Source organism: Tetrao urogallus (genome assembly GCF_951394365.1).
Source record: "Tetrao urogallus genome assembly, chromosome: 1".
NCBI classification, from domain to species: domain Eukaryota; kingdom Metazoa; phylum Chordata; class Aves; order Galliformes; family Phasianidae; genus Tetrao; species Tetrao urogallus.
In genome coordinates this window covers 25829172-25973350 of record NC_136813.1, presented here as the reverse complement: position 1 = coordinate 25973350, position 144179 = coordinate 25829172, and the positions used below count along the sequence as shown (strand labels likewise).

General features: G+C 41.5%; 6 protein-coding genes across 7 annotated transcripts; 2 read left to right on the top strand and 4 right to left on the bottom strand.

Moving 5' to 3' along the window:
• Positions 1–25463: 25463 nt before the first annotated feature.
• Positions 25464–54128, bottom strand: ATP7B (ATPase copper transporting beta; the record flags this gene model as incomplete). Its single annotated transcript, XM_079549503.1, has 21 exons — positions 25464–25728; positions 26257–26359; positions 27172–27289; positions 27397–27600; positions 29009–29151; positions 30418–30564; positions 31841–32039; positions 33385–33567; positions 34473–34667; positions 36576–36710; positions 36908–37062; positions 39593–39720; positions 39859–39950; positions 40146–40379; positions 40949–41123; positions 41487–41563; positions 43191–43352; positions 44290–44453; positions 45691–45927; positions 47249–48476; positions 53880–54128. The coding sequence occupies 21 exons, from the start codon at positions 54126–54128 to the stop codon at positions 25464–25466; spliced, it is 4593 nt and encodes a 1530-aa protein (XP_079405629.1).
• An 11054-nt stretch (positions 54129–65182) lies between these two features.
• Positions 65183–68949, top strand: ALG11 (ALG11 alpha-1,2-mannosyltransferase; the record flags this gene model as incomplete). Its single annotated transcript, XM_079547688.1, has 4 exons — positions 65183–65220; positions 65738–65971; positions 66670–67601; positions 68678–68949. The coding sequence occupies 4 exons, from the start codon at positions 65183–65185 to the stop codon at positions 68947–68949; spliced, it is 1476 nt and encodes a 491-aa protein (XP_079403814.1).
• A 1440-nt stretch (positions 68950–70389) lies between these two features.
• Positions 70390–91267, bottom strand: LOC306958330 (serine/threonine-protein kinase Nek5-like; the record flags this gene model as incomplete). Its single annotated transcript, XM_079549832.1, has 22 exons — positions 70390–70648; positions 71023–71110; positions 72928–73065; positions 74052–74189; positions 74386–74509; positions 74628–74696; positions 75454–75534; positions 76962–77066; positions 77190–77273; positions 77403–77522; positions 77859–77925; positions 78762–78961; positions 80735–80865; positions 81418–81490; positions 81586–81786; positions 82694–82748; positions 83570–83656; positions 85755–85825; positions 85933–86016; positions 87565–87662; positions 89633–89729; positions 91151–91267. 22 exons carry the CDS (start codon positions 91265–91267, stop codon positions 70390–70392), a joined length of 2487 nt encoding a protein of 828 aa, XP_079405958.1.
• A 2705-nt stretch (positions 91268–93972) lies between these two features.
• On the bottom strand, positions 93973–105645 carry LOC306957846 (serine/threonine-protein kinase Nek3-like; the record flags this gene model as incomplete). The annotated part of the gene is made up of 15 exons (XM_079549186.1): positions 93973–94039; positions 94987–95113; positions 95871–96005; positions 96574–96720; positions 97096–97192; positions 98035–98078; positions 98765–98841; positions 99163–99368; positions 100793–100847; positions 101962–102048; positions 102164–102231; positions 102823–102906; positions 103943–104040; positions 104709–104802; positions 105529–105645. The coding sequence occupies 15 exons, from the start codon at positions 105643–105645 to the stop codon at positions 93973–93975; spliced, it is 1503 nt and encodes a 500-aa protein (XP_079405312.1).
• Positions 105646–106890: 1245 nt separating this feature from the next.
• CKAP2 (cytoskeleton associated protein 2) lies at positions 106891–123873 on the bottom strand (the record flags this gene model as incomplete). The annotated part of the gene is made up of 9 exons (XM_079549094.1): positions 106891–107122; positions 108203–108590; positions 109216–109288; positions 109835–110002; positions 110568–110751; positions 111717–112525; positions 113495–113570; positions 114924–115011; positions 123813–123873. 9 exons carry the CDS (start codon positions 123871–123873, stop codon positions 106891–106893), a joined length of 2079 nt encoding a protein of 692 aa, XP_079405220.1.
• A 320-nt stretch (positions 123874–124193) lies between these two features.
• VPS36 (vacuolar protein sorting 36 homolog) lies at positions 124194–142633 on the top strand (the record flags this gene model as incomplete). Of its 2 annotated transcripts, none has more annotated exons than XM_079549394.1 (14): positions 124194–124262; positions 125336–125404; positions 128999–129069; positions 130711–130825; positions 131996–132085; positions 132946–133032; positions 136475–136507; positions 136615–136692; positions 137073–137207; positions 138079–138144; positions 139009–139073; positions 139522–139606; positions 142377–142453; positions 142540–142633. In XM_079549394.1, 14 exons carry the CDS (start codon positions 124194–124196, stop codon positions 142631–142633), a joined length of 1134 nt encoding a protein of 377 aa, XP_079405520.1. The 2 variants fall into 2 exon arrangements, with proteins under 2 accessions (XP_079405520.1, XP_079405519.1); XM_079549393.1 differs by having other exon boundaries at positions 124194–124289.
• Positions 142634–144179: the final 1546 nt, after the last annotated feature.

Sequence of the window (144179 nt, the reverse complement as noted above, 5' to 3'; positions counted from 1 at the left end):
GTGGAGTTCACTGCAGTATTCAAATTCAGCTTGGAGCTTGGAATTTCTGGTTCAAGTCTTCCATTAGGATCTGGGAAAAGCGATGGCTTCACTTAGTTCCCTAGGTGCCAGCATCCAGTCCCAGCTGAGATGCTCTGTTTATTTTGCCTGGCCTGAAGCCACTAGAAGGGTTTTCTGTAGGCATCGTGTCATACTCACTCGTGTCATACCTGCCTCAAACAATCCTACAGGCTTATACTTAGCTGAGCAGCTCCTGCATTGGTTATATCTGCAGTGAGATGAGAGGTGAGGCAGCTACACAGCCTGTAAAGGCCCATATTGCTGACAGCCTCATTTAGGTATCTGCAGTCCATATCCCAGCACCATTCTTGAACAAGCAGGAAATGCAGGACATGGGTTTGTGTTTCTTTCTTCTGTGTGGTTGTGTTGAGGGTGCTGGAGCCCCATATACAAGGGAGAAATACCTGCAGAAATAACCCTCCCCTCTATGCATTTGTGTCTACCTAGGTTCAAGGGGAGAGATCCAGCTCACTAGATGCTTGTCAGGAAGGTGCTTTGGCAACAGCCACATGTTTCCACATGCAGAACAGCATTGTTTCATGGCTGGAGAAGAAGATATCTAAGGTAGGACAGGGGCATGTTCACCTGCTCAGGTCATTAGGGGAGGAAAACATTGTTCTTGGAGGAGATACTGAGGGAGGACAGAATATGGAACCAGGGAGGAGTGTGAGAGTTAAGCTGGTGGTGGAGGCAACGAAGGGTCAGTGAAGCCCTTCGGAAAGAAAGTGCCTTCTTCAGCAGTGAAATTTCCTTCCAGGCCAGTTTCTATTTGATTAAGTGCCCAAAGTCTTTGGGGACTTCAAGGTCTTCCTCCGACAAAAGGAGGTGGTCACAGCTCTCTAGGCAGCTGGAGCGGTACTGGCATGGCACAACAGACCCTGTATTTTGGGCTCCTTTTCAGAATGTTCAAGAGCTCTCTGTATAACTGAGTTACAGATGCCAAAAGGTACAATTTTAGGTCTAATTGCAGTTGTATGAATGCCAAGTCAGGAGCCAGCTCAGCCTGGATCTAGACTTAATCAGGCCTCTGGCTGATACCCAAGCGCACAGACTCAAATGGTCCTCTTCTGGTGAAACATTGGGTCTATTTGTTGCTGCTCCTACTGAAAATCTGTTTCAGAAGAGTGTTGTTAATTGAGGACTGGTTATAAGTTACAAAATCCTAAGGGTTTTCTTATTCCTTTGTGGATGTCTGTGTACTTCAGTCCTCAGCAGATGGCACTGTGCTCAAAGGTTGACTCCGGACAACACAAGGGAGGACAAGCTGTCCAATCAGGTGTAGAGGTGTTCCTATGGGTTTGGGGTACATAAGGAAGTTCCCACTACCTGACTGGCAAGATGCTGCACAAAATGAGTCAAGAGCGGGGAAAATAGTTGAAATCAAAGTTACATTTCCATGGAGAGAACATGTGGGCTCTCAGTGCCTGCAGAACAACCCTTGGGGGAAGAACCATGGTGCCCACCACGAGCACACAAGGATGGAAACCCCATCCACATGGACATAGGTGCGAGTATGAGATACGGATGTCTTGTATTTTCACTCAGTTTTATCAGGTGCAGAACTTCGGCTTCCTGGGTCCCCAGCCTTCGGCACAGTTCCCACTGGAATAACAGAAGGAGAAATAGAGTGGGAAAAAGGAGAGGCAGAAGAAGCAGAAGGAATGAAGACACAAAGCAGAGGTGTTACTGTTAGCACTGCGCTGTTCCGCTCTCTATCTTCTTTTAGTTTGCTTTTTGCATTGGTTGAGAGTAAGCAGAAGACTGACAAGGTGCTTGTGTGTCTTGATCCTTTCTATTCACAGGTGGAAAAGAGAAGAGCAGCAAAGAAGACACTTGATATGTTCTGATGACAGTAATAGCATGGTCAAATCTCATTTCAAATCACACCAAATTCAATATAGCCCTTGAGTAGTGTCCCCAGCAGAAACCCAGCACAGAAGAATGATGTCAGTGCTCTTTAGTCTGAGGCAGAATTGAACAAGGTTATTCAGCATTTTCCACTAGTCTTCAAAAATAATGCACATAGGAGGCCTTCAGTGCTGATTGGCTCTAAATTGAATGCTTTGTGTCTTTTCTTTGAAGTATAGTTGCATTCATGGGATGCTGAGATCTGTAAATCCATCATAAATGGATGTAGGAAACAATAAAAATTAGCTAAGAATAACGTAGGATTAGAGTTCACCTCACCTTCAGCCAAATTACTAAGAAAGCGTGTCATGATGTCTATTTAACATCTCCAAGGGTTTTGAAAGCTGCACTGAAAACAGAGTGTAACATTTTGTTGGCCATACTTTGCTCTGTATGTGAGGGAGATCTGTGCAGTACTTGAAATAAAAGGTCTTTGTCCCTTCTGGAATCTGCTCAGCTCAAATCCTGCCTGCGTGTAACAGATATCTGTTGGACCCCGACCTAAAACATAGAAAAGCAGCTGTGGTTTATTTGTTTGTTTATTTTTAATCTTCCCATTCTGCGTGTTTCCCTTTGTATTTGTGTTTGAGGTGCTACACTGGAGATGTTCATAGGGGCTGTTTCTCTTGTTCAGAGCCTGAAGTCATTTTTGTGCTCTCCCCAGAGCACTGATTGCCTCGGGATGCTTACAGCCTAGCAACTGACATTTTATTTGCAGGAAAGTTCATCCATGCTTTACCTCAGATTTTGGCCATTCGCTTCCTCCCCAAGAGATACTGATTGCTGATGCTGTCCTTCCACATGTGCCCAGTTCACTCAGCTATTCAGGGTGCCACTTACAGAGTGCTGATGAGAGGGCACTGAATAGGACAAGACAATTTCCCCCACTTAACATCTTTTCTTCTACACATTTAAAGCTTGCCAGTGGAAGAGAGCATGATGAAAGAACAAGATTGAAAGAACTCATCATTTTTCCAGACTATCTGGAACAGATCATGGGCTTTATGCTGATGGGGATGGATGCAAAGAGACGTTAACCTTTGCTTCACTAGGCAGCTGATTGGGCTCCATGTATCCCCACACTCAATGTAAATCATAGAATCATAGAATCACAGAATGCCTTGGGTTGGAAGGAAGGGTTAAAGATTATTGAGCTGCAACCCGTTGCCATGGGCAGGCTTACCACCCAGCAGCTCAGGCTGCCCAGGGCCCCATTCAGCTTGGCATTGTGCATTTACTTGGCCATGGGCACCCATTGCTTCTATTATGCAAGAACAGAAGATCCGCGTGGAGTGTAATACATACTGAGCTTATCCTTAATTTTGCTGGTCAATCTTGCTAAAGAACACAGTGGTCATTTAGTAGCTGTGAAGACACTTCTTGTGTGATCTCTGCTTCTGAGCTATGGAGAAGAGGTGACCGTGCACCTTTTTCTCTTCATTAAATGTTCTGTTTAATCTGTTCAGACTCGATCTCCAGGCCAGACACTGTCCTATTCCATAAAATGCAATATGCAGGCTATGTGCCAAGCCTAGTGGGAGCCCTGTGGGTTACAGTAATGAATGAACACCCGGTGAGTCTTATTGATCAACACTGCAGACTTTTTGGGGTATTGGGAAAATAACAATATTTGCTTGAAATTAGAACACAATGACCTATGTGCATTGAGAGGCATCATGATATATCGAAACAGCAGAGAAGAAAAAAAAAGACAAGAATTGCCTTCAGAAAAGGCAGAAGTGTGGGAAATGAACCTACAGGGTTCAGCTAGCTTATCCTACTAAGACAAAGGCTGAGTGGTTACATTTAATCCCTATGAATATATCAAGGATAAAGAAAAGAACAAAATAAAAAATGGATTTGGAGCGAATGAGTATAAATGGACCATGAAATGGAAGCTGATTTGTAGCCATCGGAGCAGCAAGAGTCTGGAACAGCTTCTTTGTGCCAGTAGGAAATGTCTTTTATTAATGATCAGCTGAGAAGACCACACGTGGTCACATCTGGTCTGAAACTTCAGGCCGTGTAGAACTGCTGAGTTGAATTTCACTAGATTAACTGAAAGCCTGGAGTGGAGGTCTTTGGTTGATTTTTGTTCAGTGTTTTTATGTTGTTTTTTTTTTTTTTTTTTGGCTTGCGCTGAGGTGTTTGGAATAGGTCTGCTAAGATCATTTCTCAGTATTTCTGAAGGTGTTTGACTGTACATGAGGTTGTTCAGGGCGGTGAGAAGGTTACGATGGAAAGACATCTCTCCATCCTATTATTGGTTTTGTATGATGGTGTGATGGAGTATCTCTGAGACAAAGACACTGAAGGCATTTTGTTTTGGTTTTTTTTTTGCTGAAGATGTGATTTACAAAAGGGTCTGCAACCAAAACTGGGCTTTGATACACCACTAGAATGTGCCCAAAGTTCCCCCCACCAAACAAAAATAATCTCCTTAAGCTCTCATTAAGGTCAATTAAGGTATTTTGTGATTCTCTAACTCCAGTTCTCTCATTTTCTCTCTAAAAATGTCTGCTTCCAAAGTCCAAATATACCTGAACACTTGCAGTAACAATTGGTCCTTATGTGCATGGATGGTAATGTTTCAAGGAAACACACCTTTGAACGGCTTAGCTCCTCATGGACAGAACTTAAAGCACCCTGAGGAGCCAACAGTGTGCACTTTGAGCCAGCAGTGTGCCCTTGCAGCCCAGAAGGCCAACTGTGTTCTGGGCTGCATTAACAAAGGGGTGGCCAGCAGGGAGGGGGAGGTGCTTGTCCCCCTCTACTCGGCTCTTGTGAGGCCCCATCTGCAGCACTGCGTCCAGGCCTGGGGCCCCCAGTACAGGAAGGATGTGGAGCTCTTGGTGTGGGTCCAGAGGAGGGCACTGAGATGATCAGAGGGATGGAGCACCTCTCCTGAGAGGAAAGGCTGAGGAATTCTATGATTCTACGGCAGGTGAGAAAACCTGACCAGACAGCTGTAAACATTGATCAGAAAGTGACTGGTGCAATTCTAATGATGGATGAAGGACCACATTCTTGAGGTGCCAAGCAATCCCTCACTCACTCAAGATCCCTTCCACTGTCACCAGTGTGTGCCAGATGCCCACATGCATCAAGGTCTGCACTTCTGTCAGTATTGCACAGCCCTGTTAAGGTGTTCTACAAATGCTAAGTTTTCCAGTAGCATGGCCATAATTGCTAGAATCTTTGGGTCTTTGTATTTTTGATAGTAGGAGATGATAAGAAGGAGTCATACCAAGTAAATAGATACACATTTTGCATCTATCCCTAAGATTTCACTCTAGTAAGAGAATGGGTCTAAACTAGGTTCAGACTTCCCTTTGTATTCAGCCCCAGTGAGGCTGCACCTTGTGTACTGTACTCAGTTTTGAGCCCTTCTCTACAAGAAAGACATTGAGGACCTGGAGTTTGACCAGAGAAGAGCAAAAAAGCTGTGAAGGGTCTGGAGCACAAGTCTTATCAGGAGTGACTGAGGGAACTGGGATTGTTCAGTCTGGAGGAGGCTCAGGGGAGACCTTATAGCTCTCTACAGCTGCATGAAGGGAGGTTGTGGCGAGGTGGGGGTTGGCCTCTTCTCCTGTGTAATCAGTGATTGGACTAGAGAGAATGGCCTCCAGTTGCACCCGGGGAGATTCAGGTTGGACATTAGGAAAAATTTCCTCTCCAAAAGAAGAGAAGGTTACTCACTGGAATGGGCTGCCCAGGGAGGTGGTTGAGTCACCGTCACTGGAGATGGTCAAGAAATGTTCAGATGTTGTACTGAGGGACACAGTTTAGTGGGTCAGTATTGGTGGTAGGTGGACAGTTGGATGATTGTAGAGGTCTTTTCCAACCTTAGTGGTTCTATGATTCTATGATTCTGACTTGTCAGCTGTTAGTTCTGCACTCTTAGAGATACCTGCAGAAACCCAATGAGTATTGTTTTGATAAAAACTGAAAGAGTGTTTGCAGACTTGTGGAAAAAGATGGTACAATTTAGTCATTTTCTGTGAGATAATAATGTTCTAATTGAAAACTGTACTCTGATATAATTACCCTACATCTTTATAAGGCTGCCTCAGGAGCACAATGAAAGAACAGTTTTACCACATCATGTGAGGAAAAGTACTCCAAGTACCATCTCATGCACATTCTTGAGAGAGAACCGTCATAAAATCAAAACACTGTCCTAATTTGATCTGGTAACCTCTTATGGCAGGATGTGAATGAAGTTTTAGGTACAGAAATCAGAGGCAGACTTAAAGTGGGACATGCCAGGTGCCCTGCTACACTTTGGGGTAGGGATATGTTGTTTTCTGCCAGACAACCTATAGAATTCAACTCTTTGAAAAGGTTAATAACGGCAGGACAAGGGGAAATGGCTTTATGTTGAGGGAGGGAAGATTGAGGTTGGATGTCAAGGGAAAGTTTTTTACTAGGAGAGTGGTGAGGTGCTGACACAGGCTGCCCAGAGAAGCTGTGGATGCCCCGTCCCTGGAGGTGTTCAAGGCCAGGTTGGATGGACCCTGGGCAGCCTGGTCTGGTATTAAATGTGGAGGTTGGTGGCCCTGCTTGTGGCAGGGGGGTTGGAGATTCGTGATCCTTGAGGTTCCTTCCAATCCTGGCCATTCTGTGATTCTCTGAATAGGCTGTAATTTCTCGGTGTCTAAAAGAGCACTGGATGCCTGTGTGTAGGCGGCTGGATGGCTTCCTCTGTGCCAGAGCCAAACTTGTTATCCTGAGGAGTTATTCAGCTGAACCCAAAAAGGTTGAGAGAGAAGAAGAAACCACTCCTTGTTTCTCCCTGCATTTGTTCTGTGCTCTGGGTTGGGCAGTACTTTCATGGGAGAGCCTGTTCTGCTTTTGCAAAGAAACCAGTCCAAAAGTTGCTGTGCAGAGCAGGCTGAGGCCCAGGTCTGGAGAACATGGCATGACCATCAGTGGTCTCCCTCAGTGTTAGCTCTAAAAGATCTCATTTCTGCAGAGAGGTTTTTGGCACCACCTTGGAGTGTGAACTGCCATCTCTGAGCACACTACAGCAGCACATTAGCTTTGGCACTTCAACAGTAGCCAGTGCTTATAACCAGTGCTTATAAGCACCTATATCCTCTTTTTCCTCTGGCTGGCTTGGGGAAGATGTCCACTGTATAATCTGAAAGCTCCCTCATCCTCATGTTGCTTTATTCTTATAAAGCCAGACATAATGAAAACCTGTAAGTCTTCCTCCAGAAATCAGAAATGCAGGAGCTAGTTTGGGCAGGGCTATAGTGCATGCAATAGGATGGTGAATATGTGCATAGTTTATCTAGGCTAGAGAGGACCTAGTCTAAAACATTTCTAATATCACAGTCCACTATAATATCCACAGCAAAATTAGCTAAGTAGAAACTTCATTTTAAGTAAGGGATGTTTTATTTGCAGTTTTTAATGGGCTGAGAGTGCCTTGCCAGGTCTTACAGGGATGACTACAACCAAACTGTCATGACCTGTCATTGCTAACTGCTAACTGCAACCCTAGGGAGAAGAAATGCAGCAGGTCCTATTTACTGGCAGTTCTGCCAACCCTCCAGTGCCACAGAAAGCACAGGAAGAGCAGAGTTGGTATCAGGAACTCCTTCAATGAAGGAGGAATATGTGGTGCTTCAGAAGCTGCTCAGAAACTCAGTATGTTCCTGATAATCAACTTTTGATACATTTGCTCATTTAATTTTTCCATTCTTCTAAGCATGTGGTGCAGCACCACTAAGCACCCCTAGATGAGACAGCCCGGCTCAGAGTATGCGCCAATTCTTGCTGGGATTATTCTCATACAACGTGGGATAAACTGATGGGTGAGGAGCTCCAGAATGGAGCAGAAGATGGCTGCCTTTCTACTTTCCCCTGCTCTGAGAACCCAAATAAGAATCATAGAATCATAGAATCCCTGGAGGCACTCAAGACCAGGCACTGGGCAGCCTGGTCTGGTGGTTGGCGACTCTGCGCATAGCAAGGGGGTTGAAACGAGGTGATCGTTGTGGTCCTTTTCAACCCAGGCCATTCTATGGTTCTATGGTTCTATGATTCTATGATTCTATGATTCTATGAATATTTGTGTATGTGCATAGGATCAGGAGAAGATACACACAGGGATTTGGGTTATTGTCCCCTGCTGGCCAGCAACTGCCAGAGCATTCCCGCAGATGCAGAGCCTGTTACCCTCTCTAGCCGCAGTGCATCACACGCTGAATGTCTAGCAACAGTTATGTGATGTGAGCCTGGCCTCAGTGCATTCTGCTGAGAAAAGCAGCTGTCAGGCACAAATTGCTGCTTTTTTGCCTTGCTCTTCTGATGTGTTTTTTTTTTTTGAAGCAGGAGCTAAGCTCACATGCTTTACATTTTTATAGGCGGAGCTGCAGGGGCTGACCTAGAGGCAAATCTACATGTGACCCTCCTCTGCACATCCAGGAGAATGGGGGTGAAGGGTGAAGCAACAGGGAAAAGTTCTCACCTCATTCAAACCAGGCACTGATCTTTCTCTGGTAAGGTAGCATTAGTAACTCATTGCCCTTGAATGTGGGATTTTTCATCTAAAAAGCCTCAGTAAACCCTTACAATTGCTGCTGAAGAATTGGATGACTGCTGCAGCTGTCAGGCATACTTGGGCTGTCACTCAGGCCCATCACTCAGCTTCAGTCCTTTGTGATCTGCTGTAGAATGAGGTTGGTTGACTTGTTTAATTCTGCTCAAGACTAATTATGCACCATGTCTTTGCTGAAAAACCCATGAATATTTATTGCTCACTGAATACCTGGCCCATAAAAAAGCCAGCTGATTCAGGCATGGAAAGAATGCTTTGCAACCTTTGTTTTTATTATTCTTTTATTGCCATGTAAGCCAGAGATGAAGATGACCTATTAGATCATTCTGTGCAGCTTCCTGCAAATTCAGGAGCCTTACAGCTTTATGTTAGGTGCTAGAGAGAGAAAGAACCTTTCGGTATGCAAAAAGCAGTTGTCACTTAATATATTTTAATGTCAAAAAGCCAAGAATTTATCTCAGTTATTCAAATCCACATGTCAAATTAACATCCATTTAAACTAAAATTAGCTGTTTTCTCTTACAAAGAACTTGAAGCACATGAAATGCTCTTATGAGAGCTCCTATTCCCTTCTTCCTTCACAGGAGAGCAAAACAGCATTCCTCTGGTAAGGGTGCTGTCAGCATAACACAGTGGTTGAGATACTTCAGACCTTCCACACTGTGGCACAGAAGAGACCAGAGTTAACCCAGATGAAAGGATGTCCCAGTACAGTTTTAGACTGCTGGTATCTCCCCAAAAAGTACTTCCTCCATGTAGCACTTCAGTGTCACTTAGTTGGGGGCACTGATGGAGCCTGTTACTACCTTCTCTATCCAACTCTCCCTAAACTAACCTGGCCCATCTCCTTCTGCCTCTTCTCTGAATGGACAGCAGACTTAGGGAGAAAGTCAATACAGCGTTAGACCATAATCAAACTTCTTATGAGTGCTGTTCAAATGAAGAGGTGTTACAGGAAAAAATTAAAAATTATGTATAATTAGCTTAATTTCAGATGAGTAAAACTCAAACACAGGGAAAACACAGTGAACCCAAATGCACCTTATGGGTTGGCAGTGCAATTCCGGCTCTCCCTTTGGTGCTGTGGGAAGGTCTGGCGTGGGTGATGCAGGATGTAGGCAATGCACTTCTTGCTCTCCAGCTTTGGAAATGCTTTGTAAATTGGAGGAAAATATGGAACTACTATGGAAAATAGAATAGAAGGGCCCCACTTTCTCCACATTGTGGCCTATAGTCACAAGCCAACAAGGAGCTGATAAATCTAAACCTCAATATTTCTGATTGATACTGAAGAGTTTTTCATTCAAAACTCCAGAATTCACAGTGGGTTATTTTGCATTCAGGGCCACAGCAGTGGTGTGGAAGAGATGGACTGCAACTTCATACCTCTAAAAACAAAAACACTGCATAGCCGGATGTGTCTTACTGATGGATGGCAGCAAAGAGATTGAGTCATCAGTGTCAAATCAGCACAAACACTTGAACAGGAGAAACAAATAGCTCCTGACCTCACCTGCACATGTGTTACAATGCAATCATCAGGAAGCATTCCTGATGCATCTGTGGAGCTAACTGGTGGGAGATGCAGAACACGAAGAAATGATGAGGAGTCATTTGAGTCAACTGACAGGTGTCATACACTGGAAAGGTAAGACCGACAAAACAAAATTAGATGTGATCAGTATATGTATGTGTATATACCTACACGTGTGTGCGTATGTCTCTGATTTCCCACTCGTTGTGTCAGTCATTACGCAGAGGAATGCAGGACTCATGTGAAATTGGAGAATGGAGAGCATCCAGTCACAATCACCAGCCCTGCCACTCTGCTAGGGAGCATGACTGAACTGGTGAGGTGCCACAGAGACTAAAGGAGCAATTATGATAATGAAGGTAAGAATATCAGATAATACCAAAAAAAATTCCTGTGCTTTTCACAGAATCACACAGAATCACAGAATTGTAGGGGTTGGAAGGGACCTCCAGAGATCATCGAGTCCAACCCCCCTGCCAAAGCAGGTTCCCTACAGCAGGTCGCACAGGTCGGCATCCAGGCAGGTCTTGAACATCTCCAGAGAAGGAGACTCCACCACCTCCCTGGGCAGCCTGTTCCAGTGCTCCGTCACCTCACTGTAAAGAAGTTCTTGCACACATTTGTGCGGAACTTCCTATGCTTCCTATGCTTTTGTCCTTTGTAATTTGTCTACTTTGAATTGAAGGAAACACTAAGAAACTACATTTTTTTAGAGAGCTCTGTAAAGCTGAGAATCTCTTTGTTTCTCCCTTTCTCCTCTTTTCTCTTTTAAATTTTTCATAATTATTCTTTGATTGAATCAGGAGAATGGGGACCAGATTCTGGAAATTTGGGAACTGTTCCTAATCAAGCACAATTCTCAGTCTATGTAGTCCCTCAGAGTACCTGAAATATTCCAAAGTCTCATCTGAATCAATATTTAAAATTAAAGCTCTCATTCTTCTATAGCTGGACATTTGAAATCTTTAGGAACCACAGTGGCAGCCCTGAACTTTTAGAGATAAACACAGTTTGGATCCTGGGTCTTCAGCTTTCACTCTGTTAAAAATGACACAAAACCACCAAGAAAACAACCAGCTTTCCTTGGTTGCAAACTATTCTCTTAGCTGAGCTTTTTTTTTTTTTTTTTTTTTTGTCCCTGCCCTGTTCATATCATATAATCATTAGGGTTGGAAAAGACCTCTAAAGATCATGTAGTCCAACCATCCATCTACCGCCAATATTGCTCACGAAACTATATACCCAAGTACTACATCTACCCTTTCCTTAAACACCTCTGGGTACTCCACCACCTCCCCAGGCAGCTTATTCCAGTGCCTCACCACTCCTGAGATGAAATTCTTCCTAATATCCAACCTGAATGTCCCCTGGAGCAACATGAGGCCATTCTCTCTCATCCTGTCACTGTTATTTGAGAACAGAGGCTGACCTCCATCTCACTACAGCCTCCTTTCCAGTTGCTTTAAAGAGAGATAAGGTTTCTCCTGAACCTCCTTTTCTCCAGACTAAAGAACCCTGGTTCCCTCAGCTGTTCCCTGTAAAACTTGCATTTCAGATTCTCCACAGCTTCATTGCCCAAATCTGGACACACTTCAGGTCCTCAGTGTCTTTCTTACAGCGAGAGTCCCCAAAGTAAGCACAGTACTCAAGGTGTGGCCTCATCAGAACAGAGTACAGGCAGATGATCACCTCCTTGCTCCTGATGGCTGCAGTGTTTCTGATACGAGCCAGGATTCCATTGGCCTTCTTGGCCACCTGGGCACACAGCTGGCTCATGTTCAGCCAAGTATCCACCAACACCCCTAGTTCCATTTCTTCTACACAGTCTTCCAGTCACTTTGCCCCAAGCCTGTAGCATTGCCTGGGGTTGCTATGGCCAAAGTGCAGAACCCAGCACGTGTTCTTGTTGAACTTCATCCCATTGGCCTCAGCCCAGTGATACAGCCTGTTCAGATCCCTCTGTAGGGCCTTCCTACCCCCAGGCAGATTGACACTCCCTGCCGACTTGGTGTCATCTGCAAACTTACAGAGGGTGCACCTCATTCAGGTCATCAATAAAGATACTAAACAGAACAGGACCACCCCTGGGGAACACCTTGCTGAACTGCCTGTGAAATGTTGTTTCAGCTGCTGCCAGCAGGAGCCACGCACACAGCGATGGACCACAGCACAGCGGTGATGCTGGGGGAGTGGGTGACCTCAGCGCAGGACCATGACAGCCTCTTGTGACCTCACATTCATTAGCACCTCGTTCCTCAGCAGGCCCCAAAACAGCTTGCCAAAAATTCAGTATAGCATTTCCTTGGTCCATGTGAACACATAGCTCTCCACCCTCCAAATCTGAGTTACAGCATCACAATTTTCCTATCCCACAGTGCACCATTCTGACCATTTTTGCCTGGGAGATTTTCCAGGAAAATTACTATTCTTCATGTGAATACTGCATTTCTAGGGCTCTTCTCACATAAACTGAGAACACCGAAATAGAAGTTGGGTTGAAAAGCTGTTATTTAGCTGCTTATCCTGCTAGTAGATTTCCATTTCATGTATGCTTTTTTTTCCTCCTGTTTCCTTAAAAGATGGACCTGCAGACTTGTACCGACTGCCTTACTGTAGGCTAAGCAAGTAAGACCAACAGTCAAGCCTTGCTGGGATCACAGCAAGCACCTCTTTGTGAGCACGCTATGTCTATGCTGACTCATGAAGAAGCTCCTTTCCTTACAGGCTCCATAGCAGTTTCAAGCCGTAGCCCAAACACACAGTCACCCCACAGAGAAAGCTGTACACCTCCTGGCTGATTCCTACCTGTCATTTACACACTTCATTTTTCAAGTGATCTGCACCAGACTTGCATCAAGCAAGACACAGAGCATTTTCTCCTCAGACACACTCAGGTTTGCATCTGTACAACATACAGCAATGTTTGCTTTAAAAAGGCAGACCAAAGAGCAGCCTGAGGGAAAGTGATTAATGGTGTAAAATAATTAAGGGATGAAGAAACATTGCACGACCTGACACAGCTCAGCTGAGGAGTGACAACTCCCTAGGAGTTGATGCAGTCAGGGATGGGTGGAGACAGACCCAATTAACAGGCTGGATGCAGCCCGAAGCACCCCTCCCCACCCAGACACGTGTGGGCCTGGTAGGAGGAGGATGGGGAGAAGGAATTGATGCATTGAGAGAGATTAAAGCTGAAAGAGGATTCTGTGGCAAATCTGGGAAATTATAATCCTTTCCAGATCTCCACTTCTGTGACAGTAGCCTGCAAATGGGGCAGATGGTATCACTCAAAGAGCACGATGACAACAGGACATCCTAATCCGTATCACTGATCTACACCACGCATCTTACAGCTCCATTACTTCTCCTTTTGCCCATACTGCTAGCCCACAGTTATCAAATGGGAATTTACAGTGTATCATAGGCAAATACATTCCATTTCCTTAGGTTGATGTTTGGACAGTTAATTGCAACATATCTTCTTCTAGGAACCGATTCTAGAGATTGCTTTTTGATGAGATCAAATTTTCCACACTGCTCTAGAGAGCACCGTGGGATTTGTGTGCTTCTTCAGCTGTGTGGGCTCAAGGCTGGAGGGAGCAGCTCCTGGTGCTTGGTCTCTTGTCCCTGCACCTATCTGTGCCCATAGAACACCTGAGGAACATTCTACCCGTCTCCTGGGTCCTATTGCCAGCAGCAGGGCCAAGCTCTCTGCAAGGTCACTTCACACAGCCCAGCTGCAGAGGCAGGCCATGTCACTGCTGCCCTCAAAGGCCTAGCAGGCAGCAGGAGTACCCAGTATTGCCCTCCTGCACTCTCTGCTGTGCTTTATCTCTTGTCTCATGGTTACCATACCATGTATAACCTAATGCTTTGAGAAATACAGTAAAAATTAAAACAAACCAGGCAGGAGAACTGGTTGGAGAAAGAGGCTGTGGTCAGGACCATCCCAACAGATGGCAGCTCTGGACACTCATAATGTGCCTGTTTTCTGCCAAACAGCAAACAACAGTGACAAATGCATGCAATGTTAGTTGCTAAAATAATTTGTTTTATATTCTGAGTCTGGACTCCTCAGTCTGTGAGGAAGTTGTCAGTTCGCAACCTCAAGTGCAGCGACAACTGGTGCAGTGCATAATGCCATTGGTGCATATTTTTAGTCAGCCGTAGGTGTCTGCTGTCATTTTGAAGTGTCTTGATAAGTCTTCATGGTTATTACGTTTCTTTTTTCCAGAAGGGTCAAAATCTCATAGACTCATAGAACCACAGAATGGCTTGGGTTGGAAGGGCCTCAAAGATTACCAAGTTCCAACATCCCTGCCACAGGCAGGACTGCCAGCTGCTGGACCAAGTACGAGACCAGGCTGCCCAGGGCCCCATCCAACCTGGCCTTGAACACCTTCAGGGACAGAGCATCCACAGCCTCTCTGGCAGCACCTCACCACTCCCTCTGTGAAGAACATCCCCCTGATGTCTAATCTAGATCTTTCCTCCTTTAGTTTAAAACCATTCTCCCTTGTCCTATCACTATCTACCTGTGTCAGAAGTTGTTTTCCCTCGTGTTCATAAATTACCTTTTAATGCTGAAAGGCCAATAATTATTACAGGAAGGTTTCAGGTCCCTGAAAGGGCTGCTCACAGCATGGTCCCATCCCTTTGGGTCAGGGAAGCTTTATTGATATGATGGAAACATGCTCTGTGACTTTTGGAAAGGGCTTGGACTATTCTCAACAATAATATGTTGTCCCTGTTGAATCAGGTCCAGGACATGTTGCTATTTCTTCTCATTTGAGAGTCATAGCAGACATTAGCATGTGTCTTTAATCCCTTTGCTGTGATTTAGCAATGCAGAAGGCAGAGTCAGGTAATTACTCTTGCTGAAACAGGTCTGTGTCAGCTTAAAGTGTTCGCACATTGGGCACCAGTGATGTTTTTGGATTTATGTATCTTTTTCAGCAGTGGATCCCTAGAAGAGGAGGGGAGGGTGGTAGGCAGTGAGGGCTGGGAGTGGCCGGGACAAGGAAAGGAGCTGAGATGGGACAGGGGCATAAGGGTGTGAGATACACCAGATAGAGGGAGAGAAGATCACAGGTGGGCAGGGCCCCCAGGCAGGCCCTTCTGGCTGTGCCATTTGGAGATGACACTCCTTCCAAAGACCAGGCAAGCTGATCATTCAAAAAGGGCATAGCTGCATAAACACTGCCTAAAGTAAAGTGTGCGCTTACCATAAAAATACTTCTCTTTCAAAAGCATGAGGGAAAATAGCTTTAAAGCAGAAGAGGGTCAATTTAGACTAGATATTAGGAAGAAATTCTTTACTGTGAGGGTGGTGAGACACTGGAACAGATTGCCCAGCGATGTTGTGGATGCCCCCTCCTTGGAAGCATTCAAGGCCAGGCTGGATGGGGCTTTGAGCAACATGGTCTAAAGGGAGGTGTCCCTGCCTATAGCAGGGAATTAGAACTAGATGATCTTAAAGGTCCTTTCCACCCTAACCAGTATATGATTCTACAGTTCACATCAGTGCGTTCTGAAGTCCTGCAGTGCTTACCATGGCAGTGACAAACTCCGTTAGCAACAAAGTGACTTGAAGAAAGTCTGGTCAATGTTTGTTGATGTTCACGACCTCTTCCAGCTCTCAGCTTCTAGAGGCAGGGAGAAACATTGTGTTCCCAGACGGTGACAAGAGTGGCTTTGGTAAATGTGTGATCCCATCATGGTGCCACGTGATCGTCAGCACAGGGCCAGTGATGCTGGACATTGGATGTGGATGCAAGGACTGAAGGTCCATGAGTGCTTTCGTGGCTGAAACATGTTTTCCAGCTGCCCAAAGCCATGGGAAACACTGGTTCCCAGCTCTTCCTGCAGTCAACCCAAGTGTTTTCAGTAGGAAACACATCACCAAGACTCTGGTAATTGCTTTTGTGGTAAATTCAGTTGGGGCTGAGTACCACTAATAAGGATAAGCTGTTCAGCAATTAATTATCTTCAAAAGGAATTGGGATTTGGCCAAACACTAATGAAGTCAGAGGGAAGCAGGAGCTGGACCACGCACGAAGCAACAAAAGGGCTTCACCAGCACTTTGAGAGCAGTATCTCTTTTTTTTTTTTTTCAATAAAACCAGGTGGGTATATCTTTCCACGGCCTTTTGCAGTCACTTTTCACACGGGAGCTCACCATTCCTTCTCCAAATGCTGTCACCAGAGCCCTGCACTAGTACTGTAAAAGAGAAACTTCTAAAACGAAGGACCGACACTGCGATGATCAGCAGTCTGAAAGTTTGACACGGCAATGTAGAGATCCTTGACTCTATTTTTTTCCAAGAGGCTCTCAGTCCTATTGACGATGAACAACCACAGGGCATGGCTCCTCCAGCACATGGGGATGAACTACCTGGCAGACCACGTTCCTGAGTTTTGCAGTGCAGAAATATGCCCACCACGTCTTTATGATCACCATGACTTCATGCATCCTCTGTTTGACATGAATAGCATTTTTCCATTCATGAGCAAACAGAGAACACAGTGGTCTTGCAAATGTCTCCTCCATATTTCAAGAAGGCTCGACATTCCCTTCCAAATCATCACTATTAGAAACACCTTCTTAAAAAATACAATTTGTGTGGAATTTCTGGGTTTCAGAGCAGAGAAGAGGGCAAGGCAGGCAAGCTTGCTGAGGGCAAATAGATGAGAGCTGCAAAGATCAGAAAAGGAAAATGTAATCACTCCTGATAAAGTAGGCTGACAGTCACTACTAGGTCACTGAGAAACAAGGAGCTGTCTTTACTCCCCTTGACTCCTCACTGCTATTAGCCAGAATGAAATCGCTACAATTACTCAAACTAGGCAGTTTAAGGTTCATTCCTATGCTCCTGCTCTGCTTCCCCACTTATCTCTGCATCTGGGATTTACAGGTCTGACATTTGTGGAAAAACGCCTTGTGATAGGTTCGGGCATGATAAGAATGTATGAAATTTACTGCACATGACTACTGATGTTTACCTGCAGGTTACTCTCTGTCAGTAAAGCAAGAGAGGAGATGTGAGATGCTGGTGACTTAGGCTCATTCCTCCTGACCAAGTACTCAAGCTGTGTGCCTCCTTTTGCACTGCCAGACACAAACATCCCCAGCTAAGCCTGCAGGGGAGGATGGCAGAGAAGTGGCCAATTTCACTCACCTGTTTGCATCGTCTTGGCAGGCCAATGCCTGAAGCTTGGAGTCAGCCTTATTAAGTAAATGGGATGATAATTTTCTAAGACAACAGGAGAGCCTTAGCAGAGGAGAAACCATGGTCACTGAAGCACTGAATTCTGTAAATGGGAACACTGGGATCAATAAAAACCAAGAAAAGACAAAAAATAGACTAATGTTCTCTTGAAACAAAATGTGATAGCAGCTGAGGCAGCTCTTGGGGCACATGTGCTTGCACCCAGTTACTGCTTTAGTGCTCTCTTGGGGTGCAAGCCGTGGTGCCACGAGTTGGAACATCTCCAGGATCACAGTGTGCTCCGTGCCCCAGTGTGATCTGAGCCATGAACCAGATGATAAGAAGAACACAGCAGTCACTGTGGTGTGCCATTTCTGTCTCTGCTTTGCTGGTTCTCAGGTGTTAAAAGCACTTTTTCCCCCCCTGAAGCTGGTATTGCCAAGACACTGTGGCCATTCATAGCACCAAACATTCATAAGAGATTGAATGAGTTCAGCATTAATAACAGGGGCTGTCCTTCTTCTCATTACGCCGACTGCCATTTCTAAAAGACATGTTTTAATTAATAAGAAAGCTGAAGAAAAGCAGAGGAAGCACTGCCATTAGTGCAGACGGGTAAGCACAGTGTGTCACACACACACTAGGGTAGAACTTTTAATCTCTTCCTTCCATAACTCTTCAGGTTTCTTATTGCGTGGTTTTCCCGTGTGTCTCTGTTCTGACTTACTCATGCAAGAATGATGCTGAAAACAATGGAAGAGCTGGTGAGGACAGAGAGAGGGAAGAAATGGGAGAAACAATCATGCTTGCCTGGATCAGAGATCACTTGTCTGCTGGTGAGCTGTGGGCACCTTTCCCCTATCCCTCACAGCTGATGGTTCCCCTCCAGCACAAATGCTGCTGCAGTGGACCCTCTCAATGCCTCCTTGGCCCGCGCGGCTGGGTTAACTTCACAGCTAAAATCTGCCTCCTTTCCAGCAGGAAGAAAGCAGCATGCTGCCCAGCAGCCTTCCCTTCTTCTGCTCTGCGCCTGGGATGCCAACAGCTCATGGAGCTCCACTTTCTGTAAGCAGAACAATCAGACAACAGCTTCTGAGTAAGTCCTTTGTGGCACAAACATATTGGCAGCTCTATAGGTTGCTTCTTTTAATCCTCCTGCCATACAGAGAGGATAAAATTCCCGACACAAATGGCAACTCTGCAGCAAGTATCTGCCATAATTACAGTAATTATATTGTCTTCACACTCTCTTATGAATCAGTGACAGTATGTATTTAATGAGCCGTTTCCTCTTCAGCAGGTTGCTCCCAGCCTCTCCGATTTTCAGCTGCAATGCAGAGGTGTCTGAAAATAACATTAACCCTCACAGGGAACAGCAGCACTGCTGTGACAAGTGCTGCACGCAGCCGCAGGTGCCACACGTCCATCCCCTTGCTGCATGATGGTCTGCTGCCGGGTCCTGTAAGAAAGCCAAAGGTTTTGCTGCCTTTTCACAGCAACAAGATAATTTTGCAGCCTGTGGGCTTGCAGGGGGTCCAGAAAAACAGCTGTTGCCCATGCAGGGATGGTGCAGGAGGCACGCTGTGGCTGGCACCATGCACATGTGGCAGTGCCAATGATCCCACCCAGGGATGACACAGACTGCTGGCATATCCCATGCACCCCTGGTACCTGGGGATTCTAAATCCCACCTGAAGGTATGGGTAGGTGCTGAGCACACAGCTCAGGTGCACGGTTCTCAGATTTCCTGCTTATCTTGTGAGATCTCAGCTTGTCAAAGGAAAACAGAAAAGAAAGCTAACGCTAATCTCAGCAGACAACAAGTGAGGAGCTCAGGAATCACTTAGCTGTCAGATAATACAAACAAGGCAGCAATTCAGAGCTCCAAATGAATCAACACTGGCCTGAAATCTTCTGTTCCCCAGCTTGATAATGTCAAGTCAAACCCAAATTTTAAGCACACTCTATCCTTTGGCTTAAACTGCCCCTTTTTCACTTTTCCCCCCTTGGTGCTAATGAGCATTGACTGTGTTAGATTTTCAGATGCTTTGCATATAAAGGGGATTCTGTGGCTGGAGCTGAGCCTGCAGTGACATCTCGTGGTCCAAAAGCCCTTGCAGCCACCTGGCTCCTGGCTGCAGCACTCACCAACAGTAACCAGTAATGAACAGCTAAAAAACAGCACTATCACATATGTCCCAGGGGAGCTGAATGCCCAAGTGGTGAAAGCAACAAACTTACCCTCATGGGAAATCCCTTTCTCTTCCTCTGTAGCACCTAGGGAATCATTAGAAATCACCATTTTATGCATAAAAAGCTGACAAAACTCAGAGTGTTTACAGAGAGACTGTGGATGGGTCTGCAAAGACTCAGTGATTTTAACACGAAACAAGGGAAGAATCCATCTCTCTCCTCCAATGTTTGTGCCTATCCGGGACTCACACGCAAGCAGGACAGCAAGAATCAGAACAGAGTCATAGAATGGCTTGGGTCAGAAGGGACCTCAAAGATCGCCCAGTTTCAACTCCCCGTCATGGGCAGTGCCACCCAGGACCCCATCCAACCTTGCCTTGAGTGCCTCAAGGGATGGGGCACCCACAGCTTCTCTGAGAAGCAAAGCTCTGGGCAGGATGCTCTGCTCTTCACCACTTCTTCATTTGTTGCGGCTCTCGAATCATTTCCCATTGAAAACCAGCACAAGTCACTGCTGGTATCTTAACAGAAGAAATGAAACATGACATTTCAGTGTTAGCCGATTTATCATCCTCCAACCCATCAGATTATTTCACCAGTGACTCATCTGTGTTCTTCACACACAAGTCCGTTCAGAGAAAATACAATCCCTGTAAGGCTGTTTAGACAAAAAGCCTGCAGAGAAAGCAAGTTGTTTGTTTGCTTTTGGAAAATGGGAAGGGAGGAGGAAATTAAACAAATCATAGAATCATAGAATGACTTGGTTTGGAAAGACCAAAGATCATCTAGTTCCAACCCCTTGCCATTGGCAGGTTTGTCAACCACTAGATCAGGCACTAAGATCAGGCTGCCCAGGGCCCCATCCAACCTGGCCTTGAATCCCTCCAGGGATGGTTGGTTGATGGGCAACTTTTGCCAGGGCCTCACCACCCTCCCTGTGAAAAACTTCCCTCTGACATCTAGTCTAAATCTTTTCTCCTTTAGTTTAAAACCATTCCCCCTTGTCCTATCACTGTAAAAAGTTGATTTCCCTCCTTTTTATAATCTTCTTTTAAATGTTAGAAAGCTGCAATGAAGTCTTCCCACAGCCTTTTCTTCTCCAGACTGAATGAACTCAGCTCCTTCAGACTGTCATCACAGGGGAGATACTCCAGCCCTCTGATCATCAAACGCAATCATTTGTTTTCTGTGACCATAGGGCACCAAAAATTTTCTGGCAAAACTACAGCAAGAGAAAGAAAATGGTTGGAAAACTTTGCATAAGCAATGCTCCAGATCTATTGCTCTAAAAATCACATGGAGACCAAACTTACCACAGAATTATAGGGGTTGGAAGGGACTTCTAGAGATCATCAAGGCAACCCCTGCTAAAGTAGGTTCCCTACAGCAGGTTGCACAGGTAGGTGTCCAGATGGGTCTTGAGTATCTCCAGAGAAGGAGACTCCGTGACCTCTCTGGGCAGCCTGAACTGGGCAGTTCCAGTGTCCATCACTCTGACAGTTAAGAAGTTCTTCCTTGTGTTAGAGTGGAACTTCCTGCATCCTAGTTTCTGCCCGTTCTATTGCTGCTCACCACCTAAAAGAGTGCACCCCATTGACTTGACTTCCTTCACTTTAAATGTTTCTAAGCAGTGATGAGATCCTCTCTCAGCCTTCTCTTCTCCAGGCTAAACAGTCCCAGGTCTCTCAGCCTTTCTCATACAGGAATGGATAAGACATATTAGATCTTATAAGACCCATTAGATAGATCTTATCTATTAGACAGATGCTATCCATAAGATGTCTTCTTTGTTCACTAATGCATATATATAGTATATATGTGTGTGAATATGGACACTACACTTTTCCCAGGACAAATAAACTAATAGTCAGACAGTGGTAGAGACTTACAGAAAACAACATCACCTCTCCAGTATGGCTGGGGCATTTCTATATGTATCATCCAATGTATCAATTTTTAGCCTCAGATCTGGCACCCGAGTCATACTGAGGGAACTTGAGACATTTGCACACTTAAGAACAAAATTGATTTGATGGTTGGACTAGATCTTAGAGGCTTTTTCCAACCTTAACGATTACCTTTAAGAAGAGCCCTTCCTTTCAGGGCCTTTCCTGAAACCGTGATCCTGTTTCTGGCTCCAGGTCCCACAGAACATTGGTTTCAGGCCAGCACCCTGCTGTATCAGGGCTCTGTAGGCCGGTTTGCCTGTCAAAGAGAAGGAAGGCTCTTGATTATGTCATGCAGAAATGTGAATACGCTGCTCCACCTCATGCATCCCTCTGGTGAGTCAGCTCAGGTTTAACAAGAGCACATCATTACGAGCGTCAGGACTTACATTTGTTTCTCTTGAGTGTATGTACCCAGTCTGACTTCTTTATGTTCTTTCATCCATGTTTCCCAGGAGCTTACATTTTAAGACACTGTGCAAATACAGTTACTAAATACGAACATATTTTCCAGTTAATTTCAATGTATTAAGTAAACTGAAAGCTAATCTTTCTTCCAGCCTTTTGGCCCCTCTTGAGAGCAGCACAGTGTGCTCAGCCTAGAGTCCTCTGCTCAGTTAACATGCCAGCCCACGTCACTGTCATAGAAATAAGAGACAACAGGGCTGGAGAGAATGTTGAGACAGGACTCACCTCTGCCTGAAGCATTTCCAACATGTACATGCCCAATTGCCACACAGCTCAAGAGCCTGCCTTGATAACCTCTTCCTGCTAGTTCCTCCTCAGTGACTGATCTAAATCTTCCTCGAATCCATAAGCTTCTTAATTTTTCTTCTATCCACCGTGGACATAAGACACTGAAAAGATGAAAGGACTCAATTGTTCTCTTCGTGTTTGAAGACTTGTAGGATGCTGCTGAGAAACCTACTGAAACTATCTATCTCCTTACGTTTCTCATGCTCAGGTACTTGCATCCAGATGTTTCTTGATTTCACTTCAATCTCATTGCTGCTTTCTGAACTGCTTACATTTCCTAACAAGCATAACACAAAACCAGACTTCAGCTGATGCCTCACCAGAGCTGAACAGCTATTTTACATCATATAGATGACAACGTTTATACACCACCATGTATCTGTTCCATTGTGCAGCACCAGTGTTGTTAGAACAGGTCACCAAGAAAACACAAACCACCTACCTGACATCTTTCTGCCCAGCTGACTTCTAATTGCTTTGTCCAATATCTCAAGATGGCTTGGAATCCTAATTCCATCCTTCAACATGCTTTCAATCTCACCTGCCTCAATGCACAGTACAACACTGTTCTTTTTCCCTGCTTTGTGAACCAGATCACAAAGGTGGTAAGGGGTCTGGAGCACGGGCTTTATGAGGAGCAGCTGAAGGAGCTGGGATTGTTCAGTCTGGATGAGACTTAGGGAAGACCTCATTGCTGTCTATAACTACCTGAAGGGAGGTTGTAGTGATCTGGGGTTTGGCCTCTTCTCTCATGTAACTGGTGATAGGACAAGAGGAAATGGCTTCAAGCTGTGCCAGGGGAGATTCAGGCCAGACGTTAGGAAACACTGCTTTTCTGAAAGACTGGTCAGGCATGGAATGGGCTGCCCAGGGAGGTGGTGGAGTCACCAACCCTGGAGGTGTTCAAGGAACGTTTGGATGTTGTGTTGAGGGATATGATTTAGTGAGAGCTGCTGGTGATGGGTGGATGGTTGGACTGGATGATCTTGTAGGTCTTTTCCAACTTTGGTGATTCTGCGATTCTGTGATTTTCTTATCCCACATGAACTGTAATTTGGAATATGCACACTATGATCTTGGACATAAGCTATTTTTCGTACCTGTTGTGCTGATGAGCAGAAGACTAATCTCAACAGTTGACTGGTCCAAGCTTTCAAAAAGTCAAGATCAAGTCAACAATAGAATCAAGTAAGTCTTAGTTCTGCTGAAATCTATCAGAAAAGTTCTTGCAAATTCCAACAACACAAGGATGTGATCCACCAGAACAGATTAATAGACTGAATTTCTTGGTTTTATTTTTTGTCAGAGCCAAGCACGCTAAGTCAAGATCAGGGACTTGTACAGCATGCCATACAAACTGCACTGCTTGTTGGCAGTGGCATCTTGCACATACATCCTACAGTCCATCAATTACTGTTTATATGTGGTTGTTTGGTAGGTTGTATTTTTTGAAGGGTACAGAAAAAAAAAATAAGCCAAGACACAAGTTTTGTTTGTTTAAAAAAACACCATTTTTTTTTTTTTTTTTACTTAAGCACTGGTAAGAAAACATAAAATAGGGAAACAGTAGACTTCCCCTAAAGGCCACGTAAAGGCATTTATGGCATGTCTGAGAAGTGTGAGTGCTGTGGAAGTCATCTCTGCACATCTCTCTGTATAAGGAGATTTTACAGCTTTAAAACACGAGTATTTTAGACCATGCTGTTGATGTTTTCTCGTGACAGCTCAAATGTAATATTAAGAGGAAGAGAGAACAGGAAGATCTGCCTGGTGCTTCAGGGTCTTGTAAAAACAAACAACAAAAAAAATTAGGAGGAGTGGGACTTGAATCCTTGTTTGAAACCACTCTGTATTTAAGTCAGTGAACATTACCTCGTATTGCTTTGTGCAGTAATTCCCGTTCTTTCATTTCTCAAATCAGAATATAAAACTCTGGGCTGCCTACTTCAGAGTCCCACAGTTCAGCAGTGCAGCACCACGGGGCCAGGTCCAGTGCACTTCAGCAGTTGGTTCCTATTGTCCCGACTCTAAATGGCGTTAAGGGTTGAATTCAACACGCAGAGTGATAAAGCTACTGCCAGCTTTGGTAAAGACATTGAAGTGAAAGATGAGTTGCTCAGCACCTTAATTTCTTATTAAACTAGAGCAAAAAAGGAAGTTGGAACCAATTGATAACACAGAAATCCATTTACCTTAAAATTCAAGTTATTATAGATCTTCATACCCTTCTGTCATCAGGAAGAGTTACTTTCCACATTATTTTAAGGCTACTTTTCAACCTTTTTAACCTCATGGCTGCACTTCAAGCAACCAGGAAGCTGGTTGTAAGCTGATTTATGTAATGAACTCACTTTATCCAGCCATGCTGGAGTCACACCAACTGTAGACACAGTTCTGCTTCCAGTCACTCCGTGGTAACTGCCAGCTTTGTTCACACTGACAGAAATTCTTCACTTGGTCAGAGGAAAGAGACTGCCAACTATCCAGGACTTTGAGGGATCATGCAAGATATCCACAGGAAAATTATGTACTAACTCAGATCACTAATTGCTCTGCCTTTGTAGGTTTCCTTAAGATGGAAAATTGCTAGTGACTTAAAGGAATTTATCCCAAACAGGGATAATCTGTAAACATAGCAATAAATCATAGAAGGTGTCTTGTTTGGAGAAAGGGAAGAAAAAAGAGCTCCTATGGAGCGAAAGAGAAAGTCTAAGAGACCAATGAGAATCACAGAACAAGTTCAGCTGTGAAAACGTGCATCAAAAGAGTTTGATAGTTGAAAGAAAGTGAAAGTCTCTGAAAGATACTTTTCAGAGAGATATAGTCAGTGAAACACTGAAGCTTTTTTGGTCCAAGAAGATGCATGTGAATCCTAAGTATAAAGTGCTCCCACAATGACATGACTAGTTACGATTCTGTGCATTCCAACCACAGAGCTCCTTATGCAGTGGATATTTTCTCATGGGCGTAGATTTTGGAGGTGCCAAAGGTGCCCAGCAGACAGTCCAAAAGACAGAAACTCTATTAGACTCTGAAAATTACTATTGTACATTATTTCACTAATTGCTACGTGCAAATGAGCACAGTAGAGTCACAGATTCTTTCAGTGACTAGGAATAACTGGTGACCTGAAAAAATCCACAATCTATACAACACAAAACTGAACTGTAATTGTTTTTGAGCCAAAGGAATAATTACACTTAAAACCTTGAGGCTCTTGATGACATGACTCAGTCCCTGTTGTCACTGGTGAGGTGGAACATTCCCTGCTGTACTGAGAACACAACACTTCAGATGTACTGTTCTTCATCTCCTCCATTCATCAGCAGTGACCACTTGTCCCCTTCCTCCTCAAAAAACCCATTATGTCTCGGCAGCTTGTCTGAAGTCAAGGAAGAAAGAGACACTTGGCTAATTTGATCCCACGGAGCCGATCTGGATGAATCCCTCCTCCTGTCATCCATTCCAATATGAACACTGATTTGGGAAGGGGTAAGCGGCTTCATGCAGCCTTGAGCTTGAGCTTCATAACTTTCTGTGTCTGGCTTCTTATAGCTGAGAAAGAGAAAAGATAGTCTGTATCAAGAAGTCAGTGCAAGGAAGCATGGTCAGAATCGTGATGCAATAATAGATTTCCTACATTAGTTCATTAGTACTATGCACCACAAAAGACCCTCAGCTACAGTAGAAATATCTGAAGGTTTGGAATGTTTCTAGAGAATGCAAGAAGTCTGATCTTTTAAAATATGTTTGTTCGCAATGGTCTTAAAAATAGGCCCACTGCAACTGCACCCAAAAATGTACTATGAAAAGCTCAAGTGTTACTGAACTAGATCTCCAACACAGCTGCCCATGTGGCACCCAGTCACTATTTTAGCTGCTAGCTAAAGAATGCTCAACAGTCTTACCCCAAGTATGTTAATGACAGTGATGTCCATCTCTTTTGCAGACAAGAATTAGACACCACCATGCTAAAGGACCTCAGGTATTTTTAGGTATATAAAACCCAAACTAATGTCTCACTTGAATCCAAGCAGCAGAGCTACCTATGGTTGCTCATTTACTCAGTGTAAGATAACTTGCCATTTCAGCTGCAGGGAAGACAGCACGACAGACACAGAAGAAGCTGCCATGGCAGCTGATCCCATCCAAGGCTGAAGCACAAGACCAGCAGGCATAAACACACCTAGCGAAAGAACACACAGACATCAGCCAGGGCAGTCTGTTCCACTATGGATGTTTTTGTCCCTGCATACTATAGAACAGATCAACAGGACTTTTTGAGGCCTCTATAATCACAAATAGATCAACATGCATCTTCTTACTTATTGTTAAACATGTTAAATATGTCCCTTTCGTTGCACAGAATGGACTTTGCACAGATTCAACTACAAGACTGCAGTCACAGGGCAAGACTGTGTGACCTTCCCAGGTATTCTGCACGTGCAAAACAAAGCAAAAGCAACAGAAGTATAATCATAATATTAATAATAATAATAATAATACAAGCAAATGAGGGAGAAGTTACTAAAAAAAAAATAAAAAGAATAGGGGGCTGTTTGAAGTTAGTTTTAAGTAGGAATTTAGAGCATGAGAAGATGTCTGATAGAAGCAGAGAAACCAAATAGTGTGAGACAAAATATGAAATTTGGGGTGAATAAAAGAGGGAGCACCCAGAAGTTGGATGATCTCTCTTATTAGAGCTACATTTGAATATACTGAAATGAATCCCAAAATACTGTTGAATAAAACAAAATAAAATCATGATTTCATTTTAAGATATAAGTATTTGCTCCCAAGACCTTAAAATTTGGAGAACAAAGATTTCTTCTACCAGCATAAACATTTTTATATATATATATTTTGTTCTTCTTCTGCCGAGTTTTAAATGCTCCAGGAAGCTCTCTTCAATTGCTTGAGCAGGAAATCCTGACAGAGGAAGCACAGAGCTCAACCACGCTGCTGTCTCCCACAAGCTGAGCTCTGACAACCACCTACCTGCTGCTATTGGTATTCCAAGCAGATTATAAATTAAGGCAAGAATCAGATTTATTCGTATTCTCCGCACTGTTCTCTTCGATAAGTGAATACTGGCAACTACATCCAGCAAGTCATTCTGTAAGACAGAAGAGCACTGAAAGTATTCCGCATGCAGTCTTTCAAATACTGAACTGAAAAGAGCTACAGAAAGTGATAGAAGGCAGTCAAAACTGCAGCGCTCACTCGGATAAGAACAACATCTGCTGCTTCAATGGCAACGTCGGTGCCCGTTCCAATTGCAATTCCAATGTCAGCCCTGGCTAGCGCAGGGGAATCATTGACTCCGTCACCAACCATCGCAACCTTTCTCCTCCCATTTTGGAGTTCTTGGACCTTTGCAACTTTGTGAGAAGGAAGAACCTCAGCGAAGACTTTTTTGATCCCAACCTACGCACAAAGAAAGAAACACATGCTTATTGGTGATGTGCTGAAAGGAAAAGCCATCTGCTGCTCTGGGAGAAGGGCAAACAAAGGAAGATCACTCAAATAAATTGCAAGCAACAAGGAAAGTTGAAGAGCAAATTGCCTTTGGCATAAGGGTGAATGGTTTTTATTTATTTTTATTATTGTTTTTTTTTTTTTTTTAATAGGACAAGGGGGAATGGTTTTAAACTGAGATGAACTACTTCTCAACTTTGAGTTGCTACCGATGCCTTTAGTGCTACAACTGAAAAATAGGGGTGGGTATACTAAAAAGCACTGGGATAAACATCATAGGTCTGTCTGCCTCACCAGATAGAGCACAGGAGGTAGAAGCTCTCTTTTTACTTCACAAAAAGTAGAATTTTAAACTTTTTAGACTGATTTACCATTTTGCCACTGGAAAGGAAGTGACAAAAAAAAAAAAAATCAATGATGAAAATCTAGGTTACCAACGAATAATGTTGTTTGAAAAGTTCACCTGAGGGAATGGAACTATAAACCAAAGTTTATATATGAAAAAGTTCCTATCTTAACAAAGAAAGGTGGGCTGGGAAGGGACTTAAAAAAAAAAAAAACAGTAGGTGAAAGAGTGGATTAAAATAGAAGAATTAAATCACATTGAGAAACAAAACAGGCCTCACAACATAGGAGAAGACATTATGAGTTTGCTCTTCGTATACATGAAGAAAGCAACACAGAGGCACACAGTAGATTAAGAGCAGACCAGTGCAAAGTGCAAGTGGGAAATGGACATGGAGAGAGTATAAATGTTACAAGGTGGAGTCAGTATTTGGCTTTGCTTTTGGAAGGTTGCCTATAGTTTGTGATCAAGGAAATGTCATGCACTCAACTTCTTTTAGATTGCTATGCTTATTAATGATAAGAATCATTTTTATTACTATGTATCTTTAAATTTAATGGCAAATCCCCACTCCCTGTACTAGGAACCAGACTAGACATTAAAGGCACATCCCTTCTTCATTAAGGAAACACAAGTACCCTTCAGCGAATGGAACTAGAAGGCTTCAGCTCAGCAATGGAGTAATTGCTGCATGAAACTCAGCACACCTCAAGAGGTACTGAATGTTTGTCTTCAGTGGGATCTTAATGCAGTCACCAGCCTTTACTATGCCATAGGACTTAGAATCACAGAAACACCAAGGTTGGAAAACACCTAGAAGATCATCCAGTTCAACCGTCCACCAATCACCAGTAGTTCTCACTAAAAAGTTCACCTGAGTTCATTCTGGTTCAAGAAAAGTTAGTCTTTCTTTAACATACACATGGAAACCCTGAGTGCCTAGTCCTAATTCACTGAAATAAGCAGAATTTTAGAAAGCCATCACACATTATGTAAAATGCAAGAAGGTACCTGAGTAGCAATGGCTTTTGCAGTTTTCCTGTTGTCACCCGTTATCAGCACCACATCTATTCCCATGTTTTTCAGTGTGTGCACAGCAAGGGCTGCCTCCTGCTTGACAGTGTCTGCGATTGCAATCATTCCACACAAGACACCTTCACAAAGAAACGTGCTCTGTTAAAAAGAGCTGTGGGCAGCAAAGTGGTAGCAAGAGAACAGGACTCTTTCTGTTACAGTATGGAAAAGTAACTCTTTCTGGGTAATACTGGCTTTCACAAGCCTGAACCGCTGACTTAAATTTTCTTATCTATGGTCCCTTTCTTACACACACTCACACACACGCTTTTCTAATTTACCTCTTTCAGATCTAAGAACAAAACTTCACTGATACTTAGGAACCAGGCAGAAGGGAAGCATGATAGCTTTTAAACATGCCTGACTGATAGTCATTTTTGCCCATACAAAAAAAAAAACTATGGGCTACGGGAAGTTTTTGTAATTGTCAGATGTTGAAACCATTCCTCCAGCATTTAGAATATTTGCTTTTATATCCTCTAAATCTTTCAGGGTTGGATTAATTACTTTTGGACAGGAAAGCTGTACCCAACACTTATTATCTGGAAGGTGTATCCATACTAATTACAACAATCTAAAGCTATTGCATGTTATATTTAAAAAGCAATGATTTAAGAAGGTTTTCATCATCTGTTACTCTGGTCACCATCATCAGTAATGCTAGGAACACTGAGTATACACATCAGAGCCCTGATTTCCATGTTAAGAGCACTTGATTTTTCTGGACATTAATGGAGCCCTGGTTGAGACATGCAGATGCCTCTGAAATTTTCTCTGTGGGCACAGTAAAATTATTTTTTCACTAATTAAATCAGAGGCCCCATATCAAGATCACAGACCAATGGAAACTTATCACCGTTACAGCAGTTTCTCTTATTAACGCTTTGCGTAGGTTCCCTTTCTGTGTAGTACAGAATAGAAACCCTCTGGCAAAACTCATTTAGTCTAATCTAGTGTCTCTTTTATACTTGAATGATCTAATGACTTGTCACATTTATTAAAGAAATATTTTGATATCAGAGATGCAGCAGGTCAGCCTGTAATCCTTAAGCAACGCAAAGACAGGGCAGGACACATTTGTGCAGTTGTACACGCTGCACATCACACTTTTTGGAAGCAGGAGGTTTGGAAAATAACATTTAAATTAAAAACTACTCAACAAGGTCTTATAAACTCTATTCTGAGAAGAAATACCTTTTAAGAACACCTGATACTTTGGCATTTTTACAAACAGTTCAGTATTAAATAATATGTAATTTCTTGATACTAATCCACCGATTGTTTTAGTTTGTTTTTATCCTTACAATGGTACAATCAACTGATGTTTAATAAGTCACAGTAGTTACCATCTATAGCCACTAATATGGCTGTCTGTCCTTTAGTTTCATGGTCTGTCATGGCATCATTGACATCGTTTGCAATATGCAAGCCATTCCGTCGCATCCACTCACGATTTCCAATCAATACTGAGTATGTGTGGGAAGATGATGAACCTTTGTTTGTGGACAAAAGAATAAGGGGAGACTTAAAAATAGTAGACACGTCAGAGATGTTTGAAATGACAGTTTCAGGCTGCATTAGCTATACAAATATATTCACAGAGCTTTTCTTATTTCTTGTGTGTGTCTTTGATTAGCATAGGTCACATCCAAAACACTTTATATTGAGGCTCATTTCAAGTGCTACTGCCATGACCAAACACGTATGTGCAGCTGCTAACTGATGACAGCCTCATAAAACTTTTCTCCTTCAAGACTCACTGTCTATACACAGAGTTGCGTCATAAACTTATTGGAAGTATTTGCACAGATTTGCCTTTGTGAGTTTGCATTGTTTTTCACAAAAAGCGCAGCGTGCTGCATTGTTCACACAAATAATTACTTCTTTCAAATACAAAGTCTCTTCTAAGAAAAGTAGTTTTGTTCTAGCAAACAATGAAACAGCACACAGACACTTCATTATGAATTCAACGCAACTTCAAAAAGCCTTCTGAGGCAGGTGAGAAAATATTACATTAACGCCGCTCACAAATGGCACAGTTCTGATGATTAAAGTTCTTATTTTAATTCTTCTAAAAGCTTCCTCAAAAAGGTCAAGAGATACAATCTGCTGAAAAGAACTGATGAGCTTCTTAAGGAGGACTTTAAATGCGTATTCATTCCCCCATACGACACAAAAGAGCAAGTGCCTTCACTGAGCGCGAAACAAAAATAAATGCACTGGCTAAATCAAAAGCATCAGGCACTGAAACTCGGTTTGCAGATATAACCTGCTTCACTGCTGAATAAATTTTTTTAATTAAGTACCTTGAGAGATATTTGAATAGAAGACAAAAGGTCCAAAGTAATACAGAACTAAAATGTAGGACAAAAAAATGGAGCAATAAGATAGCATACATTGAGTGTAACTTCTCTATGGAGGAAGATAATGTTAATTGGCAAACTGTGCTCTCTGCTGGGCCACTCTTCTGTCCAAAAGGGACCTTGCTGGGTATTGCTCGTGTATTGTACCGACTTTTGGAGTATCAATCACTGTATCATCTAACCCTTAATTAGGTTTCTGAATTCCAAAGCAATTGAAGGTAGGGAAAAGGAGATTTTCAATTTCTATAAAGACATCTTTTTGTCCCTCGTGTTCTTTGCCTCTCTCTCTCTCATAAGACTTCATTTCTGCTATTCCTAGTCTGGTAGAATTGCTCTACTATGCTCAGCACTGTGGATTCATGAGCCCTTGGACTACAACTAGCAGTGACTTTGGGGGCAGACATACCATTCGATTCAGAGAGTGTGATCAGTGCGTCATCTCCCAGAAGAGCACTGCTGTCCCCACTCTTGTTAGTGTCCAACTTATCAACACCCTCATCAGCCACACCCACGACAGCCTCAACACCACCTACTTTGCAGCTGATGCCACAACCTGGGACTGCCTGGAAGTTGGTGCAGTATCCCAGGCTCTGAGTGCCAAGCTCCTGCAGAGATAACCAGAGTTCATCATCAGTTTGTGCTGACAATACGCGGTACAAATGTTAGATAACTGCCATCAAAAAGAGATTGTGTTCCTCCTCTTTACAGTGACTGATAGACTGGAAAGCAGCACGGAGCATCAGCAGTGGAAAAATAAAAATAAAGATGTCGTAGATGTGCTGGGGATGATACTTCTGAAGCAAACAGCAATAGAGGTCACATCTCAGTCTCAGCCCTAGCACAAGCAAACCAAAAAGAGTTAGGTTTCCTGGTGGTTCAAAGATGAAGGAGGTACAGTGGTGGCTTACAACTTCAGCCAAGACTGGGAAATAAGAAGTAATACTACAAAAATCAGCCATAGAGCTCTGGAAAGATGCAGCTTTTAATTAGCCACACAGACAAGCACAAAGACAAGTGACTGCGTGAGCTCAGTTTTTATATATATATAACTACAGTCATATAAATTGCAAAAAGAATGGGAAAAAAAAACCCACATTCTTTGATAAACAATTTATTGTGAGTTATTTCTAGAAATCAGAACTATATGTACCTTTCAGAGAACTCTATAGACAGTAATAACTGATGCATACAGTAACTACAGAAATTTCTGGGGAACTAAGACAAATTTGAAAAACAGGAAATGTGAAATATAAGAGGGGCCACTGAATCATTACCCACACTTTTTCCTTCTAAATTTACATGTTAACTTCTAAATTTCATCACTGAAAGATCTCTCATTAATAAGTTTGAGATTCATCATCTAATGGCAAGTAGCTCAGTGACCTGCCTTAGTAGAAAGAAGTTATTTAAACCAGGCTTCTTATGTTGTTTCTAATTATGCTTTCATTCTTCCTGAAACATTTAATGAACACAAACAATATATAAAGGTTTTCCGAGGATCCGCAGGATTTGTGCAGGCATGAGTAATCAACTTGTGAAATTCACAAATACCACCGTTTAATATTCATGTTTGTTCCACGGCTTTTTGACTAATCTATTCAGATAAGCAACTGACTAATAGCAGTGACTACCACAATCAGGTAATGTGTGAAATGTCACCATACACTTCTGCTTCACGATGCTTTTTTAAGCTTACATGTTCCTCCTGCATATATTCTACAATCCTTCCTTTGTCACTGTCTGGCAAAACTTAGTAATATCTTGCTTGAGGACTCCGTAGCGTGGCCACAAAAGCAAAGTTTAGATTATGCCTCCCAGGTATTGTGCAGGTTAAGATAACATCTACCAGCTTCTCAACCAGTTACTTTTCAGACAGGCCTCTCCTTCTGGAATCTGCTGATTTCACACAGCACATATATATATCTGAAGTGAAACAGTAAGTCTAAGTACCTCTTTGCAGTATTTAGTGACCGCCACTCCTAAAGGATGCTCACTGCTGGCTTCTGCAGTGCCAACCACTGCCAGTACCTTCTTCAGAGAGAGCACAGCTGTGTCTCCCAGCAGAAGAACCCTCATGACTTTAGGAACTCCACAAGTAATGGTCCCTGTTTTATCAAACATCACAGTCTTGATCTGCAAGAAATAAACCAGAGTTACTGCCTAAGCTATGTGACCGTAGGGATCTTGCATGCTTTGAGCATAAATACATAAATACAGGCAAGACATCAATAAATAGTTGACAGTAACCAAAACAAGCTGAATAAACCTACAAAACCCAGGAAATCCTGAACCATAGACCGTCTGTGCAGTAGATCTCCTTATGCTTTCTTATTCATTCCTTGTACAGCTGAAGCTGCAGTATCATGCTGTACCCATACAAGGATCTCAACATCACAGCACTTGCTTTGTGTGAGTGTGCACACATTTGAATGAATGAGAATTACTGTCAGTCTGGTTAATTTATTCTCATTATCCTTTTCACCTCTCCTTAGTCTGCTTATATCCAACTCAGTCTTTCACAGCATGGTGTAAACTCATCTTCTTTTTACTGACTGTGGGCATGCCAAGTCCTTCTCTCTCCATTTCCTCTTACCATCTGTTTGAAGGGCTTTTTCAGCCACCCATCTATCTTCCCCTCCCTAGACTAAAACAACTTCCAACCACACTGTTTTTCTCCTACATTTTAAGCCACTGATCATGAACAACATATATTTCACATCAGCCCTCAAAGAAGAAAAATGTTGGCTTTCTGGAAAGAAGCTAAGAGAGCATAAGTGCCAGAGACCTCACAAGGTCATGCAGAACATCAGCAGCCTCAAAGGCAACAGACTGCAGAAACTGCTGCCTCTCAACACTTTGCCGCCTACTTTGGATAGTGGAGAAAGAAGGTCAAAGTCATCTTCCTTGCCACCACGAACAGTTGCCAACGGGAAATAAAATCTGCAGCCTTTCTTTTTTATCAGAGAGATTTCCTGAGACACTATATTTGATGTGGCGACAGCTGGGAAAGCTACAAAGGTACAGAATGAACAATTAACCTTGTGTGCCATTTCCAGAGGTTTTCCGCCTTTGATGAGAATACCATTCTGCGCAGCAACTCCTGTGCCCACCATCACAGCTGTTGGGGTAGCCAAGCCTAAAGAACAGGGGCATGCAATGCTCAGCACAGTGATTGAGGTTTGAAATGCAAACCTCAGTATTAGTTCAGCTTTTGAAAGGTGCTTGTTCTGATTCTGTAAGAAGAGGGAGGAGAGGAGGCAAAAAAAGAAAAAAACGATTTGCTGATAGAAGATAACATACGCACGATCAATCATAGCCATCTCAAAAAACACATTTACCAGGAAACCTCAACTATAGGAATGTAATTCATAATTGCTACTGTAATAGTACAGAAAGATGAACGTTATGAATTGTTTATGGCAGTGTCTTGTGGCTTTCTTGCTACTCAAGCACATATGCTTCAGGAATTCCTGTTGGCCACCTATTTAAGAAATATAGCCTACCTAAACTGCAAATAAAACATTATAAATAATAAATACACTACAAGACGTTGCATTTTGGCTGAGGCAATCCCTAGCATTTTTATAGACTGGGGGAAGATTTCCTTGAGAGCAGCCCTGCAGAGAAGGACTTGGGGTCCTGGTGGACAAGAAGCTGGACATGAGCCAGCAGTGTGTGCTTGCAGCCCGGAAGGCCAACTGTGATCTGGGCTGCATTAAAAAAGGGGTGGCCAGCAGGGAGAGGGAGGTGATTGTCCCCCTCTACTTGGCTCTTGTGAGGCCCCATCTGCAGTACTGCATCTAGGTTTGGGACCCCCAGTACAGGAAGGACGTGGAGCTCTTGGAGCGGGTCCAGAGGAGGGCACTGAAATGATCAGAGGCTGGAGCACCTCTCCTGAGAGGAAAGGCTGAGGGAACTGGGCTTGTTTAGCTTGGAGAGGAGAAGGCTCCAGAGAGACCTCATTGTGGCCTTCCAGTACTTGAAGGGAGCATATAAACAGGAGGGGGAATGGATGCTTACATAAGTGGATAGTGATAGGACAAGGGGGGAATAATTTTAAACTGAGACAGGGGAGGTTTAAGTTAGATATTAGGAGGAAGTTTTTCCACTCAGAGGGTGGTGACACACTGGAACAGGTTGCCCAAGGAGGTTGTGGATGCCCATCCCTGGAGGCATTCAAGGCCAGGCTGCATGTGGCTCTGGGCAGCCTGGTCTAATGGTTGGCGACCCTGCCAATGGCAGTGGGGTTGAGACTAGATGATAATTGTGGTCCTTTTCGATCCAGGCCATTCTATGATAAAACGCATTCAAACACAGCCTAACAGCATGGGGAAGCTGCAGTAACTGCCTTATGTTCAGGGCAGATCAGAGACACCAACTAAAGGGCAGTGTTCTGAGGGCGAATTCTGCCTTCAGAGTACAAACGCTGTCCCCATCATCATGGGCAAGAGGATTTTTAGGAGACTGAACATGCAGAGTCCCACTCCACAGAGACCTGAACTCAGTAACTTCAGGAAAGCAGCAAGTAAGCATTCCTGAATCTCCTCTTATTTCATGAACTAAAACAGATTTTGTACAACATCTAAGTGCGCTCATCACCCATGGGGGATACATCAGAATTATCCTCACACTGATGGGTGTCACAGAATGGCTCTGCTCTCAGATGATGTAAATTGCCAGCACTGGTTTCCTCATATAATGAGGAATAACTCTATTGCCAGGTGCACAGATACCCACAGTTGCTGAGCACAGCAAATACGCATCCTAAAGATAAGAGAAACTCATTTTTCTTCTGGAGTCAAACCCACTATCTGCCAAGGAACAGTGAGTTAAAAAAATTCCAAGCATGATAGGAATGGTTCAGCTCCTTGCAGTGCAGCTACAAGTCATGCTTAATCCAGAAGGAATGCTTATCATTTCAGTTCATAAGAACCCTATGCGGCAAGGAGGGCTAATGCACAAGTATATTTACACCCACAAATATATTTTAATTAATGTAATCATCCCCTTTGTGTAGAAAATACCACATTGTAACCTGGCAAACACCTTTGTACAACGTCAAGCCCTACAAACAGAAGGTATTTTAATTTCAGTGGGAGATAGCTTAACAAGGAAATCCAACTCTTATTCAAATTACTTACAGGAAAATATTTCTGAATAATATCAAAATTTATAAAACCAATTGTGATCCATACTATCAAAGTCACTGTAGAAATTATGATGATAAATGGAACAAAATATCCACTAAACTTATCTGCCAGTTGCTGGATTGGTGCCTATAAAAAAGAAAAACAGACGTTTGCATGTTTATGATCAAAACACTGAATATGCAGAATTAATGAAAATAACAGTCCATTATTTTCTGAAGTCTGGAAAAACACAGATCGCGGGTTACATAAATGTGTCAAAATACAGAATCTTTTCTTATTTAATCAAAATTGATGAATAAGGTTTCCTTTTCTCTTACTTTTACCTTTGACATTTGAGCTTCTTCCACCAATTTCACAATCTGTGCCAGGGTGGTATCATTACCAACATGAGTTGCATTAACAAGAACTGAGCCATGTGCATTTATAGAGCCAGCAATCACTGTGCTCCCAGGCTTTTTAGTGACAGGCATAGCTTCCCCTGGAAAGAACACCAAAAATAAATGCATCAGACCAATGCAAATACCTCTAATGATAATGAACACAGTACACTGCACACTCACTGTACGCCAGCAAAATCAGCACAATAAGCAACAATGGCATAAAATTACACATTGTATATCTCAGTCTTCTGAAGGCATGTATAAGTGATGCCATGCTTCTGTAAACCTTTTTCTAGGTTTATTTTTGAAGCAAATGTCTTAGCAGAAATATTTCAGAGGGCCAGAGCACCTCTCTTATAAAGAAAGGTTGAAGACACTGGGCTTGTTTAGCCTGGAGAAGAAAGAGCTCTGGGGAGACCTCATTGTGGCCTTCCAGTACTTGAAGGGAGCATATAAACAAGAAGGAGAATGACTGTTTACATGGGTTTGATAGTGATAGGACAAGGGGGAATGGTTTTAAACTGAAACAGGGGAAGTTTAGGTTAGATATTAGCTGGAGGTTTTTCCACACAGAGGGTGGTGATGCACTGGAACAGGTTGCCCAAGGAGGTTGTGGATGCCCCATCCCTGGAGGCATTCAAGGCCAGGCTGGATGTGGCTCTGGGCAGCCTGGTCTAATGGTTGGCAACCCTGCCAATGGCAGTGGGATTGAGACTAGGTGATCATTGTGGTCCTTTTCAATCCGGGCCATTCTATGAGTCTGTGATTTCTGGCTCTTCCTTTTCAGCCTGCCAGAGATGTAGGGCTCTTCTCCAGCCTCCAGAAACATAATCCCTCGCCTACAAACATCAGCGCTCAGTCTTTCTATCAGGCACAGTACAGATGCTGCACCCTGATGTTTGAATGTATCCTAGTATGAATGAACAGTCTCTAATCCCAGATTTTGATAAAATAGGCCATAGTCTCTCATGTCTTCACTGAAACTTTGAGGTGTACAGGAAGGGAGGTCATCTTTCTGATTGGCTATGAAATGCATCACATAAGAAACTGTCAAAGCGACAGGGCCACTGTAAGAGAAGAGAGAGAATTCTGGGGCACCCAAGATACAGGTCTGTGAAAAACCAGGAAAGATTTAGAATAAATTTTCTCTGCATCTTAGTAGAAAAAGTCTGTGATTTGGCAAAGCTTGAAAAACATGTGACCCAGGGACCGTGAACAAGACAGCACAGCTTCTAAAGTTACAGAATTTGGAATCTGTATGCAACATGGAGATGGCTCAGCCACCACTGGTTTCTGTGATTCTGTTTAGAATGCAGGACAGAAACTAGATCTTATGCTTTATGCTTCTCTGCTTTCATTTCCTCATATTAAAAAAAAAAAAAAGTTCAGCATCATAATACCAGCAGGTAAAGTCAGCATCAGCTATCTAACACATTCCTTCATTGCTGAAGGAATTTGGGCAAGGCTTTATTTGAGTAACTAGACAATAATCAGTCTAATCTTCTAAAAACACAATCAAGTTTATCAATCCTCTAATACAGACTGCTGCTTGGAAAAACACTACGCTGCTTGGTGTGGTATTCACCATGAACCGCAGAGGCTGGAGGTGGGTGGAAACCATTAACTGCTCCAGAACAAAAGATCCCAAGCATTTGCATTATGGAAATTCCTATTTGCCACTTTGCTCTGGATATCTGAGCTGCAACTCGTCCCAGCCTTTTGTCAGAGTAACATCAAAGGAAAAGTGTCCTTGGTCCTAACTCTCCAGTGTGCCATCCCTCAAAAAGGTCAGCAAGAGATCCATACTGAAGGGAACCTCTAGAAATTTCCTCTAATTGGTAACTTTGTACAGCCACAGGAGTTTGAGAAGCCTGTCTCTACTTCCACTAATCTCAGTTTTCAAAAACCAAGAAAGTTTACTCTGGGGCAAAGTCCACATTCTCACACTGTTGCTTTAAGAATCTCTACAAAACCACTATTTTCTGCTCTTAAGGTTAGTGACAATGACTGGTTCTCCTAAAATTAAGGGTGTCTCTTTTCCCCAAAGTAAATACATAACTAAAATCAAGCAAGCCGATCACAATGTGAAGTTTTTAGATCCTTCAACTTATAATTAGGATTTGATTGTGTAATTCTTATTTATATTTAGGAAATGAAATGGAAATCTCAGAAACTGAAGTTCTATGACTCTTAATGAGCACCAAGTCATGAGACTTTCTTTCACTCTCCTTGCCCCCTTGGCCATCTTTATTGGAAGCCTTGATGTCTATGTGTATGACTTCAACATCTTAGCAATATTTCCTTTAGAAGTCACTACTGAAAATGCATCTTCTCTAGAAATATATTCCATCAGAAACTCCCACCGTATCTCTGGAATAACGACCACAGTGCTCAGCCTTTGCACATCCCATCAGTACATCAGTAAAAGAGACCAAATTGAGCTGAGATTCTCCAATTTTTTTATATGTATGCAGATACAGGATTTGGATTGAAGCTCACAAAGGCCAGGAAAAGAGCTCATTAAGATGGGAGGTTATTTAGACAACACCTTGTGCTTTGTTCTGTTCTCTTTTAAAGTGAGAAGAAGTTATAGGTTTCACACATTTGCACAAGTTTAAGAGAAGTTACCAGTAATGAGAGACTCATCTGCCATAGAATTGCCTTCAATGACTTTCCCATCCACTGGGAACTTTCCACCTGGAACAACCTTTACAATATCACCCCTTTGAACCAGTTCAACAGGTACCTGCTCCTCTCTGCAAAAGACAAAAATAAGAACAGCTCATTTAATGTCACAGGTTTCAAAGCCATAGCAATGGTTTCACAGTAACTGCTACAAGCCCAGTCTGTGCACCCGAGTAGGCTGAATATTTTGCCTCATGAAATGTAAATACCTGATAATAGTGTGGTCAGGTCCAAGAGTCACCACAGTGGCTTCCGTGGCTTGAAGAGATATAAGTTTAGCAAGAGCTTCTGAGGTCTTACTCTGAGAAACGGAAAGAGATGTTTGAGATACACAGAACACATAAATGCTGATGTCTGCTTAAGGTGAACAATGAACTCTAAATGACCATTACTGTAGCCTACTTCACACACCTGAAACGTCTGACTCAAACTCACATGAACAGTTTTATTCCATTCTCATTATAAATACACAATATTTCACACGAAAATGAGTTACCTTTGCTATATGTTCAAGCCATCTCCCAAGGGCAATGAATACAAACAGCATTGGAGGAGTGTCAAAGAAAGTGACAGGGCTTTCCTCTGCCTTTTCAACTATTGCCACTAACAGGATCACACATGAATACACATAAGCAATCGTTGTGGCCAGAACGATGAGCACATCCATATTGGCTGCCTTGTGCTTCAGTGACTTGTAAGCTTGTATGTAAAAATACCATCCACCAAGGAACTGTTGGTGTAAGAGTAGACATTAAGATCAGAGCAGTGTTAAGATCAGAGCAGTGAAAGCAAGGGGAATATAATACCACCAGTAGGTAACAGAAGGGATGGCTGTCCCATCTGAGTTTTACTTCAATATAACTTTAGTGGAGAGATCTACTAGAAATTGAATCCCTTGTTATCCTCTCACTTGCTCTTACTTCCTCTAAACAGCCATGCCAGCTAAATCCTGGCAGACCCTACCCTTTTCCTAGAAATGCAAAATAAACAAAACTAGGAAGTTGAAAGGATTTACCTATAGTTACCTGAACAGCTTACACCTGATCAGGTATTTATTTGTTTTAATATTCCCTTCCCCTCTTGGAAATGCTACTGGCACACCAGTGGCAGGAGTAAGTGCAGTGAGCAATTAGGAATTGAAAATTTGCAAAGTGTCACTTCATTCTATGTAGGTGTCACAGACAAGAGAGCAGGTATAATCCACTAAACCTTCCCACAGGTCTCCTATCCTTATCAGATCAGATTACATACATGGGAAATGAACAAAAAGCAAACCTCCAAGAAATACTCTGGACATACCTGAACAAAAGTGCACAGGACAAAGAAGAGAAGATTTAAAATAGATAATCCAGGAATGAGATTCTGCTCCAGCACCATAGCCCCATGGTGCTCGCCGCCAGGTATTAGCATATAAATCATTAGGATTAAGACAGGAATACCAAACACAAGGCTGCACAAAAAAGACTTCCTCCACCTGAAAAGTAGAAGCTGTAAATCCCCAGTCATAGCACACCCTGCAGTACCCAGGCCAAACACCGTGCTGACAATACAGAGCTAGGAGTATCAGTGCTATTCTGACACACGGCTTCAGGATATTTGGGAAAGAACCAAAACATCAGGACAGTTTTACTGTCTCCTAGGTATATAAATGTATTGTCGTTTATCAGTTAAAAAACACAACTAATGAAAGCAGTAGAAGTATACGAACCAAATAGCAAATCATAAAATGAAATATGTTTTACACAAGAATGAGCTAAATTAACTGAGAAAAGTGAGAGTGTGTTACAAGAGATGATCTACATACACTTGTTAGTGAGTGAGGAAGTGAAGTACTTACTGCTGTATTTCCTTTTTATGATCCAAGTTATGTGTATTTGGAACTCTTCTAGACACACAAGCATGAAAGCCAATTTCCTTTTTATTAAAAGAGGAGGGAAGATGAGTTACTTTTGATTAGACTAACTATATTACTTAGAACATATTTAAATGACACTACTTTTAGAAGAAATGTCAGAAAAGGACACTGCTCCATATTTAATAAATGCCACCTTGTTTATTTTCAGATCCTCAGCAAGAGGGTATATCAGATAGTACTCAGTATGCGGACTGTAAAGTACTTGTGTTATCTATACACCAACACAGTTGTAATTCAGTAAGTGTTCTGGCTTCCTAGGCAAAGGCAGCTCCCATTGACAGCAGGTATTCTGTTGCTCTCCTCCTCATAGCAATTTTACACCCTTTAATCCCCACTGGTTTAAATACGATGGATAGAAAACACCACAAAGAAAGTTAAAAATGTATACAAGCTACCAGGCAGTAAACCTTGCTAACATCTCCTTAACATGGCAGTTGAATAGATGCATCTGAAGTTGATAATCAAAGTTACCAGAACCAGCTTAAACCTATAAAGCTAACTGCAGGGGAAAGCTATATATATATATATATTTATATATATATTCTTGCAAATATGTATACATATATATATATATATATATATACATATTTGCAAGAATCCAGTTATGACTGACCCCTTCACGTCTTACTGCCTTGCAACCACTCCTCCCCCCAAAATTAATCTTAATAGTTGTATTATGAGATGATCCTGTGGCAAGATATACCTCAAAAAACTGTTCTACCAGTCTGAACGGTCTACAGCTCTGCAATGCTGAACAAAATACTCTGAGGGCATGAAAGGAAAACAGACTCAGCCATTCTCCTGACTACTTTCTGTGTGTGGTTCATCCAACAAATTCTCTACCCTTCTGCTGAAGCAGAGGAAAAAGTGTTATCGACACCTGGGCTACAATAACAGCAGAACTTATGACCTCTGCTGTTATGGGTAAGCCAGGATGTTTTTCCTTCCATGACACTTTTGATTGAAAAGGTTTCTGTCCGAGTAGACATGGGAAAAAAGGCCTCTGTATACAGAGATCTGTAATGCTCCTGATATGAGCAGGGCTTACCTCCCTGCTGCTACACAACTTCTTTCATAGCCTCTTTTAGAGACAAGATAAATTAGGTTGTTTTTCTGGTTGTTTTTTTTTTGTTGTTGTTGTTTGGTGTGGTTTTTTTTTTTTTTTTTTTTTTTTTTTTAATAGTATCCACAGTTTACTGAAACAGCTGGAAATCAGAGACACACGATTCTACACTTTTACCAGATTAAAAAAAAAAAAGTGGGTTTGTTGGATTTTTCATCTTTTTGTTACTTTTGGGATGTATTTTTAAAGCAATAGACTGGACAGACTGGGAAGCTATGCACTTCTGTGCAGCACAGCAGCTTCACTACATAATAAACACATTACCTGTAAATACATTAATAAATACATTATATATACATAAATGCATATAATAAATACATTACCTGTAAAAATCAGTGAAACACTCCAAATATCAGCAGCTTTATTTTCTTCTTAATTTTATAGACTTGTAGAACTGGAGTGGTTTGGATTGGAAGGGAACCTTAGGATCACCTAGTTCCAACCCCCCTTCCATAGGCAGGGACACCTTCTAGATGTTTATAACAAAATGTTCTAAAACCTACCTCAATTATTTTTACAATATCTCGAGGTCCTGTAATTTCAGGATCAAACTGGATGTGAGCTTTGCAAGTAGCAAGTGCAACTGAGGCGTAGAATATGCCATTTGTTCTCATAAGTTTGGATTCAATATTGTGAACACAGGAAGCACAAGTCATCCCTGTAATCTGAAGTAAACACAGTTTTAGGTACAGTTAACAATCTCTCTTCACCATTGGTGCTAAGAAGGTCCAGTACGTCAGTCATTTTCGCTTTTGCACTCACAGTGCAGGTTTCAGTGTTTAAGGAAGTTTTTGTTGTTGTCATCACTTTTAATGAACCAAATATTCATCCAATATGTGTTTAAAGAATTTGAGATTCTGTTACAAACCTGTAACTGTACCTGTACAAACCTGTACCAGTGACTGTTCAAACTCTGCAGGCAGTGACACAAGGCCTCAGCAGGAAGAGTTTATAGAGCTGTCTTAAAGGATACAAATATAACTATCTACTTCTATTATTATAAAGTTCTGCAACAAACAGTTATATTCACAACAGCTTATTTGTACAGCAACAGCAGCACATTGCATTTACTGCAAGAGTACAGTTAATACAGCTGCCTATATTAACACTGCCTGAGTCAATATATATGTAGCAGGTTTAACATCATCATCTGAATTCAAATCCTCAGCATGGCACATTCCCACTTTCTGATCTACTAGCATAACCAGAGGCTGTTGTTTTCTGTCTTACTGTATATAAACGTAAGAAGAAAAACAGACTTTCAAAGAACCTGTCCTTATTTCACCCAGCGTTCTCAGATCTCTATACAAAGTCCCTAACCTTCTCATCAGGTGTTTGAAGACATATTCCCCATTTCACTTCCCCCTGCTAACAGAAGCCTATTCCATACTTACAACTATTGGTTTTTGTTTCAGTGGCTTTGACAGGTCTTCTAAAACAAATTGATTTTCTCTTTCTAGCAATTAAGCAAAATGATCATCACTAGACAGAACTGATCTGTTGAGGCCATACCTCCTTAAACAAAAGCACTCGCAAGAAAATGCTGCTTCTGAACCTGACATATCCAAAATCAACACACAGTTTGAAATATATGTTACTTACAAGCAGCTCCACATTTCCTTCTGTTTCTGATTGATCTTCTATGACAGTGGCTTCAAAACCCAAGTTGTGGATCAACTGTGCTATTTCAAGAGGCTGTATGAAGTCAGGCTCGTATTTTATCTCTGCTTTACCTGCCATCAGTGCTACCAACACTGAAACAATACCTGCAGCAGCAATAATAAAGAATGTTAGATAAAGCAGTTCAGTTTGTGAGGAAGAAAAGTCAAATATCACATGTGATTTTCAATGGAAACTGTAGCAGCTTAGTGCCATTTCATGTCTAGTGATCTCTCTTCTGCCTCCTCCTAGCATTGTTTGCCAGTCACAGCAGCAAAGTTTTTACTGAAATGCAGCCATACCAAAGTTCCATACAGCAATAGGAGGAGCTGCAACAGTTAGATGGGAAAAAAGGCTGTGGTCAGAGACAGAAAGAAAGTTCATGAACAATTCCTGCACTGCTCTACCCCGGCCTTCTTAATTTTGCAAAGCCCTAACCAAATCCCACTGGATATTGGGCTCTTTTTTTTTTTTTTTTCCCCAATCTAAATTTACAATCAAAAAGCAAAGCATAGAAGTCACAGACAACAAAGCAAATTGCTAGTAATTTCTTTATTTTTTATATCAGTGCAGGGAGACCATGCATTGGGAAACTGCAGACACGGGAATCAGTAAGCAATACCCAAGTAAGGCATGCTGACACGCATTAAAGCAGGCAATGCTGATGCTTGACTGTTCATTCTCTGCATGGCCAGCCTGCAGACTTCTAACCTGACAAGACTTGCTGCGCCTAAACCAATATAATTACCCAGGCACTGGAGCCATGCATTTATTTGTGCATGCTTGTGCAAACATATGTCAGAGAATAAGCTTCATACCACAAATGTCAGAGCTCTCAACAGCTTTGAAAGTGATGGAATGCTCTGTAAAGAAGCAAGGCCCTGAGAACAAAATAAGAACAACTTTTCTGTTCTTGTTTCAGGGAATAATTAAGGTTGGAAAAGACCATTAAGATCACCTTGTTCGACCATCAAACCATCCGCACCATGACCACAGACCATGCCCATGGGCAGCCTCTGCCAGTGCTTCACTGCTCTTTCTGAGAATAGATTTTTCCTGATATCTAACCTGAATCTCCCCTGGTGCAACTTAAGGCCATTACCTCTCATCCTAATTTGAAATATTGATCATATTCCAACCACTTACTATTACAAAACAATTATGTCCATCGTGTAGGCTCACTAGACACACAATGACATAAACACATTAGCTCTACAAAGAAAATATTAAGTCTATTTAACCACAAGATGTTCTACCACAAGGTGTTCTTCCATTGACCATGCAGAATACCTTTTCCAACCAGCAGTCCCTCAGGACTCATTACGGGAACGTCAAATTTATTACCTTCTTCTTTCTGCAAATGTCTTTCAATGGTAGACACACACGATGCACAGGTCATGCCAGTGATCTGTAAAAAGCACTTCTTGGCTGTTGCTCCGCTGGGCTGGTTTGGCTCATCAGGATGAGGGCTGTCTGGAAGTGCTTCAGAGACACAACCCTGGCCAGAAGGCTCTGGGACTGGAGGCTGCACCGTGGTGTTACTGGCATCAGGCCAACGCTTGTATTCTCCTGCCCTAATATCTTGAACAAATGCACAATAAACTGAACAGACACCAATTACAGGGCAATAGGATGACACAAAACTACAAGCAGGTTACAGCGATCATGCAAAGTCCCTTATTTGTTTGAGAGGTGACACAGTAATCTCTGTTTCTTGGTGGAAGAAAATGATAGATTGTTATTACATATATAATACACACTCACCTGCACTACTTATATGACCACTTAACTCTACACAACTCTTTGTCACTTTCAGACAGCGAGTGCCTCCAATGTCAGTGCCTAGATCAAAGAGCTACCTTAATCTGACAGCTACCTCTGCTCAATAAGGATACATGGGTATCTAGAGGGTCTTTATTCAGCACAGAGCACAAACCAGCCTCCTATTCATCTTGTCTTTGTTACCTTCTACACAGCTCATAGCGCTTGGTCCCTAAAAGGGAAAGGAAGAACTTCACAACAGGTTGCTCTTTATGACACAACAGTTATCATGCAAGTACTACAAAATGAGCAGTGGAAGGATTTGCTGCACTCAGACCTCAACTCATGCATCCCACAGCAATCATCTTTGCTCTCTGCCAGATAAGAGCAACCAACAAATAACCCTCCTGGCTATAGCAGTGCTCTCAAATCATCTTCCTAAGAAGGTTTGTGCAAAGGAGCAAGAGTTGCTTTTGAACATGTTAAGCGCAGAGGTTCCTCTCCTTTTCCATAGACAGGAGCTCTCCCACCAACAAGTTATGAAAGAAACAAATCATAATTTAACATCATACACAGACTCCTCATCTGTAGCTGTTCCATAGCTTCAGAAGGATTGGATCTGTGAGAAAAACAATTGGTTATTTGGGGTTTAAACCAATGCATTTGAGATATACCACACCTGTAACTTAAAGGAAATTTGTTCTGAGCTGAAGCAAATAAATACTGCTGCTTTTGAAATTTGCTAGAGAGGAGATCATGCACCATAGCACCTTCTTAAACATTGAGCATGTATACAAATTCCACAAACTGTGCTGCAGCTAACATGTAAAAGTAGTGTTGGCTCCCAAAGACTGCGCATCTGGGCATTCATCTTGCTGACAGCAAGGCTTAGGTCCCTAGCATTAATTCTCAAGAAATAAAGATCAAATGATTCAGACACTAAGAAGGGATTTTAGCCAGAAAAAGATTGGTTTTAAATGAAACATCCTTAAGTTTGCGTGTTTTTGGAATCTGAATTTGGAATTTAAATTAAAACAGTCAGTTTGACAGATCTCACAGCATCCTGTAGGAGGCTGGAGGAGCCCATAGGAGGAAACCTATTCCAGTGGTAAGGGCATCACAGAAGACAAAACACTGTTACCTGTCAGCAAAGATGCATCAAACCCCATTTCTTCTATGGCAGCTCTCAACTCCTCTCCATTCGTGTTTGCTGGATCATAATGTATGGTCCCAGTCTTGTCAGCTAAAGAAACTGCTACATGCTGCACACCTTGTCTCTGAGATATTGTTCCTTCTATGGACTGTACACAGGAACTGCAGGTCATGCCATCAATCCTAATAACAGCTGTGCACGTTGTGTCTTTCAGTGGCTCTCTGAAGAGATCACACACCAAAGCAGGAGATTGAGATGACTGGCTATTTGCTTCTGAACTATTAGGGAGGCAAACTTTAAAGTTCCCAGGTGGAAGGGATTCAATAGCTTGCTGCAAAGCAGGCAAGGTAATTAAATTTGGGCTATACTGTACAACAGCACATTTATGCTCCAAGGAGACTTCAATACTTTGTATGCCTGGAAGAGAGGATATATTTCCTTCAATGTTTCTGACACAAGATTTGCAGTGCATGCCTTCTATATGTACAGTCACCGTAGCTGTGCTGCTCTTGCTGGCAACCAGCGGATGCAAACCCTCACTCTCAAGAGATGCTGGTGTCTCCTTGGGGTCTGCACTCTGCAGGTTCCTGGCATCAAGCACACCAAGCTTCAAAGGTGCCGATTTACTTTTAATGGTGCAGTCGTACCCCAGGTTACTGATATGGCTCCTAAGTTCCTCAGGCTGAATGATGTAAGGATGGTAAGCAATAATTGCTTCCTGGTTACCGAGTGACACTTTGATTTTTGCCACACCGTGAAGCTTCTTAATCTTTCCTTCAATGCTGGTGACACAGGACTGGCACGTCATGCCTTCTATCCGAAGCTTTATTACTGCTTCTCTCGAGCACGGCAAATTTACAGACACTGGTGCCAACTTTTCTTCTGCTATGTTAGCATCAAAGCCCATATCCTCTATTTCTTGGCAAATCTGTTCAGCGCTTATTTCTGACTGTAGATATTTTACTAAAGCATTACTCAGTTCAAGGGAGACTTTAATACTCACAACACCCTTAACTTTGGAAATTCGTCCTTCTATCGACTGCACACAAGATTGGCAAGTCATTCCCACCACACTGACTACAACAGTGCGTTCCTGGGAAGATGGTGAGGGCACGGCTTCAAAGCTCTCCTCGTAGCCCATGTTGTCAAAAGCAAAATTCTGTTTCATTTCAGGTTCCAGCGCGCAGCTAGGAGGAGAGTCAGCATTGGACAAAACCTAAAGAGCAAAATAAAAATGTGTGCATCCTTACTGCTGTAAGCAGCAATATTCCATTTAAGTGTTTCTCAGCATTGATTTACACTTGGAATACGTTACCAGTTAGCTAAAGCAAAATGTCCTCAGCAGACCCAACCCAATTTATCTATAACTGAAGCACTCTCACCATGCAGCCTGAGCTCCGCTCTTCCTTGCAGACTGCCACCTGCACAGAGGCTCACAAGAGGAACCACACTGAACATCCCTCCACAAACGTGAGCAGCTAGCTCAGTTCGCCCCACTCACTATGAAAACAAAATAAAAGGTCCACAGAAAACAGATTCAGTAACTCCCTGAGAGCCTGAAACCAGGCAGGACCAGCTGAATGCTATCTGCAGAACTGTACACACATGCACAAGAGTTTGGATTGTCTGCATCTACAGATTTCTGAAGTTTAAATCTACAAAGATTTAAAAAACAAAAACAAAAAAACAAAAAAAAAAAACATACATGTATGCAGATGCTTCCACCATCTTTTAGTTTCATCCACCCCTTTTAGAGGTCCTAATAAAGAGGCACCTGATACTGAGCTACAGGAACCTGCTGGTTTGATCCAATGCCAATCTTCAGGGCATGATAGCCATTACTGAAGTAGATTAGCCCAAAGTAGACTATGCATCAATCAGATTGTGATCTGCAATACTACAATTCTATGGTTCAGTGCACTCCATTCAATTGAAAAATGAAGCATTAGTGAAAATTACAAAGGCAACATATCTTACAGATGAGGTAATCAGAGCATAAGTCTGCCATCAAAGGACATTGCGGACATCAAGTCATGAGGAAGGCACAGAAGGGGAGGGACAAGCTCAAGATCCTTGGGTTTCGAGGAAAAAACATCAAATTTCATTACTGTTACTTAAAGTAACTTTTTCTTCTAAAAATCTAGATGGAAGCTGCTATGACAAATCTATTAACTTGCCTGTGAAGCCATCGGCCCTCTACCCCTTACTTATAGCACCTAATGATGGGCATTACAGCAGTGAAGGGACAGGAGGAGGAGTCACCAGATCAGGCTCAACAATATTAATCTCATTTCTGCTATGAAGAAAACTGTCTCCTTCGTACAGCATGGATGAGAATTACTTAGGCTGCTTATTAACACTAGGCTGCACCCAGTCCATTTGATGCAGTATTCAAATTTTGTTTCATGCTTAGACAGCCTGTGAATAATGAATGTCTGGGTCATGACCAAAATGAAAAAATTAAAATTTGTCTTCTCTGTGCTGTATTTATTAGAACAGGAGGCCCTTATTTCCTAGGAAGAGCAACTGCTCACAAACAGACAGAGCCATTGCTTCAGTTACATGCAACATTCCTCTGAATCTCACCTGCAGGTGAAGGCAGAAATGGGCTTCCTGAAGTGCCCGTCACTGTACTGAAAATCAGTTCCCTGAGTCTTTGCCATGAACAATTATGGAGGACTGTAAATAAACTGAAAGCAAATGAGTCTTCAGTCTTGACTCCCGTTAGTTGTGCAAGCTTGGTTTACAGAACCACATCATGAGGCTGGCAGGGCCCTCTTGTACAGAGGGCCCACAGCTGGACCCATTACTTCAGGTGTGGCCTCACCAGAGCTGAGCAGAAAAGAAGGATCACATCTGTTTACCTGCAGGCAGTTCTTTGCCTAGTGCAGCCAACAATACCAGTAGCCTTCTTAGTGACAACAGCTGCTGGGTCACATTCAGCTTAGTGTCCATTAGGACTCCTGGTTTAATGCCACCAGTCCTGTAACAACCAGCACCCTGCCGCAAAACCACGCAACAGTACCTGGGCTCACTGCATGCATGGCATAACCACACTGTGTGTCAGGGGCCATGTGAATTTCACTGAGGCTGGCCCCAGAAGAGTGGATAATGAGAGGCCACAGCCACCACAGTACCACAGGTGCTCAGAACAGCCCAGAGCTGCAGCAAATACCTTCAGCTCTGCAACACTACGGTGCAGCTCCTTGCTATCTTGGGGCAAGCCTACCCTCTGTGCCCAGCTCCATCTGTCTTGTGACTATGCTGCAGGGATGCTGGGAAGAGTTAAATGGATTTTAGCCCCTATCCCTCATTTGACTCCCTTACTCCCCCTTACTCTTCCACATCAAGTAGTGCCTGGAATAGCACTTCCCCTCGTTTTGCACTTCCTTCCCAGAAGTTGCTGAAATCCTCAACATAAATCATAGAATCATCAAGGTTGGGAAAGGCCTTCAAGATCATCTAGCCCAGCCATCCCCTACCACCAGTACTCCCCCACTAAACTCAGTGCAACATCTAAACATTTCTTGAACATCTCCAGGAATAGTGACCAAACCGCCTCCCCTGAAGAAGGGCAGTCCCCGTCTTCAAAATAAAATATAAACAGTTTATGGTTCCCATTTAAGGGCACAAAAGGCATGCTTACTTCCTCTTATCCGTGCCTTCCCAGTTTAAGATAACAATATAATAGAATCACAGAATTATAGAATGTCCCAAGCTGGAAGGAACGTGTATGGATCATGGAGTCCAACTCCTGGCTCCACACATGGCCCAACATTTGGGAAAAGGCCCATTTTTAAAGGAAACTGTCTCTCAAATACCATATTTTAAATGGTGTTCAAGCACTCACTTATTTTAATGTCTGCCCTGAGAAGCTTATTTCAGAATTGTTCCTTGTCTTCTCCCGCCTATCTCTCCACCCCCTTAGAACCCAGCAGAGACTTTGGCCATGGTGGGAAGCGCTTATCTTCACAAACACCCAGCAAAGCAGAAGGCCTAACACACTACAGGAGCTCACTGTGTGCATTTACTTTGGCTCAGATGACAAAGGCTTTGGTGTTCTGCATTTTCTGATGAAACAGCATGAGAGCAGAGTGACATCACACAAGCATCCTTCTTGCCTGCTCCTGTCCACTATGCTTCTGGCAGCAACTTGTAGACAGAAAATAGGCAGTATCACAGCTTTTATGTCCTTCTTTGTCCTCTGCCCCATGCTCACCAACCACTTCCATTTTTCTAGGTACCTAGAGACATAAAAGCAATTCAAATTCAATTTATAAAAAGACTGAAGGGCATTTCCTGCCATTCAATCTTTTGAAAAACATAAAAGCAACGACTGATCCTACTGTTTTAATGCACCATTAGTCACAGAAACACCAGAACTTGACCATCACTTGACACTTTGCACAAAGAGCCATCACAATTTTTTCAAGAATAGGTGAAAACGTTTGGTTCATCATTTAGCTAAAACGGGTGGTCTGAAGGAAAAAAACAACCAACTCCGTAGCTCCCTGAGCATCTCCCTAACCGAGATCCCCCCGTGGCTCCTTCCCAGGGCTGGAGCTGCATTCCTAATCCAGACATCCATCTCCCTGTTGCTGCCACACTGCTTCTTGTTTCTCCAGGTTGTACCACCTCACGCCTCGCAAATCCTTGCCACAGATGCCCCCCCTGTGCCTCGGATACCAATTTTCATATCCTGAAATTAAAGAACCAGGTTTCTCCTCACAACGCCAGGCTGTCAGCAGGCAGGGACACAGGGCTTGGCCTATTCAGCAAATTCCTTTCTGCCTCTCCCTGCCTGCTTGCCCACAAACACCAGGTCTCACTTAGCCTCTCACCTGGCATATCTGAAGGTTTTGAGCTGCCCTTCTCCCCATGCATTCTCAGGCTGAAATTGGCTCTTGCCCTCTTAACTTGAAGCACACAGCTGCCAAAGAAGAATGGCCTCATCTGTGCTGCTTTTTCACCTTTCCTGCTCTCCTCTTTCACAACCTGCTGATTCACAGCATAGGATTCAGGCAGGCAGTAGCACACTACTGGAAATCCACATGCTTTTTAAATACTTCAGATGCTTTCCTAGTTTGTTAGAGGTTGCCAGTGAACAACAAAATGAGGGCAGAACAGCCTCAGGAACATCAAAGGTCCACAGTCTTTAGTTTCATGCCTACAGAAGCATCATTTCTAGGTGGCAGGAGACAGAAATTCAGTTCCCATCCTTCTTAACAAATCTCAGCACAGCTTGCCCATCCGTCTTGTTAGCACATTCTGTTTAACTGAATCAGGCCTTAAATGCTTGTTCTTCCTTTCCTCTTCCCCTTGTGAAGATGAACATGCCAGTAGTCACCTATGTTAGTATCTACTTCTAACATGGCTCTGTATTCACCAAATAATTCCTGAACGCTAAAAGAGGGGAAGAAACCCCCTCCCCAACTGGAAATTGTGAAGCAATGAGAATATTATTTCAAAGTCACATGTTCCATTTGGAAGCAGGACTCTCTATTACACAGAAGATGGAGAAATGTTTGTATACTTGTTTCTGAAATGATACCATATCCACACACTATATTTGATAAACTTTAGAGACCCAGAGGGTGCTTTTCAGTTGAAGTGAGCTATATAAATCAGACTTGGTCTAGTGGGGAAAAAGAAAAACCTTCTTGCAAATCGATGGTTTCTAACACAGAATTAAAGCAAAATGCTTTGCGATGCTCCTGGCTGCGATGGGAGCGACACAATATACTGCAATGAACTGAATATAGGAGAGGGATCTCTTGGCAGAATAAAGTTATGTCATGACTGTTTTACAGCAAGTATTTACAAAGTGAGAAGTAATTAGAGAGAGACCAAGCCTTCAGTACAGCCAGTCTGTCTTTGTTGTTGTTTCCTTCCAGCCTGACTCTGATCACTTAAGCCATTCGGAGTATACATTGTTTCAAAACACACAATATTTGTTCTTAGAGTTTGCTCCCCTTAAACATACAATTAACCCAAATTATTGCAATTTGTAATATTAACTTTTAAAAAGCAAAATCTTTTTTTTTTTTTTTTAATAAGACTCTTAATGTTTTTATCAGCATTGATGTTCATGGAGAAGAGTTCTGGAAAGATCAATCTCCAAAGTATAACTCTGAATTAAAAACTAAATAAAACATTGCCACAGCTACATTCCCATGAAGTTTTGTTAATGTCTCCCCAGTAGTTATAAGTAAATGACATACCTAGAATTATGATGTTTTAATGTTTCTGCAATTTCTGTGATTCCAGAAAATAACCCAGCACAAGCACTTGAGCAACTCAAGCAATCACAGTTCATAAGGAGAAGCACTCATTTGTTTCCCTACTAAGAACCACCACTCTATACTATTAGGTGAAGCCAAAAGAGAACGCTCATTAGCTAATGATATAGCATACCTCATTACCATTTGCTTTCAAAGATTAATTTCAGAGACCTCACAGAGGCCTTGGCAGTGTACTACTTGTTAGAGGGCATGGAGTCAGCTGAGGATTGAAGCGATTCGCATACAGAAGGTTTAGCACATCAATATACAATCCACATCCAGCACATCTAGCTTTAAATTCTCCATTTCCCCACCACCACACACAGCAGCTCACCGACCTGCTTTCCAGTTGTACTGACTTCTGGCATTCCCATGGAGTTACGCTGCAAAACTTTCTCTTCTTTCTGCAACTTCCTGCTTGCTTCTAGCGGAGACCCCGCTTTGGACCCTTCACCAATAATCAGTAGTTCAGGCACATCGTGAGCTGCCTGCCGCTTTCGAACGGACACCAGGGTTATGTTTTTGTTGTTTAAAGTAGCGAGGCAGGACAGCTCCCTTCGCATTTTATTGTCCAATTTTCTCTCCATTATCTTTGCCGGCTTTAAAGATCTCAGATCCAAAGGAAAGCTTTTCAAGAGAAGCTATTCAGTGCCTTATCAGCAGTTCTTTTTTCAGCTACTTTTACAATGGCCTGGGGAGTTCTCATCAACGTGCTCATTAGGCATGCATAATGAAATCCCAGATGTAACCTGTGATCTTTGTGTACACTGCTCGCTGCACTCAGCTACCTCCTCTCACTGCCAGTTGCATTGCCTCCCACCAATTGGCATCCCTTGTGCTTACCAAACCGCATTCAGCGCTGCTAATCTTTGCGCACGGCATTGCGGCCAGCTCAGCCTTTCACAAGCTACTCAAACATGACCTGTGTGCAGCAAGCCGGTGCATAATTAACTCAGTCAGGCATACCCACAGTTCCTACAAAGGGCGACGGTGCTTTTCCCCTTCCTTTTTCTCTCAAGGATTTCTTGGGCTAAAGATGGTGCCCGCTCACATTTTAACCACGCCTGTGATTATATCGTTCAGTAAGATCCCTGGACTGAAGGTCTTTCATTCATTTGGAACAGTCCTTCATTTCAGAAAGGAGAAAAAGAAAAGACTGAGTACAGTACTTTTGCTTTTTAAATTGTACCTCCTTGCCACCATCAAGCTTAATTACTAAATAAACAAACAAACAGAAAGCTACACCAGCAATTAGTGCCAGGAAGAAAAAAAAAAGGGGGGGGGGGGGCGGCTATTTCCTTGGGCAAACCCAGTTCCTCTCATCAGCTACAGGGACATCTAACTTAGCCACACACAACAGCTAACCACTGGAAGCATCCACAGCCAAGCTGGGTATATTTTCCTGAGACTGCCTGCAGCAAATTGAGAACATTCACAGCACTGTTCTAACATGATAAGTAGGACCTCAAGTTCCCTGAGCCTTCAGCACAGCCATCCATTGCTAAAGATACCCCTAAACAGGTCCCTGAAGAATGGCCACGTAGGGAATTTATACACTATGGTCAATCTACCGTCAGTTCACACCCTCCCTGAATAAGCAGTGACCTCACTGCATGGGCAAGCCTTAAAATAATCCCCTTACATTTAATCAGAAGCTCTTGGATTTGGAAAACATCATCAAATTTACTCCCATGCAGAGATGAGCACACAAGATCAACACCTCAGGAAACCTGAGGGAACACACATGGAGCTCCAGCTGGCTGGCAGGACAGGTCAGATGCTTTCCACTTTTACCTTCACATCCCTCACCTCTCTGACACAATTATTGATTTGAACCAAGAAATGGAAAGTGCAATTGTTGGATTTACATGAAAATATTTTGTTGCAGTGTCTTTATATACTAGAGCTGTGTCTCCATGCTACAGATACAAATGTAACTAGAAAATCTGTTTTTCTTCTTTCTAAAACAAATCAATTCTCTGATCCCAAATCAGAAATTCAGCTCTGAGTAATAATTCTACACCACAGAAATTTCAAGTTCCAGAATGTCTAAGGGAACAGAAATTCCAGTTTTCAAATAGCTGTCAGGTGAGTACTTGGTCCATTCACTTTTGATAGTATCATTATTATTATTCAAAACATCCCAAGCCCTACCTAGCTTGTTTCTACAAGTAACTGGTACTGATGAGATATCATGCAATGAAGCAAACTGTATAAACATGGTGTTGTTTGGTATTTTTTTCTCCTCCTTTCAGGTCCACCCCACCGAAGCTCAGCTTTGGCTGAAGGAATAGATATTTATTCAGTACCCTCTCCCCAGTTTCTCTCACCCATACCTTCCCCCCTCCCCCCCCAGATTCTGAGCAATTCTGAAGTAAAAATCTGTTTGTTTCTAGAAGCAGCATCATCAAGTTCTTACTGAGTGCCCCCACAGCCCTTTGGCTTCAGCACAGTGCTGAATGCTGATGCAGAGGCTGAGACAAAGGATTGTGTTTTGAAAGTAGATAGAAGTTTTCTAGCACTCTTCATGTGAAAAGGCTATAAGATATATTTCAACAAATCTAATGCAATAGGATGTCAAACACCCATTTAGGCAAGGACTCAAGCAGAGATAGAGAGTAGTGGAGAATGAAGTCTGCAGAGTTGAGTTACCAGCACCAGCCTTGGATGAGCAACGCCATTCCCCAAAGCAGAACCATCCAAGAATCTTGTAAAACAAACAAACATTTCAATTTACCTTAACAGAGGTCCTGCTTGATCCCAATCCCTCTACAGTTCTCTTGTGGGCCAGGAGGGAGGTTGGGAAGGCACTGCTGCCTATCTCACCTTCCAACAGCAGCACACCCTGCTTCCAGGCTGGGTTTTGCACAGCCGGGCAGCTTTACCAGGAAGCATCATCCAGGTGTGGTAGTGTGAGATTTAGATGGCAGGTACAAAATACCTCTGCTGCTTTCACAGCTCTTTGCTAGTGCTGGGAGAGATGGTTTTGTTTATGTGAAAATGCAAAGCATCCAAAGATAACTAAATCCCTTTGCCTTAAAGCTTCAAGAGTTCATAAAAACATAAACTTCCCTCTTTATATAACCTGCTACTATCAGAGAATGCATTAAGCACATAAAAACTACAGGTCTTCATGCAAATGCTGCTTCCTGTGTGAATTCATCCTTAGCTTTATAGGATGATTAGTCCTGTGCCTAATCCCTCTGGCTCCTCGCGGTAGGAAAGCATCTTAAAGTATTCTTAACAGTGCCAGTAAGATGAGAAGCTTGGGTTCAAAGAAAGAATCAGTGGCCTGGAGGCAAGGGAGTCGCATTGCCTTAATCTGCCCAACAGACAAGAGGAACCAGTTGGAACACCTTCACATCACGTCAGCACAGGGGTGGACTTAAGCTTTTACACACCATGGAAATCACTATGAAATCACCATTCGAATGTAAAGTTCATAGTTTCTATACTTTCCTCTAGAGATATCATTTCAAACCACAATAACAAAATGCACCCAAACAGTGACATCAGGCTAAAAACAAAACAACTTCACATCTGACTGTATTTTGGGTTCTTTTCCAACTGTCTCAGTGATGCAGCCAGCTAAAGTTATTGAAAATTTCCCCTCATCCCAGCAGAGCTAGAATGACTTTGGTTTTGACTACAGGAATTGGAGCTTCCAGGAAAAGGAAAAGAAAATAAGTTACTGCAAAGCTTGTAGTAACACCAACAACAGTCAAGTTCAGTCATATTAAGCAACAGCTGGAAGCTTGGTCACATTCCTGGTACTAAACGCATCCTTGAGTTTTCCAAACTAACTGCCAGACTTACTGCAGGAGAAAAAAAGACCCTTGTATCACTTCAGTGGGAACAAACTGGTCTGTTTCCTCCCTTTACCAGCATTTGCTTTCAGTTTTGTGCCATGAAATCAGATGGATGCCTCCATGGGTACAACATTGTAAGCAAGTTGGCAGCCAGCAGATCCCCAAATCTTTCTGTAGCCTGAACAGTACACATAGCAGCAGACAAGGAAGTGTGATCACATGTAACAGCATTTCTTACGCTGTGAGAAATAAAATGAAGCCTTACAGGACTCTGAAATTCAAGGAATCAAATCCATACCTGCCATGAATAAAATTGCTTAAGAGTTGACGACCTCATTTCAAATCAGTTCAGACTTTGGCTCCAGTTTTTCAGGTAGCAGCTTCAATCTTCTCTAAATATTTAGAAACAGTTTGTTTGCTCTAAACCAGCAGAAGTCAGCGGAGAATCTCTTCGGTAACAGGGCTCAGAAACGCAGACTCATTTTTTGATCCCATGGCTTCTTCACAATAGCAAACTGTGTGGACTTGGTACTCTGCCTGCTTTTAGCAGTGTTGATTTCAGAACAATAATTTCTGTTATCTGCATTTATACTGCAGGAATTTGTTTTTAAGAGCCTAGAAACTACCAAGCTGATCGTATTACCCCCGGAAAAGACACACCTTTGGGGGCAGAGTTTAAGTGCAAAGAACAATCACCATCTGCATAGGCTAATTCAAGTCCAGATCTGCAGTAACAATTCATCCAGGTGCGTGGCAGAAACTGTCAGGCAGCACCACTTTGCAACCAGGATTTTCACTTCTTTTGAATGGAGAATCTCTGAACTTTCCATTAAGTAAATGGGAATACTGACTTCTTTTCGTTGTTTTTAAAGTAAGCTGTTGTTTACCTTGTTGCAGGCAAACTAATAGTAGGCTCTAAGATGCCCTGCCAAACCTGCAATTAAATTTTTCCTTAAACAGATCAGGAATGTAAGCATGTGTCTTCAGTGCCACCCAACTATTCATATGCTATGAATCTGTCTCAGATGTAGAGCCCACGCTTTGGAATTACTATTAGTTCCCTTCCAGCATTTGCCTCGTCATTCTTGTGGTCATGTTTGATGGCCTCAGAGAGAGATTGCATTTAGATGAGTCACCTGACACTATGTAAATAACACAAAGCACATCATAGTGAAAAAAGGAAGGAAGGAAAGAGAGAAAATTAAAGAAAAGGGAAAGAAATAAAGAAAGAAGAGAAAAGAAAGGAAGAATGTAACTTGGATTTAAACCTGTATTTCTGGTCCTACAGCCAGTGTTTAATCCCAAGTCAAACTGCTTGGCCTTTTTATAGGAGCTTATTTCATCCCATTCCATTTCTATTCAGCATAATCACCTTCACTTCAAGAGAAAGACAAACAGCATCTGGTGTTTGCATTATAAACACTATATATAAAATACAAATGCATTGCCTCTGTTAGGACAGCCTAGATATGTAAGGCAAATCCAAATTCACTTTCTCTTAACTATTGTTGCTGTCTGTCTTAGGCTGGCAGCTGTTGAGAACTTCTTTGCAGGAAGAGAAGTATTTCCAGCAATTCCCAGCTGTAAGAAAGCTTGATACCATCTCATCCCAGCCCAGCACTCAGGCTCCTCACACATCCACACCTCTGCAAAGAGTTCTAACAGCTTTCCCAGCATTCCAGACAAAACTCAGCCTACTGAGTGGGCTTACTGCCTTTTCCATCACCTAGGAGTACTTTACTTCTTCCCCAATCCCTCTGGACTGGTTGCCATTACTGGGCAGAAAAACATGAAGGTGTTTAGTCCCTCCCTGTGCCTGTGAAGACCGACTCCAGGTGAGCCTGGACATGGCTGCAGAGTGACCCCAAGAGCACTCTGCGAGCCCAGAGCACAGCCACAGCACAGCCCTGCTGGCACAGGTGAGGGAAGCTCCCACACTCCAGCTCTGCTCTCAAAAAAGCTTTTCTTCCTGATTCTGAGGTCAGAAATGTGACAGCCCTGTGGCTGGTCCCCTTTGCCATGGCAGGCAAGTGAAGAAGGTAACCTCTGATGAGGACATCGTGGGTGCACAGGGTTAGGAACACAGCAGTTCCCAGTAGTCAGAGGTCCAAACTGTAGCACACGAGTTGCTGTTTAGCTAACCTATTTACAGTACTTATGTACAAAAACCCTGTTAATTATTTGCTCTTCAGGGCCAGGAACAGCACTGCACTGTCCAGGTTTAATATTGAGCACGAACTTACTGTCAGCTCTCATGCAAGAACCACAGCAGAAAGCTTCCAGCTTTGTGTCAAGGAACAAAGCGTACTTCAGAGTGACCAGGAAAATACACATTGCTTTCCTGGATAGAGCAAAACCTATTCACTGCAGAGACTTCTTGAAACTGAGCAGAGAAAAAAACAAAACAAAAAGATTAACTTGCTGTTATTTTGTTTCTGATGGAATATCTGATAATGATTCCATACTACATCACATAACAAATACAACAAACAGTGAGGAAAATTCAGGTGGAAATGTCAGAGATAAAGTGACACAGATGAATGTAAAACAACAAGGAAACTGCTGCTGATTTTAAGCAATCCCTTCAGCACAAAGATATCCTTCAAAAAACATCTAAAGGAAATAGCAACAGAAAGGGTTATAGAAATTTCCATCTGAAATACTGAACACCTGGACTGAAGAAAGCAGTTGCAATTCTGCAAATAATACATACAGCATCTCCCAGGTTGCTTTCTGTGGTGTACAAACTGGCTCATCAAAACTGAAACTGAGTGCAAAGGCACTTTGTTCATTTATTGCAGGAAGACCTGCCACTTAAGAGCAGTTCTGTGCTACAGAAAATGGATGTTTCTGCCACGGACATTTGTAAAAACTGATGCATACTTCTGCTTGGTGGAAGGAAAGGTGGTGACTCAGGGACCTACTTTTAAGCAGCCTTAGTTCAGCTCCTAATGGAGAGTCATTGAATCTATGCTATGGGAGAACTGCCGACCTTTCAAGCTTTCTTTATCCCCACAGTGGAAGGTCAGAAGAGGTGGCAAGGCACAGCGCCCGCATCTCTCATGTCTGGACTAGCCAGCCTCCTGCAGCAATAGTAACTCTCTTCTGTCCTGCTTTGCAGACAGATTCTGGCTTTTTTCTCTTTCCTGATCAGTGCCAACAAGCCAGGCACGACTACAGAATGCAAATCCTGCCCTGACCTGGATTCACAGGAAACAGTTTGGGCTCCTGTACAAATAGCACTGCCCCTTGCCTCCTGAAACTGGAGGGATGCGCACACAAATACAGCACACAAACACATCCTGAACAAGTTAGCGCAGGCTTTTGTTTTTCAATCTGTGAATCCTTTTAGTCTGACACTAGGGGTGCCTATTTCTGGAAAAAAAACAGACTCAGCAAAGTTTTGCATTTTCCTGAGCAGTTTCATAATGGTTTTAAACAGGTGTTAGGGCACTACTGTGTTAGAGATAGTCTTTCACCATCTCTTTCACATTCTGACTAAGTGCATACAGCCATACAGACGTTAGGATCTGCATAAAGAAAAAGGAAAAGAAAGAGGAGTTCAGGTCTGCTATTACCGACTCAGAAATGGTGCGCATTGCCCTCAAGAACCACAAACTTGCAGCTGAAAAGCTGGGACTTGAAGTGAGTCTCCACGTTATTTTGCAAAGTTAGGAACATTACCAGGAGGGCTGCAACACCCCATTTCTGCACAATCCCATTTCTGCCCGTGCTCCCAGTCTCTTGAACTCATTTCTTTCGTCTGCCCTGATGATGTCAGCCACCTCTCCTCCTGTGGACTGTTTAGGAGGACTGACAGAGTCCATGGGAAGTTACAATTCCAGCAGTGGAACTGATTCATTTTCCTATGTACCCGTTGTCCAACAGGAACCACTCATGTAAAATAATCTCCTGTTAATAAAAAACCACGCTTTCCACTGAGGTAAGCTGCCTGTGATGAGATAAACATACGTTACAGGAATTCTGGCAAAAATTCTGTGTAGATCCAACCTGCTTAATACTGAATTGCTTTACCATAGTACATTGCTTCTGCTAAATAAATAAATAAATAAATGCCAGGTTTTGCTCACAGATACATAATGCAAACACTCATGTGTGCTGGAATATCAGGCTAAGAAGTAAAGCTGACAGTTACAAATACATATATCTAGAATTGCTTGGATTTAACACATAGTATAGCACACCAGCAAAAACAACCCCCTAGTGTTTTGTCCTAGATACGTGTTGCAATTTATTTCTAATACTTGTTTTTTGCTTCACAAATCTTTAGAATACATCTGGCCCAGTTTTATTTCTGCCTCCTGCTACTATGCAAACAAGAACAAATGTAGTAAAACATGTAACAGCCTAACACAAGAAACGTGCAAAAGGGAGAAACTTACTGTGTACATGAATGATCTAAGATTCCTTCTGCTAAAAATGGTCCCAGGCATTTTGCCAGCTAAGACAGTCGCCATGCGTGAGAAACTCAGTACTACACAGTGTGTGTTCCAGAAAGAAAGCAGCCAACTGTATAAGAGAGCATAAAGGACCACATGACTGTCATACGAATATCCTCACACTGTATTAATCCAGTTTCTTTGTGTTTGTTATTTGGCAGTAGTCTTATTTTACCAACTTTCTTGTATGTGGAGCCCTAAGTAAGAATGAGGCTTAGAAAAATGTACTTAAAAACTGTCCCAAATGCCTTGCACACTTGAGGAGAACATTGTGAGTGGATTCTGTCATTTGTTTTCAATACTGCTTACTTGTTTGCATAGATCTTCCTTCAGAGTGAGGACTTCATAAGGAAAGCAATTAAAGGGGGACAAAAGTGCTTGCAGAGGCAGCAAAAGATGAAAAACTTGGCACATTTCTGTGAGGGTAAGAACAAAGCCAACTTCATGACATGGCTCATTTAATTTCTTTGGCACGTTGGCCACATGAATTTCTCCGGTCAGGACTTTTCATAGCATTCTCAGCGATGCAGTAGGAACATTGCAGAGAGCTCAGCACTGCTTTGCTGATGTTACTGGCAATATCTCACAAGCATGCACACAGTATCTTCTGATACACATGCATGAGAGTTGTGAAATGATGACATTCCAGTTAGGCCGTGCTGGACAATCACACATTAAAGGTATCCTCCACAGTACATAGGGCTGTTGTACAATCAATGAATGTACAGATGTTATAGTTATGAGGTATACCAGAGAGCTTGGCTACGTAGTTATTACAGCAAAGCAGAAAAGAAAGGACTCTTACCTGTATCCTGGGCTCACTCATGAAACTCCAGTGGAGCAGAAAAGATCCTTCCCCCCTAGCAGTCAGCTCTTAAATGGGTCTAGGAGAGGTGGATCCAAGCTCCATCTCTTCCAGTAGCACAGGTGAATTGCCTTCACCTGTGCTCCCATGGCTGACTCATTACTAGCCTCAGGTGATCAATCACAGGTTCAGGTCGTGATTCAGCAGTTCCCATACAGCTGTCAACAACAGTTTTCACACTGCTCACATCAAAGGCAGAATATGCTATGACTAAAAAAAACCAAACTAACAAAACCACTTTGAATGTATTAATACATCTTTTTTAAATTGCTACTGAACAGACTACAGAAAAAAACAAAACTAAGATGGTCAACAGGCTGGAGAGCCTCTCCTGAGAGTAGAGGCTGAGAGAGCTGAGGCTGCTCAGCTGGAGGAGGCTCTGGAGGATCTCATTAATGTCTGTAAATCCCTGAGGGAAGATGCCAAGAGGTCAGAGCCCTGTGAACAACAGAACAACAGAACAGAACAACAGCAGCACTTCTGTGCTGTGTGCATGATGGAGTACTGGCACAGGAAACAAAGCATTCCAAAAGCTTATAAAATACAGAGGAAGAACTGCAAAAGAAACAGAGGTACTACTGCGTTGTCAAGCAAAACATCTTCCAGCTGCAAATACAAGTCTGATGTAGTTGTGCCAAGGCTGGAAGAGATTTCAAAATTGTTACTTGAATTTTACAGTTTGTGCCTGTAGCAACTTAGTTTCATAGAATCATAGAATGGCCTGGGTTGAAAAGGACCACAATGATCATCTAGTTTCAACCTCGCTGCTATGTACAGGGCCAATATCCATTAGCTTTCCTGCTGCCAGCACTTTGCAAGTTGGTTTCTGTCAGTGTATATTTTCTCTCCACTCCACAAAGATTGTAGCTTGAGAAGTGATTGACAAAAGACCATAATCTCTGTGATTCTTTTATTATTCTCATTAGCCAGAGAGAACCAAGAGGAAGCTCCAAAGAAAGGATTTAGATGCCTGTATCGGGACTTCAGCAGTTTCTATGAAGAAAAACACATCTGAACCAGGGAAGTAGTGGTTACAAGGAGACTCCAGGCAGAAACAATGCAGCTGTTCTTCACAGCCCTTTGCACCTAGTCTATGTCTTTTAAAGAACTGTTTCTCTGCTTAGCATTGATAAGGATCTGGAAAAGTTGTATCAGAATATCTTTTCAAAGAAGAAATTCAACCTAAGATTCATAGGTTCTGAGGGAGTAGCCATTAGCTCCTTTTCAAGTCAGTGATGCACAAATCTCATCAGCTAAAATAGACCAGACTTGTTCCCTAGAAAAGCTATGCCTCTTCTCTGCACCCAGTCAGCTTGATGACACAAGAGAGGTGTCTTCAGCTAAGAGACATCAACCTAGCACAGATCCCTTCTGCAAACATCTCATGTGCTTCTCAGGCAATTGGTCTGCTGGGGAAGCAGACCAGTTCTTCTGCTAGAACAGAGGGAGAAGAAATAGTGCCAGTTGCACACAACTTAGGAAAACAGCTGGATCGGAAATTAAACGCTAGATTACATTTGCTGGACTTCCCAACAGAACTGTTCCAATGTAACTGCTCACCTAATGGCAGACATGCTGTCATAAAAGTTACTGTCAGTTGTACTTGAGACAGGGATGAATACTTAAACAAAAACTTCAGTAACGATTAATAGAACGCTAACTTCCACGGCTTGACACAGTTCCATTCTCATTCCCCATCTGAAAAAGAATCACAGAATCACAGAATTGTAGGGGTTTGAAGGGACCTCAGAGATCATTGAATCCAGGCTCCCTATAGCAAGCTGCACAGGTAGGCATCCAGGTTGGTTGGTCTGGAATATCTTCACAGAAGGAGACTCCACAACCTCTCTGGGCAGCCTGTTCCAGAGCTCTGCCACCCTCAATATAAAAAGTTCTTCCACATGTTTTTATGTTACTTCCTATGTTCAGGTTTTAGGCCACTGCTCCATGCCCTATCACCATACACCACTAAGAAGAGCCTGGCCTCATCCATTTGCCAGTCTGCAGTCATTACTCTCCGATTTCCTCCTGCTCTCAGTACAGGAGAGACTTCATCCCTCTGTTTTGGGTTCAGCAATGGCTAAACTAAGGCACCCAACACCCGGGGTAACATTCTCAAGCATCCCACCAGCCTCACGACTTTTGGACTCACCAAGGGCTATGATATGAAAAACACTGCTCTGGCCTCAATCATGCTGAGAGATCACAAGTCAGTGCATGATTTCCTCAGAAGAGGAAAATCATTCCCTCAAAATGAAGGAAAAACAATAAAAGCACGAGCAGACCGCACACGCAGCCACGCACCCGCTCACAAAACGCCCAACCCTACCCCGCTCCCTCAGATGGGGCCACTCCTACTCCTTGTTCCCGCCCATTCTTGTTCCCGCTCATTCCTATCCCCGCCGTCCATCTCCGTCGAGAGCCAATGAGAGAGAGGCAATTGCTTGATTGGTCCCGCCCCCAAACGGAGGGCGCTTCCGGCGGAAGGAGGGGCGGCGGCGCGCAAGATGGTGGCGGGTGGGCTGTGCATCTGCGGGTTGTTCAGGTACGGGGCGGACGGGTGGGGGCGGCCCCGCGCCCCACGGCCCTGCTGAGCCCGAGGAGGGAAGGGGAAACTGCCGGCCCAGCTCTGCCCTGACCGGCTGCGGAGCTTCGGAAGGCAGAGCGGGCAGGAGCTGGGCTGAAGGAGGGCCCTGAACATCTGTTGAGGATTCTCTGTGCGCCTTGTGCTGTGCCACGCTGCTGCGGGCACGCGGCCTTTGGAGTATATGTGACACGTTGAAATAGAGCGGGTGACATTTATGTAGTGTAATAACGCAAACATAAATAATGACAATAAACCATCACTGACATCTGTAAAAAAAATTGCTGAACAACGTAGAATAGTGGTTTTTGAATGTAATTATTGAAATGGAGCAGTGATGCTGATAATTTCAGCAGTTAGAAGAACTCAAGAAGTTGTCTGGCACCCTCTGGCTCTACCCTACATCCTTCTGTATGGATTTCACATGTAGTGTTTCCTTAAATCAGCTTTATATTTTACAATTTCCACCTTGTTTCAGATTCCTGTGCTCGTTATTAATCCCTGCATTGTTTCTAAGTGGAGTTCTGTGCACCTGCTTGGCCGTCCTGCTGTGTGGAATAAGGCTCTGGATACAAGGAAGGAGAAAGCAGCAGAACCTGGCAGGAAGGGATGGGAGGCAGCCACTGCTGGTTGCGTTTTTTCATCCCTATTGCAATGCAGGTGGTGGAGGAGAGAGAGTCTTGTGGTGTGCCATAAGAACGCTCCAGAAAAAGTAAGCACATCTGTTTATCAGGTGATACCATATTTTGCTCTGTTTCTCATGATATCAGTTATGCAAATTATGACATTTTGCACATTTGAATAGATATCATTGATATATGGGTCCTACATTTCACCTTTCTTCTTCAGCCCTTTACCCACATTTTGTTCCGTCCTCTGTCTCCTTCATAGCTATGGCACCTGTCAGTTCTTTGCTCCTTGGCAGAATCTATCCTTCTCCATCAGTTTTGCAGCACTCATAGGGAGCTTTTAGGGTCATAACTTGTGTGTAGGTAACTGATGATCTAGTCTCAGTAATGGCCTCAGTGCAGGAGACTGAGTTAATACATGAAGTGATTCAACATTGGCACGTCCACTGGCTTGCACAGTCTTCTGCATTTCACTCATGCTGTACACTGGATGGACATTATAGTATGCTGCAAGGCATTCCTAAACCTGTTGATTAATACTGAGATCCTTTCTTTACAAAAAAATTCCTGGTCCCCAGCTTTTACTTTAAAAAAAAAAAAAAAAAAAGTGTAAGGGAAAGAATTCATATCATCAATTTAAGAACAACATGTAAGTTGTTCCAGAGGTAGGCCAGACATTTGATTTAGAACATACGTTTTGGTAAATTTTGAGTGGATAATATTTGAGTTTTGTGTTAGAAAATTTGATGAGAAGAATGAGAGAAATTCTCTTCTCTTCCAGGTACAGGAATGTAATGTGTGTTGTTTACACTGGTGATAGAGATGCCACTGAAGAAGACATAGTAGAAGGTGCTTTCAGAAGATTCAACATTAAATTAACTCATCCTGTGAAGTTTGTATTTCTGGAAAAACGCTATCTTGTGGAAGCTTCTCTTTATCCTCGCTTCACTTTGCTGGGACAAAGTTTAGGCTCCGTGTTTCTCGGTTGGGAAGCTCTTCTCAAGTGTGTTCCAGATATTTACATTGACTCGATGGGTTATGCTTTTACACTCCCCCTCTTTAAATATTTAGGAGGTTGTCGTGTTGGATGCTATGTCCATTATCCCACCATCAGCACCGATATGCTTTCTGTAGTTAGGAATCAGGATACCAGGTTTAACAATGCGGCTTTCATTACAAACAATCCTCTCTTCAGCAAACTGAAACTTGTCTACTACTACTTGTTTGCCTTCATGTACGGATCGGTGGGTTACTGCAGTGATGTGGTTATGGTCAATTCTTCCTGGACACTAAATCACATTCTTTCCCTCTGGAGAACTGGGGCTTGCACTAGCATTGTGTATCCACCATGTGATGTTCAGTCCTTCCTGGATATCCCACTGGAAGAGGAAAAGAACAGTGCTGAATATTCTATTGTTTCTGTCAGCCAATTCAGGCCTGAGAAAGATCATCCTTTGCAAATCCGAGCCTTTGCTAAGTTGCTGAAAGAGAAGAGACTGAGGCAGCAGCTCTCATTGAAACTTATTTTAATTGGAGGCTGTCGGAACCAGCAAGATGAAGACCGTGTGAATAACCTTAAATGTCTTTGTGAAGAGCTTGGAGTTAGTAACAGTGTGATGTTCAGAATCAACATTTCCTTTGAGGAGTTAAAGAAACACCTGGCCGAGGCCACCATTGGCCTGCATACAATGTGGAATGAGCACTTTGGCATCGGTCAGTATCCCTCCTCAGCTTTCAGCTGCTTGTCTCAGTGATCAGAACGCAGATGAGGAGGGCTTCAGTTTGTGTTTGAACCTAAGAGGTCTGCATGCCAAGCAGGTGACCAAGTCCTGTTCTTGGCAGTGGTGATCTAACAGGTAGAACCTTCAAGACCAGTTCAGATGTCAGTTCACTAGGTGTTACTGTAGTGCAAGCTGGATTGTTGTAAACATCGCAGACTGCATTATGGGCATCCTCTAGTCACTTAGACAACAAATGCCATCTGTTTAGGATGTCCTGCCTGACATTCAGCTATTACTCTGCAAGCACAAAGTCCCTGCAGCTGAAGGCCTGTGTTACATGTGTCAGACTTACACAGATGCCTTCTGTTCCCTGCATAGCCTATGCTGAAGCAACTTAGTGCTCTCTTGGCTCCACTGACTGCAAGGGGAGTTTAGACACTTAGACCTAGCTCACATGCAGAGAGATTTTGAATGTTCCATCTGCTTAACTGCTATTTGAAATGCCTAATATGTGTCAGAGGGCTCTAGCTGCTGTTTTGGAGGTGAGTTTCTCGGAGTTTCTCAGAGATAAAATATATATTTTATATATAAATATATAGTCCATCTCACTTCATTAGATGCCTGTGCTAACATCAGTCCTAAAATCAGTCATTGTGGTGTGAAGCTGAATCTCAAAGAGGGGCTGAGATATGGTTTGCAGTGTGCTGCCATGCAGAATTAAGGTATTGGGCACAGTGTATTGGGATTAGTTGGGTCTTCCTGTCTTCCCTGAAAGGGAATGTAAGATTGCCTGCACCGTACAGCTACAATATGGTAAGGTTGGAGGCAAACAGAGGGTTACTGAGCTTGGCTATAAAGTGACCAAGCTGAAGTTAATGTCATCAGACTTTATTAGGATCAGAGCTTGTGAGAGCATTTAGTCCATATTTTTCACACTTATCTAGAACTCCAGTCTATATTAATTCATAATTCCAAGTGAATTTTATTACGGATTTAAATTTCCAGTGAACTATTGAAAGCCAAAGCATGCGATGTACACATTCATGTCATGTTTTCTGTCTTTTACAGGAGTGGTTGAATGCATGGCAGCTGGCACAGTTATCCTGGCTCACAATTCTGGTGGCCCCAAACTGGATATTGTGGTACCCTATGAAGGCCGTATTACAGGCTTCCTAGCAGAGAACGAGGACAGTTACGCCGAGACAATGGCTTACATCTTTTCCATGTCTCCTGAAGAAAGGTTAGAGATCAGAGAAAGTGCTCGCCAGTCTGTGTGCAGGTTTTCTGACCAGCGTTTTGAAGAGACATTCCTCTTATCTGTGGAGCCCTTATTTAAATGAATGTGAACAAAAATGCATACGAATAAAACTTGATGTGTTGGACCCCGTGTCAGCTGTAAATACGTGTAATTTATGGTCCCTTGCTCCCATTCAATAAAGAGATCTTTCTTTTTTCTGTCGGTATATGTTTTATGTAATAGAGAGAGTTTACTGGGAAATAAATACTCTCTTGTATTTCTGATGAAAATTCTATATTCTTAATGTGCAGAATCCTTCCTAGAACACTGTTTCATGTTTTTACAGATAGGTGCATATATATGTATACATGTTTCTTCCATTGGTAAAGTTAAGTACTCCAACAACGTGAGAAGAAAAATGTAGTTACGTTTAATGAAGAAAAATGTAAGCAGCTGTTTCTCATATAGCCTTGGTGATTTCATTACCTATAGCAATTCCTCTAATACAATTTGCTAGCTTGCTTTTTTAGTATCATAATTGTCAGTCCTTACATTAGCTCTTTCCTCACATCCTTTACAGTATGGCATAGTATTTCTCGTGTTCTATCCTACTGAAAGATTTTCTGTTCCTAGGAAATAGGAGGGCCTAAATTAGAGACCATAATTAGATAGCACACAAATACAAACCTCACAACTCTAAGAGTGCTTATGACACTGAGAACTAAGTGAGCAAAAAGTTAAAATATGAAGCATCCATTTTCATATCCAAACTGGAGAAACACTGGGTTTTTTTGAGCCATCACAACAGTGTTTTAGGTTGTGCTGAGAACTACAAGAAAAGTGCAACAACCTACTGAAATCAGACTTTAGAACATGTTTTTTTCCTCTATTTAAACTTCACCTGTATTGATGACATTTTGTATGTGAAAAAAATATGGTTGGAAAAACGTGTGTTTAATCACTGGAAATTAATTAATTCACTGGAACCCTGTCCTAAGTTTTATTAGGAACTGGGGAATGCACAATTCTCATGGCACAGTAAGCCCACTTACTGCTGCTGTATAAGTTGAGTTGGAGGTGCAGTCAGTGCAGTATAAATGAAACTACATGAAATACTAAGGTGCACTGATGGTACTGAGGGGTTGTGAAAAGCTGGAAAAGCTTCTTAAAATGGGATATTGATTGATCTATGAAAATAAAATACTCTGACTGGGAGACTTTCTAACATGATATAAAAATGGCTGCAGAGTGTGCAGTCAGAAGTTGCCCAGGCAAGTGTCAGAGATGTCCCAGGTAGTTTACATTAATCAAGGAAAGTGCATCACATACACAATTCTGGATTGGAGTTTTTCAACATGTAGTAATCCCAAAAGTAGCCTGTTATTTTTTTTCCTTTAAAAAATGTCAAGAAACATCTTAATTGTTAACGCTATTGAAAAGCAATTGATTTACCTGGAATTTACTGACAGCTACCTGTTCTTCATTATTATTATTTTACTGATGTAGTTCACATTTCCAGGAAAATTTTGTTTTCAATCAGTAATCATTCTTGTGCATCATGTAGCTGTTGCTTGCTTTTTCCATTATTTGCATCTAAAGTAAGTGACCCACAGTTACTTTCTAACTCATCATTACATTTCTCAAGTAGTTTGCTAGGTAAGCTGGTGCTTTCTTCATGAGCTTGATCTTTATTTATTGAAAGCACAGAAGACTCTGTGCATCTCTCTGCTGAAGACATTACCGCTTTTTCCAAAGCTGCTTCCAGCTCATGTCTCAGCTCATCTCCAGAGTCTGCAAAATTTCTGTAAATTAAGCAAGAAATTTGTATTCATTAAGTGTATGTTGTTACAAGTATTTCTAGTTTCAGTGCCTTTAAGACTTTTTACAATGCTTTGTAAAGAATATACAAGCTACATAGAAAACGTAAGTTGTGTCTTCACCTCTTTTTGTGAGATCTTTTGCTATCTAAATGGGAACCAGCCATGTTAATACTTAGGCCTAACGTTTTTAACATCAGCGTTAGCTTTTGAAAATAAAGGTACATTAGCAGACTGTAAAACAAGTTTTCTTCAGTTATGAATTCAAAAGAATGGAGAAAAAGAGCTTCAAGCAATACATCCTGCCACCTCATGAAAACTTCATCGTATGAATTTGATTTCTGATGTGCTTCACTTACGTGTCTTCATCATCTGATCTTGGCTCAAGTCTGCCTTCATCAACAGCAACACAGGCACACGTTTCTGAATCGTCTTCCTTGCTTTCTTCTGAAGGCAACAAGGTTAATGTCTTTATTTCCATATTAGCTAATTATAAAATAGTATCTAAAATAATAGCAAATAAATAAATGCTTTATTTATTTGTTTATTTGTTGAATACAGCACTGTCAGTACTGTGCTTAACCGACTTCAGTTATTCCTGATGACATGTTTTAGTCAGCAGTTTATAACTTCAGCTCGGTGTAATCCAGCATGTTTGCAGACCACAACCAAAGGACTATAAAGGGTAAGTAAGAATGCAGATCTGATGTTGGGAGGTTAAGTACCAAATACAACAGCCTCTATTTTCGGTGGAAAACTTAGGAGAATACTGTGTGGGAAAGGCTGAAAATTACTGCTTGAATATAGTAGCTATGATTCGCTGAAACTGCTCACTTTCAGAGACTGGAAGGCAACTTCAACCTGAAAAGTGGGAGAACTGTTCTAAGGGTTGTTTCAGTACACATGGGATGAATCCTGTGTGTAGTCCAACTGAAATCTGTTGGTTTGGGTAACACAAATGTGTATTCCACAATGACAACTTTTGTAGCAGGACAGAACTGGGTATTGAAGGAGGGTGGTATTTTAACATATAACTGCTCAAAGGAATAGCACTTAATAATACCCACATGACCTTATTCTTGCTTTAGTTCTATGGGCTGCTGACATTAATGAAATGAAATGGCCACAGGTTGTATCAGAGGAGGTTTAGATTAGACATGAGGAAGAACTTTTTGTCTCAGAGTGGTCAGGCACTGGAATGGCTGCCCAGGGAGGTGGTGGAGTCGCCGTCCCTGGCAGTGTTCAAGAGGTGTCTGGATGAGGAGCTGTGAGATTTGGTTTAGTGCTTGTGGTAGCAGTGGTGATGGGAGGATGGTTGGACCAGATGATCTTGTAGGTCCTTTCCAACCTTGTGAGTCTATGAAAAGCGATTTGCTTTTTTTCTTTTCTCTTCCTTTTTTTTTTTATGTGTAAGCTTTAAAGCCAGTTCCAGAAAGGTAATTCAGCCTCATTAAGCTTCAGGATGGAGCAGTTTTTCAAAAGCTTGTTATTCTATTGGAGCATGTATGGGATGCATAATTAGCAAGAGAGTGCTGTCTGCACTGCTGTGAATGAAAGATATTTCTCACGATCCATTAAAAATATTGAAATTTGGTGCATGCAATTTATTTGGCTTCCTATTTTTCAATTAAACATTCAGTAGACTGGCAACTCTGTGTAAAACGACACCATTTGGTTACATTTATCTTTCTGTAGAAAATTCTCTGCCTTTTAGCTACGTGCTGATGCATAGAAAATGTCATTTTTAAAGCAGCCTCTTACTTTAGAGAAGTGTGCTGCAGCATAAGTGAGTTGAAATCAGTTTCAGCAGTATCAGCATGGACTATGTAAAGCCACTCACCAGCCATTATGTACTACAATTTACAGCTGTTCCACAGAAATACATGTATTTGCACAGATTTGTAGATTTTTTACAAGGTTCTTCAATCTCAACTGCTGCAGAGGCTAATTCCAGATTTGTGCTATCTCCTGCCTTGTTGCAAGTAGTACCTTAACCTCATTCTGCCCAGGTAAATGAAGAATTATATATAAAGTGATAGCTGGTAAGCAGGTTTTCCCACCTGCTGAAAACAGCTACATCCTGAAAGAGGACTTGCACTGCTGCAGGACAGAGCCAGTGCTGCTGGCAGAAACTGCCAATGCTTTTCTCATTTGTCAATTGCTTCTAAATTTTCTAAAAGTACTGCTTCTTGTCCTCTGCCAGTAGCACAGTAACACAGTAACTGAAGAAAACCTTGTGTAATTTACAGTAACAGACATCCTACCTATTTCCTCTTTAAGCTGGATGAAGGAATCATTACAGAGCTCTGCTTTTGCTAAGATGTTCAGGAGTGTCCCTGGGGCTGTTTGTTTCCACTGCTTCCTGTTTTCTGTGATGTCTTCAGGCAGAATAACACGGTCAGCTGAAGAACAGGAAGGTTCTCAGGTCACTAAATCATGACTGTGGCTTGTCACTGCCTTTTGCTGGAATTAAACTAATTTTGACTCTAATTTCTTCCTTTTGTGCAACACTGCTCTGTCTGGACTGTTTGTCACTAAAAATTTCTTAACACCAGTGTTTATGTTCAAGTAATAAGCATACTTGATCCTGGAATAAACAGGTAGAGCTTCACTGAGCAGTCCTTGTTCTCAGACTTGTTGGTTTGGAGCTGAAAAGCTTCCAAAAAGTTCCTGTTTCTCTTGTTCCCTGTGCCCATCACCTAATGTGCAAGGAACAAGAAGTGGCATCCTAACAATATTTTGCTTTGTCTTGAGTATCTATGCAAACTCTTCAGGTTGTTCCCGTGTATCTGGGATGTTGGGAGATTGCAAGGATGCTGGACAAGTCCTTTGTTTACAGCACCCAGTCACTGAAGCTACCCTTCTGTCTGGGAATATATGCACTGGTACTGCAAGAAAGTAAACAAATCACCTCTTCAGAAAAGGAAAACCACCACAATCACATCTGTGTAAGGATGCACTCGTGATGTGTATTAACACGAGTCTGTGGCATGGGAAACCAGAACACCACCACGCTCTTGGATGACTTTGGCCACAGACTGCCAGAGTTCTTTTGTATTATCAGCTCAACGTCTGAGAAAGCTGTGTTGATTCACTGCAGACTGGCAGCAAATTACTCAGGTTACACAGTGATTCCTAAAACTGTGCTCTTTCTATTTATGAGCAGCAAAACATGATTGCAGTTTTAGAGGGGAAAGCAATTCTTTCGTTCTATGGTTTAACACATCCAATAACCTCAACTATTACAGTGTCCTTCCAATTAAAAGCCCGTTCGATCATGCGAATGTTCTGGTATGGAAAAGTTTGCAGAGGTATTTAAATGAGCAGTCTGGCTGAATTTTAGTAGCTCCCCACTTTAGCTCACTGAAAAGCATAAAAACTTTCTTACCAAGTTCATTTTCAGCCATAGTAGGACATACAGATACAGATGAAGTATCAATATTGGCTAAACATTTCAGTAGTGTCTGAGGTGTTCCAGCTTGCCAATGCTTTCTTTTTTTTTCAGTATCACCTGCATCACTGTACGCTAGAGAGAAGAAAAAGAGGAAGAAGTTATTTCATTTTTAAATAGATTTCAGGGGGTGAAACATTGATAGTGGTATAAGATATTGAAGTGAGAGAGAAACATCAGATAAACTTGTTATGTCTTGCAGTTACTGAACTTATCTAGCTCTCACCTTATTTTCAGGACTCATAGTCAATTGAATTTCCCTATGAAATACCTTTTTGGTGTCCAGATAATTCTCCCAAGGCCCTGTCCATAGGACTTTCATAAATATTCAATAATTTCTCTTCAAGATTCTCACTATCCACAGAAGTTAATATCTCACTGAGTTTATCCTGTACCTGGAAAAAAACCAAGGTAGAGAATGATGGTCATGAAAACATTTAAACCTTAGATATGGAGCTACTGTCACCATTCCAGATTACTGATGTAAGTGCTTTGAATATAACTGAACCCTACCTCTGCTTCTTGAATGCTGTCTTCCTCAGGAACACACACATCTAAATTAATTTCAAATTTTACTCCCCCCTAAAGAAAATTCAAACACTTCATTAAAATATTAAAGTACATAATTAAAGGCACACAGTTTATAGAGAACTATAAACTTGAAAACCATTGCTCTGTTAAAAATGACTTCTGTTTAGCAGCATTTTTCTTTAACAAGATCAAAGAAGACAAAAATAGATTGTTCTAAAGAGCAGTTTATGGATATTTCCAAAAGACTGCATTCAGTAGAGAAAGCCAGAATATCACTGATCTTAAGAAAAGGTGTCTTTAATAATCATTTAATTTAAATACTTGTAATACACTGAGTTGGTTCTTATGCTGTTTCTCAGCCATTATTAAAATCTGCTTCAGTGCAAAACACCTTCAAAAACAAACTTCACAAAAACAAACTTCACAAAACACCTTTAGGCCACTTCAGAATGATTTTATGGTCCAAAACTTTCCTGATGTCTCATGCGCATTCCCATTCATTTCCTACCCCCTCTTACAATTCAAAAAGCATTGCAGAGAATAATGTTGAACAAAAATATGTTCAGACAAGCAGTTTGATATTCAGATGAACAAATGGGGACTGATTTCTCTCTGGTAAGATTTAAGTGGGGTCTCCCTCAAAAGACCCGAAAAGCTCTGCCATATGTTTCTTAGTCATTCTATCTTGTCACAGAAACTTAGCAAATGATCCTCCTAACTGGTTCTCAAATACTTTGATTTCCAGAGCTACTGTGGCATCACTGTACTGATTTAATAAAATGGCAAAACTTATGGTAAGTACGGATACCTTTCTGCTGCATTTCTTCTCTAGATTTTCTTGGTCTTGCCTGTCCTGGAGTCTGACCTGTTTAAAGTTTTCTTCCATGCCCTAGGAGAGAAAAACAACAACTTTAAAATATTTGGAAGCAGAATATGTATATACCTTATGTAAAAAGACTTGTTTCAGTAATAAACCTAGTCATTGATTTCCTCATATATGTGTCTTTAAGAATATTCCATTCATTGCTTAGTTTCATACTGGCAGACTTTGGAAATGATGAAAATCAATATTGTAACTGAAACCTGTACCTGTACAAAGTCTAGTTTTCATGTGATCTTGTTTTCTGTTAACACCTAAAAATTACTTAATTATTCCTCTGCATATTCCTAAATCCTGCGTTAGAACATGCCTCATAAAAGCAAAGAAAATGATTGTATACAGGTCCATCAATGATCTGCTGTACATCTGCTCATCATCAACATCAGGAGAAGCCACAACAACTCACCGACATTTTAGAAACATCTGTGGAGTTTCTCCAGTTGATGGAGTGCCCACAAATTAAGGTGACATCAAACAGGCATAAAACTTACTTTTCTGTCCAGTTGTGGCTGGAGTTGCCTATAGCCTAGCCTATCCCAGCAAGGGATTTCATTTTAGTAAAAGCTGGAATTAGGATCCATTAATCACTGAAGAATCACTGCAGTAGGGTAGCAATGTCTGTCACATTTTATGTGGAAATCTGCCCCCTGCTACTCAACACTGCACGAAGTCCTACACCACATGAAACAAATTCTGGCTTAAGAATCCGACCACCTACGTTTCCTTTCAAAATTAGCCATCAGTTTGTGCTCTGATAAATAATTTGACAAGTTGACGCTTTCATGTGTTTCACTCCTGAAAATACTGCTGTAGAACCACTTGTGTTCTGGAAACCTCATCTGGTTTTCACCACAGCAGTATTTCAAAGTAAAAGTGGAATGATTCTGAAGCTCCATTCCAGCGGCTGTTTTGGAAGTATCTGATGAGGAAGAAGTGATGAATTCCTGCAGATGGAAATCTTTGGCTCCGCTTCTTACTACCACTTCTCCCAAATTTCTGTTCAGGTAAGAAATCCACATAAAACTGGATTGTAACTTACTCCCCAAGTGAGCATCTTCCTTACAGGAGAAGTATTCATGTTCTACTCTGAGCTCTTATTTAATACATCTTCTGTACAGCATTCTAATGAAGACTTACAGTGAGTGATTTCCTCTTTCCTTCACTCAGAAAGGAAGGAGAAGAAACACACCACAAAAAGAAATGAGGTGGAAATACCTTTCCATAATTAAATAGGGGAACAAGAAGTGATCAAACGGAATTAGAACTAGTCCAAATAAGCTTTCCAGGCTGCTCATGAAGGAAATCAAGGGATATTTTCATATGTGGTACAAATATCAGTTAAGATTTAGACATTACATTTTCCATAATAGTCCCAGAGAGCGAATCAAAGACTATGAATAAAAAGTTCTGTATAGACTATAGGATGGTACTCATACCTCAAGTGATTCTCCTCTTATTCCAGCTGTATCTTTGGTTTCAGAGTGGTCTTCAGTTTTCCCTTGACTCACCAGAAAGGTTTTATCTTGTATTTTTTGATTCTCCTAAGGAATATATTGATAAAATTTTCATTTCAATTACTAATTAAGTGTATTACCTTAGAAAAGGAAAAGGAAATATGACTGCATGTATGTTTGATAGGAAAGGAAATATGACTGCTTTGCTACCTGGTGTACCCTTGCTCTTAATCTGATTTCTTTCATATTGCTGTGGTATTCTTCACGAATTTTCTGCAACTGCTTCAGGTACTCCTATTAAACAACAATAAGTTGGAATGCATATTTATTAGAAAGGCATAGAGAAACAGCAATATAAAGAACACCACTGTTGCGGAGTGTAAGGAAACAGCTTCAAGCAACTAAGAAAAACATCTTCTTTACCTGTTCTTTCATCTCACTCTTTCTAGACGTGTCCTGCTGATGCATTTTGAGATGCTCCTCATTTATGTTTTGCATCTGCATTTGGTCACGATATGGGTCAGCAGAGGATGGCCGCAGCCCCTGTGGAGGCACAAATAAACCCCAAAGCAAATGAATTTTCACTTAGAATCCTTTCTTCAGTGCTCACTGAATTCACTTTCCCTCTTCCACTGAGGAGTGCAGTAAGGCAAGTGTGTATTTTTGGAAGTAAGAGTCATTGTAGAATTTTACATTGTTAAAGTTTTACATTAAAAATAAAACCTGAAGATGACCACTGTAGAGCAGATCAACAAATTTGCTAGAGCAGAACTTTCTACCTGTCACTGTTACAGTCTATTAGAAAGACATCAGTACATCTTGAGGATTTTCATTCAGATTCTTTCACTGATTTGATTCTGTGATTCAGTATTCACTCACCAGCTGTTTTTCCACTTTAATCTTGTACTGCTGGGCTTCAAAGCGCCTTTGAAGGTATTCTGCAGGCCTGAGAGAAGAAAGTGACATCCTTATCCTGCATTTTATTTCACAGATTCTATCTTGTGCACGAGCAATACTCTGCCAGCTCTGTTTGTACAACATGAATGTATACGTATGGATAAAATATGTATAAATACAAGACAACAGTATAATAGCAAAAAGAAAACATACGCTCTTTGGGCAGCTCCTTTCCTATTATTTTAGTTATATTAGCCTTCTGAAGAGCAGAGTACCTTTTCAGCTTTTATTTGAGAAATGGCATGTGAAAATGTTAATGAGAATAAAGTCATTTTTCCTGATCCTCAAAATAAGTGGTCAATGGACAGGCATTCTCAAAAGAGAAAGTTTCTACCTCTGCTTTATAAAAGAAAGGCTTTGAAATCCACAGACCGCTGAAGAGCAGGTCTTTATATCTAAAACCAAAATATAGGCTTCCAAAAAAACATTTGCATGGCTTGTCTCCCACTCCATCCCCTTCAGTACAGAACAGCTTTTGCTCTTTAGTTCTTTCTGTTTCTGATGGGAGGAAAAGACAATGTTTATCTTTGATATGGCCAGAAAGTCTACAGAAAGGTTGTGTTTTACTTTTCACTCGATGAGGTACGGGAGACATTTTGATAATGAAATTTCAAACATCAGGACAATACATTCAGAAGGAACTTCTGGATTGAGAAGAGCAGGAGTTCCAGTGTTGTACAATAAACCTGTGCAAAAATTATCAAAGACCAAGCAGAGAAGGAAAGATTACATAAGTTATAATTACAGTGCTACCTAAAGAGGAAGACTGATTACTCAAAATAATGAGTGACAGTTCACTGCTAGGAAATAATGAGAAAGGTTTACCATTCAGGTGGGGGGGGTGGAGGTGCAATTTGTCCTTTTAGTTTATAATATTCCTCTGCTCTTTGGCTGATGTGAGAAATGTCATAACATGCATTAATTTTCCTTTGCAAATTGTCGAGTTTATCATAGTAATGACCATAATGGCCATGTACTCTAATATTTTCTGGCCTTTCTGCCATCTTAAATCTGGAGCTCTGTGGCTGAAAATATAATAAAGGATGTTAATTTAATTGTTTTCATTAGTATCAATACCAGTTTGAACTATTTCCTATCCTCCCCATTCTGAGTTGCATTTTAATACAGTCTGTGTAAGTTAGTGTAAGTACAGTTAGTGTAAGTTCTCAAAATCATTTCACAAACTTCCTAACTTGTTACACACAGGGTGTATGTAATCTTACTGTCCTCCTCTTTTTCCTGTTCCATCATCTCCTGTGATTAGACAGCAGCCCATGTTGTGTGAGTCAGGGCTTTGTGCCCTGTAACTTAGTTGTCCTTGAGCCACACCATTGTTCCAAAGTCCAGAACACTGAGATAATTCCAGGACAGTCTTATATGTGACAGCAGTGGGAACGTGGGACATCATTTGGGGCAGTAAACACACAGACTAATGTTTTCTGGGGAGCACTGTGCTGCTCGTGTCAGCATCTCTTTGATTATCTGCCTGTGGGAGTTAGCTTCTCATTTCTCAAAGTCCTTTCTGTGATGCAACTTTCCTGCATCTCTAATATGCAACAAGACTGCCTTTTCCATCTCATAAGAACAACCAAGAGAAAGGTCACACGCTGCTGCATGATATAAAAGAAGTGCAACAAGACATCAATGAACTTTTCCACAGTGGGAGACTAAAAACATCACATGGTGTATGAGAAAAAAGCTGAAAAAAGCATCTCAGGGTCCCTTGCTTAGCCAGTAAATATGTTATCTATTCCTCCCTGTTTTGCACCTCTACCCACAGCACAGTGCAGATTAATGCACAATACAGATTCATATCTATGTAAGAAGAAAAATTTTCCACTGCCAGTAATATTCCTAAAAAAGAGGTAACTTCAGAAAGTGTACATATTGTGCCTCATTATAGGAAATTTTAGAGTATGGTGTCCACGAGTATGGCAATCTAATGCCAACAGGAAAACTAAATCAGACCATCTAAATAGGAAAACTGAGAACTGTGAGCAGTGAATGCCTGGTGATACTGAATGAAAAAGGCAGAGGTAGTGAATCCCTTCTTTGTCTCAGACTTCAGCAGCAAGCGTGGCCTTAAGGAATCCCAGGGCCTTCCGACCAGGGAGAGAGTTTGGAGCAAGGAAGACACACTCTTGGTGGAAGAGGACCAGACTAGAGAACACATCAGCAAACTGAACATAGATGAGACCATACATGAAAGGAGACTGAGGACTGAAGGAAAGCAGATGTCATTCCTATCTTGCAAAAAAAGCAGGAAGAAGGAAACTCCAGGCCAGGCAGCCCCACCTTGATGCCTGGCAAGGTGATGCATCAATTTATCCTGGAAATCATTTACAGACACACGAAAGACAAGAAGGTGATCAGGAGTAGTCAGTATGAATTTACAAAAGGAAGATCACACTTGACTGACCTTATAGCCATTTTCAATGAAATGACTGGCTTGGTAGACAAAGGGACAGCAGCAGCTATTGCCTACCTTGACTTTAGAATAGCTTTTGGTACTGTCTCCCAGAACATCTTCAAAGAAATGCTGACCAAGAATGTGCTGGAGGAGTAGCAACGTAGATTGAAAACTGGCTGAATCATGTTGATTCCGAGCTGATCATGCTACACAGCTGGATGTCGCTAGCCAGCAAGGCACCCCAGGGGTCAATACTGGGCCAGATAGAGTTTAACATCTTTTGGATGATGGATGCAGGCATTAGGTTGAATTTAATAGGACCTCTTCTAACATTAAGAGTTTATCTTCTACGATAATGAAATGTTATGAGAATGTGGATGAACAGTACCTGAAGCTGTTGCCCTCTTGAAGAAGGCTTCCATTCATTTCTTTGATATAATTCCTGCGTTGTCATAGGTGCTACCATTTCAGATCCTGGAAGAATTTGGTCCTGGACTCTCCTTCTTTGAAGCTTACAAACTTTTTAAAAATAAAATATTAAAAGGTTACTATCGTTGCTTTCTACACAATGCACTGGGAAACCATAGTAGGGTGTATAAACCTAACACTGACAGGCTGAATTAATAAACATTCCTTACATCCTTTCATCACAGAACCATATTTTATCACACCTCTCCGTTCCCGAGCACTCTGCTTTTCATTCTTAGAATGACATGTTTTTGAAACAGTGTAATTTGTCACACTCACGTAACGTGGATTTTACTAATCAGTTTTGCAAAGAAGTACAATAAATAAAAGGGAGACCTGTGTAAACCAGAACCACGTGGCAGCTTTTCTAACTGAGTGTTGCAAAAGATCTGTGGTCTCTTCCTGAACAGGTAGGATAGTGATGCACTGTCTAGGGTGAATGTTTCTGCTATTTCAGTCCTCTCCTTGTATTATTTTCAGATTTGGCTGAAACTCTTATATCCAAATGTGCAATAAAGACTGCTGGTGAAAGTTATCACCATCAACCACATCATAACTAACAAACACTAGTGTAGAACCAATGTTAAATAACATTACCATTACCTGGCATCATCTTGACTTCAGGCAGTAATCCTGAAGGCTTCCTTCTCTGTATCACAGTGAGACTGAGTTCTTCCTGTGTTAACAATAAGCAACGTAAGTATCTGACAGAACTGTTTTATACTATGATACACATTCTCCTCTTGCCAAGCAGCATTACAAGGTACTCACCTCTGGGGGCAAATGTCTTAGAACAAGCTTCTGCAAGAAGGGCTTCCTTAAAATAGAAGTGATAGATGGTCGATCTCTCGGAGATATTTTAAACAACTGGGAAATTAACATCCTCAGATCATACGAATATCTGGGAGACACTGGGTGAAAATATCCTCTGCAGATCTTCAGCACCAGCTGATGCAAACTATTGCCTTCAAACTTGATCAGTGAAAAACATAAAAAGGTGACAGTACTGCTGGTTGGAAGTGATGCCTTAGAATCATCGAATCATTATGGTTGGAAAAGACCTCTAAGATCATCTAACCCAACCATCCTCCTACCGCCAGTGCTGTCCACTAAACCATGTTCCTTAACATCACATCTATACGTTTCTTGAACATCTCCAGGGACGGTGACAGCCTGGACAGCCCATTCCAGTGCCTGACCACTCGTTCAAAGAAGAATTTCTCCCTCATACCCAACCTGAACTTCCCCTGGTGAAACTTGAGACTGTTCTTTGTTGCCCTATTGCCAGTATCTCAACATGAAAAAAGGCACTTGCTGACAGCAGCTCTGTGCTATGCAATCTCTTCAGAAATCAGTTCTCATCACCTGTAGTTTGCTGAAGAAAAATTAACATAATCACTTTTTAAATGGATTTTCTGGTTATGTTCCTTATTTCTGCTGCATGACTCAGGAGGTGTGCTAGCTTTGGTACTCGGAAGTTTTTCATATTCTACTGCTATACAGCAACACAGACACAATTTTTCCAGAAATACACAAGATTAATTTTGCCAAAAGCTGTTAAGCAGAGACCTGCATACATACTGTCTTCACAGCATTCAGCTTCAAAGCCTCAGTTCACACAACTTATCCTCTGTGTTCTGTGTTCTCAGGAACCAAGGTACAAGCTGATTTTTCATTACTGATGCAACTCAGTTGACTCAATCACAATACATTGTAGTTTGGTAAGCACAAAACAGACACAATACAAAAAACTAAACACTGGCAGTCATGCTTAAATATCAATTCCAATAGTTAATTAATGCTGTTATTTCTACAAATTTTCTAGGCTGTCCACTTTCTTTTTAATAATATGATACTGATCTAATTATAAGGTACTTACAGGATGCTTCAGTGAACATAGCTCATAGAGCACACAGCCAAGAGACCAAATATCTCTGTGAACAAAAGGAATTAAAGTTTCATGAAAAGCCACTAATATTTATTTACGTGTAATCAGTATCTCTTTTCAGCTCTCAAATTCATAGAATCATAGAATCAAAAAATGCCTTGGATTGGAAGGGACCAGAAGGATCATCAAGTTCCAATGCCTTTGCCACAGACAGAATTGCCAACATAGGCAAAGATCCATCCTCCTCCTGCTCACATCCCAGTCTTCAAATGGAAGGACTGAGGAGAACACCACCTGCACTGCTGATTCCTTCAACATCTTGCCAAGGGATGTAAAGATTTTTTTGATATTTTTTAATATCCTGGTTGCAGTCTCATGCAACCTAGCTTGAAAGACCAGGCAGGGATAGCAGTCAGCTACCTTTATCATACCTGATATCCTGATATCCTCTTCTCAATGTTCTGAATGCAGGCCCCCAGCAGACAGCAAACCTCTCTAGAGAGGTTATCTGTGCCACAGATTTACTAGCATTATTCCATCAGACATGAGTATCGGTGCATCTTTTGTTTCTTCTTAAGATGCACTGAAAATATAAACCTTACATTTGGGTTTTTTTTTAATTGTAGCACCAATGTTTCTGTGGTACCTAACCAGGTACTATCCTTACCATTGGAAAAGGCACATGCTACAAACTATGTCTGCTTAATGTTCCTACCAAGACTGAAGAGCAAAGCTGTCTCTAGCTGATACGTGTGAAGTTTCTGGTGTCCTGCAGAAAGATTAATTTAAAGCACAACATGATGAAAATAAGTCATCTCGTGACTGCACACCCTCATGCACAAGCATACGAAGAAAACAGAGACTTACGTTTTATTGTTATATGGTCGATTTTCACAGATCTCTGGTGACAGATAATAGGGGGTCCCTACGCATGTATAGGCAAACTCTGTCGTGCTAATGAAACACAATAAACAAAAAGGCTTATACACTGAAAATGTCTGCAAGCAATTGAGTTAGACTCCATGGGGCATATCATAGCTGCTCTCAAAGTGGTTGAGTAATAGCTCAATGGAACACTCCAAGAAAAACAGAAGCATTTCCCATTTCTCTGTAAAAATGACCAACTATTTTAATACATGCTTGCATTTCAACAGAAAGCACAAGAATTGTCTTTACCCCACTTTTTATCAGCACTGTAATCAACATTTTCAAGGAATTATTATCATTAGCATAAAATTCTGAAAGCCATCAACCACACATCAAAATATGAGAAGTCTCTGACTTTGAAGTAAGAACATTTAAGTGGTAGTCAGTCATGCAAGCAAGATAAAGGAGGAAGTGTTGTTCAGAAACTAAAGCAGAAGTATGTGAATTCTGTTTCCATCTTTGCTGCTGACTTGTTATGTAGCTATATAGCCAAAAAACACCACTTGCATTCATTTCACATTCTTTCAGACATCTATTCTGTGCGTGTCATCAAGAGTCACTGGGAAGTCAGAAGGTACTCACAGACTGTGATTGCTCTCACTGTGCACTAGATGTCAATAAAAGTTGGAAGTGACACTTTTTAGAGAGAACTCTGAGTGCCAGAGGTGGCAAGGACACTAAACTGAAAGTAGAAATATTGGACACTATCTGGCAGTTGGAAGCGGAGAATGGAGATGAAAATGCCTTTGTGTATCACAGATGAGGGGGAGAAAAGAGACTGAGAAATTAAAATCACTTGTTATACGAGAAAAGGTTCTATAGAGCCCCAAATATTTTTGTAGCTATAGTCCCTGATGCCTATTCAGTACTCCAGTTCTGGAGTTTACTTCCTATCCACCATGTAGTACCAAGCCTCAAAGCAGGTATCCTCAGAACACTTCTGAAGGTAGGCGTTTCCAGCACTAGTATTTTACATGTGAAGAGCTGAGGCTTTGCCAGTGGGTATGTGCTTCAAAAAGGGGCACACCACAAAGGTATTGGTGATGATGGAGACTGCAGCTAAAATAATGGCACAGCATATCCCTGCAGATAAGGAAGCTTGGATGAAGATACTACCAAAATAAGTTCATCCAATATACTCCAGCTCTCATTGAGACCTCCCAGCTCTGATGTACCACAAACTTACAAGGTTATGCAGGCTTCAGTCCAAAGCCAATCTGACAGGGCCTTGACAGACATTACATGTGCTGCACATTCATGTGACGAATACATAAAGGGATCTCACACATGAACACAGCTAAGTGCATCTGAAGAGAATGCACAAATTGTCTATGCTGGCTAAAGCTATCTGCTCCCTTTACTGTTATTGCGTATGCAGTAACATGATTAAGCTTAGATTAATTTAGTTTAGGGATGGGAGAAGTTACAAGTACACTGCATCAGGTAGAGTACAAAGCACCTAAGGACTGATAACAGAAGGATAACCTACAAAATGATGAACAGAGGAAATTATCTTTCCATAAGATACCTAATGAAACACCAGAACATCATTGGCAAAAGATCCTGCCAAGGTCAGAGCTATCAAGAGGCTAAAAAAGGGACCAAATTCAATCACTGTTTGTTTTTTTTTTAATTAGCATGACCCCTGGCACGTGTTGGCCAAAAAGCCTTTCCCTAAACAATGTCTGGCTACTACATAGGTTAAGGCACGCTGCTCCTGAGTCAGTAAAGATAAGACAGACCACTGTCTTTGAGAGAACAGAGTTCAGCCACATGGATGCAAGCCATGATATGCCATCTACTTCAACGTTTCAGAGGAGGGGTTCTAGTCCCAACATTTCAGAGGGGGGGTTCTAGTCCTTTTTTAACAAACAGTGAAAGATTGAGGCTTCTCCATTCTATGTAGCATAGGATGAGAAACAGCCTATGATGAGAGTTATAAGGATCTGTGGCTTCAAGCAGCATGGCACATTACAGGATAATGGGAAAAAATACAGTGACAGACTCTTCACATTCTAGACCAAGCACAATTCACAGACAATTTTCCCATGCAGGTTACATTCCAAACATTCAAAAAATAGTCATACTTGGTGTAGATCTCATACAAAATACAAAAGGTACTTACTCATTCAACTGTCTTGCTATGCCAAAGTCTCCAAGCTTTGCTACCTTCCCGTTACTACTAAGAAAAATGTTCTGAAAAAGAAGAAGAAACTGATATACGAAAATGAAACAAAGCAGAGCTTCTTGAGCATATTTTTCACAAGATAAAATCACTCCTTTTCCCATCTCACTTTTACTACCTGTGATTTTATGTCTCTGTGTAAAATCTTCCTGTCATGAATGTGCTTCAAGCCCAAGGAGATCTGTACAAACCAACTCAAAATCTGCAGTAAAGATAAATGGACAGATATGTGTAAATTTGTGTGGATGAAATATATACAACAAAGACAACAACAGAATCTAAAATACACAGAAAACAGATGATAGAAAACAGTAAGAAATAATACTTTCAAATGACTAAAATCAATGCCATAGACTTTTCCTTTTTTTTCAGTGCTATCAAGAGATGGATATAAATACCTGCTCCCACTTTCTTTAACCCAGTCAAGTTTTCATTGACTGTGACAAGACCATCACTTGAGTGTGGACTGAATAATTATGTCAAAGGAGAGTCAGAAGACTAGATGTTTAGAAATGAGTTAACAACAACAACTAAGGCAGAATTGGGTAGTGTCTTCCAAATCCTCAGCAATGGATACCATACCAAGCAGTTATAATACTTGTAATTGTACCAAATGTGGTCTGGAGAAAAAGAAGCAAGAGGAAGCAGGTCTGAAATGTGGTTAAAAAACAGAGCTATGAAGGAACTTGGTTATTAAGTAATCACACAAGTTTATCCTTAACCCCAGATAGTTCTTAAGTCTATATCCAACTTCAGTTATATACGGTTTTTACTGAATAAGAGCCACTGGATTTAATTCAGAAACAAAAGTAAGACTTGCTTACATGTTTCTCTCTTCAGGAAAACTGAAGGTCCTGGGAGACTTTAATTGAGTTTATATAATCTTTTATGCAGAAATGCTTTCTGTTTCACAGATGATTCCCTGAGTGGAGCTGATACAATAAATAGATAAATACTACGCTACGGAGTTCCTCTTTTCCAATTTAAGCAAGAAGTAATGTCATAAAATTTAGAGTACATTTCTGCTAACAGGTTAGATATGTCTATCCAGTATCTAGACAAGTTTTCATTGTAACTGCAAGAGCGGAAGACTACATGCAATTAAATAACGAGTTCAATATACGAAGTCCAATATGTAGGAAGATTTCCCTCAGAATGCTTAAAGCTACTTAAAAGATCAAGGAACAGGCTAAGTAGCGGAACTTCTGTTTCTGTGAGCTGCAATACCACTCAAACATACCTATTTACAAATTAAAACACATGTGAATATGCTCCAAAAGCAATCAGAATTCTGGCCTTGTTTCTCTGGGATGGTTTAACAGTTTAAATGGCACCAGAAAACACCTAACCCAAATAAAATGAATGGGAGATTTACCACTGACTTCATTCTAAAGCACGATATGTCATGATGCAAATCACACCAGAATGAGGAACTCATACATCATATATCCCCTTGTAACTCCAAAACACCTTGTAAAATAAACCTGGCTCAGCGGGTATACTGCTTATCTAAATGGAATGTGCCTTCACGATGGAAGGAATAAAGGGAAGAGGAATAAAACTGGCATCAAAATACTGTTAATAAATTCATGTAAGATCTTAAAATAGTGTAAAACGCCAACTCTGAACTGCCATTAAACTCATCGAAGAAATGTTCAGTTTTTGTAACAGTTCATAACAGAAACAGTTGCTAGGACTGGACAATCCAAACAACATTTGACATAATATGTCCTTGGTTAACTGGTTTCACCTGGTCCTCCTCAAACAGTACTCCGTGCTGCATATTTATCCTCTTCATCAAATCTCCACCATCACAGTATTCCATCACAATATACAGCTTGTTTTCTTCTGAAAGGAAAAGTATATTTTTTTCCTTTATTATTCATTAATACAGCAATAAATTATTCACGTTTTTACAGTCTTTCTATTAAGAGAATTAATCCTCTACCTACTCCTCCATTTCAAAGAGTGACTGATTAAACACTGATACCTCCAGTGTCACCTGATACAAAAATAAGAAAGACATGAACATTTATTTAAATGGAGATTCACCAGTACATTAAATACATGACATACACCTCAAGAAACCACATTGATAGAAGAAGCCAGATATTCTTACAGCTAATGTTAATTTCCCAATAAAAATTAAGTATACAGTCAGTGCTAGGGAAAAGGCTGAAAGCAGCAGTTCAATAGCAGAAATAAACACCAGGTGCTGTTTACTATGAGAACTCACCCTGTTCTGATTTTTCTGGAGTCCAGAGGACTACCAGATGAGCATGTTCCCTGAAATATTTATAATCCTGATCACATAAAACAATCTGAACAAAAGCAGTAAGTACAGTATTCATTCCACAAGGCATTCCTTATGACAGATGTCAGCAGGAAAAATAAATATAGGGAGTTAGCTTTTATGAAGAACAGCCTTCCTTCCATCTCTTTCAGTCCTATGTCAACTCTGACTTCATAAAGCTTTCCTTCCCTCACAACAGGAAAACACGACTGCATGTAGAAACTGCATTAAAATCAGGGATGGACACACATGCAGTAATTATGAATAATTGTGAATTATGAGTAATCGTGAGCTTACTGTCGACATGGAAAAGATTCCTGTCTTAGTCAGTAACCAACAGTAACATAATCCCACAAGTCCTGGACTGTTGGCAGGCCTTTACCTTGTCCCAGCTCACAGCCTGATCCCAGTCTTTGTTAGAAACAGGTACCCACCTTCAAACAAATATTCAGGAGAGGACAATCCTCTTTGTGGCTACTGGTTCTCTTCTTACAGTGAACTCAGAAAATCCTAGAATAACTTGAGCCACGGAAGCTTCACTTCCCCCAGCACAAAGCCCCTTCTCCCTGTGGGCCTCTAGGAATCACAGAATAACCTGGGACAAAGATTGTTGCACTGCCCAGTACTAACCTTACGTCAAAGCTGAGCTTTCACCAATACTTGGGATCACTTCCAGCTCTAAAATGAAAAGGGAGATGCAAATCTTGGTTGATTCTAGTCCCTATCTCAAAAGGGAAGGACCCAAAGTAAACCTGGGTCCTCATTTGTTTCCATTCCCAAGCAATAGCTGTAAACTGCAGCTAGCACTGACTTGTAAGGCTTTTGCTCCTGAAATCTGGGAAGTGTTCAACACACTCCCAAACCCCACCCTGTGTTAACCTCTTACAGCCCCAGTTCTGGTCCCAGACCCAAAAGCCTGTGAGATTGTGGACCCCAAGGAGCCCCAACCCCACTGTGGGGTCTCAGGGTGTACAGTAAGTTCTAACTGCATCATACATTAACTGCATATCTCCCTATGGACACCAGCCTTCATTTTTCTTCACAGGCCCTCCAAAATCCAGCATCAACCTCTGTCTGAAAGCCACTCTGCTCTCTCTTTCAGCCTCAAATTCCAAGCTAAAAATTTTCTGCAAGCTTAGGAATACCTCAGAGTGTGGTATCCCACAAGTCAAAGGCCCACAGGACCTATTTCCTGCAGTACTCTAAAGCACTCTTCTTCTATTGAAGATCCTGGGAAAGTCTGACAGAACTCTGGATCTCTGCTGAAGGTCAAGATTAAAGTTCAGCTAAAGCAATGCAGAGATCCCAGGATCTAGCATTTGATCGTTATGTCCCATCCACTCAGTGAAGAGAGAAAGTAGTGACTAAAGCTGATACCTTGTGTTCATTTTTAGGAGCTGGAAGTGGTCCCTACTGATAAATAAGGTGCTGGGCCCACGCTTCGTGTTGGTCAATAAGAACAAACTAGACTTTGCTGCCTTTCACTCCTACGGTCACAAATAAAACACAAATGTTAAAAGTAAACCTTGCAAAGAAGCATAGAAGGTTACTATATTTGCATGCTTCATCTTGGCCAGAAGAATGACTTCTTTCTGAGAGGCTTCTTTTTCTTTCACAGGCATCTACAAAGAATTAAGAAACTGTATGCTAGCAGTGATATACTTAACTCTTTCCAAAAGCAGTTACATTGGTGTCAAAGCATTCCTACCAATGCAGAAAGACTGCCACAAGGTGATGCAGAAACATTATAAAACACGATGTACATACAGTTTGAAATTCCCATTTGCAGCAGATGTTTGGAAATACATTGGAACGTTATCAAATGATGACATCTTACACATGGGCAAATGGACAGCTTTAAACTTTTTGCACAAATGCTACTATTAAGTAGACGAAAAAGTTAGCAAAGTTAACAAAAAGTTAAACTTTCTTCATATATTTGAAGAGTACAGGTCAGGGTACAGCTCATACAAGAAAGAAACACACTCTACAACATCAGACAAATTTTACAACTTCAGAGTCAGAACTTTCTGTAACCAGCTCTTGTTTAACAGTTGGGATAAACTACCAGAAAATATTTACTTTTTTTTTTTTTCTATTTTGCATACACTGAAATACAAGATTAGAAATGACCAAATCAAATCAATTTTTTTTTCTGGGCTTGAATCTGCAGGTTATATAGTTCTTTCTAGGCCTCATACATACCAGTTTTCTTCTATTATGATTCTCTCATACACCATAAATTCACTGGTGTGGCCCAGAACACAAGACCTGTCACAAGCACGTAGATACCCAATGAAAATGACTATTGAAATTCCTGGGAGTTCAACTGCCTGTCCTTCTGGAAGTAGATATAGGAGGACATTACTCTGATACCTGGGCTAGCCACTCTTTGCAGCCCACAGAAAGAAACACAGCACTTCTATGGCCCAATTCACCTCAGCCTAGAACAGAATTCTCAAACACAACAAACAGCATCCTTGTTCTTCTAAAGCAGGCCCGAGCCCAGCCAAGTAACTGAGATGACAACTACAGAATGGACATTTTGAGTTATACAAATTGAGTTATACAGTTAGACAAACCAAACTGCCACACACAATAAATGAGAATTGGAAGGACTCCGTTGTAAATTACTCATCTCTGAAAACATGGATGTGGAAAAAAAAAAAAAAGGAAATGGAAAAGTTTATAGAAATGTGTCACAGAATTGTGCCTTGTCAATTCATTAGCAAAATGTCATTGTAGCTGAATCATCTGCTATAAAAGTTAAAACAGGTACTATAATGTTTAGTAAGCACAGCTTTGAAAAGAAAAAAAAAACACACACAGTGAAAAACAAAGTGTTAATACCAAAATATTTAGTCTAAATTTGAAAAATCACTAAAATGGCAGTCAAAGAGCACAGAGTCCAAAAAGTTTAACTATGCCTTTGAAGAACATCTACAAACGTGGTAAGACTTCACCCAAGTACACATGCTAGCAGAATGCAATCATCACAATTTGGTCAGTAACTACTGTTATCATCCAGGTTTTGCTGTTTTACCTCGGTTAAATCAATCTCTTTGATAACACATTGCTCATCATCCACTTTTGCTTTCGCCAAGAATATTTTGCCAAAAGATCCTTCTCCAATTTTTTTAAGGATTTCATATTTATCCATGAAGTCTCTGTCTTAAAGCAGTAGCTAAAAAAAAAATGAATACCCAAGTTAGTATAGCATGCAGTCAGTGCTGTAACATCTGAGTATGGACTGCCAGAATAGAGATTGCTTTACAGTGCTGGAACTTTTTGCACATTTATATCATATTTTTATTACTGCTGCTGATGCTGCCTCCAACTGTTAGCTTCTGGAAGTCTGCAAACGATTGTGGACCTGCACTTTCAATAAGCATCAAATAAAGGAAAGATTGAAACACAGAACTGTAGAATCATTAAGGCTGGAAAAGATCACTAAGATTATCCAGATCAACCATCAGTCCACTCCCATGACACCCAGTGTCCTTCAGTGCCATATCCACACGTTTCATGAACACCTGCAGGGATGGCAACTCCTCCACCTCCCTGGGCAATGTGCTTCAATGCATCACCACATCACCACACTTTCTGAGAAGTTCTTCCTAATGTCCAAGCTGAAACTTTGCTGGTGCAACTTAAAGCATATTGCTCGTTACACAGGAAAACAGACTGACTCCTGCCTCACCACCACCTCTTTTCAGGCAGCTGTAGAAAGCATTAAGGTCTCTCCTGAGCTTTCTTTCATCCAGATTCCACAATCCCAGTTCCCTCAGCTATTCCCCATAAGACTTGTTTTTCAAACCCTTCACAGCTTTGTTGCCCTTCTCTGGACACGCTCCATGGCCTCAATATCTTACTTGTACTGACGGGCCCAAAACTGAACACAGTATGCAAAGAATAGATTTATACCAGACGTTAAGAGGTAAGTCTTTACTGTGAGGGTGGTGAGACACTGGAACAGGTTGTTCAGAGGGGCTGTGCATGCCTCTTCCCTGGAAGCATTCAAGGCCAGGCTGGATGAGGCTTTGAGCAACCTGGTCTAGAGGGAGATGCCCCTGCCTATAGCAGAGGGTTGGAACTAGATGATCTTAAAGGTTCCTTCCAACCCAAACCATTCTATGATTCTGTGATTCTGTGACTCTATTCAAGGTGCAGCCTCACCAGAGCTGAATACAGAGGGATGATCACCTCCCTGCTCCAACTGGCTGCACTATTTCTGGTACAAGCCAGGCTGCCAAGGGCCTTCTTGGCCACCTGGGCACACTGCTGGCTCATGTTGAGCCAAGCATCAACCAACGCTCCCAGGTCCATTTCTTCTACAGTCTTCTAGCCACTCTGCTCCAAGCCTGTAGCATTGCCTGGGGTTGTTGTGGCCAAAGTGCAGGACCTGGCACTCGGTCTTGTTGAACCTCATGCCATTGGCTTCAGCCCAGTGACACTCTGTAGGGCCTTGCTATCCTGGGGCAGATCAACACTTTCAGCCATCTTGTCATCTGAAAACTTATTAAGGATGCACTCAACCCTCTCATCCAAATCATCAATAAAGATATTAAACAGGACTAGCAGCATGCTCCCAGAACAAACTAAAATTAAAAGAAAGAAAGAAATAAGAAAAGGCAGCATAAAATACAATGTAAGACTAATGATTTGGGAGTTTGATGATATTTAGAGGTTACCAATACTACACACTTGTTCTTTAACGGGCAAAATAAACACAGAACACGCTGCTTGTTGATTTAGCTTGCACTCCTGGCAATGACTGCCACAGGTATTTGCAACCCATGTGCAAGCAAACTAACACGGCTAATAGACGCACACACCTTGAAGTTGTATGTATTAGCTGGACTACGAGTTGCCAGGGGAGGTCTGCAGACAACCACGCTGTTCCTGTCAGGAACAGCAGGCAGCTCCCTCAATCTATGGGGCCCTCGCACCCACTCGCGCCGCCTCCCACTCCCCCCCGAGCCACCTCTCCGCGGGACGAGGCCCCAGGCCGGCACTGACGGAGCTCCCTGCCGGGGACACCAGCCGTGAGGAGGCAGCTCGGCGGCCACGGCTCCCCCATCGCTCCCTCCCGCCCGCTGTGGTGCCGTCGTCATGGCGACGGGGCGCGCCGCGCGGGCCCTTCTTCCCTGGGCTCGTGCCCCGCTGTCGGGCTCGGCCCGAACGGCGGACCGCGGTACCTGCGTGCGCCCAGCCGGCTCCGGAGCACCGCGGCCAGCAGGAGGAGGAGAAAGCGGAGGAGGAGGAGACTTCCAGGTGGGCCTGGAGCCGCGGGCAGTGCCCACGGAGCGGCTTGGGGCTGGAAGAGCTGACGGTACAGCGTTAGTTAGTTTGTCTCCGTATCAGAACGGGAAAGTTAGTCCTTGTTTAGGAGCAGGTGAGTTTACGTACGTGCGTATGATGTACATAAAACTCTGGTCAGGGAGGCAATTAAGGCAAAAGCTCGCCCCAAGGTACTATCATAAGATTAATGATGTGCGAACAACGCTTCAATTAGCAAAGCTACATGTTTTTCGTAACACGCCCTCCAAACACGACCTGCTAACCCTGCTGTGCAACACTGGGAAAGACCTGTAAGCCCATCCGGTCCGACCACCAACCCGTCCCCCCGTGCCCGCTCACGGCCCTCGGTGCCACGCGGCTCTTGAGCAGCCCCGGGGTGGTGACTGCACCACCGCCCTGCGCAAAGCCGTGCAATTCCCTCTCAGTTACATCATACAGACAATTTGCACACTCGGAATTTTTTGACTGAGGTGACTTTATTAATAACTAACTGTTAATAACAACAGATGGGATTACAAATAGTGCCAAGACTGACTTTTGTTACTGTAGAAAAACTCCAGGTTTTCAGTCACTGCGTATCAACACCGTTTGCAGTTCTGACACCCAGTCTGGGTCATCTTCCTCAAAGTCACTAAAAATAGATTTCAAAATGTTATTTTGCAAAGCAAAAAAAGTACAACCTCATAAAATCTTTACCTGCTTTGTATTTTTTTTTTTTTTTTCCTAAAATTATACTCAGTAGGAGAAAATCTGTTAAAAACATCAACACCAAAGACTTATTCCCTGCACTTCTGTGATTAAGGAACTGGCAGGGACTCCCTTTTGAATTTACCCAAATAAGTTTTATCAGCTGCAAAGCCAGATGCACACACCAAGACACCGTATGCGTGTTGATGTGAAGGGCTTGCTGTTGGACTGCAGCAGTACATCCCTGCCTGAGCAGATCATCTCCAATTGCCACCAAAATAAACAACATATGCTAAGATTCTGACACTCCAAGAATTCCCCCCCCCCAAATACACACACATGTAAAATACAGTATTTTTCTTCAGAATGTGTTGACATAGTTTGCTTTTCCAAAACAGGAACATAAACAGAAGTTTAGAAGTTTCTACAAATGTATCTCAATAAGTAGGTGCAAAAGTGACTTCACTGCACTATGCATGAAGGAGTGTGAAGAATCATACACCAATGCAGCAAACACTACTAGCAAGTGGTATTGCTGCTGTTGATTATCTGATTTCAAGGTCAGAGTACAAAGATATCTCATGCAAGAAAAAGTTTGCACATTACTGCAGATCTAATTTCATCTCCTTTTTTACAAAGTCACCAGCAAAAATAATCTAACAATGAGCAACTTCTTGAATCTCAACATCAAGAACTATAAATATAGCAAAGAAAGTATTTCTGATATCAAATGCTACTAAATTCTTATATCACTGTGTAAGAGAAGAATGAATTTAAGTGATAAGAAAAATACAGTTGTCTTTTTTTTTTTTTTTTTTAGAGGAATATATATATATTAATTGCTTCAAGGAAACAAACAAAACAAAAACACAAGATGTCATTTGGACATACGTATCGTCTTCATCAGATCTAGGCTCAAGTCTCTCCAAATCTGTGGCAATATCTTCATGTTCCCCATCTAGTTCATCAGATGCTTCAGTTTCATCAGAAAGTGGACCTCTTAGTATATTTTCAGAAGCTTTGAAAGCATAAACCAAAATCACAAATTATAGAATAAAATTATTAAAAATGTCTTCTAGTTTGTCTCTAGATCTTTGCAGATTCCAGTACAAGCTCTTACTATTTTAAGAACACAGATAAAGCAGTAACTTAAGGTTGGATATCACAAAAAGGCTCTGCCCCAGAGGTCAATGTGCATGGAATAGGCTGTGCAGTGGGCACAGCCCTGAGCTGCCAGGAGCTCCAGGAGCATCTGGACAACTCAGATGTATGATCTGATTTTCGGGCGCTCTTGAGTGGAGCCAGAAGTTGGACTAAGTGATTCTTGTCAGAATAAGTGGGTCCCTACCTATTTGGGATGTTCTATGAGTCTTTAAGTGGAGACAGAGTATTTACACCTGCAGCTATGCATATCTACAGCCTACAGTTACCTTCCACCATCCTACCATCCCTTCTTCAAAACAGAGCAGTATGACTCAGTGAAAGTGGATTCCCTGATGAGGCTACAGCCTAATTACTCCATCCCAACAACTCAGATATTATGCCACTTGGCAGGGTGAAGACTGTCAGACTGTTCAAGTGAAAGTCTTTCATAGATGCAGTGGGGATGTACAATCACTCAGGAATTCTCAGTTGGATTTTCTTTTTCAAATTCACATTTAATTCGGTAAACTTTGATTGTTTAAACAAAATGTATGTTGTTCACGTCTGTTGTGACATGTGCATCAGTGTTCAATCTCTACACACAGGGCCTATCAATAAACATAGGAATTTACCTGGTTTATAAAGTGTGTAAGTTTCAAACGCTAAGCTGACATCTGCAGTACTGAGGATGTTCATCAGGGTCCGAGGAGTTTCCTTAGCCCACTGCTTACGTGGCTTACTTTCACTGTAGTTTGTAACAGAACCATCTAGGTATAAAATCATTATTAAATACAGTTACTCAGATGAAAACGCATTAGCAACATGAATTGCAAACATCGTAGTTAAGAGAAAAACAAAGGTAGAAAACTTGTAATGCAAGATAACCACACTGACCTCTCACAGCATACTGCGGGTGATGACATAAAGAGAGAAGAAAGAAAAGGAGAACAGGTACATCTCAACAACTGAGTTCTGCAGATGATGAGTTTTGTACAATATCTTCAATGTCACTCACTTCATGGCACGTTAAGAGAGGGGATGGTAGTGTAATTTCTTGGCAGTAATTTTCATTTTAGGGTTGCTAATGTTAATTGTGGTTTTCATTACTCTTCAAAATGCTCCCATTACACAAGACCAGTAAGAAATCGTCAGTCTCAAATGTACCTTTTCTCTTCAGCACAGTGGACTTTCTGAGTGCTTGTTAATAGGGTGTCTTTAAATGATTTTCACATCACTTAAATATTTCCTGTGAAGTTTAGGTTTTTAACATCTGTAAAGAAGCACTGATATTACTTGAACTAAAATTGTGTAAAAACACATTCAATTAAATCTTACTTTTATTCTCTTCAGATGTAAAACTGGAAGAAAGCAAGGGAGCATTTTCCAGGACATCCACTACAGTACTGAATGTCCTCTTCTCCCATCGTCTCCTATGGAGATGTGTCAAATCAGTAACTCCTGAGAGGACTTCCAAAGTTTCTGCTGTAATTACAACAACAAAAGATGATCACCAGCAGATCTCACTGTTTGCTGCCTGTTCAAACTAGCACTAAGTGTTCAGCATTTCATATTTGATGCTATGAGCACAATTCTTGACCTAGAAACAGGATGAAGAATAACCCCATCGAGTCCATTTACTCCATACCAAATATTTTCAAACAGTTCTTTCTTAATACTTTGGCCAAGACTTTTTCAAGAACTTGAGATGAGCAGTAAGAATCAATGCAATTAGGAAGCAACAAACAGCAGCATGGATTTATGTAGATGCAGACTTGTATGCTCTACCTGTTTAAATGTCTGGATCAACAATATTTAAAATCACCAGATAGAAGGAAATTCATAAGCCTTAAAACTTACCCTCTTCGTCATTTTTCCTTTGTTCTCTTGTGCATTCATTCAAATCTTTAGTTGTATTTTCACTTTTCAACCATGTGCTACCTTCATCTTCGCTTTGCTTTAAGAGAATAAGGACCGTGTTATTCATTATCTTTGTTGGTTGGCCTAAGGATCAGAAAACTAAATTGTAGACACCATGAAAGCAGTGGCAACAGCAATTGCACTGGATCTATTATTACACTACAATCCACATTGCATGTTCTTTTCTTGACAGTCTCCTTTTGAGACTAAGTATAAATGTAGTTACTTGATGCAGTTTGTGGGTTTTTGATTTATTTTTTTCACATTTGAAAGCAGTAGCAATATAAAGATAACATGAGTCCTATTCCCTGAGAGAACAAGTTCGACCCAAATATTAAGCTTCTCAGATTGACAGGTCTATGAAGAGAAAAAAAGAGCCCTACTGACAATGTTTTGAAAAATATACTCAATATGGCTGGGACAGGCTGTGCTATGATCTCCTCAGAAGTGCTTTCTTTCTTGGTCACTTGTTGCTTAATACTCCTCACCTAAAATCTCACATTGGTGCTAAAATCGGTGAGAATGATGTCCCCACTGGATTGTTTCTACAGGAGACTGTTCAAAATGTGTCCCCAAAGCAAATACATGATTTTATGCAGCATCTTACATCTCAGAAAAGTGAGGGGTTTTGTCAGCTTTTTTTAAAAATAACTATAATGAAATCCACTTTGGAACTGAACTAAATGTGGAAAACATCAAAACGTTACAAAGGTCTGAAACTGCAATTGAACTCTGCAGGTTGAGTGCAGGTGATAACTGGCATAGAAGACTGGTCTACAGTTTTAGCACACTAAGAGTTTCCAGAATGATATTTTTCTCTAATACAGAACATTCTGAACTGCCAAAATGTAAATAGCATATTTATAGTTGAACACCTACCTTACTTTCTTTCTTATTTGAGCCTCCACCAGCTGCAACACTACCTGATACATTAAGGGACAGATTGAAGAGTTAATGCCTTTGGCAAACATCTGTGGTAAAGTGCTATTTGAGAGGTATGGCATCATTACCACTGAGCCAGGTGAGGAAAAGTACTTCACACTCCTGTCTGGGCATCTCATTCTCAATGCTGAGTCCCTCTGAACCTTTCTGCAATAAAATACAACTGCTTGGGCTGCAGTTGTATATAAACTTGAGTGTCATTAAATGCATTCAGTGTAGTTAAATTAGATAAAATCCAAAATCTTCTTTAAACCAAATAATAAAAATAGCTTGCTTCACTGTGTTCTGGGAAAGAAACCCCAGTCACATTTAAAATAGATGCAACAGCAAAAAGTTTTGCTCATTTCAAAATTAACAAGCTTAATCCTAGCACAAGTCTAAGACTTAAAATCTTTTACTGCAGCACTGCACTGTATTTCTGACAGTGGGAAAGTAATGATGTATAGCACTCAGCTATGCCCAATTAAAAGTTTTCTAACATGAAGGTTCATGACAGAATGCAATATACACTGTTCAAAGACTTTCCATACAAGTTCAGGAATATTAAACTTTGAAAGAATTAAAAAATGATTCAAGCATATAATATTAACATTTTACAGCTGTATTTAAGACCTTACAATTCCTAGTTGCTTTATTACTCCTATATCAAGAAAAACATCACTGACACCTTTTGGTCTTATTGCAATGCCTTTGCATTTCCTAGTTTCCTTTAGATCTTGCTTGAATTCTTCTGTCACCTGGAAGTGTATGCACAAATGTTAGAACTGTAAGATTTTAATCTTCCTCAAGCTACTGTATATAGTTTGTTAAAAATAGTCTTACTATACAAAACAACTGTTACAGATCATGCCTTATTTTAGCAGCATGATGTCAATACTCAACTTCTCTTCTTAAAACCCTTCAGAAAATTTGTTTCTCTGAGATGTCTACAAGTATATTTATAGCTTTTAATGTAGGATTTACATAACACATTTCACACTGTTGCATACTACCAAATTACAGAAGATTTTATTTGGTGTCTGACACGTAGATATTATTGTTCAAATCCAGAGACAAAGACAATACTGTACCTCAGAAGGGAAACAATTTCTGATAAGTTTGGCTAAGCAACCTCTTGCAAGGATAGTAGTCACTGACGGACGATTCTTGGGATTTCTCTTAAACATCTGTTTTATTAAGTAATGGAGTTCATAGCAATAGTGAGCTGGCAGAGGACTGTAGGATCCTTTGCATATCTTAAGGATTAGATGTTTCCAGCTATTGGCTTGAAACTGCGTTAAAAATAAATGAACATCAGAGCACACAGTGTGTAAAGTACTCAATAAATTGATGTCATTGAAGAGCAACTTTAACATTTATTATATAATAATAGTGGCATGCATCTGTGTAGACTCTCTCCAGTCATACTGATGTGGCTCCTGATTAGGGAATTTCAGGCTGTAATTCAGATGTGCAATTATAACTTTGAGTACATCAGTAACTATTTTACATTTTACAGAGCTATTAAGTGGGCATTTATTTATGCTAACAATTAAGTAGATATAATTTCCTGAGAATTAAAACATCTCATATGTGAAGTTTCATTGCTGCTAAAAAGGGAAGGCTGCTCTGCTCTCTCTTAAGCACTACCTTAAGAGCTGTGACACTGCCAAAGTCATGACAAAGACATACATAGGGCAGCACACTTCAGTGCCTCATCACTCAGTGATGTGCAATATAAATTTCTACACTAATAGCAGCTGCAGCTGTAAGGAATCTTCACAGAATCAGAGAATCACAGAATGGCATGGGCTGGAAGGGACCTCAAGGATCATGAATCTCCAACTCCCCTGCCACATGAATCTCCAAGCTCCTCATTTAATACTAGACCAGATCTTTTGTTGTTACAGAGGATTTCAAGCTATAGCAGTAGCTCGATGAAATGAAACTGCTGCTTATAAAACAACGTACAAAATATCCTTATGTTAGGATGATCTCATTTCCTGCTAAAAAAAGTTACCTTGACAAGGCTTTCAGTCTTAGCCACGTGTCCATATAAAGAAGGCAGAGGAAGTTAACACATAGGGAGCATAGCATCAAACACATGAAATCCAGTGTACTAGAAGTGAACGGAGATATAAAACCATACATCCAGCTTCCCTCTGTCCCAGTAGCAGAACACTACTTAGACAGCAACTTGATTTAACAATCAGTCACTGATGTGAGGTTCCAAACTGCTTATTTCTTTCATTTTGCTGTAGTTGCATACGATGTAGACACATTAGAAAAGATTTTGAGTGCCCCTGCCTCCATCTCCTGTGATCAGCTAGATCCTATAAAATGCAATGCTTGTGCCAACATCCCAACAGATATCTTGATTCAGCGTGGAACTCACTGGGCTTCTTATTAAGTCCCAAATCACCTCACTGATAGGAAGGAAAACCGAGTGAACAAGGAAAAAAAGAACTGTTTTCAAGCAATTTAGAAGACTGGGCATATCACAGAAGGGTTCAGTAGACCATGAGCTGCTGAAACACAGAAGGAAAGTAATGGAGGAAAAGTGGGAAGCGTAGAGCAGTACTTCCCTGTCTCAGAAAGAGCAGCAGCAAACACTTCAGTCAAAAATGTAATTCTCTACGAATCCAAGTTCAGCAACTACTGATTAAACTTTAAGGGATTTTCAAAACTGTTCTAATATCCATATAGCCATACTTACTGGATGTTTAAGAGTGCACAGCTCATACAGGATGCATCCCAGAGACCATATGTCACTGTAGGCATAGAGAAAGATAAGAGAAATTGAGACAGAAATTACAGTTTAACAAGTAAAATAGTCCAGTAAAAGTGAAATTAACTATGTGTATGTAACCAAATTGAATAAACTAAAATAAATCTAACCATAAATCTAGAAATCTGCAAATAAAAACTATAAAAGTCAACATGATAATGTGCTTGGCATCTCCAGTGGAAATGATCTTGCTTATTTTAACCCACCTTGAAGTAAATAAGGATAATGTCATACAACTGTACTCAGCTTTTTATTCCCAGAATGTCTTCTAAGCAATTTACTTCAACAATATTTATATCCTTCTGCATTGCAAAGCCTTTGTGCTCCACAGCACTGAGCATCAAATGGCAGCTACACAACCCTCATTCTGAGAACTGCAATTCTAGTCCCTGCCAATGAACATTATCCTACAGGGAAAACATCACAATTTCACAAGGGCAAGTAATGACACCTGCAAAAGATACAACTCGACACTATCCTTGCAAGAGAAGCAGAAAAATCTTAAGCACTATAAAGCTCTCCTCTCTGCTGCAAAAACGAGTCACTCTGCAAATCAGATTCAGGTACAGCTAGGGTCACAGAACAGAAGTAGGAGGGGGGATATACCATAGCTCAGTAGCATTGAGTCTGTGAGGAAGCTGTGAGCACCATTCTATCGGGTTGTTCACAGAAGTCCTTGCATAAGGACTAGAATAACTGGGTTCAATCAATTTAAGAGTCATCAGTTCTGTAGCCATTATCCCTACATTAAGACAGACAAGAAGAGCTAAAAAATAAAACAACCAAGAAACATACATGTATGTATACGTGCACATAAATACACATATGTGTGTGCTTATGTATCTTATTTACTCTTACAAATGCACACACAGGTCGGGACAGCAGTTTTTGAACTCCTAAGATTGAAGATACTATGTCTTCAATTACCTAAATAAAGAGGAATTTAGGCCCTTGCACCTAAGGCCCCCTGCCCCAGAGATTACTCCTTTCTCAATTCAATACTTGCCTGAAACCAAACAAGTATCAAGCACAAAGTCAGATAACTTCAAATAAAAAGTCAGTCAGTCATTATCTGTGATCACTGAAAATATGAATACCTTTTGTTGTTGTATGGCATGTTTTCCCATATTTCAGGAGGTACGTAGTAAGGAGTTCCCACGTATGTGCAGGCATATGACATCGGGCTATTGAAATGACAAAGAAAATCCACACAAAATGTAATTCTTCAGGACATTTTGTACTATTTATGTATTGCAAAATAAAACAATACCACTGAAACCAGTGGAAATATCCACATACTGTGCAAGAAGTCGTGCAGATCCAAAATCTCCCAATTTTACTTTTCCATTTTGAGTGAGAAAGACGTTCTGCATTTCAAGAGAACAACAAATTCATACACTTAAATAATTTTTAGGAAATACAGTTTGTACATACAGAGAAGATACTGATGATCACTTCTGACATTTTGTATTTCCTTTTACTTGCTTAAGCTAATGCTTCTAGGACAAAAAGTTAAGTAGTATATTTTGTTTAAAGGTAAACAGAATAGTAATATAGACCCAAATTCTCAGCATCAGTAGCAGAGAAAGAATCAGACATCAGAAACGCCTTCATCTCAGTGCTGTACTCAAAGCACTAAGGGCACGCTTCTGAGTTTCTACCTTTTTGCTAGGAAGTAACAAGAAAGAAAAAATGAGAGGCAAAATAATCACAAACTGTTTACTCCATACACCTTTTTTCATGCCTCCACTATTGTTCTAAATTATCTGCAGTTTGCCAGAAGCACTCTATTATCAGTGTGGCTATGAAGGGCATAATTATATTAAGATGATGTGTAAGACCACATGGTTCCAAACAAGTGAAAAACAGCATGTAGCAGTAGCAGGAAATTATAACAGAGTTGAACATCCGCATGCAGAAGAGTTTGTAAGTAGCAAAAAAAAGCTTGTTCTGTTCACCTTAGATTTGATATCCCTGTGCAATACACGCTTATCGTGAATGTGCTTCACACCCAGGCACATCTGCACAAACCAGCAAAGGATCTGAAAAAAGTAATGAAGAGTAATAATGGCTCAATACTGCAGGTAAGGATTCCTTCACTAACAGAGTTTTAAAAAAAAAGCACAGAAGAAAGTGAGTTCCCAACACCTGAGAGTTATCAGTAACTCCAGCACAATGACCCCAAGTTTCCACAAAAGGCTGAATCCTTTAAAATAAAAGTGTGTATTTTAAGAAGGCAGAAAGAATGCTGTGCCTAGAAAAACAAAAAACACACAACAATCATGAAACCAGGGAGGCAATACAGGTCATTTTACGTGTGTGCTAATTATGATTTCATAGCAAATAAGCAGATTAAAAATACTTGCACTGAGATAATATAATGTTTCTAAAATGAATTGTGTTATTTTAAACGGCCTTAGAGATGTTGGGCCAACCTGAGGATGATATCAGTTGAGGATTCTGGTCTTTTCATTTTAATGAAGATGATGCTTATAAGTGGCAGGATGTGGCTTTTAAATCACAACAACAGAACTCTGAGCTTCCTCCAAAATAATTTCATAGCTTCAATGACAAAAGGAGTTCATGCATCATGTTTGCTTCAAACACTCAACCGATGCATAATATTTTATTTAGTCTCTTAGCTAATTTCAATTATCTCAGCACAGTACTTTATTTACTTTTCATTTGCAGTACCTCTTACTTGACTGGTTTGTATTAAGTTCTTCCTTAATTGCATACATGTATGCATTCAAATCTGTATTTTGCACACTGTTCACACATTTCTCAGATACAGACAGCAGTTTATTTCTTATTCCTTTTACAGTTCAGTACTTGTTCTGCTGAAATTACAAAAGCAGTGCTTCTATTCCCTTGATGAGCTGACGGTTGGAATAAATGACCTTACTGATCTTTTCCAAGCTTAATGATTCTGTTATCATCTTATTTCATTTTAAGTAGCTTAAGGTGTTAGCATATCTATTACATTTTTTTATGTGACATAAAGTACTTCTTAATGTACTCCAGTTTACATGAAGAACAGCTCCAAGGTCCTTGTTTCAAAAATATGTGTTTTCTTACCGTGTCTTCAGGGAACAACTTTCCTCTTTGGTGTTTAATCTTTTGCATTAGATCTCCATCATCACAATACTCCATCACTATATACAGGTGTCCATCAGCTAGATTTCAGGCAATTTACAAATAATTAGTAATTTAATGAACAGAATATATTACTGTTACTATCGAGTTCCAACTACATGCTAAAAATGTGGTCTTTGTGCCATAGCAGTATGCAACTTTAAATAAAACTTTACAATTAATCTTAAAACTTTACTGGGTTCAGTTTTGGGCCCTCACTACAAGAAAGATATGGAGGCTCTGGAACGTGTTCAGAGACAAGCAACAGAGCTGCTGAAGGGTCTGAAGCACAAGATGCCGAGCAGCTGAGGGAACTGGGATTGTTCAGTCTGGAGGAGGCCTTATTGCACTCCATAACTCCCCGAAAGGAGGATGTGGCAGATGGTAGTCAGCCTCTTCTCCCACATAACTAGTGACACAACTAGAAGTAATGGCCTCAAGTTGCAGCAGGGGAGGTTCAGGTGGAATATTAGGTAAAACTTCTTCTGTGAAGGAGTGGTGATGCACTGCAACGGGCTGCCCAGGGAGGTGGTAGAGTCATTGTCCCTGGAGGCATTTAAGAAACATTTAGATGTACTGAGAGACATAGATCAGTGGGAAATACTGGTGAGAGGCAGGCGGTTGGTTGGACTGGATGACCTTGGAGATCTTTCCCAACCTTCGTTATTCTATGATTCTAAATACAGATATTTTAAATTTTTATATTTACCTTCAAATGATTCTTTATAGGCAACAACATTTGGATGTTTCATTTTAGCCAAAAGAACAGCTTCCTTCCTAGAGTTCTCTACATCAGACGAAGACTGAAAATGTAAGTACATTTATATAAAGGTCACTCTAAAACATTTTCATCTATACACTTGACACATATTTACACATGACATCTTTATTTTATTCTGTTATTTTAAGAATTTCTGTTTTTATATATATATATATTATATATAATATAAATTTACATATATACTTATTTATATGAAAAATTTCTAATTTTTAGAAACTTGAAAACTATCTTCTTCAATGCAAGGTTTATTACTAATTGTAGACTTCTTCCTTGATATATTGAGGGCTCAGTTAATGATTTTCTATTTTAACAGCATAGAACTATGCAACAACAAATCAGCACACACTGACTTTGGAACAGCTGACAGCTGTACTGCACAAACTCAGTATAAAACCAAGTGCCCAAGTACTAACTTAGCTTCAGCCTCGAGGAAGCCAGAGCCTCCCATTTTGTGATTTTGTTAGCTACGTGCAGCATTTTGTGATTTTTTTTTGTTAGCTTCAGGTAACCTGACTAACTGAATTTCAGCAATAATATAAGGCTCAATTCCCCATTAGATGTTGCAGATGAAATCTAGATTCTTGCAAAGTTGATAGGAGTCCAGTCAACTACAGTAGAGGAAGTTTTTCACCATGAGGGCAAGGATGCCCTGCACAGCTGCCCAGAGAAACTGTGGGTTCCCCATCCCTGGAGGCACTCAAGGCCAAGTTGGATGGGACTCTGGAGGAGGTGCACGTGTGTTACTTACCACAGGAAGCCTAATTTCCTTCACGGCATACTTCTGGTCGCTGACTTTGTGTTGAACTAGGAGAGCTCTCCCGAAGGACCCTTCTCCCAATACTTTCAGTACTTCGTATTCTTCCATTTTTTACCGACTGCGATAGCCGAGGCCCCAGGCCGCTTCCCGCGGCAGCAGGGCTCCCGCTACGCCTCGGCGAGGGCGGCAGGCAGGGGGATGCTGCGGAGCGGCCCCCCGAGACTTGGCGCTCGGCCCCCGAACGCGGAGCACCCCGCCGCGGGAAGGGAAGGCGGCACCCGGCCGCTCTCTGAGGCGGCGCCGCGCGGGAAGGCGGGGCACAGCCATGGCGGCCGCTGCCGGGTGGGGGCTGACAGAGCGCAGCCCTCACAGCAAAGGCTGGTTAACAAGGAGCTGCGCTGAGCATCCTGTTGTCCCGAGACTCTGGCTGCTCAGTATTGCACAAAAGCCAAGGCCTAAACCCTGTAATCCAGATAACTATGTGTTTAGTATGCTAAGCGTACTGAAGACTAGTGGACATAAAACACTGGAAAAAAAAAAAAAAAAAAGATGTCAAATATTAACAGAAGCGGAGTTAAAGCCACTTGAAGAGCATACACATTAGAATAAACTGAAATAATGCCCAGAAACTCAGTCCCAGGGCTGTAGCCATGAGCTGCAATTAGTTTCCAACCCCAAGCCTATAAAAAAGACACAAATACAAGTCAGCTGATTTGTTTAATAAGTCTACCATATTACAAACTAACAGAAACCGACATAAGGTTGGTTAGTGAGATTATTCATGGTCAGCTAACTAAAAGGATTGTACTCAGTTTTGTTGAAATACCCCCTAAAAAAAAACAACAAAAAACCAAACAACAGAAACAAAAACCAGATACTGCAGTTTAAAACTGGTTGCATACCACACTAGCTAGTTTCTGTAGTAGATATTTCCCTATTGGAACTCCTAAGTTACTTTTGATCCTTAAGCAAAGAATTAGAATATACAATTCTGATGAACTCATGGGAATTGTAACAGGAAAGAGTAAATATTAACAATATAATCACTGAGCTGTTACATGAAGTGCGTTAAGCCTAATCTTTAAGTATATAGTATTAATCAGGTTTAACATGAAGACACTGATATCGTTTAGAACCAAACAGTCCCCTTGGATTTACCACAAGAGTTTGAAAACACGGGAAGATACAAGCTTAAAAACAGCATATTAAAACCAGATTTCATCCTAGGCTAACCACACAAGGTTTAGATAGCTCCTCTCCTAAGGCTGCTTAAAAAACACAACAACAAAAGACACCCAAGCTTTCTTAAAAATCCAATTCCTCCGCCCCTCCATGTAGTGTTAATGCTACTTTTCACTCTTCTATTTCAGCGCTTGTTTCTTCCAGTTTGTCATTCTGTTTATGGAGAAGTGCAGTTGCTTTCGATTCCAATTCCTGCAGCTGTTCAGATGAAGAGACAAGAGAATCTTTAGGAGTATCTGAAAGCTTGTACATCTTCTCCCGAATTCGTAGAGAGTACCTCAAAGGGGTTATAATCTTCAGGTCTTTAGCATCAGAATCGTTTCCATCATAGTGCATCTTCACACTTGGGAAAAGAAACAGATTACTTCACACAGGACAGATAAGCTATCTCTCTAGTACCTAGCAGAAGCAGAACTATAATTACTCCTGTTCCACTCTATCTTCCCATAGCTTGAAGAAAACAGTGAACAGGCTTCCCCATCCATACAGTTAAAGTTGGATATCCATCCTTTTTTTCAGGAAAGATTTTAGCGTTGTAAAAATCCTGAAAATTTTCTAAAGGAAGAATCCTCCATCACTCCTTTCATCAGGAAGGAGGTTATCTTTTCACTGTCAGTGACAGCAAACAACTGCTAGGAGCCCAACTCAGCACATTGCAGAGCTGAGCACAACTTTCCCCAGTCTGTTGTCACAAAAGAAACATTGGGGCAAAAGAATAAAAAAAAAAAAAAAAAAAAAAAACCTTCTCTGCTTCATCCCAGAACCCAGGATTACCGGTCCACAATTTTTGTATCAAAATGCAATTACAGGACAGTTGCTTCTTGTTCATACCCTATGTTTTTTTTTTTTTTTTTTTTTTTTTTTTTTTTTTTTTTTTTTTAAACATACAAACACACTCATGTTTTTCACTGAGTGGTGACGCACTGGAACAGGTTGCCCAAGGAGGCTGTGGATGCCCCATCCCTGGAGGCATTCAAGGCCAGGCTGGATGTGGCTCTGGGCAGCCTGGTCTGCTGGTTGCTGACCCCGTGCATAGCAGGGGGTTGAAACTAGATGAGCATTGTGGCCCTTCTCAACCCAGGCCATTCTATGATTCTATGTTTGAAAGGGTAAGCAATTGTAAATACCTGATTTTCCTTGACCTAGCTCACTGTAGAACTGGTATAACTACAGGGGCTCTGAAGCTACAGTTCTTCCTCTGCCACAAAGACATTTTAGTATAGTGAGGCATTTCAAAACAAGTAGTTATTATTAAGGAATTATTTTAAAAAGACTTTTTTGAACAAAGAAAAACAACCCTAAAAGCCTTGAGTATTTTAATTGTATGTTCTCAGATGCAATGCTTCTCTCTTTCAGAGCAGCACAAACATTACTTTTGGCTCAGACACTGCTTCTTTTCAATAGTTACCTTAAATAACCTTACCTTTCCAAATAGGGGTTGGTAGATTCTTTAATCAGCTGTAATCCATCTGTGTCATTATCCTTCTCAGGAGAGTTAACTGTTTGAGCTGTATCTTTTACTCTGTCTTCACTCTGCTCTTTTCTTTCACACTTTTTCTTTTTTGCACGTTCTTTATTTTTGTGCTTTTTATTCTTTTTTGGCAAGATCTCTTCTTCTGGTTTAAAGACTAGGTCTGGTTCTTCTTTTTTGACCACTTCATTGCCAGTCTCTTCCTTCCTGTCATTGTTCTCTGCTTTCTGATCATCAATATCAGGATCCTTGAAGGTCTCGTGAACCTGCTCAACAGATGAATTGAGTTCTTTGCTGATTTCCAGTACCTCATTTAAATGAGTTGCTATCACAACTCCCCCTAAAAATGAAAAATGAAAGAAAGCGTAGCTGTGATTAATTACAGTTACAGAGAAGTTGAAGTTTTTAGGGATCTCTGAAATCTTAGTTTTGCACAAGAAAGAAAAAGTTACAAAACTGAGTCTGGGCCACAACAATTTAAGTTACCAGTCATTTTATCACTTTAAGAAAACTCAGGCTAAGTACATCCTGACAAGTCATTCCCTTCCTTCTCAGGTGCAGCAACTCTGAATAGAGTATTTCAGACAGTTTCTAAGTTCAAATACTTATTGGGCTGTTCTATAGCTACTTTGCTTCAAAACTTGGAGTATTTTCACCCAGCAATATGCATCTTCTATTGAAACAGCTCATATGTGAAAGAGGCAACTGACTTACTAAATGAAAAGAATTGCTACACATTGGATTCTCAGGCTAAAAAAAAGCTGGACAACATCAACTTGAGAGAGTTTAAGTAGTTTGAACACAAAAGCATCTCCTGTGATTTATTATTGAAGTATTTGTTTAAACAAGGTTGTTTTCAAATTAAGTACCAATCAAATTCCCATGAAATAATTTAATATAGGCACAAATATTTTTAAGCAATTTGTGCTGCTTGTCAAGCCAGATATTGAAACACTCAAACTTACCATCCTCAGACTTAACCAAGTTTTCAGTGTTTCTGATAGCATCTATCAGCATGCGCCGCAGTTCATCTCGAGGCTAGAAAAAAGGTTTCAAATTTTGTTTTAGAAAAGCAATTCCAAAATCATATTTGAATCCATCTTATTTAGTATAAGTTACAGGGAAAGCAGTACATAACATACAGTGTGTACTTAATCATTTGGTGCTTTTCAGACAAAGTCAGAAGACAGATGAATCCTGCACTTTCTGTATCCAGCTCACTACAGCCCTATTTGATTACCTCAAACCTTGCTGATATTAAAGCAAAGGAATCAAGTCCATCAGGACTGTAAAACTGAGTTCTGTTTGGGTTTTTACTGATACTAGAAGCTTTACTACTTTATTTCTTCTCTGCAGATCATCATATGGTGCTAGGAGTCTAAACCTTATTTCTCAAAAGCAGAAAGGTATCTACAGCAATTACAAATCAAATCCAAGTTCTTGTGCTCAGACAAGTCAGGTGACCTTTCTGTCATGCAAGTATTAAAATTAGAAGTAGCTGCATTTTTTTTATTTTTTATTTTTTTTAAATACACACCCTGCTTTCATGCCTTTTAGTCTCAAACTTCAAGACAAGTTGCTCACCATTGCTCCTGCCAAAATAGCTTCCTCATAGCCAGCCACAAGCTTTTCAGGAGGGCCCATCTGTTCAAGACGCATCCAGCAGATCCAATATTTTGCAAGCTTTTTAGCCCCAGGAATACTCTCTGTCAGTTCTTCCAACATGGCACGTGCTTTGTTACCTTGATTTCCCTAAAGTTGAAGCAAAAAAAAAAAAAAGTTCAAGTGCAGTGAACATCCTGCAGCACCATATTTCAGCTACTTTTGACCCCAAAAACCAAGAGTTTGTTGTTGTTGCTTTGAAAAGCGCCCCTGAAAGTTGAAGACAGCAAATATTTACAAGACTGAACTATGAATATGAGCTGAAGAATTCTCATTCACCTATTCTTCTCAATGAAAACCAGTTATGCTATTCCTTTTATATAGAAAACTGCATAGCCCATAGATACAGATGTGGAATTACTTCATAAAGACTTCCAGAAATCCAGGCATGTTTCTGCAAATGTGTTTTAGATTAGTTACTTCACAGCTCTTCTACTTTATGAAGTTACCATTATCATCTAATTATACTGTTTAATTGTGCAAGTTAGTAGAGTTGAGCAACAACTAATTTCTTCAGCTGTCAGCAAAATCCTATGATATTGCTTAACTTGAGGAGCAATGAATCCCTTGCATCTGATTCATAGGTCTGGTAAACCACAATACTCCCATGCTGTAAGGCTCTATGAGTAGAATTTGTAGGCAAGAGACTGAGTACCTGCTCAGCTAACTGCAGACATTCTGTAAGAGTCTTGTTGACTTTTTCACTATTTAATTCATAATCTAAGAAACCACCAGTAGAAGAGAGTTCTTCATTCTTAGGCTGTGATCCCAGAAGCACAGATGTAGGCGGCCTCTTCATCACTTTCCCTCTAGATGCCCTCCATTCAGCCAGGCGAACTCTGTATGGAAGAACATTATTAGCTCTAGTTAATCAGATTTCATGATTTATTTTACAGTCAACTGACATTAATTGCAGTAAGTCTTACAAAGACAAACTTTGTGAAGAGTATCCACGTAGTCCTCTCCTTCTAAGCTTGAAAGGAATACAGTTGCCAATTAGATCTGCACCAAAATTTCAGAACCACGTGCATCACTCCACCTACTTTAGGTATCTACCAGGTCAGAAGTCTTTGATCTCTCCCTTTCCAACAGCAGGAAGTGTGTTAGGCTCAAGACCTTGATTTTTAATAGGATTAAAAAAAACACACTTGTGTTCATTAGTCATAGCCACCTCTCTTGTATAATCCCCATCACCCAGTATAGAGCAGAAAACTAGAACAGCACCAAGTGCAGCATAGGATGAACCTATCACACAGCTTCTAAAATTCAAAAATGAAGCTTAAGTGTAATTCAGTCTTCGTATCCATTTCAATTCCTTGGCCATAATACCTGCAATTTTTTTTTTTTTGTCAGTGTGACTTTTTACAAGGAGTACTACCAGTACTAAATAACTTCCCAATCACGAATCTTCATCCCATCATCTAGGATGCATTCACCAAGTTGAGAAGTACTTCATTAAGAAGTACTTCCCTTCAGTCCATAAACATGTCTTTTTTTTTTTTTAAAGCACCAGCATTCCCGTGCAGTTCATTTACAGGAGTAAATGTTACATCCTTAAAACTCTCACATCACTCAGCCTGAAAAAATGAGTGCAAACAGCATTTATATTTGTAAGTGCACAGGCACAAGCCCAAACAGCTTTGCAACTAGTCAGAATCCTGGTTTCTCACTATTAAGCCCAGTTTTAGTCAGTTTCAAACAACCCAGTTCTCCTACAGCAAGAACTAGATCGAGTAAGATAGCCACAGGAAGAACACAAATACCTCACAAGATCAAGCTACAGTACAGTGACTCGTTCAGTTACCTTCTCTCCTCTGCAGATTCTTTCAGAAAAAGAGACTTCTTGATACTGTTAGCTTTATAATCCTGTCCTGTCTTGCCATCAAGTACAACAGAAAATTGCTTTGCTGGAGCTTCTGGTTTTCCATTTTCACACAGGTCATCACATCTCTTCATTCTTAGTGTTTCATGGTCAGAATTCTTAGTAGCAGCCTTCAGTTGCTGAGGTCCCCTCTTCCCAATCACTTTTTGGGCTGTTAATTTTTTTGGCACTACTGCAGATGTTGATGGCTGTTTATTTAGGCTGGACTGGAAGTTAGTAGCAGGTTTGACAGATGGTTTGCTCTGTAACGGTGGGACACAATTAGGTTTTACAGAATTAGGATTATTTGTGACTTTCACAGTCTTCCGAACTACATTGCAGCTGCTTCCAGACAAAGATTTCACTGTTGGTTTGGTGGCAGAAATAAGAAGCTTCTCATCTGACAAAGAACTCTTCTCCCCTTCACTCTTTGGTGCTTTTCGGAAGGAGTTGATCTTGGATTGGATGACTCTGCCACGATACGTACCAAGCACTGGTTTCTTTGGGAGGCTGACATTTGAACTCTGTTTTTCTGCTGGCAGTTGTTTCTCTTTCATGGTTTTTACTTGCAGGGACTTGCTGATTAATACACGCTGAGACTTTATTTCAGTGACTTTATTCACTGAAGAGTGATCTTCAGGATTATAGCTCGTCTCCGATGCCAGTGTGATTGTAGAAGATTTCAAAATATTTTCTTCTGAAGTTCTGCTTGCTTGGTCCCATGAAAGCTCATTGGCATTCTCCTTATCTTCCTGAAACCAGAGGAATTTCCATGAAGATGTTAGATGTGCATTCATGTTGCAGGCTATTTAAGTTCCCTAGAGGCTTTTGCGTATTTAAAGGAATCAAATAACAGTAAATGCCAATTTAAAGGTGATAGTATGTACAGAAGTAGCATACATATACACATCAAGTAGAATATTTGTCAATTATTATTCCAGAACTCCTATTTGGGAATCAAATGATTGTTTAAATTTTGCCTTGGGGAGTAAAAAGGGCTAGACTCCCCCTGCAGAAAGAAAATTATTTTAAAAGCCACTGTCAGCTTTCCAAGTGCCTTCCAAGAAGATTTCTACAGTACAAACTTGCTTTAGGCTGCATGCAGTCAAAAGCAAATTCACAATTTGAATAACATATCACTTAATAGCAGCACAAATTCTCCTTCACCATGCATAGCCCAGTGAATGTAGGTAGTGAGAAAAGTCTTATTTATTAAATAAGGCCATTAGGATGATTCTTTCCATCTGCTACCCAGATAGAAGGAACTTTTGTTATTAACAAGTTATGGATAAAAAAAAATAGACCTTGTTTTATAAGGCATTCTCCCTACTACTCCCTGAAACTCTCATCTTTACATTCTTAGTATAATCCCAGCTCAGAGGTTATAAGAAGTGAGACTAGTTCCTGAGTATTCAGCATTCTCTTCGGATTACATTAAGCCTACCAGCATTACAATAGTCAATTGTTGGTTAGTTTAACACAAAAAACAAACAAGCACACTAGATGATTTCTCTGTTCTGACAGAACTTGATAAGATTTTACATAGCATTCCTGAAGACTGAAGGAAAACCATACATTAACCAATCACTGAATGAAATCTTAACTAGATGTGCCTCTGCACCTGCAAAATTCTCATATTCTAGAAGTTACATTTCAGGTACTGGACTTCAGTGAGCAGAACACGATAGCCACAGAAAGAGTATTGACTATCGAAGACTTACCATTTCTGGCTTTGGAGATGCTGACAGCTTTGTTTTATCTTGTAGTTTATTGCCAGCTGCTTTCCTAGTTCTGCTACTGTATTAAGAAAAATTAAAGATTATCTTAAACAACACAAGAATACACGATTCAGGCAGCAATCTACAAGTTGAACTCACACTGAAGCAATTCTGCTCAGCATGAACTCTGCCTCCAGGAAAGAGAAACGGTTAAGCAAGCACTGGTCATGGCACAGGCTGTAAGACATCTCCCACATCACAGGAAGCTGGCTGAGGCAGGGAAGAAAAGTTAACTGACCACATTCACTTCAGATATCATTCTTATGCTTAAGGATATGTTGCACCTGATACAAAAGGTCAAGTGTCCTATACGCTGCACTTGAGGGAGGAATAGCCAAAGAAGCAGAAAGCAAGGAAAAGTAAAGTAGATCAAACACTACAATAAGGCCACTAGTACAGTTAAAGTAGCCACTTCCTCCAATCCCTCTCTCCCAAAAAACACAGCTTTCTACAACATGAAAGCACGTGCCTTTTCTTGCTACACAGAACAGGTATTTGATGGATTATATTATTCTTGCAATTCATGTGCATTTTATATTCAAAGGTCACTCACTGTTCATCTAGATTTGTACCATCAAGACACTGTTCAACAGCGAACAGAAATAGGGAGCGTGCCACTTCAAGTACACGAAGTGCTAAACCAGGCTTTCCATTTAGATAAGAATAAATTCCGTGCTGAAATTTCCTAATTGCAAAAACATTAAAATGGCAAATCCAAAACAAACTAGGATTATAGCTAGCATCTTCTGAACTCCTTTACAACACTGTTATCTCTAAAGAAGATATTCTTGCTTATTGCCAGGTCCTTCATAGTGAATATCCAAACTTCAGAACAATAGCAGGAAAAGCATTTAAAATGAAGTAAATAACAAGAAGCATTAGTGATCAGTGGTAGGCATCCACAGTAAGTTATGTCTATCTTCTGTCCATCACAGTTTAATTTCTGTTATAATATAGTTGCTCTTAACAGAAAGTATTAAATTGATAACTACAAAACATAATGAGATTACGTCAACTGTACTGTCAACATGTGTAACATAACCTGAGCAAAAAGAAGGGAAAAAAGTATTTGCAAAAGGAGGGCTGTAGAGGCAAACAGTGGCACCCGATATGAGAGTTTTGCAATTAAAGTGCCCTCCCTTGCCTCAGTCTCCAGTGGAATGGGCAACACACTTAAATTACATCTATAAAGCAGTTGCATTTATTTAACACAAACTTTTAATAGTTGCTGTCAATAAAAGGACGTACAAAAACCCACATGGTCACTACTCGTTGCACAGTGCTATCTTTTGACTGTGATTCTCCCAAGAATGGCCATTTACATCTTTCTAACCATCCATTTCCAAAAGGAATAAGCAGAAAATAATAATACCTGATTGATGTCTCATTTTCGTGAATGAGCATGCCAGAAAAGGTCTTTTTTCTTGATAGGTATTCTTCAACTTTTTGTCTTCTCTGTTCTAAGGGGTTTAAAAAGATACATTACATTGTTACACTTTCAGTTAAACTAGCAATGCCATACTTTGCCTCTTAGAAAAGAAATATAAATAGGAAAGCAACAAGACACTGTTGTACAGTCATTATTGATCAGACAATTCTTTAATGCTCACAAAATCTCATTCACTGAAGAAGTCTAGCTGCAAGGGGCAGGTCAATATAATTTTATAGCTATACACAATGGCTGTTTTTCTGCATTGACTACTAAGCTAAAAGAATCCTAAACCAAACCAGTGGGAAGAATGGGAAGATATTAGGCCCTGCTTTGTCTTTTCTCAGTGCTTCTCTGTAGATGCCATTAACATACCTGTTGCTGGCTTAGCAAGTCCACTTTTCACTTGTGATAGCCACTAACAGAAAAAACAAGTGTGAACCCAACCAACCACCCACCTGGAAAATTACTTGCTTCTCTTATGTTGTTGTCACGGAGTTGACCAGATCAATCTATGTCCATGACAGGGGCGACAGGCCTCTGCCCTCCCCCCCCCACCCCAACCCCACAAAAATGGGAAGGAAGGAAGGGAGGAAAAAGAGCAGTGGCAACAATCTATGGAGGAAAACTTATTTTACTATAATATTGGAATACAAGATAACACAATATATACAATATATTACAATACAATTATATACAAATATATACAATATATACAATTTAATTGAAATTGAGATTAATAAATCAGACAAGATGAGAGAGAGTTCCCGGGACCGAGTCAAACCTGAAAAGCTTAGAACGGCTAGGAAAGCACCTCCAGCACCCACTGCAAGGCAGCAAGAGAGCGCCCCCCCACCCGGAAGGGCCAGATCCCGTGACTGCTGTAATGTACAGGGATAGGTACCTGGGATTGGGGCAGTGGCACTTTAATGCCCCATACACTACATGATGTATATATATATATATACATACATACACACATAGAATTACTGACTGCACTCCCCCGGCATCAAGTTTCCTTGTGGTACACATTGGACATCCCCATTCTTCTGCATTACCCACCAAGTGGATCCTGGTCCCTGGGCAAAAACTGTACCACGGAGAGGTTTGCCCTTTCCAGAAGCTGGAAGAACCCAAACTGCCTTTCCTAACATGTTCTTTACATGTACAACGGGGACTTCATCTCCCTCTATGGTATGTAGGGAACTGGATTGGTTAGGACCATCACGATTGATAGATCCTCTGGTATTGACTAACCAGGTGGCTTCTGCCAAATGCTTCTCCCAGTGCTTAAATGTTCCGCCACTCAGTGCTTTTAGCATCGTTTTTAACAATCCATTGTATCGTTCTATTTTACCAGAGGCTGGTGCATGATAGGGAATATGGTAAATCCACTCAATGCCATGATCTTTGGCCCAAGTATTTACAAGAGAATTTTTGAAATGAGTCCCATTATCTGACTCAATCCTTTCTGGGGTGCCATGTCGCCACAGGACTTGTTTCTTGAGACCCAGTATGGTGTTTCGGGCGGTAGCATGGGGTACTGCATATGTTTCGAGCCACCCAGTGGTTGCCTCCACCATAGTAAGCACATAATGCTTACCATTGCGAGATCGTGGCAAGATGATATAATCAACCTGCCATGCCTCCCCATATTTGTACTTTTGCCATCGCCCTTCCTCCCAGAGAGGTTTCATCCTCTTGGCTTGTTTGATGATGGCACATGTTTCACAGTTATGAATAACCTGTGCAATGGCATCCATAGTTAAGTCCACCCCTCGGTCTCTAGCCCATTTGTATGTTGCATCTCTCCCTTGATGACCTGAGGTCTCATGGGCCCATCGAGCTAGAAATAATTCACCCTTGTTCTGCCAGTCCAGGTCTATCTGAGCCACCTCAATTTTGGCAGCTCGGTCTACCTGATGGTTGTTCTGCTGTTCTTCAGTAGCCCAACTCTTGGGCACGAGCATCTACATGGCGCACCTTCACAACCACATTCTTTATTCGGGCAGCAATGTCTGTCCACAGTTCAGCAGCCCAAATAGGTTTACCCCTTCTTTGCCAGTTATTTTGCTCCCACTGCTGTAACCACCCCCATAAGGCATTTGCCACCATCCATGAGTCAGTGTAGAGATAGAGCATTGGCCACCTCTCCCGCTCAGCAACATCTAAGGCCAGTTGGACAGCCTTTACCTCTGCAAATTGGCTTGATTCACCTTTCCCTTCAGTGGCCTCTGCAACTTGTCGTGTGGGGCTCCACACAGCAGATTTCCATCTGCGATGCTTTCCCACAATACGACACGATCCATCTGTGAACAGAGCATATTTCTTTTCATTCTCTGGTAGTTCATTGTATGGTGGGGCCTCTTTAGCACGAGCTACTTCTTCTCCTGGTGGTGTTCCAAACTTTTTACCTTCAGGCCAGTCCATGATGACCTCTAGGATTCCTGGACGGCTGAGGTTCCCCATCCGTGCTCGTTGTGTAATCAGTGCAATCCACTTGCTCCAAGTGGCATCAGTAGCATGATGGGTGGAGGGAACCTTTCCTTTAAACATCCAGTTCAATACTGGCAGTCGAGGTGCCAGAAGGAGCTGTGTGTCAGTACCAACTACTTCAGAAGCAGCCCGAACCCCCTCATATGCAGTTAAGATCTCCTTCTCAGTTGGAGTGTAGCCCTCTTCCGACCCCCTGTAGGCTCGACTCTAGAATACCAGGGGTTGGCCTCGGGTCTCTCCTAAGGCTCTTTGCCACAAACTCCAAGTGGGACCGTTCTCTCCAGCAGCAGTGTAGAGGATGTTCTTTATACCCTGTCCTATCCGTACTGGCCCTAGGGCCACGGCACGGGCTATCTCCTGTTTAAACTGTTCAAAAGCCTGCTGCTGCTCAGGGCCCCATGTAAACTCATTTCTCATTCACATCACATAATAAAGGGGGCTTACAATGAGGCTGTAGTTTGGAACATGCATTCTCCAAAAGCCCACTGCACCCAGAAAAGATTGTGTCTCTTTTGCTAGTGGGTGGAGACATAGCAGTGATTTTGTCGATCACATCTGTCGGGATGTGACGACGGCCATCTTGCCACTTTATACCTAGGAACTGAATTTCCTGGGCCGGTCCTTTCACTTTGCTTTGCTTAATAGCAAAACCAGCACTCAGAAGAATTTGGATTATTCGCTCTCCTTTCGTGAAGACTTCTTCTGCTGTATCGCCCCACACAGTGATGTCATCAATGTACTGCAGGTGCTCAGGAGCCCTGCCCTGTTCCAATACAGTTTGGATCAACCCATGGCAAATGGTCGGGCTGTGTTTCCACCCCTGGGGCAAACGGTTCCAGGTATACTGAACGCCCCTCCATGTGAAAGCAAACTGTGGCTTACATTCTTTGGCCAAAGGAATGGAAAAGAAGGCATTAGCAATGTCAATGGTGGCATACCATTTGGCCACTTTTGACTCCAGTTCATACTGGAGTTCTCACATGTCCGGCACAGCAGCACTCAGTGGGGGTGACTTCATTCAGGCCACGGTAGTCCACCGTCAGCCTCCATTCTCCACTGGCTTTATGCACTGGCCATATGGGACTGTTAAAAGGTGAGTGAGTTTTGCTGATCACTCCCTGATTCTCTAGTTGACGAATCAACTTATGAATGGGGAGCAAAGAATCCCTGTTGGTGCGGTACTGCCGCCTGTGCACTGTTTTTGTAGCAATCGGTACCTGTTGCTCTTTTACTCGCAGCAGCCCCACAACAGACGGATCTTCTGACAGGCCAGGCAAAACAGACAGCTGCTTAATGTTGTCTGTGTCCACAGCAGCTATTCCAAAGGCCCATCGATACCCCTTAGGATCCTTGAAATGCCCCCTTCTGAGATAATCAATACCTAGTACACATGGAGCCCCTGGGCCCGTCACAATACGATGTTTTTGCCAGTCCTTACCAGTGAGGCTTATCTCAGCCTCCAATACAGTCAATTCTTGAGAGCCCCCGGTCACTCCAGAAATATGGATTGATTCTGTCCCTTCGTGACTCAAGGGCATCAGAGTGCACTGTGCACCAGTGTCCACCAGTGCCTTATATTTCTGTGGTTCTGATGTGCCAGGCCATCGAATCCACACAGTCCAATATACTCTATTATCCCTTTCCCCCCCCGACTGAGGGCAGGGCCCCTCTATTCATTACCTGTGGTAACTGGAGCAACTGCACTGGTGGTTGATCTGCTGTTTAATTCTTTCACCTGTGCTCGTAGTACAGGAGTAGGTTGACCGTGCCACTTCCTCATGTCTTCTCCATGGTCACGTAGGTAATACCATAACGTAATTTGCGGTGTATTATCCCTTACTTGAGCCAGAAAGCGTTTGCCTCTAAGAGCTGAGATTTTTGATGGTGCACGTGAGAAGGAAGGTTCATCGTCTTTAGTTAGGTGGGCTCGCAAAAATTTCATCGTCTCCTTCACCTCCTTCACATCCTTCGCTAGACTCGTTTGATTATCCTGATCTTCATCAAGCGTTTCTGATACTGCTACAGGTTTGTCACAGTTAATCAGTTGAGACACTTGCTCCGTCATTTTTGATATAGCAGCCACGGCAGCATGAATTGGGGACAGCAATTGTTCATAGTTTTGGAGCGTAACAATTAATTCATAAACTAAGGGCATTCTCTGTCGTTTGTTGTATCTGTCACACGCTGACATTAGTGTAGAGGCATATTTGTCTGGCGCTGTTGTCACAATTTTCTGCCATATCTCAGGCGTTGTCCTCACTTTTTCAGGGTTGCGGTCTTGGCGTGGATGGTTAGGAACAAAGTTAGGGTCATACAACATTTCCACCACGCCTATTTCCCTCAAATACTGGATACCCTTTTCAACTGTATCCCATTTCTTCATCGCAATCTTCAAGCCATTTTTGAAGGGATACTTTTCCTTCACGGCTATTAACACTCGTTTCCAGAGGGAGGCAGCCTCATCCGAACATCAACTAATTCCTCTATCAATAGCTGGATCTCTGGCAGTGGCACCTAGTTGGCGAGCTTCATTACCATCCAGAGACAAGCTATGGGCCCCACTGTCCCAACAGCGAACCAACCAGGAAACAAGAGTTTCATTCGGGCGCCGTGTAAACTCCTTTCTTGAACCTTGGATTTCAGTCATCTTTAGAGGCCGGCGAGTAGTAATAGAGACTTCCTCTTCATCACTCTCTTCTGCATGTCTCTTAGTTTTCCCTTTTGCCTTTCGCGATGGTGGTGGTTCTGAGGAGGGCCCCTCGCCTGGATCTTCCTCCTCCTCCTCTTCTTCTTCTCTTTTTTGTTCAAGACGCGAAGACACTCGTTTCCATTTCTTGCCCTCCACAGGAGCAACTGGTATTGTTACTGGTGCCTCCTGTGATTGATTAGATTTGACTTGGGGATTTTCCCCTTTGGCTTGAACCTCAGCTTGGAAACTCTCTCTCTCCAGAATGGTATTATATAGGGCACGGTAAGCACAAGCCAAACCCCAAATAAGTTGTACCTCCTTAAGTTTATGTAAGCCGCATTGTCCCTGACTCAAATACTGGCTTAGTTTCTCAGGATCCCACAGGTGTTCAAGAGTGAAATCCCATGACACTGCGGGTCCCCATGCTTCTAAGACCTTTCCTAAACCTCTCCATATTCCCTGCCAGTCATCATTCTCTAGTTTTGGAGGAGACTCTTTATTACGAATGCGTTAGAGTACATTCAGGAGAATTGATGACACGCACACCAACATGAGTATTAATTCAAGATTCGAAAAACGTTTGACAAACTGAGAAGAAAGCCTGGAGACTGGTCTGAACATCGTGTTGTTTGTAAAATCAGCTATTCCATTTGGGATGTAGCTGTTTGTGAAGTTAGCCATTCCTTCTGGGATGTAAATGTCAAAATTCAAATCATACCACATTGCAAGTAGGTAAAACATAGGTGTCTCCATCAGTGCCCTTAGGTAGTTATATATGAATGCAATTCCACAACACGCAAGTGTGAGATGGATTATTGGCCAGTAGGTTGTGAGTAACACCATTGCTTTAAATCCTTTACCCAGCACCCCCAAGATAATGAGTGGGTTCATCACTGGTGTTTGCTAAAAAGGGGTTAATGAATTGAAGCTAACAAGAGGAGGGAAAAAAAAAGGAAAAAAAAAAAAAAAAAAAAAAAGGCACTACCCAGACTAAGTAGTGCTCAAAGTTTACAAATACCCCAGAACACTGGCAGTACGCCTAATCTTTCAAGGTCAGGTTTTCCAGCACAGAAACCTGAACTATTGATAATGCTCCCTAACGAAGCTCTCTAAGAGCAGAGAGAAAAAGAGATTCGTTCTAAAAGCTAAAAAGCAGCGAGCCCCATGTTGGGCGCCAAAAATCTGTCACGGAGTTGACCAGATCAATCTATGTCCATGACAGGGGCAACAGGCCTCTGCCCTCCCCCCCCCACCCCAACCCCACAAAAATGGGAAGGAAGGAAGGGAGGAAAAAGAGCAGTGGCAACAATCTATGGAGGAAAACTTATTTTACTATAATATTGGAATACAAGATAACACAATATATACAATTTAATTGAAACTGAGATTAATAAATCAGACAAGATGAGAGACAGAGAGTTCCCGGGACCGAGTCAAACCTGAAAAGCTTGGAACGGCTAGGAAAGCACCTCCAGCACCCACTGCAAGGCAGCAAGAGAGTGCCCCCCCACCCGGAAGGGCCAGATCCCGTGACTGCTGTAATGTACAGGGATAGGTACCTGGGAGTGGGGCAGTGGCACTTTAATGCCCCATACACTACATGATGTTGTGATGTGGAATACTGAAACCCAAAAACAAAAAAAAAAAAAACAAAAACAAAAAAACCATAGAACCATGACAGTTGTCATCTAGGATTCTGCACAAATGACCAAAAATGGGAGTGATAATAACAGCACAATGTGATTCTGAGGTCTTAAGCCAGTCCTCAGTATCCTAATGCAGAAACTCATGTCAGAACATAATCTTGTTGGTTGGTTAACTACATAGCAGACTGCCAGTCCTTCCTACTATATATTGCTCATCTTTAAATTTTAGAGTCCTTTTTTCCCCACAGGGAACTAGGGAGCTCAGATTACTGGAAGCAGCTGGGAGTCAACAGTCCTGTCCAAAGCAAAAGTCAAGCAGCCACAGGCAGTTGGGACAGTTAAGCCTTGCAGCAGCCACACACTCATTGGCATTAGAGGACACAAAGTTAAAGTGTTAGCCACTGACTCACAGAAACAACAAACCGTTTATGGCATTTAGGTGCAAAGCTGTGAATTCCTTTCTCCAAAAGAGACAGATTCATTCACCAGTGTAAGAAATTCACAGAAATAACAAACATCTCCTTTCCAAAGCAGGCATGAGTCCTCTCCTGAACCTCTTCATGCCTATTCTTTCATCTGTCAAATTTTGTCTTAGCCATCATCCTCGCTTTGCATTTCACAAGCTGCCACTGTGCCTCAAGTCATCACAGAATCGTAGTGGCTGGAAGGGACCTCCAGAGATCATCGTGTCCAACCCCCCTGCCAAAGCAGGTTCCCTACACCAGGTCACACAGGTAGGCATCCAGGCAGGTTTTGAACATCTCCAGAGAAGGAGACTCCACCACCTCCCTGGGCAGCCTGTTCCAGTGCTCCGTCACCCTCACTGTAAAGAAGTTCTTGCGCATGTTTGTGCGGAACTTCCTATGCTGCAGTTTCCAGCCGTTTCCCCTTGTCCTGTCTCCACTCACCACTGAAAACAGTCTGGCCTCGCCATTCTGCCCCCCACACCTTAGATATTTATAGACCTGGATCAGGTCCCCCCTCAGTCTTCTCTTCTCAAGGCTGAACAGACCCAGTTCACTCAGCCTTTCCTCACAGGAGAGATGCTCCAGGCCCTTCACCATCTTTGTGGCCCTCCGCTGGACTCTTTCCAAGAGATCCCTGTCTTTTTTGTACTGGGGAGCCCAGAACTGGACACAGTACTCCAGATGAGGCCTCACCAGGGCAGAGAAGAGGGGGAGGATCACCTCCCTCGACCTGCTGGCCATGCTCTTTTTAATGCATCCCAGGATGCCATTGGCCCTCTTGGCCACAAGGGCACACTGCTGGCTCATGGCCAACCTCTCGTCCACCAGCACACCCAGGTCCCTTTCCGCAGAGCTCCTCTCCAGCAGCTCATCCCCCACCCTGTACCATCATAGAAATGTTTGAGTTGGAAGGGATACTTCCAAGGCTATATAGTACAAGTTCCCAGCAATAAACAAGGACATCTGCAGCTAGATTAGGTTGCTCAGAGCCTGGTCCAGCTCGGCTTCAAATGTCTCTGCAGACAGGCATCCACCACTTCTCTGGGCAACCTGTGCCAGTGCCTAACCCCCTTTATTGTAATCACACACATGCACAACACCCTCTTCCTTATATCCAACCCAAATCTCTCCTTTACTTTGAAACCATTTCCCCTTGCCCTGTCACAGGAGGCCTGCTAAAGAGTCTGTCCCCTTCAGATACTGACAGGCCTCTCTCAGCTCTTTTCTCTAGGCTGAAGTCCCACCACCTTGCTCCCTCGACATGCAGGCACTGCTACCTTACTGAAGCTGAGGAAGTAGAAATCGCTTGAATGTTGCCTTTGAGCCCTGAACATTAATCCTCTATTAGGATCACGTACTTAATTGAACACCCTAAAATCAACACAAAGAAAAACAGAAACGCACAAAGCGCAACGAACTCCTGACGGGCAGCGCGACCCCTGTGCTTCTCCCTGAGTTCCCCCCTCACCCAACGCTGAGGGCACGCAGCGCGGCAGGAAACCCGGCCCAGCTCAGCCCCCGGCAGCAGCCTTACCTCGGTACTCCGGCTCGGACCGGCGGCTGGTGGGGAGCTGCGGAGGGAGCCGCGCCGCCATGGCAGGACGGGCTGGGAGCGGCTGCGCCGTTTGAAATCCCCGCCGGGCTCCGCCTCTCTGATTGGCCGGCCGCGGGACTTGAACGGGCCAATGGCGCTTCCCGTACCGCGGCGAGAAAATGGCGGCCGTTCCCGGGGCCGTCGCTGGAGGGCGCCGCGGCGAGAAAATGGCGGTCATTTTTCAGGCTGCCGTTGGAGGGCGCCGCACCGCCGTGGCTGGAGCGGTTGGGGCAGGGCCGTGCTCGCCCGGTGCCTGCCGGACGAGAGTGGCGGCTGCGGCCCGGTGTCTCCTGGGGAAGGGAGAGTTCCTCCCGGACCGCCATGGATCGGTTCTCCTGGACCAGCGGGCTGCTGGAGCTGGGAGAGACGCTGGTGCTCCAGCAGCGCGGCGTGCGTCTCTACGACGGGGAGGAGAAGGTGACGGGAGCGGCTGGCGGCGCGGCCAGGCCCGGAGTGCCGGCCGGTGCGCGGGCGGGGAACTGGGGGAACGCGGGATGCTGCTGTGGGCACCTGGACGAGGGGAGGCGAGTGAGCGTGAGGGGACGTAGCTGAGGAGAAGTGTGAGGCGGAGCCGCAGCGCCCAGCAGCCGTTGCTGCGAGCTCTGACAGGGCTTGGCTCTGCGAATTACAGAATCGTGAAGGTTGGAAAAGAGCCCTAAGCTCTTCTCCTCTAACCGGCAGCCCATCCCCACTGCCCGCGTCCCTCAGTGCCACATACACCTCCGGGACGTGACTCCGCCTCCTCCCCGCGCTGCCGGTGCCACTGCCGCGCCTCTCGGTCTCCCTGTTTTTCTCCACCCGAATGGCTGCGTACTCTTGCAAGAAGCTACAAAAGCTTCCTTCGAGCTTTACAAGTAGGAAGCAATTTGCTCACACAGATTTTTCCCAATCCTAATTGCTTACCGATATATAAAATATTTCTTCAACAATAAAATGGACAGAAGGAACGCTTCTATTTGATAGGCCTGAAGGCTTCTGTCTGTAGCACGTTCTCATTAGGTTTCTTTGTGTTCTTATAGAACTTCTACTTTCTTTATCAGCAAACAAAAGGCAATAGCCCTTTTAGAAATAAATATCCATTTAGCAGTTTGTGTATCTTGCACAGCATGTGGAGGGAGGATCTCTCAGGATTTCCTGAGAGTATGTTTATGCAGTTCAAAAGGAAGTTTGTCTATATCCATGTAATCCTTTTATGCTGGTTTTCCCCATTTCTTTGTCCATTAATTTCATTGATTCTGTTCTCGGGAAGAAAAAAACAATAAGAGTGCCCTCAAAATATTGGCTTGTATCTTATTCCAACATTGTATTGATGTGTAGTGTTATCAAGTTGAGTGTTGTGGTGATGAGTTTACACACTGACTCGATGATCTTGGAAGTCTTTTTTAACCTTAATGATTTTATGATTTATTTATGCAACTTAGTGGTTAAATTTGTTGCTGATCTGTTTTATTTTTCTTGCTTAGGTGAAATTTGATAGTGGAGTTCTACTGCTTAGCACGCACAGATTAATATGGAGGGATCAGAAGAATCATGTAAGTCCCACTTCTGTCTCTTGCATGTCACTCAGTTGTAAATTTCCTATTAAGTAAGTTGGAGTTTGCAGATGAAAAAGAAATCATGGAATCCTTAGAGGTAGAAGGAACATTTTAAAGGTTATCTAGTCCAACTCACCTGCAGTGAACAGGGGCATCCGCAGCTCCATCATGTTGCCCAGACCTGGTACAGCCCTGCTTTGCAAGTCTCCAGAGTCGGGGCATCCACCACATCTCTAGGTGATCTGTTGCAGTGCCTCACCACCACAGCTTTGTTTGTGTATGTTTTGTCTTACAGATGTAGCCCACATTTTGTTTCTCAGAAATTACGTTCAAAGAAGATGATGTACAAGGAATATTCTTTTACTCAATTCTGCTTTAATAAAATGATCAGAGATGAGGAGGCGCAGAAAGGAATCGTATTGTTTTTCCTTTTCTGTGGCACACAAATGGAGAAGGAAGTCTGGCATCATGTATTGGATACTTGGTTTTGAGAATGAAGGTGAAAATGTCACTCTGACTGTAATCTGAATGCCTCTTCCGTGCTGCTCATTTAGCAAGACCTTTTCTTCCCCATTGTGTTTCGAAGTCCAACCATCCCCATCTTCTGGTTCCAGCACATAATACCAGGCCATGATAATAGTTGGTGTTTGGTGGCAGTATTACATTGTACACGCCTTATCCTTCCAGCTGACTACTGCTGTGCTGAGCCAGTAAGCCAGACCATTTGTACTACTTTGGAGAATCAGTTCAGAGCTTAAGCAGTGCTGTTGAAACAACAGTATGATGCTGCTGCTGAATGCTTTACATCAGGTCCCCGGTGGCGTGAGATGTGGCTGTGAATGGGTGAGAAAGATTACAGATATTTAATTAGCTCTAAACATAGACTGTTATAATGTGCACCATTTTAGAGATGTAATTGAAGATGTCTTTCTCAGAACCAGGTTGAATTCTCTTTGTTTTGGACACAATATTTTAGAAAATTTAGCCTCAGAAGCCATGTGCACATAACAGCTCTTCAAAAGTAAGTTTTATTCCACTGGACTGGCTTTTAGCAAGGGTAACTGAAGCACCTCTCATACTTAGTGACTATTCCCCACCAATCATCACGTTCTTGCTCCACAGTGGTGAGCTAGTCTGAGCTTCATGACATGTAAGGTTGCCAAGGATCATCTGAATTTGGCAAAGCAACTTATATATGTATATCATAGAATCATAGAATGGCCTGGGTTGGAGGGGACCTCAATCATCAAGTTCCAACCCCCCTGCTTTGTTCAGAGAGCCTGTCCCAGCTGGGGCTGCTATTAAGTCAGGAGCTGATTGCCTAAATCACAAGCCATTCTGTAATTTTTTTTTTTTTTTTCCACAGCCAATGTGAGATAATTTACCTGTGTTGAACTGTCTCTGTAATTCACCTCCCTGACTTCTTCATCAGCATGTCTTTGTGTCAGGCAGGCACATAAGGCAATATGCATTGCTTCTTATCTTCTCAGGCTTTCAGTTTGCCTGGAGTAACACTGTGTATGACAGCTTCAGCAACTCTAACAACTGTTCAGATCCCCTTTTTCTCCTCAACAAAAAGATGACATTTGTTTCTTCTCCGCATTCTACCTCAATCTCATGGCTGCTGGTGCTCTCCAAAGATCACGGAATTTGCTAAAAAGCAGAGAAGAAACTTGGAGAATAAGAAAATAGTTCTAACAATTTGACTTAGCAAAGGTTCTGAGAGGAGGCAGAAACACAGGGCAGCAGATTAGCAGAAATTATCCATGTCTGATCTAGTATAGGTTACTTCCGTCTCAAAAGAGCTAAGTTTTTGCTTTCTGTTTTTAAATCCATAACTTTGTTACTGTGGTAAATGAAACTGTTTCTTTCTCGAGCTCTTAGGAGTGAAGCATGGGTAGCACAATGGCCTTTTATATTCTCGTGGAGCTATGATGCATAAACTTCAGAAACTTAGCTGCCTTACCTAGAATAAACTTCAGGAGATTCCCTTTTGTTGCGCCAACCTACTTTTGTAATAAAGGAGGCTACTTGTTAGGCTAAAGTAGCAAAAGTTGTTACAAAAATACTTGTGTTTTATAGCTGCTTGTCCTTAGATACCACCTGCAGTCAAACAGTACAGAAAATAGCCATTTCCAAAGAAAAAGATGATGTAATTCTTTTAAGTTTGTTACATAGCTAGATTTGCACAACATTGCAGATCACAAAATCATACGTGATTTCAACACTAAATAGCAGAAAAATAAATCCAAATGAACACGCTGTCCTCATATCCCCACAGAACTTTAAATTTGTTGCTCTTTTGGCATCATTTTCTCTTACATCTCTCTCCAGGAAGGAGTGAAGTCCTTGTAGTTAGATTAAACTCATAGCTTTCTAGCTATGAACTAAATGAATATATTGTTTTAAAAAATCTAGATATTATGTGTTGTTATATGAAATTTGACTCTTTTGTTGCTTTCAAAATCTTTGGGTTTTAATGGAATCTTTTTTTTTTTCCCCCTATATTTATGTGGGCATTCTACAAACATAATTGTTCTGTACACTGGTGGTAAAATCTGGAGCCAGAGAAGAATCAGAATAGTCTAAAACAGGAAGTAAAAGCCATCTGCTTTTTTTTTTTTTTTTTTTTTTTTTTTTTCCCCTTGAGAGATTTATTCATTAGTAGAAGTTCCTCCACATATACTTATAAACTCCGATTTAATGTGTATTTAATCATTCCATGCAAAGAACAGTTTAGGTAGCAGGGATTGAGAGGACCTCCCAACAGTATTCATTATAAGCTGGTGTTAGGAACACCTTTGTGGCTGATGGGAGAGAAAGCTTCAAAGAGGGACTGTAAGGTTTCCTGCATTCTGACTGACCATTGATCTCATCCTGAAGAGGATGTTCAGCAAAGGATATTCACCAAAACAAGACCAGTCACATAACTGGATGCTTTGAATTGTTCCCTTCAGCAACTTCTGTCTCAAATACATAAATACAGAGTTTAGATTCGTTTCCCACAGATAGGTACAGTCTTGTTTCTTGCTCTGCTTTGATTTATCTAAAGCACAGTTCAACAAATGTGTGTTGACATTAAACCTGTGTGAGGATGAATAGATGGAGGCATTCCTAATTGGTGTATCACCACTCAGAAAGTAATCCAGCTTTTAGACATTCAGCACCGAGAAGCCTGGTGGTTTTGTGTAGTGCTTTGGCTCCCCAAGTTACATCCATCCAAACATCTGAAGGACCTATTAGAGTTATGCACTTACAGGGGTAAGCTGCAGCAGTGTGGAAATTTTAGTGTTTGTGTCTTGTATTTATATCCTAAAGCTTTGTTCAGTTGAGGTTTTATAAATCTAGCCTGAAGTGCCTTACACTTAGATTTGTTTTGGTTATCTGGAACTCAGCTTCAAATCTGTATTTTTGTGTTTTTATTTCTCTTTCATAGTTTCTATTGTTAACGCTGTACTTCATCTGAAGTGCCTCTGACAGCACCTGTAGAAGTCTTTACTGTTTATGAAATGGGAAAAGAGAAAAGAATGGTTTAAGAGAATGGTCAGGATGTGGCTTTAATTTCTTTTGTGTTTCCATTGATAATTCCAGGAATGCTGCATTGCTATACCTCTGTCTCAAGTCGTCTTTATTGAAGAGCAAGCAGCTGGGATAGGAAAAAGGTAAGGTGATAAAAAACTTTTTACACAGGTAGATAGTGATAGGACAAGGGAGAACGACTTCAAGTTAAAAGAGGGGAGATTTAGCTTAGATGTTGGGAGGAAAATTTTCACTGAGAGAGCATTGAGACACTGGTGCAGCTGCCCAGAGAAGCTGTGGATGCCCCATCCCTGGAGGCACTCAAGGCCAGGCTGGATGGGGCCCTGGGCAGCCTGAGCTGCTGGCTGGCACTGCCCATGGCACGGGATTGGGACTGGGTGGGCTTTAAGGTCCTTCCCAACCTGAGCTATTCCATGATTTTATTATGATCCTATGATAAACACTTTGGTTTTCTCACATTGATAATTAATTGCATGTGTGTTATGTGACAAATCCAAGATTACTTAATTATCCATGGTAGGATCAGTTTGTAAACCATGTTGACAGCCACGGAGCTCAGCATTCCTCACTTAAGACCAAGTGCATAAGCAAGTCACGACAAAGTGGTGTTTGATGCAAATGGTTAAATCATCCTATAAGCACTAAAGTATGTGTTCCAGCTTGCCATTTTCAGTGATTAGTCATCAATACCACAGTGCTGTTGCTGAATCTAAATTTGAAAGCTAATTTTTGTCATCTGTGTCACAGAACTGGTTAGGAACAGAGACTCTGCCAAATCCCATATTATCTTACTTTACATGAACGTATGATTGAATCTGAGCTTGGAAGTGCTGGTGAGGAATAAAAAGAGCTGGTGTTTCCCCTCAGTTAGGTAACAAATCTGGTGTGGTGTGTGTACAAAGAAGTTTGACAAGAAAAAAGATTAAATGGAGAAATTGCATAGAGATATGTGCTTGCAGCCAGATGAATAGATGCAGTCAGATGAAAAGACTAAGGTAATATCCTGGGGGTGCCCAGATGAGATCAGGTAGTTCCCTTATGCTGAAGAAGGCAAATAAAGATCTATTAAAAATAACTATTTGTAAAATGAAATGGGAATGGCAGACTTGCCCCCATAATGTGATAGTGGCTTAGTATATTCCTAAAATCATGCTATCTCAAGGTTTGTTTTGGTGGTAGGTGTCATGTTAGACTGTTATTTCCACACACATTACCTTTCAGTGTTGATTTTGGACAAGATCACATACAGTGTTCACAAGTGAAGCATACAAGCAGACAGATTAAACAGAATATGGAGATTTTCTGTTTTCTTGTGACAGAGTTAGTGTGTTTTGACGGTAATCATTGCAAGTCAAAAGCCAAATCAAAAGTACTGCTCGACAAGCAGTTTTTACCTTAACTAACACTGTCAGAAATAATTTGCTTGAAGTCTCAAGATCTGTTGCATTTAATTTTTAAAAATGATGGCAGATGCCATGGTTTATACTTGTGAGATGTTATTGTTTGAGAGGTTGTAGTAGCTTTTATGCAGTACACACACAAAATAGATATATACATGGTGGCAAAACATTTAAATGTTATTGCACAAATGTAAAGCATTATTTGATGTACTTTAGTTCTTACACGAGATAAAGCTAGTGCAGATTTTGAACAGACAGATAACTTTGATTGTAGGAAGAGGGTTTGGGTTTTGTTTCAGTGTTTGCTTTTTTTTTAGTTAATGAAAAAAGCTGTGTTTTCTCTTTCCTCTAACTTTTTCTTAGTGCCAAAATAGTCGCTCATCTTCATCCTGCTTCTCCAAACAAAGAGCCTGGCCCATTCCAAAGCAGCAAATACTCCTACATAAAACTTTCTTTCAAAGAGCATGGACAAATTGAGGTAAGTTTTGTACCACACAAACCCAGTATATCAGAGCTTTGGACATGCCTTTCTCCTCTTGCTGTGATAGTGATAATTTTCCACGATCTTTCTGTGTTGACTTTTGAGGTGGAGCTTTTTCAGTACATCCTTTTTTAAAGCAAACATTGTGAGCATTCAGGGTTCTGTGCTTTGATTAAACAGAGTCCCAAAAATGTCAGGAGGTGCTATGAGACTTTGTCCTCTTTCTGGTACATTTAGAAACATCTTATTCTTCCTGTATTATTTTCTAAATGGAACATGTTATTTTCCAAAATGATGACCTTGCAATCTGTTACTGTTAATAGAGTGAAAGGTGTTTCTTTGTACTTCTCCACTGAATGGAAATCAAACAGCTTACTCCTAATCAATTCTCTCATTGCTTTAGAGCTTTGTTTCATTGTGTTTTATAAATCTTTTTTTTCTTTCTTTCCTCTTCTTTGTTTTACCAACTGCTAATCTCAAAATGCAATAGATGTTAAAAAGATAAAAAAAAAAAAAAAGGAATTGTCCTCTGTGAAGAAATGTCACAGTATAAAATCCTTATGTGGAGAGATGGAAAACTTTAGCTCTGAAAAACAGAAGAAAGCCATGCCATTTCACTGCAGAAAATCAGATTTTCGACTTGAATTATAGATATCTTCATAAGGCATCTATGTGTCTTCTTTGTGTGTATCTAACGTGCATACATTTCATCACACTCACTTTCATTTCTTTGTGAGCAAAGTTGCTTAAAGTTAACTGATAACTAATGCCACTTTCTGGTATTAGCATTAAACAAATAAGTCTACGTGGTTGTCTTTATGATGTTCAATTAACAGATTGTTTGTGATTGTGTTGATCAATTTTCCTTCCTTTTAAAAGCAGGCGTTTGAGCAAACCTTGCCATCATTAACTTCAGCATGTTTTGGAACATTTTGAATATCTCAAAAAATATTTTACAGTAGAAGCAGTCATGGTAGTTTGACTAGTAGCTCCTTCTCTACCATGTGTATTTTTGAAGGTTGGAAAAGAATGTTGTTCTGTGAATGTGTAGGTGTTCCCATGCTGCTTCTTACAGTGACATTTGGTTCGTTGGCCAAGAAACTAAAATAACCAGATTTACTCTGCATATTTTGTGAAACATCTATTGTCACTCTTAAATGTTTGCAGTTCTTTCGACGATTCTCAGAAGAAATTACACAGAGGAGATGGGAGAACATGCCTGCTGGACAGACCATTCAGGTTAACAAGGATCCACAGGTAGGAGCAGGGCTTCTGGCATTCTTGTGTGCGTCTCATGTTGCTTTGTTTAGTTTGAATTCAGAACCTTCATGTAATTTTGTTTCCACAAGTGCTGTTTCCATATACTGCATCTGCCTCTGGCCTGTCTTCCTTAAGAGTGCTCTGCCTTGAGTGGTTGATGGTGAGCTCAGTTGTGTAATAGCACATTCAGCATGAGAGACTTGATAAAGCTAAAAGGTTTTCGGTGATCTCTTATCTGACCTCTGGCCACAAAAAACAGAAATGTAACACGTATATTTTATATGTGTGAAAACCACATGGATCTGATTTATATTTATATTCTAATTGGGCAGTTGTTCTGGAGGATATCTTTGTCAGTTTGGTTGTCTTTTTACCTGTCTGCGTACTTCTAGGTTAAAAACTCTGATAAATGTGTGCACATTGCAACTGTATGTGAATACATTGTACGTCTGAATATGCACAACACAGATTTCTTGAGGTAATTGTGTTTAGAAGCACTCACGTATTTGCATCGCTCTGTATTGTAAATGTTCACATGGGCTCAGGAGGCTTTAATTGGGATAAACTAAAGCATTCAGTCTAGACCAAGCTATTAAGCATATTCATGTTAATAGCTTCAATATAATAACCATTATCTGCCTATGTGACAGCAGGTTTTATACTTGCTTTATACACATTGTTTATTTTGTGACACTGATTTTGAAAGTACTGTAAAGAAATACATGAATTATTGTATGTATATTATTGGCTATTTGGAGGAACTTTTTCTGTGTTCTGATACAAGCTTTTTCATGCTGAGGTGGATGAGAAAACTTAGCATTTCCTTTTTTGACTCCTTGTTTTCTTTTCTTTTCCAGGCAGGAAGAGTGAGAGCTGTAGGAATTGTAGGGATCGAAAGGAAACTAGAAGCAAAAAGAAAAGAGACTGACAAAAACATTTCCGAGGTAAATACTACTGAAGTTTCAAGGTCAGCCATCTGTATAAGCTATTTTTGTTCATTCACACTTTCTTTTAGGGGCAGCTGAGATCGTTTATTGCTTTTGTTGAGACATCTGAATTGATTAAGAGCGTGTATTTTACAACTATTTATTCTTTTTAGCTGCCTTTTCAATATTTGCAAGGGTACTTAATGTAAACAGTTCCTTTCAAGAAGGCTGTACTTCAGAACTACTGCTGTGTATTTGTAAGATTCATTACAAATCTGAGCTCAATGACTTTTCATTAACAGAAGCAGAATGCAGAGACTTCTACAGAAAGAGGACATGACAAGTGTTTTTTTCCTCTTTGTACAGCTAGTTTTGGTTTCAACTGAAAATGTAATATGTATATTGTGGTGCATTTACCTTTTCATCGCATGGATGCTTATTTTTTAAATGTTAGAGTTCAACTTATAATTACAGTGCCATAATTGTCCAGGCTCCAGCAAGTTACAGGTATCTGTGCAGGGTATGTTGGCAGGATGGATGCTGTCCTTTTTCCCAGAAGCAGTGCAGTAATTGACTTTCAAATGTCAGTGCTGATGGACAGCAGAATCAATTTGTTCCTTCACTGAAAATCTTTCAGATGTATTGGGAGTAATATCCTTTGAAGTGATCTGGTTCTGTCACATAATAGAGAGTGATACACAGATTCACAGAATCACAGAACAGCCCAGGTTTGCAGGGACCTCAAGGATCATGAATCTCCAACCTGCCACATGCAGGGCCACCAACCTCCCCATTTAATACCAGACCAGGCTGCCCAGGGCCCCATCCAACCTGGCCTTGAACACCTCCAGGGACGGGGCATCCACAGCCTCTCTGGGATTGATGTGGGAATACTCATAAGCTGCCTACAACAGATTGATTTGAATGGCAAAGTGTTACAAGACTCAGCGTGCCCCAGTAAAAAGCGTGCTGCGTATTCTGCTATGTAGAGTTACATAGCAGCTTGTAGGCAGCATGCTGTTTCAGATACTGCTACAATTTTTTCTTCTTTTATGAGGAATGTAGTGAATGAAATTCTGTGTGTAGTTCAAAAGGCATTGTGGTGTGTGTGTGTAGTTCAAAAGGTGTTGTCTGGTTATTTTTTCCGTTTGTAGCTTTTTCAGAGAGCAGAAGAAATCCATCTGTAAGTGTTGCATGAACGTAGGAAAATCATGACTTGTGAAATCCTGCCTTCCTCCAGCTTTAAATGTTATAGATGACTTAATTTAAAAAATGGTGCCCTGGCTTCCAGAAAAAGGCTTCCTGCATCTGCTGTTCACTGCTGATAAGAATCCAGTTCTGTAGCCTTTTGTTTATCTGAGGAAGTTCCTGTTAGGTGTGTGCACATTCCCCTTTGTTTCCAGGCCTGCCCTCAGTGAGTCAGGCAGAGGAGGAGTTACACACAGCATACTGTTTATTAGCTAAAGCAAGGGTTCTTTTGATGAACAGCGTTTTCATGCAGGTTTTAGAGATGAGAAATAAGTTAGGAAAAACCTTATTAGAAAATTTTGTTGATATCATGCGAGCACAATAGAAGGACTTAAATTACACCAAAGATTGAGAATTCTATTGTAAACCATTGAATTTGGCAAATAAGGAAGGAAGAATCATAGAATCACCATAGAATCACAGAATGGCCTGGGTTGAAAAGGACCACAATGCTCATCCAGTTTCAACCCCCTGCTATGTGCAGGGTCACCAACCAGCAGACCAGGCTGCCCAGAGCCACATCCAGCCTGGCCTTGAATGCCTCCAGGGATGGGGCATCCACAGCCTCCTTGGGCAACCTGTTCCAGTGCCTCACCACCCTCTGTGTGAAAAACTTCCTCCTTATATCTACCCTAAACCTCCCCTGTCTCAGTTTAACACCATTCCCCCTTGTCCTTCCCCAAGAAGAAGTATTCCACTTAATTCTGGATGCCTAGCTGAGGTACCAAATGTTAAGAGGCTGAACTTCTATGGTTCTATGGAGTCACTTGTACCATTAGGAGGGATTTGGGTGGAAAAAAAAAACATCCCTTCTTGGAGACATGTCTCTCATCTGTGTATATGGAGTCTCAGGCCAATAAGCTTCCTAACTCAGGTGCATAAATGTTTTAGATGGAAACAATTCAGTCTTCCTGCATAAGTCCTGCTAAAATTCTTTCTAGAGGGGGATTAGTTGAAAGATAGGAAATGGCATAGAAGTGATGCCTAGAAACTGTAGACAAGATATATCTGTGGTCATTTGCTATACCCTAACTGAATGATCTTTCTTTGTGGCTGGAATTACTGGGTGCTGCTTTCAGGCAGGCAATAACTGAGGAGGCTCTGGAATGTTTCTCAAACCAGTTGGCCAACAAAGGTGGTTTGGAAAGGTTCACTACAGAGGCATGTTGTCATGTATTTAGATAGATGCACCACAGGCTGAGTGTGTGTTGCTAAGCCTGGCAAAAATGTGTTACTTTTAAATATGTAATATATTTACTAACTTTTTGTTTCTTTGAGATCAAAATATGTGGATCTTTTTTATTTATGCCTGAAAATGCAGAATTATTGTACTTGAGACCATAGCAGTTTACTAAGCTCAATAGACTTGATATAATCATGGTCCTATGTTGTAGGTCCACTTTATTACAAATTTTGTGGCAGCAATTAAGCTGCTCAGACTGGAGAAAAAACTGTACAAATAAGTATTTACCTGCCTTAGCATGTACTGTGCTTTTTAGGTCCAACAACTAGAGTTTTCAGAAGATCTTAATCTATTTTTTAAATCTTCATTTGTATAAATCTGATCGTTTGTCTCATGGATATTTACATTCTTCTTTAACTGTTTTGTGTTAAATTATGGGAGCATCACTGTCCTGTTGTGTGAGATACATGAAAAGATGTTGACACAGAATTTCAGAGATTTTGTCTCTTTGGTTAAGCATATTATATCAAATTGTGTATTATCTTCATTGCTCATTTTAAAGTAACTACAGTCTTGCTTACTAACCTAGAAGCTCCCACTCAATAAAGTAAAATTGTGTTGTCAGGAAGAATGCTTCTGTAGCATTACAGCTGGCTTATTGCTGTCCAGAAGCAATAGATCTTCTTGAGTGAGCTTTAACTCACTTGGTTGAAGAAAACCTGCCCTCACCACCAAGAAGTGTTTGCCCAGCATTCAGGAGAGCGTGATTGACTTGGTCTGTTTAAACTTTTTTGGGTCTCAGTCTCCTTTGTTCCTTGTTTATGGATTGTATGGTTTGTCTTTGTAGACTTGTATGAAACAGTTTCATAAAACAATCAATTGTCTATAATATGTCACACTATAACTTACTAACGTAAAGGATAGCAGCTTTTACAACCAGCTTGATAGGTTTGCCGAGGTAGCTCACTGTGACTATGAAGCTGAATGCTGTAGTTGTACTGATCTGAAATGTTTTTAATATCTTTTCAGGCTTTTGAGGACCTTAGTAAGCTAATGGAGAAGGTAAGGCACGTGTTACCTATGCAAGTAGATTTATGCTTGTTTTCTGTTTTCAGCATGTTTTCCCTGATGACCTGCAAATTGATTTATCTGTGGATTTTTCTTGATAGGCTAAGGAAATGGTGGAGCTATCCAAGTCAATTGCTAATAAGATTAAAGAAAAACAAGGTGACATCACGGAGGATGAGGTAAATGAATTTTGTTTTTAGAATCAACAGGAATGTCCCTGTGTAAAGCCAAAGCTGTCCTTTTAGCAAAACGAGTTCTGTAAAGAATGCTTTGTGAGCTTTTCTGTTTGTTTTAGATCTAGTTAAAGAGACTGAAGAGTTTGGTTAACTTTTATTTTGGCTCTTTCTGAAAAGCATAGATTTTACTGCCTTTGTTGGTGGACGATGACAGTTTTCTGTTTTGTATTATTCTTGCTTTCACTTTGCTAGTAATCGACTTTATTGGTAGTAAACTGTTTGGATCAATTCACCAAAACTGTCTTCTAGTAACAAAGTGAAAGTCCTTTAAAAATGAGAGTCGTTCAGTAGCTGATACACTTCTAATGAATTTATTTGTTTAGACTATTAGGTTCAAATCATATCTGCTGAGTATGGGCATAGCCAATCCAGTTACTAGGGAAACACACGGATCTGGTACTCATTACCACATGCAGCTGGCAAAGCAACTAGCTGGAATGCTGCGGACACCATTGGAGGTAACGTACCAATTTTGCACCAGTGTTTTCTTTGCGGTGCTGAGTTTTCATGAAAACGTGTTCTGGCTGTGTTAATGGCTGTGCCTCTTTGCAAAGTTCCTAATGGAGCAGCACAGCCTCTTACTCACTGCTTACGTAAGTCTTTCCAAGAAAGAAAATGTAAATGTGAAGTGTAGGAATATTTTTTTGGAGAAATGCAGTCTCAGTTTCCAATTCAGTAACTTTTGGTGGTATTTGGTGGATCACATTAACAGCCTTTCTGCTATTTGAAGAGCTCTGTATTCATTCCTTACCACAGAATATTACTTTTTTTTTTTTTTTAGAAAGAAAAACAGTACAAGCTTTGAATATATAACTATTACTTCATTAAACTGTTTAAGTATCACATAGTTATTCTCCATCAAGTAATATCTCATATTTTAATTTATCTGAAGCTCTTAGAGAGTTCTAGATTCTTGCCAGAAATCTATATTCACGTTTGAAACTTGTGCAGCTATATGTCTCCTAAGAAGTATATGGAATATTTTGTTTAAGAAATGTGCCACCTGTTGTGATCAGACATGCTGCCTGAAAAATGAAAATTGATTGATAAGTTTAATGCATAAAAATTCCTTCATCCTTTGGCTTAAAAATAAAATTAGGTCTCAATCTTTGGATGTAGTATCAATTTTTTACATTTTAAAATGATTGGACAAAGATTGCTAACAAATTATTTCTAGTGCTAGAAATTGGTGGTGTTGACAGGGTAGCTTTTTCATTAAAGGCCACAATTAGCTTCTCTGCTTTAGCTGTTCAAACAGTCAAATGCAAATTAAGATACTGTGTTTACTAGATTAATGCTATTTCTCTTACCAGTCTTGTGCTTACACAGGAGAGAGGAGGAATCATGTCACTTACAGAAGTGTACTGTCTGGTAAACCGTGCACGAGGATTGGAGGTGAGAAGTTGGTTTTCCTAGAATCATATCATAGAATCACAGAATGGCCTGGGTTGAAAAGGACCACAATGCTCATCCAGTTTCAACCCCCTGCTGTGTGCAGGGTCACCAACCAGCAGCCCAGGCTGCCCAGAGCCACATCCAGCCTGGCCTTGAATGCCTCCAGGGATGGGGCATCCACAGCCTCCTTGGGAAACCTGTTCCAGTGCTTCATCACCCTCTGGGTGAAAAAATTCCTCCTAATATCTAACCTAAACCTCCCCTGTCTCAGTTTAAAACCATTCCCCCATTTTTTCTTAGTTTTTCTTAGTTTTTTTTGTTTGTTTGTTTGCATAAAGTGCACATTCTTGCTAAGGTAATCCAAGAAAAACTGTGAAAGTATTCCCTGCCAATTGCTCACTGTATGTAACAATGTGAAGTGATCAACTGTTTATTAAAATCAGAGATTTTTACCTTTTTTCTTCCTCTTCCTTTCATGCTATGTTTATATATTCTCTATACTTAATAACAATGTATGCTGCTTTTCATAGTACTGTATAGAGGAGAAAATCCACTTTTATCTGGAAAAAAAAACCAAACCTGAGACCAGGGAATACTAAAGAATGAGGATTTTTTTTCCGAAATGCTTCAGTTCTCTCAGTAAACAGGGTAAAAATGTGTATTATAGAAAAAAAAAAAAAAAAAAAGCAGTAAGGGGACAGGAAGGAGTGTAGAATAGATGGGGCAACATGAAAGGGAAAAAAAAAGAACAAAATTAAGTAACCTGGTGTATATTCTATCTATCATTGTAGCAATTGTTTGTTTTGGTGCTATGCTGATACTAGAAAGGCATGCTGTCAATAAATGTGTTTTACTACTTTTTAGTTGCTCTCACCAGAAGATTTAGTAAATGCTTGCAAGATGCTGGAGCCACTGAAATTGCCGCTACGGTAAGAGATGCACAGGAGATGTATTTATAAAACATGGCACTCGTAGGTCAGGGCGTGCTGCATGGCTGACAGTATTTTACACATGGAACTTTCTTTTTTTTAAACACAGTTGTTCAGGTGCTGCTGTGTGCACCAACATCCTTTCTACACTTCAATATGTATTTTAACCATGCTTTACTTTGTCTGCTAGAAAGACAATATTCTTCTCACTTCCAACCTTTTTTTTTTCCCCCATATTGGGAAAGTTGGCTTATCTAAGCCCAACTGTATGCTCTGTCTTTTTCAATCTCTTTTTATTTCTAAGATGCTTTTAACTTGAAGTTCATTTTACACAGTCTTTCCTTTTTTCATTTTGTAATGTGGTTGTCATTGTGGATGTATCAGAAGGGTGGCCATAGGTGATGTGCCTGGGGCTTTGGGTGACTTTGACCCTCTCTTCTGATTTCAGGCTTCAGATATTTGACAGCGGTGTGATGGTGATTGAGCTCCAGTCTCACAATGAAGAGGAAATGGTTGCTTCTGCTTTAGAGACAGTAAGTGAACTCCACTTCCTTCGGTGTTCTGATTATGCTGGGGAAATTTAAACACATTAGGTATAGAAATGTGAAGTACAGGATTTCCTTTTGAGGCTTTAAAAAACAAAATATTCCACTTCTAAAATCTTCTAACAGTAAAACTCAAATGGCACTTTTCATCTTCAAATTACAATGCAGGCAATAATCTTGGTCGTTGTTTTTCTCCATAAGGAATAAAGCATTTTTCCATCTCTTTTCAAAAGTCATTAACCTTTAACCTTCCTCCAAATCTTTGCACTGTAGGATGAAGTTCATGGCATATATTTAACAACAGTGGTCTTCAGTCTCTGTATACAATGTGCTTGAAGGTGGTGAAAATAGTTCTTAAATGTTGAGGCAGGCAGTTGTTTGATTTGGGTAAAATAGCACTTTGTATTTATAACAGTTGAGTTGGCTGTGAAGAGTGCTCACATGGAAAGTGGTACGTAGAGAATTAAACTCACAGGCTTCTTCTGGGGAAACTGGCTGCCTGTGGCCTGGACAGGTCTGCCCTTCTTTGGGTAAGGAACTGGCTAGAGGGCCGTGCCCAGCAGGTAGTGGTGAATGGAGTGAAGTCCAGCTGGTGACCCGTTACAAGTGGTATCCCCCAGGGGTCAGTGCTGGGGCCCATCTTGTTCAATATCTTTATTGATGACCTAGATGAGGGGATTGAGTGCACCCTCAGTAAGTTTGCAGATGACACCAAGCTGGGAGGTGGTGTCAATCTGCCTGAAGGTAGGGAGGCCACTGAAGCCCTTCAGAGGGATTTAGACAGGCTGCACCGCTGGGCTGAGGTGAATGGGATGAGGTTCAACAAGGCCAAGTGCCGGGTCCTGCACTTTGGGCACAACAACCCCGTGCAGTGCTACAGGCTTGGGGATGAGTGGCCAGATGAGTGTGAAGAAGAGAAGGACCTGGGGGTGTTGGTTGATGCTCGGCTGAACATGAGCCAACAGTGAGCCCAGGTGGCCAAAAGGGCCAACGGCATCCTGGCCTGCATTAGGAATAGTGTGGCCAGCAGGAGCAGGGAGGTGATCATCCCCCTCTACTCAGCACTGATGAGGCCGCACCTCGAGTATTGTGTTCAGTTTTGGGCCCCTCACTACAGGAAAGATGTTGAGGTCCTGGAACGTGTCCAGAGAAGGGCAACAAAACTGGTGAGGGGTCTGGAGCACAAGTCTTATGAGGAGCGGCTGAGGGAGCTGGGATTGTTCAGTATGCAGAAGAGGAGGCTCAGGGGAGACCTCATTGCACTCTACAACTTCCTGAAGGGAGGCTGTGGTGAAGAGGGATTTGGCCTCTTTTCACAGGCAACGAGCAGGACAAGGGGTAATGGCTGCAAATTGTATCAGAGGAGGTTTAGATTAGACATAAGGAAGAACAATTTCTCTCAGAGTGGTCAGGCACTGGAATGGCTGCCCAGGGAGGTGGTGGAGTCGCTGTGCCTGTCAGTGTTCAAGAGGCGTCTGGATGACATGCTGTGTGATATGGTTTAGTGCTTGTGGTGGCAATGGTGATGAGGAGACGGTTGGACTAGATGATCTTGTAGGTCGTTTCCAACCTTGTGATTCTATGATTCTAAACTAGGCTTTGATTTCATAGAAGAACGTAAGGGAGAGGCTTTGAATGAGGAAGGCAAGCCCATAAGGGAAAGGGAAGAGACGAGAACTCTGACCAAAAGCACCCCGTGCTTAATGTATAATACACAATAACATGAAACTTCTGAGAAAAAGTGAAAGGAAGTCAGGGTTTCAAACAGGAGAGTGATGTGGTTTCGAATGAGTGCTGAGGACAGGAAGACATGGAAGTCAAAGGGGAAGTCACTCAATGAGAGCAGTGATTTGGGAAGGAAAAATAACTACCCATGTGCTATATTCGATTGTATAACTGACTTCCATTACCTAAATTTAGTCATATACTCTCAAGGTAGGCCTCATTTAATTGGAGTTTCTGCTAAAGGGAAACTACTGCTCAGAGGATGCTGAGAATAATGCAGAATGAACCCTTTTCCACCTGGTTATGTAGGAAGCAGGAAATGGCAACTGCATCTGGATTTGCAAGTTTGTTTGAATCTGAGCAAGTGAAAAAATGTAATATTTTTTAATTTGTAGGCTAATACAGCATAAGTTAATATGAGAAATTCAATGCAGTAATAAGTCTGGACTTGAAATATTGCATTTCAAATGTCCACATGCCAGCCTATGTGAGAATGTTTCACGTTAGCATGTATTAACTAGCATCACTGGGACAATGGGACCAAAGCTTTGAGCCCAAGACTGAATCTTTTGTTGTGTGAATGTGATCCCAGTAGCAGGCCACAATGTAGGGTGGAATAGCAAGGTCTGTGGATTTCATACAGTCAGTGGCAATATCATAAATCTACTGAAATTCTCTGCCTCTCTCTGAGATTACTTGAATTTCTCAATCAATGACCTGTCGTGCCCTGCTGTGTTTTTATTTCCTCTCTCGAGCTTTCCTGTTTGCAGAATCACTTAGTTAGGCTGTATGATAGTAACTGTGCCAATGTACCTCTGTCTGTGAGCTACTTGAATATTTCCAATAATTTCTTCCATGTATTTAAAAAAAATCTGAAAGAAAGGGTACCATGAACTCGTTTTTAATTTTTTTAAATGCAAACTATTTTCTTCAAAGAGGTTTGCTACCGATTTTTTACTTCACAAAGCTAGGCCTGAGCGAGTTGCTATTTTAATGGCCTAGTTTGTTTATTAGTGTGTTTGTTTTCTGATAGGTATCTGAAAAGGGCTCTCTCACAGCTGATGAGTTTGCGAAGCTGGTGGGAATGTCTGTTCTGTTAGCCAAAGAAAGGTAAGGAATCGTGATTGTGTTTAATAGCACCTTTGTTATCAAGTTGTCCTCAAGTAATGCAACAAATCCTCTTTTGCTCTCTCCAGGCTGCTTCTTGCTGAAAAGATGGGCCATCTTTGCAGAGACGATTCGGTGGAAGGGTTGAGATTCTACCCAAATTTATTTTTAACACAAAGCTAATGTAGTTTGTGTGCATTTGCTATGTAACAGTTGAACGTGAGAGCAGAGAGCGGAACCTTTTCAACAACAGACATTGACGTTTTTTACTTTGTGTCAACTCTAACAATGATGAACGTTGCAACACTTTACGGTTCTCAGGTATTTCAAGTGCTGAATCATCTTGTGTGGAACCAAAAGGAAATAAGAATCACCAGGTCAGAAACATGTCAATTGTCTTAAGCTGGCTCACATTTCAAGTTCCATTTGATGTGCTTTGTAACTTCTCATTTCAAGAGGAGTGAGATGCAGATTGCACATGAGTGAAAATGGAGAGACTACCCTTACAGCCTGCCATGAGAGTCAGCACCCAGAACACAGGTTATTGCATACTCCAATTTCAGTTCATTTGTGTCTGGAGCAACAAAGCAGACAGATGCATCCGTTGCAGTAAGAATAGAGACTTTGGTGTGTAAGGATTGAAACAGTGCAGAATAACCCTGTCTGCCTGAGGTGATGAAGTTTTTAAAGAATATTCTTGGTTTCTTTGAGACATAAAGAATCTGCTGCAGGAGAAATTAACATGTGTTATGTGAATCTAGAAAGCAGACTGTTCATTTTGTCATTTTGTCATGTCTTATGCTACTATCTCAGATAGAAGCATTGTTAGTATGGACTTCCTCCCTTCTCTTTCTTTGCCATCTCCCTTCCTGTCTCATTGTGTTGCACTTTGGTGCACGTTCTGTGTCCTCTCTTTATACAGCACAGTGTGCAATAGCCTCCTGTCACTCCACCAGACTCATTTCTTTTTGTTTGTTTGTTTTTCATTTTGTACTTCCAATGAAAGATCAGCAGTTAGCTTCATCAGCCCATTGCCTGCTTTGGAGAGACAGTGCATTTCTTCATGTCTCATACACCAAAATTAATGTGCTTTCAATATCAAAGGGGAGAAGAAGGCTATCAACCTATGTTTGATAGTCACAAGGTGTCTTTTTGTTTGGTATTCCTCTCCCTGTTTTCAGCCTGGATGCAATTTGATAGCCTCAGCTTTTGTAACTCCAGTGGAGTTGTTACGGTACTTGGAAATGTGTTGTGGTGGTAATAGCAGTAAGTGGATGTTTATGATCCACGTCACTTACATTGTCAGCTTTCTGAATGGGCTGGTTTCAGTAAATAAAAAAAATCATTCAAGTGATGGGCAAAGACAATAAGTATGCAACTGCGTTATAACTGGGGCAGTGGAATTGGCATTAAGCAAAGGAGGGAGGTTTTTTTAACAGCCTGAAAATATTTTCAGAACTATTTCAGTGTTACCACAGCTTAGACATGGTTAAGAACCTGCCAATAATGAGCTCAATGTGGACATCCTTACAGTAATAATGCTTTTAATTTGCCAGATGCTCATGTAGATCCAGAGAACTGTGTCCTCTTTGTCACGAGCGAAGTTGTGTGCAGTGCTTTCCTTACAGCAGGTTTCCTCTGTGTTTCATGAAGGTGCTAAAAATAATGGATTTGACACAGCTGAAAGAAAATGGTTCCACCCTGTTCTTATTCTGTTAACCAGCTAATA